The sequence below is a fragment of the Mesoplodon densirostris genome, chromosome 5 (genome assembly GCF_025265405.1).
Source record: "Mesoplodon densirostris isolate mMesDen1 chromosome 5, mMesDen1 primary haplotype, whole genome shotgun sequence".
Lineage (NCBI taxonomy): Eukaryota > Metazoa > Chordata > Mammalia > Artiodactyla > Ziphiidae > Mesoplodon > Mesoplodon densirostris.
Genome location: NC_082665.1, coordinates 112,920,767 through 113,064,945, shown reverse-complemented (window position 1 = coordinate 113,064,945; position 144,179 = coordinate 112,920,767). Strand labels below are relative to the sequence as shown.

At 38.0% G+C, this 144,179-nt stretch overlaps 1 protein-coding gene across 2 annotated transcripts; it reads right to left on the bottom strand.

The window, feature by feature from the left end:
* Positions 1-77,772: 77,772 nt before the first annotated feature.
* CCDC50 (coiled-coil domain containing 50) lies at positions 77,773-142,938 on the bottom strand. Of its 2 annotated transcripts, XM_060099292.1 has the most exons (12): positions 142,807-142,938; positions 116,989-117,051; positions 116,009-116,135; positions 113,260-113,350; positions 105,302-105,419; positions 100,329-100,856; positions 93,352-93,467; positions 92,875-92,919; positions 92,645-92,749; positions 90,371-90,450; positions 85,924-86,030; positions 77,773-84,105 (listed from the first exon to the last, which is right to left on the bottom strand). In XM_060099292.1, the coding sequence occupies exons 1-12, from the start codon at positions 142,853-142,855 to the stop codon at positions 84,086-84,088; spliced, it is 1,449 nt and encodes a 482-aa protein (XP_059955275.1). In that variant the 5' UTR covers positions 142,856-142,938; the 3' UTR covers positions 77,773-84,085. The 2 variants fall into 2 exon arrangements, with proteins under 2 accessions (XP_059955275.1, XP_059955274.1); XM_060099291.1 differs by lacking the exon at positions 100,329-100,856.
* Between the last annotated feature and the right edge of the window lie 1,241 nt (positions 142,939-144,179).

The window sequence follows — 144,179 nt, the reverse complement described above, 5'->3', positions numbered from 1 at the left end:
TGGTAGCATCTTTAGGATTCTCTATGTATAGTATCATGTCATCTGCAAACAGTGACAGCTTTACTTCTTCTTTTCCGATTTGGATTCCTTTTATTTCCTTTTCTTCTCTGATTGCTGTGGCTAAAACTTCCAAAACTATGTTGAATAAGAGTGGTGAGAGTGGGCAACCTTGTCTTGTTCCTGATCTTAGTGGAAATGGTTTCAGTTTTTCACCATTGAGGACGATGCTGGCTGTGGGTTTGTCATATATGGCCTTTATTATGTTGAGGAAAGTTCCCTCTATGCCTACTTTCTGCAGGGTTTTTATCATAAATGGGTGTTGAATTTTGTCAAAAGCTTTCTCTGCATCTATTGAGATGATCATATGGTTTTTCTCCTTCAGTTTGTTAATATGGTGTATCACATTGATTGATTTGCGTATATTGAAGAATCCTTGCATTCCTGGAATAAACCCCACTTGATCATGGTGTATGATCCTTTTAATGTGCTGTTGGATTCTGTTTGCTAGTATTTTGTTGAGGATTTTTGCATCTATGTTCATCAGTGATATTGGCCTGTAGTTTTCTTTCTTTGTGACATCCTTGTCTGGTTTTGGTATCAAGGTGATGGTGGCCTCGTAGAATGAGTTTGGGAGTGTTCCTCCCTCTGCTATATTTTGGAAGAGTTTCAGAAGGATAGGTGTTAGCTCTTCTCTAAATGCTTGATAGAATTCGCCTGTGAAGCCATCTGGTCCTGGGCTTTTGTTTGTTGGAAGATTTTTAATCACAGTTTCAATTTCAGTGCTTGTGATTGGTCTGTTCATATTTTCTATTTCTTCCTGATTCAGTCTTGGCAGGTTGTGCATTTCTAAGAATTTGTCCATTTCTTCCAGGTAGTCCATTTTATTGGCATAGAGTTGCTTATAGTAATCTCTCATGATCTTTTGTATTTCTGCAGTGTCAGTTGTTACTTCTCCTTTTTCATTTCTAATTCTATTGATTTGAGTCTTCTCCCTTTTTTTCTTGATGAGTCTGGCTAATGGTTTATCAATTTTGTTTATCTTCTCAAAGAACCAGCTTTTAGTTTTATTGATCTTTGCTATCGTTTCCTTCATTTCTTTTTCATTTATTTCTGATCTGATTTTTATGATTTCTTTCCTTCTGCTAACTTTGGGATGTTTTTGTTCTTCTTTCTCTAATTGCTTTAGGTGCAAGGTTAGGTTGTTTATTCGAGATGTTTCCTGTTTCTTAAGGTGGGATTGTATTGCCATAAACTTCCCTCTTAGAACTGCTTTTGCTGCATCCCATAGGTTTTGGGTCGTCGTGTCTCCATTGTCATTTGTTTCTAGGTATTTTTTAATTTCCTCTTTGATTTCTTCAGTGATCACTTCGTTATTAAGTAGTGTATTGTTTAGCCTCCATGTGTTTGTATGTTTTACAGCTCTTTTCCTGTAATTGATATCTAGTCTCATAGCATTGTGGTCGGAAAAGATACTTGATACAATTTCAATTTTCTTAAATTTACCAAGGCTTGATTTGTGACCCAAGATATGATCTATCCTGGAGAATGTTCCATGAGCACTTGAGAAAAATGTGTATTCTGTTGTTTTTGGATGGAATGTCCTATAAATATCAATTAAGTCCATCTTGTTTAATGTATCATTTAAAGCTTGTGTTTCCTTATTTATTTTCATTTTGGATGACCTGTCCATTGGTGAAAGTGGGGTGTTAAAGTCCCCTACTATGATTGTGTTACTGTCAATTTCTCCTTTTATGGCTGTTAATATTTCCCTTATGTATTGAGGTGCTCCTATGTTTGGTGCATAAATATTTACAATTGTTATATCTTCTTCTTGGATCGATCCCTTGATCATTATGTAGTGTCCTTCTTTGTCTCTTCTAGTAGTCTTTATTTTAAAGTCTATTTTGTCTGATATGAGAATTGCTACTCCAGCTTTCTTTTGGTTTCCATTTGCATGGAATATCTTTTTCCATCCCCTTACTTTCAGTCTGTATGTATCTCTAGGTCTGAAGTGGGTCTCTTGTAGACAGCATATATATGGGTCTTGTTTTTGTATCCATTCAGCCAGTCTGTGTCTTTTGGTGGGAGCATTTAGTCCATTTACATTTAAGGTAATTATTGATATGTATGTTCCTATTCCCATTTTCTTAATTGTTTTGGGTTCGTTATTGTAGTTCTTTTCCTTCTGTTGTGTTTCTTGCCTAGAGAAGTTCCTTTAGCATTTGTTGTAAAGCTGGTTTGGTGGTGCTGAACTCTCTCAGCTTTTGCTTGTCTGTAAACGTTTTAATTTCTCCATCAAATCTGAATGAGATCCTTGCTGGGTAGAGTAATCTTGGTTGCAGGTTTTTCTCCTTCATCACTTTAAGTATGTCCTGCCACTCCCTTCTGGCTTGTAGAGTTTCTGCTGAGAGATCAGCTGTTATCCTGATGGGGATTCCCTTGTGTGTTATTTGTTGTTTTTGCCTTGCTGCTTTTAATATGATTTCTTTGTGTTTAATTTTTGACAGTTTGATTAATATATGTCTTGGTGTATTTCTCCTTGGATTTATTCTGTATAGGACTCTCTGTGCCTCCTGGACTTGATTAACTATTTCCTTTCCCATATTAGGGAAGTTTTCAACTATAATCTCTTCAAATATTTTCTCAGTCCCTTTCTTTTTCTCTTCTCCTTCTGGAACCCCTATAATTCGAATGTTGGTGCATTTAATGTTGTCCCAGAGGTCTCTGAGACTGTCCTCTGTTCTTTTCATTCTTTTTTCTTTATTTTGCTGTGCAGCAGTTATTTCCACTATTTTATCTTCCACCTCACTTATCCGTTCTTCTGCCTCAGTTATTCTGCTATTGATCCCATCTAGAGTATTTTTTATTTCATTTATTGTGTTTTTAATCGATGCTTGATTCGTCTTTAGTTCTTCTAGGTCCTTGTTAACTGTTTCTTGCATTTTGTCTATTCTATTTCCAAGATTTTGGATCATCTTTACCATCATTATTCTGAATTCTTTTTCAGATAGACTGCCTATTACCTCTTCATTTGTTAGGTCTGGTGGGTTTTTATCTTGCTCCTTCTCCTGCTGTGTGTTTTTCTGTCTTCTCATTTTGCTTATGTTACTGTGTTTGGGGTCTCCTTTTTGCAGGCTGCAGGTTCGTAGTTCCCGTTGTTTTTGGTGTCTGTCCCCAGTGGCTAAGGTTGGTTTAGTGGGTTGTGTAGGCTTCTTGGTGGAGGGGACTACTGCCTGTGTTCTGGTGGATGAGGCTGGATCTTGTCTTTCTGGTGGGCAGGTCCACGTCTGGTGGTGTGTTTTGGGGTGTTTGCGGACTTTTTATGATTTGAGGCAGCCTCTCTGCTAATGGGTGGCGTTGTGTTCCTGTCTTGCTAGTTGTTTGGCATAGGGTGTCCAGCACTGTAGCTTGCTGGTCGTTGAGTGAAGCTGGGTGCTGGTGTTGAGATGGAGATCTCTGGAAGATTTTCGCCGTTTGATATTATGTGGAGCTGGGAGGTCTCTTGTGGACCAGTGTCCTGAAGTTCGCTCTCCCACCTCAGAAGCACAGCACTGACTCCTGGTTCCTCAATTTGGGATGATTTGCTGTCTATTCATGTATTCCACAGATGCAGGGTACATGAAGTTGATTGTGGAGCTTTAATCCGCTGCTTCTGAGGCTGCTGGGAGAGGTTTCCCTTTCTCTTCTTTGTTCTCACAGCTCCTGGATCTCAGCTTTGGATTTGGCCCCGCCTCTGTATGTAGGTCGCCGGAGGGCGTCTGTTTTTCGCTCAGACAGGACAGGGTTAAAGGAGCAGCCTCTTCGGGGACTCCGGCTCACTCAGGCCGGGCGGGAGGGAGGGGCACGGAGTGCGGGGCGAGCCTGCAGCGGCAGAGGTCGGCGTGACGTTGCACCAGCCCGAGGCGTGCCGTGCGTTCTCCCAGGGAAGCCGCCCCTGGATCCCGGGACCCCGGCAGTGGCAGGCTGCACAGGCTCCCGGAAGGGCGGTGTGGACAGTGACCTGCGCTCGCACACAGGCTTCTTGGCGGCGGCAGCAGCAGCCCCAGCGTCCCACGCCCGTCTCTGGGCTCCGCGCTTTCAGCCGCGACTCGCGCCCGTCTCTGGAGCTCCTTTACGCGGCGCTCTTAATCCCCTCTCCTCGCGCACCAGGAAACCAAGAGGGAAGAAAAAGTCTCCTGCCTCTTCGGCAGCTCCAGAGTTTTCCCGGACTCCCTCCCGGCTAGCTGTGGCACATTAGCCCCCTTCAGGCTGAGTTCTCGCCGCCTGCCCCAGTCCTCTCGCTGCGCTCTGACCGAAGCCCGAGCCTCAGCTCCAGCGCCGCCCGCCCCGGCGGGGGAGCAGACAAGCCTCTCGGGCTGGTGAGTGCCGCTCGGCACCGCTCCTCTGTGCGGGAATCTCTCTGCTTTGCCCTACCCAGGTATGTGGGGAGTTTCTTGCCTTTTGGGAGGTCTGGGGTCTTCTGCCAGCGTTCAGTAGGTGTTCTGTAGGAGTTGTTCCACGTGTAGCTGTATTTCTGGTGTATCTGTGGGGAGGAAGGTGATCTCCGCGTCTTACTCTTCCGCCATCTTACCCGGAAGTCTCCAGAGTATTTGTTAATTTTTAACAACCAGATATCTATCCCTATTCCCAGGCGCTGATTCCAGGGAACTGAAGTTGAAACCCTATGACCTGCATTTCAACCAGCCCACAGTAATTCTAAGGTAATTGATCTATGGACCACTTTCTGAGGAACACTTCACTGACTCTATACCATCTCATTTTACCACTTGAATATGTTGAATCTCCTTACCCCCATTTACTCAGTTTATTTTCCTCTTCTATCATATTTTTCCATGTAATATCTTGGTCCTGTATTTACTGTTCTTCTATTCTTATATTGCTCAATCTTTTGATTTCCTCAGGGTAAAATATTATCTAGTGTCTGACTTTGGATAAGAAGACATTCTGTTAATGTCCAGAACAAAGGGAACACTTAAAGGCTCAACAATTAAGAATATCCAGACAAGATTTTGAGTTCCTGAGGAGTTGTATGTCCTTTTCACTACAGTGTTCCCCTGACCTAGCATAACATCCACCACTAATAGACGGTCATTAAATAGTTACTTAATAAGGACTAAATGAATAAACACACATTGAAAAAAATTTAGCTTGAAATAACTACTACAGAAGTAGTCAGTTACTGACATTGGCCCTTAAAATTATCTATACCAACTTCCTCATTTTACAGATAGGTACAAGAGGCCCTCCTGAGGCATGTGCCTTGAGCAAGCCAATTACAGAAACACAACCCATCTTCTGACTCCCAGTGACATGCTCCCCACCCCCATTACTATAGCAGATTATCTAGTTGTTTTCTCATGAAATAACCTTATGGCAATTTAGTTATTGTTTTAAAATAATGTTCAATTCTTTTTTTTCCCTTAATTTCCTTGTTATAATGTTCAATTCTAATCAGACTGCTTTTCCTAAAACACTTAGAATTTCTGAGGACTGATATCTCTCCACTCCTGTTCTCTGACCTTCAACCTCCAAAATCTAATTATCTCCAACTTCAAAATCTGCCTGGGTAAAATCCTTAACCAGAAAGAACAGGCACAGCTGTACTGTAAGCACAGCTCTATTTACTACAATCATTTTAACTTTTCTATTAAAGTTCCTATAGTCAGGCATTTATAGAGTATGTGCAGTAACTGAGTTTTCATCACATTCAAGGTAGACCATTAGTCCCCTTAGTTTGTAGAATAATTGGGCAGGGGGAAATAAGTGTGTGGACACATACACGCATATGATGTATGTACACACTGCTTATACATTATAAATCTGTGTAAACACACATATAAATAATGAAAAGGAAGCTATTTGTGGTGCTAAAGAGAACTCTATAGTGGTTATTGGGAAACATGAATCTGAGCTTTGGTTCTGCCACTGGCTTTTGCAATATTTCCTTCCTTCTCTGGGCTCTGTCCCCATCTTCCAAATCAGAGATTTGAATTTGGTGGTCTAGGGAGGTCTAAGATTCCTTCCAGATGCATGTCTTAGGAATCTTAAGGTCACAGAGTGGGCAAATTGCTTACATTCTAAATGATCCAATTGGCACAGTCTTAAAAGTTAGAACGTGAGTTGTACATAAGGAAAGATTAGACCATAATTCTACTGTCAGCCCTTTTCTAGTCCACATTGACAGTTTCTGTTCTGGTAAAGGAAAGTTGGAACTAAAGCAGTTGCCTCTGTCAAGGGCCCATTAGCTAAGTCTCTCCCTCCCATCCCCCATACTCCTCATTCTCTGACTGAGTTAGGATATCACTGAGGGTTGTTTGTATGTTTGCAAAGCCCATCTAGTTCACAAACATTAGTCTCTTCTCTTGGTTTCATCGAAGTCACCACTCTCAGTCTATTCCTAACAGAAAGATCCATTCTTTCCCTTTCAAGAACCCAACTAGGAACCTTTTACAGAAGCTTATTCTTTCATCCTGGAACTGAACTTTACAAGGTTCATGAGATGGATTAAAAAAAAGAAAATACAGCTGGATGAAGACTCCTATCTCTGCTACTTACCATCTCTGAGAACTTGAACAAGCTCCATAACTGTGTCGAGCCTCTATAAATGAGGATTATAACCCTCACCTCACAAAATTGGTGTTGTCATCAAAGATGATGACGTGCAAAGAATCTATCTCAGAGCATGGCCCATCACAAGTGGCTAAAACTTGTTAAAAATGCCCGAAAAGCCCTTTCCATTCCTCACATTTCAAAGAGATGTGTGAGAGAGAAATCCCATTTTACATGAAGTCTGGAAAAGTATGTTATTATCATCCTTTGAGAAAGTTCAGTGCTGTGCAAAGAACACATAGGAAGCTGCCCACACACATCCTGCCACTGTCATTTAGGAAGCAGTTTTAACTTCACAAAATGATGCAAAAAGATGAAGCTATGCAGCTGTACCTGATTTCCACCTAATTTCTGACTTGATATGTGGCTAAATCGCTTGACCTCTCTGGGTGTTCGAGACCCCATAGGTGTAGGGCGCGGATAGAGTTGGGCGACCTCTAATTGTCCTTCCCGTTCAGAGACTGCAGCAGTGCAGCCAGCTGGAGGCTCTGCCACCTAAGCCCTGCGCCCCGCTGGCCGGGCTCCAGAACTACTCCCTCCTCCCGCGGGAAGGGCTTCCCTAGGCGACCCAGGAGACTGCAGGCAGGAGCGGGGGCGGCTCTCCCGCGCATCTCCCGAGAGGCGGCGAGGCGAGCGCTGTCTACCCGCCATCAATAATGCGGTCTTCTGTCAGCAATAAATTCCCTCCAAAATTAATGAAACAGCCCTTTTAAATTCTCCTGTCACTGCCTCATCCAGCAGGAGCTGGGCTAGGCCTCCTGTTCTCTAAATGAATATAAAAGCCACATAAATTGTCTGGAGGCGATATCTAGCTTGCGGGGCACAATCTAATCTCCTCAACCGCCTACAGAAACAACGAGAAAGATGGAAACCCAGGATCAATGTTTGCTCCCCATTGCAGAAGGCACGCACTCCATCACGCACCCGGAGCCCACACACGGGGCAGTGCTCTGCTGGCATCCATCGCCTAGGTCACTGCCACTCTGCAGAGGTCTGAAGTGTGACCTAGAGGATACCATTAAGGAATATTAAGGTGGAGGGATAACCTCTTCCTTTTACAGGTGAAGACACCAAAGGCCAGAGGAAGCAACAAAGGACCACAGTCTACCCTCTACTGTCTTAGTGTTCTAAATCTGAGCTTTTCAAATTTTAATGTGCATGCAGTAGTTTGGGGTGGGTGGAGGTGAGGTTTTGCATTTCTGGAAAGTTCCCACGTGCTGCTTCTGATGCTAGTGGTGGTACTGCATGCATTTGTAGCAGCACAGGTGGGGAAGACCATGAGTTCCAGTGGGGCAGAGCTAGAAGTATGTTTTTACTGTGTTTCCAGCACCTGACACAACGTCAGTGCAGTAGGCTTTTAATAAAGGTTTGTCGAGTAATTAATTGGTGCATAAAAAAGGCAGTATTGTATAGTGATTAGAAATTTGTACTCTGGAGCCATCCTAACTAGGCTCACATCCCCCCAGCGCCACTAACAAGCTGTGTGCCTTGGGCAAGTTATTTAACCTTTCTGTACCTCAGTTTTCTCAACTGTAAAATTGTATTACTAACAGTATGTGTCTTACAGACTTGTTGAGATGAAGGGAAATGAGCTAATATGTACAAAGTGCTTAGAACAGTATCTTTAAAGTGGTATAATACAAAAATGTGACTTGCTTCAGGTCACACAGCTACTTAGAACATCTGGGCCATCACTCATATCTCTGAGATTTTAGTTCAGTGCTAGCAAGCAATATCTGGAAGAAGAAGAACATTCTATCTGTTTAGTTACAAAAGATGACATGTCCACCCAACAAACCCTTAGAGTTTTGAAATATGAATACAAATCACATGAAAAGGTAAAGATGGCTGAAGATGGCAAACAGTTGAACACACACACACTATAAGCCCAAGCCTTGTAGCGACACAGATCTGAATTCAAATCCAGATCATCCACATCCAAACAGTGGAAATTTTAGCCAGTTATCCTCTCGAAATGACAATTGGCACATGAATAAAATGGAAAAAACATTTATCTAGCTTAGAGGGTTGATATTCAGAATATAGGAGGTAATGTGCTTACGGCATATAATGCTGCTATACACATAGCAAGAGCTCAAGAAATAATAGCTTGTAATGGTGGTAATAGTAAAGCCATAAAACCTTTACAACAGGTACAAATTGAAAAAAGCAACTGACTTTCCAACTGGTGTCCCTAAAGCAGAGGGTCCTTAAGTCTCCCAAATGAATGTAGACTGGAAGAATGTTCAGGCTTCCTCCAGCTCCGACAGAACATAATGCATGGTTTGACTCCAACACATTAGAAAGTTGTAGCTTGGAGCATGGACTGGAGGTTGTTTCAGGCCATCTAGTGAGGGACAAGAATAGGGCCTAGGTAGACCTGAAAGTTCTGCATGAAACCAGACACTAGAGGGAGATGGTGGATTGTCATATGACCTTGAATTCTAAAAGGAGAATTTTGAATCTTAAGATTTACCATTTAAGTCATAGGGCCCTTAAAGATAGTGTACTGCAACTCATTTTCACTTGGGGAAACTGAGATACAGTTTTCCCTCTGAGAAAAAATTAAGCATGAGTGGATCGGTAACCTGAATCATCAGTATAACCCAAAGCCCATGGCCACTGCCAAACAGTAACTCTATTAGTCTATGCTCAAAAGTTCAAAAAAATATATATGACGGAGAACTTCTGGAATCAACTCTCACATATAAAGTGCTTAGAAGTTGTCAACAACAACAAAAAACCTCGACAAACTAAATAAAATCAATGACTTTTCTTGAATTTACCAGATAACTGACATCATAGGGAAAACTGCTACACCCAAAATCTGGAGAAATAGGCAAATCCAGAGAGATACAGCAACCAAGATCTACTTAATTGGAACCAAAACCACCAGACCCTAAGCTGGTAGGAACATTTAAATGATTATTTTGATGAATTACTGGAGGCTGACTATGGACTAAGATAAGAGTGAAGAAATCTTGGGGACTGCAGTCTCATGGGGGCTCCACATTTTTATGGGTTTTCCCTCTAGAAACCCTAGCAGGTTCTCACTGTGAGCATCCCAGAAAAATCTCATCATGGGCTCTGGCAGGGAGAGGCAAAGAAACACCATTGTGAACTACACCCAGAGTTTTCTCCATAGCAAAGGCCTATACTCCAGGGAAAAAATCATATTGCCTGAACACAATTCTTACACCATATCCAAGCTGGGGAAATGAATTTGTCTTCACTCCAGTTCCCTCCAGAAATCTTGTCTAACCTAAGGGGAAAAAAAAATTCATAGTCAATAGGGAAAGCACTTCAAGGAAATAATTGGAAACTGCAACCAGGAAAGGGAATGGGGTCAGGGGAGGAAAGAAACTATGTGACTGAAAAAAATCACTTTAGGTCCCAGCCAGGTACACAGGTCTACTGAAAAACTGAGTCTAAATTGGATTTTTATAGAACACTTCCCCTCCCCACTCCCATACCTTACCACTACACCAACAGGGCTCTAGTATAATAACCATGGGTTAAGCAGAAAGGCCTATGAATAGACTCCCTCTGAGGAGAAGTATATTACATGGGGAAACCACAAAGTGAGGAGGGGAGACAAATACAAAGACACAAGTGGCATTTGAAGCCATTGATATCAAAAACAAACACTAAACACAGCTCATCTTCTATCCAATTTAAAATAAATTCTCATACTAATCTATGAGCTAATGCAATACCAGTCAAAGTCCCAGTAAATCATTTTATGGATACTGACAAACTAATTCTAAAGTTTATATGAAGAGGTAAAGACCCAGAATAGTCAACACCATATTGAAGAAGAACAAAGCTGTAGAACCGACACTAACCAACTTTATGAGTTACTATAAAGCTGCAGTAATAAAAACAGTATTGGTAAAAGAATAGACAAATAGATCAATTGAATAGAATAGAAAGCTCAGAAACATACCCACATAAATATAGTCAACTGATCTTTGACAAAGGAACAAAGGCAATAGAAAGATAGTCTCTTCAACAAATGGTGTTGAAACAATTGGACATCGACAACCAAAAGTAAATCTAGACACAGACCTTATACCCTTCACAAAAATTAACTGAAAGTGGATCACAGACACAAATGTAAAACAAAAAAACTATAAAATTCCTAGAAAATAACATAGGAGAAAACTTAGACGACCTTGGGTATAGCAATGACTTTTTAAATATAACATCAAAGGCACAATCCATGAAAGAAACAATTCATAAGCTGGACCTCGTTAAAGTTAAAACTTCTGCTTTGTGAAAGACAATGTCAAGGAAATGAGAAGACACACCAGAGTGAGGAAAATATTTGTAAAAGACAACTCTGATAAAGGACTATTAACCAAAATACACAAAGAACTCTTAAAACTCAACAATAAGATAACAAAAAAATTTTTTTATTGGGCAAAATTTTGAGCAGATGCCTCACCAAAAAAGATATACACATGGCAAATAAGCATATGAAGAGCTGCACAAATAACAGTCCTCAGGAAAATGCAAATTAAAACAACAGAGAAACCACTGCAGTCCTATTAAAATAGCTAATACGTTAAAAAAAAATGACAATTCCACAATTGCCGGCACAGATACAAAGCAACAGAAACTCTTATTTATTGCTAATAGGAATGGAAAATTGTACAGCCACTTTGTAAGACAATTTGGCAGTTTCTTAAGAAGCTAAATATAGTCTTAACATATTATTCAGCAATTTCACACTTAAGCATTAACCCAACTGATTTGAAAACTTATTTATACCAATGCAAGGATCTGCATGAAAATGTTTATAGTAGCTTTATTTATAATCACCAAGATATCTTTCAAGAGGTGAACTGGTAACCAAGCTGTGGTACATTCATACAATGGAATATTATTCAGTGATAAAAAGAAATGACCTATCAAAACCTACATTCTGTATGATTCTAATTATATGACATTCTGGAAGAAACAAAAGTATGGAGATGGTAAAAAGATCAGTGGTTGACAGGAGTTTGGAGAGTGGTGAAATAAAGAAGATTGAATAGGTGAAGCAGAAGGAATTCTTTTTTAAGGTGTTGATAAAAATATTCTGTATGATACTGTAATGGTGGTTACACAGCATTGCGCATTTGTCAAAACTCACAGAAATTTAATACAAAGAGTAGACCTTCAAAGAAAACTCATTTATGAGATTGGGGAATACCAGGATAGAGTGCAGACTGTGACTAAAATCCAACTGTACCACAATATATGAATAACTTCATTGAAAGGGATGAGTGGAAATGTGCTGATCTAAGTAACTTTGTAAATGAGTAGAATCTGTAAGACTGAAGTCAAAAGGAACTGTACATCATACTGTACTCTAATTCAAAAGTCATTTCCTGCATGGATTGGTTTAGGAATTTTGAAACCACTATGCATATATACTGTAATTTAAACATAAAATAAATGGATGACAGATGGTGGGAACCAAATATCTCTCTGTCATAGTGGGAAATTATAGATAACTAAGATTAGGAGGCTAGAATGATCCGTGTGATAATGGATTAGAGTTGGAGACAAGAGTGTGAGCTCATATTTAGCTTGATATTGACAGAGATGATTACATATAGTAATATATATCAATAAGTGAATACACACAGTTAGTATACACATATATATTTTTTCTTGCTCTGTCTGGTGATATGGGTAGTAACAGTGAACATAACTAGCACCCAAATCTTGGTTTTAAATACCAAGTTTTAAATAGATTAAATTGTTTTAAATATTATTTAAATGGTAAAATTTAAATGATTTAAAACAGTATTTTAAAATACCATTTTCTAATAAAGGATACCAGGGCTCCTTCAAGAAATGGTTGATCCTAGGGCTGTGGACTGCATTATACAAGATGAGCTTGGAGCTGAATTGCCAGAAAATAACAAATTGCTCAAAATTATCTATCGTAGACAAAACCAATAGAAAAAGAAAACTCATTTATAACAATTTAATCTTAAATTTTTATTACACTTTCCTGATAGTACTAATATTTGATGTTTGTACATTGAGAGTCATTGTGATGAATGAGGGGAATGCTTTGCAACTTTGACTGTTACAGCCATAATAGATCTTGGAGATCATCAATTAAACCATCATATTTTGCAGTTGAGAAGCCTGAAACATGAGAGACATAAAATAACGAACCTAAAGTCACAGGGGAAATTTATGCCAGGGCCAAAACAAAATCTCACATCATGAGAGTCCTACTTCAGTGTTGCTTTACCCATAGAAAAATACACAGAACTAGGCAAGAATATTCAGGAATTTTTAACAAGGGGCAACTTGAAATCAACAATGATGGGTAGATTTACACCATGTGGCTTTTTTTTTCTTTCTTTCTTTTCAGGGAGTTGGTTAAACAACACACCACTGGCCCTAGTCCTAGTCCTCAAGTTGCAATTAGATAGTGGTTAGTGGTTTCACAAAAAATAAGCTTGATACTAAAGACGAGAAATGTTGATTTTTTAAGGCCATACTTAGCATTTCTAAGTAACAGTGTATCCTACTCATGCAGGAAAAGCTTAGAAATAGAATTCCATATTTTTAAAGGGTTATACTTGGACATATGTGAAATTTGTATAACCACATTTGATAGAGAATGTCAATCCACAGTACAGAGAATTGAGGATTTCAATTTTAGTTGCACTTCTCTTGTGTTAATTTCTTACCAGATTAGAAATAGGTATAGCTATTTTACAAAAGCAGGATTACTTTTATGGTGATCTTATCAAGATATGGTGATGAGTTAACTTAGCCAAAGAAACAGTGGGCATAACCTGGAGAAGAGCATGAGTGACTCCTGGTAAGCCCTGAGCAGCCAAGGAAAGAACAAAATACAGCATAGGGAATAGATTCCCAAGGGCATAAGAATGTGATCAAGGAAGTAAAAGTCTCACAGGTCAGCTGCTTTAAATCCTTCCTCCTCAATTTGTTGCTGTGACTTGGTGAAAAAATGCTGATGCAATTCTCACTTGGATGACCTAACTTCATTATAGAAACTGTAATAGTTAATAAGTAAATATTATCAAGAGTTAACTAACTGAACTGTCAGACATTCTTTGAAGCTTGGGAAATGGAAAAGTGATGTATTCCATTTTTATTAAATAGAATTTGAGGCATTTATGAGACACTCAAATGAAGAAGGTTAATTGGCAGTTTGACATATGGCTCTATAGCAAGGTTTTTCAATCTCAGCACGATTGACTGCTTGGACTGGATCATTCTTTGTTGGGAGTTTACGGGAAGGGGAGTAAGTAACCTGTGCCTTGAAGTATGCTTGGCAGCACCCCCTGGCCTAAACCCACTAGATGGCAATAGCACACTCCTCCCCTGCCCATCAAAAATGTCTTTAGACATTTCCAATTGTCCCCTGGAGGACACATCTGCTCCCAGTTGAGAACCATAGGTCTATAGTGTAGAAATAAAGTATGCAGTCAAGAAATAGATTTGGAAATCACCTTTTAGGTAATCATTAAATCTTAAATAGTGGTGGAAATTTTGCAGAAGCATGTTTAAAGTAAAAATAAATAAATAAACACAAAAACAAACAAATAAATAAATAAGAAGCCAAAGTCCATGGATAAGTTAGAACACTTTCTGTTATGTTTCCTAACTCAAATTAAAGACATAAAGAAATCTGCTGGACTTCTAGAAATGAGATCCTGTTAAAACCAACATTTAAGGAGCCAGAATAATGTGCTCATGAAGGAAATGAAAGAACAGGCAATGATGTAAAAAGAAACCCAGAAAAAAATGGTATTAAAAAAACCCAGGAGATTCATTATCTTCCCTAGTCAGCTCTTACACTGAGCCTCCCTGTCCTTTGAGGCTGAGTTCAACTTTCATGTTTTCATTGAAGTTATTACTAGTTCTTCACTCATTACTATCATTCCTGTCTCTGATTCCTTTTCTTAGTGACTATGCCAAATAAGCTTGCAATTCAGTGGGTTCTTTTCAGCAGTATTTGTTGCTGTTTTGTCAATTCTATTCTTCTCCTTCCAAATAGATTTCTATTTCCTGAAGGATAAAAACCTGTCATGTTGTAGTAGCCCTCCAGAGCCTTTGACTGGGCTCAGTGTAGTTAGGAAGTCAATATATATTTCAGTATTAACTGTTGATTGGTTCCATCTATTGTTATTTTAGAAGAACATCATTTCAGTAAACATTAAAGAGTAATCTTCATGTGCCATGCTTTGTTCTAGGCAGAAAAAGAAAAAATAAAGATACCACACGTGGTCAGAGCAATATTAGCCCAACATCACTCTCCAATAGTGCTCCCTCTTTATACCATCTAGTAACATGCTAATTACTACCCATCTCAAAGAGAGGTAAATCTGGTTTCATTTTTCTCTCCAAAATCAAACTTAGTTTCCTATTAAAACATTCTAAGACACGCCTATAATTATTTTCCTTGAACCCAATCTGTGTTTCTAACAAGAATGTGGTATGTTAAAAAAAAAAAAAGAATGTGGTATGTTGTTTAGAAATAGTACTAAATGAAGAATAGGAAGACTTATTTCCATTCTTACATTACTGTTAACTTTTACTATGAAATTTCAAGAAACTATTGCCCTTTCTGGTCCTCAGTTTCCCACTTTATAAAGTAAGGTAGTTTGGGGCCTCCCTGGTGGCGCAGTGGTTAAGAGTCCGCCTGCCGATGCAGGGGATACGGGTTCGTGCCCCGGTCTGGGAGGATCCCATATGCCGCGGAGCGGCTGGGCCCGTGAGCCATGGCCGCTGGGCCTGCGCATCCGGAGCCTGTGCTCCGCAACGGGAGAGGCCACAACAGTGAGAGGCCCACATACCGCAAAAATCAAAAAAAAAAAAAAAAAAAAAAAAAAAAAAAAAAAAGTAAGGTAGTTTGATAAATGATTCCTAAGTGCCCTTCTAATTTTGACATAGGATTTAGTGATTTAGTCAAGTAAGTCATTCAGCTTGATGTTTGACTGCAGCATCTGTGAAGTCTTATGCATTGTAGAAGACAAAAATACACAGGTATATATTTTGATGACTGGAAAAAGTAATTTAGTAAAAGCATCAAATGAGTGTGCAGCTTTATAATAAGTCATGCTAATTGGCAACATTTCCTTTTTTTGTGGCAAACAGATCTAGTTCATCTTGGTAATAAGATAGACGTGGATAGACCTATAAGCACTATTTCAACTAATTATGCTTCCAGCTACCTTGAGAGAATGCTAAGGTTAGCAAGACAGGGAGGTGGGCAATGAATTGCTTTTTATATAGATGGATATATTTTACTTCCTGTCACAAGACTGACTAATGAGTGAGTCCCTTGAGCACAAGTTGGCTTCTATGAAATGTTATTTAATCCTTGCATTTCATCACTTTAATTTAAATAATACCCCATATTTTACTTTATCTACAGATAGCCAAGCTCTGTCCTCACAGTGTTGTGCTGAAAAATCAGCTCTTCCTATCCAATGGGTACCTATTCGATGAGTCTTTTGCTGTGGGCATGGACACCCTGCACATATATTTTATGCCTCCTGTCAAATGCTAATAATTATGAGAAATAAAAAGAGAATTTGTGACTCTCTTTGTTTTGCAGGGTTTCTAGAAGTTAAAGAGTATGCACAATGACCATCGAGTTTCATATGCAAGTTACTTGTATTTTAAGCTATGTATATGCATTGCAAACCCTCATATTTGCAAAACGTAACCATCCACAAACTACTTCCATGCATTTCCAAATATTTCACACATTATAATAATCAGAAAAAGAAAAAGAATGAACTGGAATGCTTCCACCCTAATATCTCCTATTTATAAATTTTGTTGTGGTTGGTATTTCCTTCCAGCCTTTGCTCATGTGCAGACCTAATTTACATTTGGCTTTTCTACATTGCATAATAGGAAACATTTCTCATTCTGTCTCACAGTCAATATAATGTAAAATGGCTGCTTAACATTCAATTTCTCATGCTCAAACAAAGCCAAATGATACTTATTTCACCATTTCTTATACCCAGGACATGATTTTTGGCCTCAGAACCTTTGCATGTGCTATTCCTGTGGCTTAAAATGTAGGCCCATCTTTGCATGTTCAAATTCTATACACTGTTAAAAGTTGAGTTCTAAGAGTATGATTTCAGTGAAAGTTTTCCTGATCACCTTTTCTCCTACCCTCCCCAGATAGGGTTTACTTCCCCCTTTCTCTGTATTTCCAGCTAGTTTTCATTTGCTATCTTGGATTTTCCCCCCTTGAATCACAGATATGCATAAGATGCACTCTTCTGCTTAACTACAAGATCCTTGGGGAGAAAACCCGTGTCTGACCCTTCATTGTGTCTTCTACAGTAACCAGTACATACTGGAGACAAATGAATGCTAATAAAATAAGTGATATGTATGCTGTACTCACTTTCTATAGCTGTCTTATCAAATTACTGAAAATTTGGTAGCATAAAACAACAAAAAAATTTTATCTTACTAGTTGTATAGATTAGAAATATAGCCCAGGTCTCACTGGGCTAAAATCAAGGTGTCAGCAGAGTTATCTTCCTTTCTATAGGATTTTCTAGATGAGGATATATTTCCTTGACTGTGCTTTTCTTCCATAGTTACAACTTCTTCTCACCCTGACTCAGCTGGGAAAGGTACTCCAATTTTAAGGACTCATGGGATTAGATTTGATCGATCTTGATAATCCCAAATATCCCTGTCTCAGAATCTTTAATCATATCTGTAAAGTTACTTTTGCTATGTAAGGTACAGATTCATAGGTTGTAAGGATTAAGACCTTAATATCTTTGGGACACGATTATTCTGCCTACCACAGATGCTCACATTAGGGTTAAAATAGAATGGAGCTGAGAAGTATTCAAAAATGATTGGGAGTATCCCCTCCTTAAACAGAGAAGAAAACATATTCAGAACTGAAAATTTCTTGCCCCAAACCCCAGATATAACAAATAGAAATTTAATATCTTGACTCACTGAGCAGTAATCTTCCCATTTAATTATATCTGTTCTCCACATCACAGCTCCTTATTGGAAACAGAAAATAATTTACTTGAAAAGATGTATAAGGGTAAAAGAGATAAAGATATTTGCTCAAAATTACACAGATGGAAAGAGAAAGAACCAGGCTTGAGTTCTCCATCTTTATGAATTCTATTCTAGTGCTTTTCCTTGTACACCACTCTGGTCGCCATCCACACAGAAGTCCAATAAACAAATATTGAAAAAAAAACAAATAAAGACCATAAAAAAATAAATATCTTTTTAATATTCTCAACAATAACAAAAGGTTTGTTAATAAATCTAAGTTGCCTAGACTCCCTTGGGCATTGAAATTGGGGAAGTTGAATTGTCCCCTCAGGAGAAAATTCTGCCCATGACAGTCTGGACAATAAGGTAATATATTCCTTTCTAAGGACTGTAAAGATTATCCTCTTTGAGTGCCCTTGGGAGAAATCAAAATACTGAAGATACTTTAGCCTCAAGGCAGGCCAAGACAGCCAACTGTATTGATAAGGGGAGTAAGGATTCTAATTACCATCACTGCTCCACTGAGCAAGGGATAAGAAGGCTTGTCTGAGCCCCAAGTGTTTGGGAAGCATTTAAAGGAAAGAATTTCTGAAATTATTCTACAGAGTGAAATCTAACAGTCCTATAACCCACTAGAGTTTACATATGACTTTCACATCTCTCCAGTTAATTCTTACAATACCTTGTGAGGAAGGAGTTTTATTTATCCTTAATTTACAGATTGGAAAATTAGTTTCTGATTGTCTTAAAGGGACTTGCCCAAGATTGTCTCAAACATAGTTTCTCAGACCAAAATTTTCCCATGATGTCATGTTGCTATAGAGAAATGTCTTCATGTAACTACAAATTAAAATGTTCACAACATTTATCAAGAGCCTAAATAAAAAGCAACAAATGACTGTAACTGATTTTTTTTGATGAAGATAAATTATATTTATTCCAAATAATTTCCCAATTCTCCAATTACTTATTGACCACTTGATTTTAAACAGTGTGTGCTGAGCTGAGTAGAAAAGAAGTAAAAATTTATTATGACTGGAAATTATAATTAGAATTTGTTAATAATTTCATCTGGATGAGAAGTAAATTATAAAATATATGGCACATCCCCTTCCAAAGTATTAATAAATTGTTTTACAATAGCAGCAATCCATTATATACAAAGAAACAAAAGACATAGTATACAAGTTGGAAAGAACATGGGCTTTGAATTCAGTCAAGTCCATGTTCAAAACCCCAAATCCTGTTTCACATCTTATTGGGAATGTGACCTTGGCCAAGTTACTTGAGAGCCTCTTCATCTTTGAATTAGTGATAATAGACACATCTAACAGCATTCTGAAGAGGAGTGCAAACGTTAGATTATCTTAGCTTGAAAGCAAGTTTTGGGCAAGGGAGAGATCCAAACAACAATCATGGCATGTTCAAATTCACATTGTCATGGGTCACAGTATTACAGGGGTTTACACTTATTTTCTATTGGTCCAACAATTAAGCAAAAAGAGATGAGATCTGAAAATCTCAGCAGTAAAAATCGAAACAATAAATTAAAATTAAGAGAAGGGAGTGGGTGAAAAGGCTCAAATTCTGGCTCTCCCACTTACCACCTGGGCAGATTGCTTAACCAGACTGTGCCCTAGTGCCTTCATCTATAAAATGAAAAGAACAGTAGTAGCTGTATTCTTGTGGTTTATAACATATAGTAGCAAACAGTCATAATTTAGTATTTTTTTTCTTGGCAAAAATAGGAAAAATCATTGATTATACTGTGAGTTTACAGGGCTTTAGTCTTTTTTTAAACATCTTTATTGGAGTATAATTGCTTTACAATAGTGTGTTAGTTTCTGCTGTATAACAAAGTGATTCAGCTATACATATACATATATCTCCATATACCCATCCTCTTGCATCTCCCTCCCACCCTTCCTATCCTAGCCCTCTAGGTGGTCACAAAGCACCGAGCTGATCTCCCTGTGCTATATAGCTGCTTCCTACTAGCTATCTATTTTACACTGGGTACTGTATATATGTCAATGGCACTCTCTGACTTCATCCCAGCTTACCCTTACCCTTCCCCATGTCCTGAAGCCCAATCTCTATGTCTGCACCTTTATTCCTGTCCTGTCCCTAGGTTCAACAGAACAAATTTGTTTTTTTAGAATCCATATCTATGTGTAGGCATACGGCATTTGTTTTTCCCTTTCTGACTTACTTCACTCTGTATGGCAGACTCTAAGTCCATCCACCTCACTACAAATAACTCAATTTAGTTTCTTTTTATGGCTGAGTAGTATTCCATTGCATATATGTGCCATATCTACTTTATCCATTCATCTGTTGATGGACACTTAGGTTGCTTCCATGTCCTCGCTATCGTAAATGGAGATGCAATGAACATTGTGGTACATGAGGGGTTTTGAATTATGGTTTTCTCAGGGTATATGCCCAGTAGTGGGATAGTTGGGTCGTATGGTACTTCCATCTTTAGTTTTTAAGGAACCTCCATACTGTTCTCCATAGTGGCTGAATCAAATTACATTCCCACCAACAGTGCAAGAGGGTTCCCTTTTCTCCACACCCTCTCCAGCATTTATTGTTTGTAGATTTTTTGATGATAGCCATTCTGACTGGTGTGAGGAGATATCTCACTGTAGTTTTGATTTGTATTTCTCTAATAATTAGTGACGTTGAGCTTGTTGGCAATCTGTATATATTCTTTGGATAAATGTCTATTTAGATTTTCTGCACATTTTTGGATTATGTTGTTTGTTTTGTTCATATTGAGCTACATGGGCTGTTTGTATATTTTGGAGATTAATCCTTTGTCAGTTGCTTCATTTGCAAATATTTTCTCCCATTCCAAGGGTTGTCTTTTCATCTTGTTTATGATTTCCTTTGCTGTGCAAAAGCTTTTACGTTTCATTAGGTCCCATTTGTTTATTTTTATTTTCATTTCTCTAGGGGATGGGTCAAAAAGGTGCTTGTTGTGATTTATGTCAAAGAGGGTTCTTCCTATGTTTTCCTTTAAGAGTTTTATAGTGTCTTAACTTACATATAGATCTTTAATCCATTCTGTGTTTATTTTTGTATATGGTGTTAGGGAGTGTTCTAATTTCATTCTTTTACATGTAGATGTCCAGTTTTCCCATCACCATTTATTGAAGAGACTGTCTTTTCTCCATTGTATATTCTTGCCTCCTTTAACAAGGATAAGGTGACCATATGTGCATGGGTTCATCTCTAGGCTTTCTATCCTGTTCCATTGATCTGTATTTCTGTTTTGGTGGCAGTATCATACTGTCTTGATTACTGTAGCTTTGTAGTATAGTCTGAAGTCAGGGAGCCTGATTCCTCCAGCTCCATTTTTCTTTCTCAAGATTGCTTTGGCTACTCGGGGTCTTTTGTGTTTCCATACAAATTGTGAAATTTTTTGTTCTAGTTCTGTGAAAAATGTCATTGGTAGTTGGATAGTGATTGCACTGAATTTGTAGATTGCTTCGGATAGTATAGTTATTTTCACAATGTTGATTCTTCCAATCCAAGAACATGGTATATCTCTCCATCTGTTTGTATCTTCTTTAATTTCTTTCATCACTGTCTTATAGATTTCTGCATACAGCTCTTTTGTCTCCTTAGGTACTTTTATTCCTAGGTATTTAATTCTTTTTGCTGCAATGGTAAATGGGAGTGTTTCCTTAATTTCTGTTTTGGAATTTTCATCTTTAGGGTGTAGGAATGCAAGGGATTTCTGTGCATTACTTTTGTAGCCTGCTAGTTTATCAAATTCATTGATTAGTTCTAGTAGTTTTCTGGCAGCATCTTTAGGATTCTCTAGGTATAGTATCATGTCATCTGCAAACAGTGACAGTTTTACTTCTTCTTTTACAATTTGGATTCATTTTATTTCTTTTCTTCTCTGATTTTTGTAGCTAAAACTTCCAAAACTATGTTAAACAATAGTGGAGAGAGTGGACATCCTTGTCTTGTTCCTGATTTTAGAGGAAATGGTTTAATTTTTTCACCATTGAGAGTGATGTTTGCTGTGAGTTTGTCATATATGGTCTTTAGTACGTGAAGGTAAGTTCCCTCTATGCCTACTTTCTGGAGAGCTTTTATAATAAATGGGTGTTGAATTTTGTTGGAAACTTTTTCTGCATCTATCGATATTATCATATGGTTTTTTTTACTTCAGTTTGTTAATATGGTGTATCACATTGATTGATTTGCGTATATTGTAGAATCCTTGCATTACTAGGATAAACCCCACTTGATTATGGTGTATGATACTTTTAATATGCTGTTGGATTCTGTTTGCTGAGTATTTCTTCATCTATGTTCATCAGTGATATTTGTCTGTAATTTTCTTTTTTAGGGACATCTTCATCTAGTTTTGGTGTCAGGGTGATGGTGGCCTCATAGAATGAGTTTGGGAGGGGTCCTCCTTCTGCTATATTTTGGAAGAGTTTAAGAAGGATAGGTGATAACTCTTCTCTAAATGTTTGATAGAATTCGCCTGTGAGCCATCTGGTCCTGGGCTTTTGTTTCTTGGAAGATTTTTAACCACAGTTTCAATTTCAGTGCTTGTGATTGGTCTGTTTATATTTTCTATTTCCTCCTGGTACAGTCTCAGAAAGTTGTGCTTTTCTAAGAATTTGTCCATTTTATTGGCATATAGTTGCTTGTAGTAATCCCTCATGATTCTTTGTATTTCTGCAGTGTCAGTTGTTACTTCTTTTTCATTTCTAATTCTGTTGATTTCAATCTTCTCTCTTTTTTCCTTGATGAGTCTGGTTAGTGGTTTATCAATTTTGTTTGCCTTTTCAAAGAACCAGCTTTTAGGGCCTCCCTGGTGGCGCAAGTGGTTGGGAGTCCGCCTGCCGATGCAGGGGATACGGGTTCGTGCCCCGGTCTGGGAGGATCCCATATGCCGCGGAGCGGCTGGGCCCGTGAGCCATGGCCGCTGAGCCTGCGCGTCCGGAGCCTGCGCGTCCGGAGCCTGCGCATCCGGAGCCTGTGCTCCGCAACGGGGGAGGCCACAACAGTGAGAGGCCCGCATACAGCAAAAAAAAAAAAAAAAAAAAAAAAAAAAAAAAGAACCAGCTTTTAGTTTTATTGATCTTTGTTATCATTTCCTTCATTTCTTTTTCATTTATTTCTGATCTGATCTTTATGATTTATTTCCTACTGCTAACTCTGTTTTTGTTGTTGTTGTTGTTCTTGCTCTAATTGCTTTAGCTGTAAGGTTAGATTATTTATTTGTGATGTTTTTTGTTTCTTGGGGTAGACTTGTATTGCTATAAACTTCCCTCTTGGAACTGCTTTTGCTGCATACCATAGGTTTTGGGTTGTCATGTTTTCACCGTCATTTGTTTCTAGGTATTTTTTGATTTCCTCTTTGATTTCTTCAGTGATCTCTTGGTTATTAAGTAGTGTATTATTTAGCCTCCATGTATTTGTATTTTTTACAGTTTTTTTTTCTGTAATTGATATCTATTCTCATAGTGTTGCAGTTGGAAAAGATGCTTGATAAGATTTCAATTTTCTTAAATTTACCAAGGCTTGATTTGTGACCCAAGATATTATCCATCCTGGAGAATGTTCCATGAGCACTTGAGAACAAAGTGTATTCTGTTGTTTTTGGATGGAATGTCCTATAAATATCAATTAAGTCCATCTTGTTTAATGTATCATTTAAGCTTTATCTCCTTATTTATTTTCAATTTGGATGCTCTGTCCATTGGTGAAAGTGTGGTGTTAAAGTCCCCTACTATCATTGTGTTACTGTTGATTTCCCCTTCTATGGCTGTTAGCATTTGCCTTATGTATTGAGGTGCTCCTATGTTGGATGCATAAATGTTTACAACTGTTATATCTTCTTCTTGGATTGATCCCTTAATCATTATGCAGTGTACTTCTTTGTCTGTTATAATAGTCTTTATTTTAAAGTCTATTTTGTCTGATATGAGAATTGCTACTCCAGCTTTATTTTGATTTCCATTTGCATGGAATACATTTTTCCATCCCCTCACTTTCAGTCTGTATGTGTCCAAGGTCTGAAGTGGTTCTCTTGTAAACAGCATATATATGGGTCTTGTTTTTGTATCCATTCAGCCAGTCTATGTCTTTTGGTTGGAGCATTTAATCCATTTACAGTTAAGGTAATTATCAATATGTATGTTCCTCTTACCATTTTCTTAATTGTTTTGAGTTTGTTTTTGTAGGTCTTTTCCTTCTTTGTGTTTCCTGCCTAGAGAAGTTCGTTTAGCATTTGTTGTAAAGTTGGTTTGATAGTGTTGAATTCTCTTAAAGTTTGCTTGTCTGTAAAGGTTTTAATTTCTCCATTGAATCTGAATGAGATCCTTGATGTATAGAGTAATCTTGGTTGTAGGGTTTTCCCTTTCATTGCTTTAAATATGTCCTACCACTCCCTTCTGGCTTACAGAGTTTCTGCTGAAAGCTCAGTTGTTAACCTTATGGGGTTTCCCTTGTATGTAAATTGGTGCTTTTCCCTCACTGCTTTTAATATTTTTTCTTTGTATTTAATTTTTGATAGTTTGATTAATATGTGTCTTGGTGTGTTTCTCCTTGGATATTTCCTGTATGGGACTCTGTGCTTCCTGGAGTTGATTGACAATTTGCTCTTCCATGTTAGGGAAATTTTCAACTATCATGTCTTCAAATATTTTCTCAGTTCCTTTTTTTCCTCTTCTTCTTCTGGGACTGCTATAATTCGATGGTTGGTGTGTTTAATGTTGTCCCAGAGGTCTCTGAGACTGTCCTCTATTCTTTTCATTCATTTTTCTTTATTCTGCTCTGTGGTAGTTATTTCCACTATTTTATCTTGCAGGTCACTTATCCATTCTTCTGCCTCAGTTATTCTGCTATTGATTCCTTCTAGAGAATTTATAATTTCATTTATTGTGTTGTTCATCATTGTTTGTTTGCTCTTTAGTTCTTCTAGGTCCTTGTTAAATATTTCTTGTATTTTCTCTATTCTATTTCCAAGATTTTGGATCATCTTTACTATCATTACTCTGAATTCTTTTTCAGGTAGATTGCCTATTTCCTCTTCATTTGTTTGGTCTGGTGGATTTTTACCTTGCTCCTTCATCTGCTGCATATTTATCTGTCTTCCCCTTTTGCTTAACTTACTGTGTTTGGGGGGTCTCCTTTTTGCAGGCTGCAGGTTTGTAGTTCCCTTTGTTTTTGGTGTCTGTCCCCAGTGGCTAAATTTGGTTCAGTGGCTTGTGTAGGCTTCCTGGTGGAGGGGACTGGTGCCTGTGTTCTCATGAATGAGGCTGGGTCTTCTTTTTCTGGTGGTTGGGCCTGCATACGTTGGTGTGTTTTGGGGTGCCTGTGAACTTAATATCACTTTAGGCAGCCTCTCTTCTAATGGGTGGCTTTGTGTTCCTGTCTTGCTTGTTGTTTGGCATAGGCTGTCCAGCACTATAGCTTGCTGGTCATTGAGTGGAGCTGGGTCTTAGTATTGAGATGGGGATCTCTGGGAGAGCTCTCACCATTTGCTATTACTTGGGGCCAGGAGGTCTCTGTTGGACCAATGTCCTGAACTTGGCTCTCCCACCTTGGAGGCTCTGGCCTGACACCAGGCTGGAGCACCAAGACCCTGTCAGCCACATGGCTCAGATGAAAAGGAAGAGAAAAAGAAAGAAGAAAAAATTAAAAGAAATAGAATAAAATAATTAAAATAAATATGAAAATATTATTAACATAAAAATGTAATAAAAAAAGAAAGAAGAGAGCAACCAAACGAATAAACATATCAATGAATTATAGCAAGCACTAAAAACTATACTAAGGTAAACATAAAAATCAGAAACAGTTCAGTCGCAGAGAGCAAACCCCAAATCTACAGTTGCTCCCCAAATCCAACACCTCGGTTTTATGTTGATTTGTTGTCTACTCAGGTATTCCACAGATGAAGGGTACCTCAATTAGATTTTGTAGATTTATTTATTTATTTATTTATTTTTTGCTGTACGCAGACCTCTCACTGTTGTGGTCTCTCCCGTTGCAGAGCACAGGCTCTGGATGCACAGGCTCAGCAGCCATGGCTCACGGGCCCAGCCGCTCCGCGGCATGTGGGATCTTACTGGACCGGGGCACGAACCTGCATCCCCTGCATCAGCAGGTGGACCCTCAACTACTGCGCCAAAAGGGAAGCCCTGATTGTGGAGATTTAATCCACTGCTCTTGAGGCTGCTGGGAGAGATTTACCTTTCTCTTTGTTTGCACAGCTCCTGGGGTTCAGCTTTGGTTTTGGACCCACCTCTGCATGTAGGTTGCCCTCAGGCTTCTGTTCCCTTCCAGACAGGGCAAGGTTAAAGCAGTGGCTTACTGGGGCATCTGGCTCACTCATTCCAGGGGGAGAGAGGGGTATGGTAGTTATAATAGTAATACTGTGCAAGCCTGAGGTGACAGAGGCTGACATGACATTGCAACATCCTGAGGTGTGCCGTGTGTTCTCCCAAAGAAGTTGTCTCTGGATCACGGGACCCTGGCAGTGTCAGGCTGCACAGGCTCCCAGTGGGGGTGGGTGAGGGGCCATGTGGATAGTGACCTGGGCTTGCACACAGGATTCTTGGTGGCTGCAGCAGCAGCGTTAGTGTTTCATGCCCATCTCTGGGGTTTGAGCTGATAGGCGCAGCTTGCACCTGTCTCTGGAGCTCGTTTAGGCAATGCTCTGTGTTCTTTGGGCAGATGAGGAAGGAATCTCCTCTTCTCGCACACCGCAAAACAATGGTCTCTTGCCTCTTAAGCAGTTCCAGACTTTTTCCCGGACTCCCTCCAGGCTAGCTGTGGTGTACTAGCCCCTTCAGGCTGTTTTCTCGCAGACAACCCCAGTCCTCTCCCTGCAATCCTACTGAAGCCCGAGCCTCAGCTCCCAGCCCCCACCCACCCCCACAAGGGAGCAGATAAGCCTCTCAGGCTGGTGAGTGCTGGTCGGAACTGATCCTCTGTGTGGGAATCTCTCTGCTTTGCCCTCTGCACCCCTGTTGCTGTGCTCTCCTCCACGGCTCCGAAGCTTCCCCCCTCCACCACCCGCAGTCTCCACCCATGAAGGGGTTTCCAAGTGTGTGGAAACTTCCCCTCCTTCACAGCTCCCTCCCCTAGGTGCAGGTCCCGTTCCTATTCTTTCGTCTCTGTTTTTCCTTTTTTCTTTTGCCCTAGCTATGTATGTGGGGATTTTCTTGACTTTTGGGAGGTCTGAGGTCTTCTGCCAGCGTTCAGTCAGTGTTCTATAGGAGTTGTTCCACATGTAGATGTATTTTTAATGTATCTGTGGGGAGGAAGGTGATCTCCATATCTTACTCCTCTGCCATCTTGAAGGTCAGTATAACTGATTTTTCACTAGCCTTTTTTTGACTGATTTTTTCCCCTTACCTCCTCATACCTAACTATGTCCTCAGGGAGCTCTCATGTACAAAGTGTTCATCTTCCATATAAAATCCACCATTTTTTCCATCTTCTAAACTAATTTTCCTTTGCTGTGGACTATTGTATCTGTTGGGCACAAACATCTCCAGTGAGTGCTGCCATTTCTCCCAGACATGGATTGCTTTCTGTAGATGCTTACAAGCTCTTTCTGGGTACCACCACCTTTCCTGGGTCTACATCTGCTTCTTCGTGGTACCACCATGTCCATTGTATAAAGTACCTGTTTCCACTAGATTCTGCCATGTTTCTGTTACCCTTATATACACTGTTATGTCTACCAAACTCCACAGTTTCCATTAGACCCTATTGCCAAAATCATTAAGTGCCATTAATTTCCTCGAGATTTCACTTTGGGGCAAAGTTCTATAAATAGTCCTTTTATTATTTTTGTATTTTATTCAGTTATCAGCATAACAAATTATCAAAGCAATGGTTCCCTGGACCCTAACTGTCTTAGATTAAACTTATACATGTCCTCTCTAGGAGCCAGACACAAGTCTATGAAAGACCTCTTCACTCTGACAATTAAAATATTGCTCAAACAGTCCTGACATATTCTCTCTTCTTTTAGACTCTCTCCAAAAGTCTCCTTAGCCACCCAGGAAAATTTCTAAATGGCTCATTTCCTTATGATCCAGGTATGAATTGATCTATAATACAACATTACTTTAACCAATTAATGAATTGTAAAAAAAGAGAATTCATTTGGACTTGACTTGCAGAAAATTCTCTATAGAGAGACTCATTTAATGATTTAGGATTACATTTCCTTTTCTCTACAGATCCAATTACACAGCTTGTTTCTGCAGTGAATGATGTTTACATCTTAATAATGTAAACACTGTTGGGGTTTGTTTTCCACAATTTTGTCAACAAAGTGTAGAATTCTCAAGTCTATGAACCACGGAAATGTTAAAATTATGCTAAAATTCTTAGAAACTGGGAGACAGAAGAAGGGAAAAAGAGAGAGAGGAGTTTATACCTAAGCAAACTGCATCTTTTGTTTGTGGAATAAACTGCTACCACTAAAAATTGATGAATCAAGAAATGGAGTTGTTATGTTTATTTCTTAAGCTTATGGGTGGTAAAGTAGGGAATACCAGATATCCACGAGAAAAAATGTAAATCAAAGAAAAGTAAAGGAGACTGCCTCTTGTAGTAAACCTGCATTAAGCAGGTGAGGTGTGAAACTTTTACTTTTTATTGTTTGCTCTGCTATAGTAAGAGAATATTTGGCAGATCAAGCTCTTGTGTTTACTTGAATAAATTTCTTCTCAATGTGCACGTGGAATTCACCTATCCTAAGTAATATACATGAACCCCTGGTTGGAGAATACCAGCCTATTATATCACAGAGTAAGTATCCCCAGTTTTCTCTTACTCTCTTCCAGGCAAGAAAGGCCAGTCACTTGCCACCATGAGAGGCCCTAAAGATCAGGGAAACAAATCCTTTTCTGACCCTGACTTCTCTGCTACTATAGTCTTCTGTAGCCTTAAGCCATACTGTAGGCCAGAGCCCAAAACCAGATCCATGAAGAAGGCCTGTTGTAATTTCTCAATTATTTATAAACATGCTATCATGAAATGAAGGACAAATCCCATGTTATACACAAAAGAAAAAGCTGTAATTCAAATAAGTATATACACAACATAAGCATGATGAGGAAACATGAAAACATCACATATGAAGAAAGAGCGTTACCTTCACCCATTTCTGGTGACTGGCTTTCATTCTTGTATTGCTTGATCCTTGCTTATGAACTGCCTGTCACTTAAAAGAATGATGTGCACCAGACCAGCCTTTGGAAGCATCATGCACATGTTAATAAAAATTATTTTTAAAAAACTTTCTCTGTTCCAAAATCATAAGGCAAAGATTTGTTAACCAACAGTAGCTGTAAAATTTTTATATCGTAACATCCAGGACACCCTAAAAAACATTTATTGAAAGTAGAAATTATAAATACACAATTAAAAATGGTAAATTGTTTCACCATAAAGATTTTTTCCCTAAGATCACACAAGATGAGAGTGGGAAAAGAAGCTGTGAATCCAATTACCCATCAGACTCCTATCATCCACTTTGGATGGAATGTAGAAAATATTGTTTCTATATCCAAATTACAATCCACATGTGACACCTACTAGGAAATAGGACATTTCATATATAATAAATAAATAGTCATAAATCTTTTTTTTCAGTCTGTAATTGAATGTTATTTTTCCCTGCTGGAAGAATTTTCAAAATTATCTGGACCTTCTAAAGCTTATAAAGCAGTGAACTGTCTTTTTCCTTGTTTCTTTCATTCTGTGGAATAATTCTCTCAGCAGTTAGGAAGCATTTGGGTACACTGCTGATTTGTAGACTGCAATTATATATATATATATATATATATATATATATATATATATATATATATATCCATAAACACTAATTTTGGATGTTAGTGTTGGATGGCTCACCCAAACACTAACATCCAAACTTTGGATGGCCCATCTTTGGATGGTCCATCTAGTGCATGATACTGATTCTAAAATAGCAAAGGATTAAGTGAATTTCAAAACTGCAACTCACCAGAAGAAGCCCAGAGATTATATCGACCCATATGTGTTTAAACTGCAGAGTCGTTCAAGAAAAAATTGCTACTAAAGCTCCAAATCTGGAAGTGATACCTGATCACCTTTGACATTTTCAAAAACAGAAAATTATTTGGCTTTATTTTAAACGTCACTCCTCTGCAGGTGAAGAATTTATTCATTTCGGAGAGTGCAGTATGGAACAAACCATGCTGATGCATACTGGCTACAGACCGTTTAACAGAATTGACTACCTTCTTGTGAAATAGATTTGAGAATTTGCTGAATCATGTGGATGCAGTGATCAAAAGAAAAGCTCTTACTTCATCTTCAGGAGCAGTAGGGTTTGGAGGGAAGGTTCCTGGTCTAAGAGTCATAATGCAGAGTTTGAGTCCCAGCTTCAGCAATTAGTAGCTCTAAGTTTTTAGGCAAGTCAACCACCTCCCTAGGTCTCTGTTTCCACATCTGTAACAGCAAAGTTGGTACTACTAGCTCTTTGCCCTATTCAAAAGTCTTTGCTTTCTCATTTCTCATTTTATATCTAATCCTCAGTCTCCTCATATGAAAAACAGGGCTAAAATTCTAGGCCCTGATAATTTCAGAAGTTATGATAATGCAATTGAGAATATGGATGTGAATCCACTTTGAAACCATAAAAAATAATGTATTTGTTTTATTAATTTATATAGCTGCAAAATAATAATGTATTGAAAAATCTATTATCTTTATTTGTCTAAAATATATTTTTAATTCTAAGTATTAAGAGTATTAAAATTTGTGTTATGGCTATAACCTAATTTGTTTGAATTGATTGGCTATTTCTAATTTCTTAACTCATATGGACATGTTATCTCTTAAGAACAGACATGGAACTTTCTTTCTAGACAAGAATATGAATAGTTGAGCATTTGGACCAGTCATCCTCTAAGTTTGTATCAAAAGCCTGCAGCATAGCTACTGAAATAAAGGGAAAGTGGTGAGATGAAATTATAGTCACCGGGGTCAGCACCTTTTCTCTTTTTTTTTGGAGCAGTTTCACATTAGTGTCATTTAAGAAATGCAGTGGGGGGCTTCCCTGGTGGCGCAGTGGTTGAGAGTCCTCCTGCTGATGCAGGGGACATGGGTTCGTGCCCCGGTCCGGGAAGATCCCACATGCTGCGGAGCGGCTAGGCCTGTGAGCCATGGCTGGCTGCTGAGCCTGTGCATCCGGAGCCTGTGCTCTGCAACGGGAGAGGTCACAACAGTGAGAGGCCCGCGTACCACAAGAAAAGGAAGGAAAAAAAAAAAAAAGCAGTGGTATTTTCTCTTGAGAGGAAAGAAAGCTCACAGCCATTCTGAAACAGCTTCATGCTTTCTTCTGTGGGGCTCTTCACTGTTCTGTCCCTCTGCCATTCGTTGTGGTTATAAATTTGGCATCACCTGAAATAATTTCTATGATGAACATTCTTTGTAAAAAACATCTCTCCTGACATTTCTTTAGCCATTTAAAACCCTTCCCAACAGTCTCTACTGCTACTTCCAATCAAACTGAGTTTCTCACTATTCACTGTATATTACCCCTTACTTTCCAACTTCTGCTCATGCTGTTTCTTCACTTGGGATTCTTTCTCTCAATGGTTTCATGGTGAAATCTTCTCCATCTTTCAAAGTCCATTTGAAATTCCAACCACTGGATGAAGGCTTCTGTGATGATCCTGAAGGTTTGAAATGTCTCCATCCTCTGGAATTCCATAGTCTTTTAGCCACATCTTATCACTTTTGCTTTTGTTGCTTACTTACCTCTCTTTTCTGTCCTTTTAAAAAACCATTTAAAGAGAACAATATCCTTTATTCGGCCCCAGTAATGCAATACCTGCATCCTTAGGGTCTCTTTAATTCATTCCAACACTGACATGCTCACCTGCTCGCCCCCCCCCCCCCAGTAATGGTACTGTCTGAACTGGAGTCCACAATAGCCGCACGTCCCAGTCTTTGTTTCTTTGTTGAAGTTTATGTATACTTTCAAGCGGCCAAGGGCCCCTCCACCGCCGTCACACTGTATCACTACTCTCGACTTCGCTCACAGGCTTCTCGGCTCTCTGATCAATGACAAAATTTTAGTTCACTTCTTTCTGATGACCTACAAATTGAAATTTCCTGTCATCTTTATCGTCATAAACCTGGCCGATGTGCATGACCTTCTACCCGGTAGGTGAGGTCCGCACCCTGAAGCACCTGGTGCCCAGGGGCTGTCTCCGCGCTGTGCGCTGTCCCATCCCAGCAGCCAAAGGAAGGTCACAACCGCTGCCTTCTTGCAGGCTGACCCTTGACCTGGCACGCTGTTGCGCTGAGCGCTGACGCATGCACACGGCTCTCTTGTCGGCATATTTAAATCCAAGTGCCTTGGGGGCAAGATGTTGTCATTATAGTATTTCCCAAAGGACTTGGCACATAACAGTTAATATGTGCTAAATGAATGGGTATAGATTATTAAATTTAAATGTTACCAATTATCTGAGTTTTCACTAGGGTACTGGTAAAACTAAGGTCTCATTATATGAATAACTGAATCTTATTAGTTCTGAGTCTCCAATACCTACAGGAAATTCAGTCTCCTGGAGAAAGAGTCCTTTTCACCTCTGTATTTCTGAGAGTCACCCAAGAGGTCTGTTCATGTTTTGCTTAGGGACTTTTGAAATGTGCTGTAACCCTTATTCAGCTGATGATACCTCATGATGCCTTCAGTGACAGTACAATTGTTCCAGCTAAATTACCTTTCCACTCACTTCCTAGGAGTTTAACAGAATGTCAATGTCACTGAAAACATCCTTGACTGTCATCCCTGTGTCTTTATGCACACTCTTCTCTCTGTGGTTCTCATGCCTTCCTTCTCTGCATTTCAAAATCTTATGTATCCTTAAAAAACTAGATCAACTGCCTCTTAGGATACCATCCCTGATTTCTTTACAGGATTTGATTCTAACTTTCTTTGAACTTTGATTAGTACTTTGTATCAACTTACTTCCCCTAGAAACAGAGTTAACCTTATCTCTACTAACATTAACCCTTCTTCCCTCTGCCACACTTCTACATCCTTCGACCCTCCACACACACAATACTTAGTCTCCTTGAGGTCAAAGACCAAGTGTGTTTCATCTCTGTAATTCTCACATTACCTGAGGCATTACCAAGTACATATCTGTGGGTCAGTAAACATTGATAAATCTAAAGTACATAAATTGCAGAGGACAAACTCAATGGAATTTCAGCACTTACCTTCCAATTGCTCTATCACAATTGTGCAAACAGTCCAGTAGCATTAGACAGAAGTAGAGTACAAAGACTAAGAGCTCCAGAATCCTAACCCAGGACCTTACTAGAATTGTGGCTCTATATATGCCTCAATATTCTAAACTGAAAATGTAAATAACAGGGCTGGCACATAATCTGGAAGGCTGATGGAAAATACAAATGCAGAGCCCCCAGGCGTGAAGGAGAGACTGGTTAGTGCCCTCTTCCCATGGGCTTGCCTCCTGACCTATAGTGAATGGATCACCTCCAAAGAAATTGAAATTTTCATATTGGAATGAGTTTAATACCTAGATTGGAGATAGGTGAGAGGTCCTTGCCAAATTGCCTGTCCAATGTTCTATGGCCAGAGAGCAATAGTGAAACACAGCCCCCCGTGCAACCTGGTCAACTCCTTGGGCAAAGAGCAGCAGTTTGTCACAGGGAAGAAGGAAACCAGCAAGAACTTGTCCCAGGGAGGTGGAGAGACGGTGGGAGCCAGGACAGTGCATGTGCCCAGGTCCCAAACCCACTGCATACGCTCCATTTTCCCATCAGACTTAGCTTACAAAACATAAATTCAAATATCAAATTATTAAAACTTTCAAGATGGTAACCAACCACAGAACATTAAACATTAAGTGCAGGGCCCCATATAGCTGCACTAGTTACAGGCTCATGAGGCCACACTAAAATTAGTAATAAATCTCTAGACTTGATGTAAAGGCTACATTTTCATGCACTGAATAGTGAAAAGACATTTAAAACTTCAAGATTTAAGTTGCTGTTTTTACTGAAGCATTGGACATCACACTATGAATATGGATCTAGCTTTAGTCTGAAGACTCTTCCCTTTTCATCCTGAGCCTCTATCAAGAAAGAGGAAGGAAGGGAGGAAGGGAGGAAAGGAGGGAGGGAGGAAAAAAAGAAGGAAGGGAAATAAAGGGAGGGAGGAAGGAAGAAAGCAAGCAAATTCCATTTTCATTTTAACAAGGATGCAGAAAAATAAATCCACAAGTTCAAAAATACAGTCTAAAGCAGCAGAAACTTGCCCTTAACCCCTTGGGATGCAGTGGCATAGGGAGCAGTGGTGCATTGCAGAGAAATCAAGTTTCCACGGGGGCTGAAAAGCAGCAGAAAGAGCCAGAAAAAAATGTGTTTCTTGGAGGTCAGGAGCCCATGGGAAAGAAATTTGGAGAAATAAGTATTCTGAGCAGGGATGAGAGATGAACTAGACTAAGATCAGACTGAGCCAGCATATGGGGTAAAATGGAGTGATAAAATGGAACAAATGTCAAAGGATGAGAGTTAAGTGTCTATAAATTCAGAAAGATCCATAAAAACACAGCCTCTGATAGTAAGAGGCTCAGCTATGTCCCTCGGACAAGAACCGTGTTCTTTGGTTGTATTAACTAACAAAAGAGGTGGGGAGCCCAGGACAGGAAGAAACCCTCCTATGCCCGGTTTGGTTGAGGGATGTGGAGTAGGTACATCCTCACAGCAAAACTCACAGTGTGGATCTATTTGAAGAAAACAGTTGGTATCATTTGCAGCAGAGGACAAATCCTGGGAGACCATAGTATCTTTTGTCCTCCTTTTCCCCTTCCCAAACCTTTGAAGAGCTACTCCAGAAAAATTCAACTCTTTCAACCATATACCATAAAGAAGGACCTAACACAGACTGATAAAATATACTATAAAAAAGAAAAGTAAAAGAAACAAAACTTACTGTCAGAAAAAAGAAGACACACAGAATATATTGTCATATAATGTATGAAAATTATAACCATAAATCTATCATTAAATTCATAAGTTTAATAAAGCAATCATGGCCCAAAGGGAGATGGCAAAATGAAAATACAAGAATTGAGGAAAGAGGGGAGATAAGAGGAGGAAGTGAAATATAAGTGGCCAAATTGGAAGAAGCACAAGAAAGATTGGACATTGTGGAAAACACAGTAGGAAAACTGAGAATAGAAATAAACAAATTAAATTAAAAAATGGAATTGAAATACATAATTAGTGGAAAATGATAGATATGAAATGGGGTGAAAATAGAATAAAGCAATGGATGAAATAGAGTAAAAATAACAGATATAGAAGACTGGCAAAGCAGAGCAAATATAGACATAACATGGTCTCTGAAGAAAAAAACCGAGATAATAAGATGGAACAAATATTTAAAAATATAACTGAAGGAAATTTTTGTGGCATAAAAAAAGGCTTAAATTTGCATATTAAAAGAGTAAATCATGTACCAGGGAAAAGTGACTCAGACCTGTCAACACTGAGCTATTTCCTACAGAAGTTATTTGACTTTAGACAAAGAATTATTTGGGCAGCTAAGCAAACACTTCATATCACTAGTAAAGTGAAAATATTGCATTGGTCTCAGAATACCCCATAGCAGCTTTCAAAGGCAGAAGACGATAAAGAAACATCTCTTATTCTAGGAAATAAAATGTAATCCAAGGAATTTCCATCAAACCAAGCTGAGTTTCAAGTAGAAAGGAAATAGTCTGACAGCTGATCCCAAGTCTTTCTAGGGAAAAAAGAAAAACAAAAACAGAAGCAGAGTGTATTTCCTTTCTCTTTTTTTGGCCTCTGCTCAGTTTGCAGTTCCCCAATCAAGGATCCAACCCTAGGCCCTGGAGGGAAAACTTGAGCCAACCAAGAGATGACTAGAGAAATGCAAAAGGAGTGGCAGTGAAAATAGAAGATATTTGATTGCAAAACAAAGACACTTTTAAAATGTTAGGAGTAAGTTGCAGGATAGAATTTAGTTATAAGAGCTGATGATGTAGGGAAGATGTAATTACTATAACTTGAGAGGCAGAAGGTGAGAAAGAGAGTAAAAGTTGAATAAAACTAGGAGATGCCTCTCCAGTAGTAACAGGGACTCAAAGGATAAGATCTAGAGTGACAAGAAAAGCAACAGAATAATCGACATCTTTTACCATATAAAGGTAAAGAAAGTTAATAGTGTTGACTAAAATTGGGTGAGGGGAGAAAGATTATAAACTATAACAGGTACTTTGTAGAGGCTTACAGAACTATGAATATTACACAGTGGTACAGTTATAAATTAATTATGAGAAAAATAATAACAATCATCTTAAATATCAGAAGAACTGCAAATAAACACAGAAAAGAACTCAGAATATTTAAAATATGTAACAGAAAACATAATATAAAATTATTGCAGACAAAAAACAAATATATCTGTAAAACCAATAAATGTAAATAAGCTTATTCACCTATTCAAAGAAAAGATTTCACACTGAAGCACAAAGTAGTAATGTGAGCACATGCACATAAAAAGTGACACCTAAAAAGAATGATTCAGAAACGTTTAAATTAAAGGGTGTTCAAAGGTATATTAAACAAATGTCAAATCAAGAAAACCATGGGTTATAATCTACATATCAGACAGAGGTGACTTTAGGTCAAAGAGTAGGGGAGACTTTTATTAAAAATTCACAGAAGCAGGCTCCAAATGATCACATTCCACAGCATTTTTTAATTAAGACCACTTTATTGTTTTTCTCTTTTGGGCCATCTTAGAAATACTTTTTAGGCATCTGTCCACCTTGATGATAGCATGGGCACCCTATCATCATTCATATCCTCGGTAATGCTGCAAAACAACCTGTCTAGGTAATAAGGAGAGTGTCTAAGTTACTGATTACTAAATTCGAGATAAAAGCTATAGAGAACAAGACTTCCTGAAGGCAAGTGAATTTTAGCACTTTCTACAGATATTTCTTAATACATTGGCCCTGGCTGCTTCTCAAAATGTATGAAGTGGGCATAATTTTTCATTATATAGTCTCTCCCTGTGAATCTTTTCTCCCACCCACTCTCAGTCCCTGAGGTTCAAAGACTGTTGACTGCACCAGCTACAGGATTAGGCATGTGATCCACATGTGGCCCAACAGAGGACCCCATCCTCCTGACCACAGTGATTAGATCATTCATAGGCACATAACTCAGCCTGGACCAATGAGAACACATGGAACTTTGCTGGCCCTGCCCAGAAAGGCCTTCCCTTTCTCTTGCAGTTGCTAAACTGAAAGAACACAACTCCAGAGATTCCAGTAAAGAGCCCAGAAGCAACTCAACATAGAGAAATCAGAATCTGAAAGACTTCTGATGACAGTACTTAAAGTACCTGAATCCAGCTATGCCTTAAAATTTTTCCTTGAACTTCCCAGTTCTATGAAAAGGGAAAAACAAGATTCCTTTTTTTGGTGGTTATTTAAGCTAGTTTTGACTATCTGTCTCTTGCAGCTCAAAAATCCTAACAGAAAACTTTTCTTATTTAATTATAAGATATAGATACATTTTTAGGGTTTTAATGCTCACCAAAGTATAAGTATATTATTTATTCTTTCCAATAAAATCACCATGAAAATTGAAAGATTATATTTAAGTAAGCAGATATTCAACATATATTCCTTACTTTAATCTCAAATTCTCTGGAGCAGTTAGAAATTTTTCAATAGAAAAACAACATACTGGAGAGAAAAAAAAACACTAGGAATAATTTTTATAATCCTTATTACAAGTTATAAAGTATCACCATATGCTAACAATTTCATTTTCTTACCCCCATAACAAGCCTTTAAGGGGGATGGTGTGTTAACTGTTTTGAAAATGACCAAAGCCAAGTTTCAAAAGTCCTAACTTATCCAAATCACAGAGCTAAGGAAGGGAACAAGAGTTGAACACAAGTATCCCAATTTATTCTTTGTATGTCCATTCCACCACATTGACTTAGATCAGGACAAACAAAATCTGACTGTTCAACTGAAGGATTTATTCTCAATTGCAACTGTTCATTTTCACTTGGGTTCTGGAAATCAAATGGATTTCCTCTTTTACATTTGCAAATCAGTAAATCTTTCTGGTCAGTTTTTCCTCTACTAGTCCTGTTCAGAAAATCTGAAAATCTGAAAATCTATTCACATTATACAGAGATATTGATTTTGCTCACAAAAGAATTATTTTTTAGGTATTATTTATGAAGAGTGTAGGGGAAAGCCTCTTTCATTCACTACAGGAAAGTAAACAGTTCCTACAGAGCTGCCTGGGGCTGTCTTAGGATAATTTAATTTGACACAAAAACTATTTACAGAGTTGATGCATTTGTAAATCCTGAGAAATGGTGCTAGTTGTGATGGTGGATAAAGATGAGAAAAATGATCAAGAGGAATAAGACGGCTCCTGTGCTGGGGAGACAATGGGTGCAGCATAGTGGGTAAGGGGATAAGGTGTGTTTCTCGGGCTTTAGAGTGGCAAAACACAAAATTCCTTCCATTTTAAGGGGGAAAAGAGTCTGCTTTGCATGTTACGTGGCTTAAAATATACCTGAGGTGGAGACAGAGTCAAGAGTTGGATGTGTGAAACCAAGAACAGAGTCCGGGGACTGCTTTTGCAGATCCCATTCTTAGTACCAATGGAGGCACACACAGCAGCTGTTCAGAGACCAGACACTTTGGCCACCAGGCTTCCCTGCAAATGGCTCCCATGGGGCGAATGCTCTCTCAGGTAGCTCTCTTGTGAGGATATTTCTGTTTGAGAGGGTCTAGGTCACATGCCTGTGTCCTTGCTGCAAGGAAGACAAGGAGGACAAATATCTGGATTCTGAATTGAGAATAGAGTCACACATTTAATTGAAATTTCTCAAACATAGAAAGGATATTAAAGGGCTCCTGACTTTTTCTAAGCATATACATGTCTACAAGATAGATTGGAGGAAATACAAAGGGCAGTTTCTAGCATCTTACATCTTAAATCTTACATCTTCTGATGGAAGACATGGCAGAGAGACTTGAAGGTAATGATTTTGAGAAAGACTGTCCTTGAAACAGAGCTTAGGCAGAAAAGGTGGACTCCTAGCACCCTAATTATTCTAATCCCTTCACAAAATGTTTTGCTCTTCACTCCTTGGATATCTCAGATAAAGTCACCGTGCACTAAAGATAGTTTTGAAGCTTTCAAGGTGCCTTTATAGAGACGATAATACTAAAATGTAAACTGTCCCCGCCATGGTCTCAAACATCAAACTCACAGATGTCAGACTCTAAACTGAATCCAAGTATACTGAAATAATTTGGCAAATGAATAAAACAAAACTCCAGAATGGAAGATTAACGTCTCAAAGTCTAATGATGAGGCAAGCAAAGCAGTTCACATTCAACTTTTTGAAATGATCCCCAAAGAGCTGATTTATGATAGCCCTGAGCTAACATAAAGCTGGTTCTAAAGAAATCTTTCATCCTTGCTTTAAATATATGACAAGCAGAGCATTAGAGAAACGGGTCAGGCTCTACCAAAGGAGAGGCAGTTTTCATAATTATAATGCCCTCCAGGGCATTTTATATGACACCAGGTCACAGGACAAAATCCCTGAGCAATCCTCACTAACACTCCAGCTTGTGCCTTCCCCCCAAAATGACTAACTTCCAGGTGGACTGTTCACCCAGCCAGCTCCTAGTGCATTTAAACATTTTTATATTGGGAGGTTCAAAGAGGCAGTAGGAGAATAGACCATACCCTTGCTTTCTGAATGTCTAACATACATCATTTACATGATAGTTTTATTATTTTTTGAAATTCACTCAGTCAAAAAGAATATTAGTTATTATTTTAAATGGAATACTATGTAATGATTATAATTATGACTGTGGAGAAATGCAGGGTACTAAATATTTTCAATATATTAGTTATATTTTTGAATGCACAGAAAGAAGTCAGCAAGGATATGCCAAATTTTGACAATGATTGTATTTCAGTGTTTGAATTTTGTGGGGCATTTTTAATTTGAATTTTACTCTTTCTTTCTTTATACCTTCTTACCATCCTGGATGTACCAAATCAACTATAAAACGTACATATTACATTAATAATCAGAAGAATAATAGCAAAGGCTTAGTTTAGGATGTCAAAGTCACGATTTTTTGAGTACAATGTAAAATACATGACAATTTATTAATGTTTTGAATATATGTTAGCCCCAGAGACTTGTTTTTGAAATAAAATAATTTTAATTAACTATTTGGGAAGTTTAACTTTCTAAACTGGACTACTTCCCTACTGAAAAAGAAAGAGCAGGCATAAGAAACACTAAACATTTTTTCAAGGCCTCAAATCAATTAATACTATCATGGATATTGACTAATAATAAGAAGGGGCCTGATTTTTTTTTTTTTTTTTTTTTTTTTTTTTGCTGCTCCACATGGCTTGTGAGAATTTAGTTCCCCCACCAGGGATTGAACCCAGGCCTTCGGCAGTGAAAGTGCCATGTCCTAACCACTGGATCGCCAGGGAAATTCTGGGCCTAATATTTTTTACTGCAACACTTAGCATCTCTAAACTATTCTATTTCTGAGCTCTTTTATTTATATATTGTCCTCTGGTCTGCATTTCTGTGGGGCTGTGTAGCTGTGGTCATTGCTCCCCTAAAGCCAGCATTGCTTTCTCTTGCCCTCACTCTCTCCTCCCTGGTAGAAGAGTGGGTGGAAAAAGCATGCATGTTGGCACCATGAAGGTTGCATTTGAATTCACATTTGATCATTTACTAGTGTTTATGATCTAACCATTTAATCATCTGTAAAGTAGGTATGCAAATAAATAATAGTCCATAACAACCCAAATAGTAACCCAACAATAATAGTACCCAGCAAGCATTTAATGTGTTGGAGAATTGAATTAGTTGGGACACATGAAAGCAGCTTTCAGATTATAAAGCAATATGCCAATGATTTTATTCTTTTCAATTCTATATTTGTTGCTTTTAATAATAAGCTATGGCTTTAAAAACCAGACTAAACATACTAAGTATAATGAAGAGTAAAATTAAATCTAGTTAATGAGTTTTAAGTGTTGCCTGAATTAAACTAAACATACCAAGTTTCATCTATTCTAAGACATACAAATTGTTCCACAGTTTCAATGTTTCTAAAATTAGGATGTGTCCTGAACTGAAGATGTCTTGTAATTGCTGCTGCCAGATGGCATTGGGGATGTATGTGGTCATTACCTGCCCAAGCGCAAGCATCAAAAGCACCCCCCTCAACCCTTGCAAAATGGTGTCTGCAGCTTGGAAAAGTCCCAAAGTAAAGGGTGAAGAACTCTGAAGAAATTCTGCAACATCAGTTTTCCTAGTGGTACAGAGGATGATACTGGAAGAAATGACATAGATGTGGGTGGCAGTGAGACCAAACAAGATCCAAAAGAGTCAGACTCTGAGTGTGGAGAAGTGTCAGGAAAATTTAATGAATTTTTTTTATGTTTTCATTTTTTAAGCATGTACAAAGAGATGTATAATTATGCAAACTTTCACGAATGACTTAAAAAGCTCTATCAATAAAAAATAAAATGCAAAGTGGTATGAAAGCATGTAGTATTATTTTTATTGACATTTTTCTCTCTTAGTTATTAAACAATAGTGGTACATCTTACAATCAATGGCTAGAATTAAATAGGGTAAATGTCCACTTGTTCGTTTTTGTTTTTGTCCTGTTACCCTAATACTTCAGCATGCTCTCTTAGGAATAAGGACATTCTCTTATAAAATTATGGTGCTCTTATTACATCTCAGAAAATGGACAATAATTCCATAATGTCATCTAATATCCAGTCTATATTCAACTTCTCCAATTGTCCAAAAATGTCTTTTATAGTTTTTTCTAAACCAGCATTCAATCAAGTTTCATGCATTTCATTTGACTAAAATTTTTATTATTATTAGCACTGTGTACCAACTACTAAGTAGGGACAAATTTATTTTGTTTTAAACCTGCCCCCCTTTATCTTTTAAGGCATTGGTGTTCATTTTGTTTCATCCTGTTTTTATCTTGTGGAACTTTTTTTTTTTTTTTTTTTTTTGCAGTACGCGGGCTTCTCACTGCTGTGGCCTCTCCCTTTGCGGAGCATAGGCTCAGCGGCCATGGCGCACGGACCCAGCCGCTCCGCGGCATGTGGGATCTTCCCAGACCGGGGCACGAACCCGTGTCCCCTGCATCGGCAGGCGGACTCTCAACCACTGCGCCACCAGGGAAGCCCATTGTGGAACTTTTTTAAGATAGGAAATAACTAGCAACCTTATCAAAAGATTTGCCCACCTGGAATCTGTATTAATTTTTTTATTGAGTTTCTTATCTTTCAGATGTAAGAATAAATAGAAGGTCATTTCTTTTCTTTTTTTTAAACATCTTTATTGGAGTATAATTGCTTTACAAAGGTGTGTTAGTTTCTGCTGTATCACAAAGTGAATCAGCTGTACGTATACCTATATCTCCATATCCTCGCCCTCTTGCCTCTCCCTCCCATCCTCCCTATCCTTCCCCTAATAGAAGGTCATTTCTAAACTTAACTTTTGAATTGCAACAGAACTAAATTGCTCTCTGGATCAATATATATGTACACCAGGAGTTCCAGATATCTGGAGAAGCATTGCCTTTTGAAAGTTCAATGTCATGTCCCCTGAGTGTTTTGGGTTTGGCTAATTGTGAGTAACTTCCTTATTTTGATGAAGTATTCCAATCTTCCTGCTGCTACTTTAAAAATAGTTCCTTTCATATTTTCTTTAGAGAGGAGTTGGTGCTTTGAATATGACGTTCACATCTTGGAAAGAATAGCATTTCTCGATGAACTAAAATGTTCTTTTTCAACAAAAAATTTGCTGTACCATTATTGTATAAAATGGTTTATTACTGGTATGGGAAAAGAAATGTACAGACTTGAGAGAAGTGTATAGACTAAAGAACAAAAAAATAATAATTCTCAAGATAGTAGGATGGGAACACTGCATATTTCTTATTATGCTTTTCATTTATGTTGAAGCAAAAAAAATGAGATTTTTGGAAAAAAATGAATATTAAAAGCCACACAATACCCAGTATAGAGTACAACGGAGATTATCAAATTTACCATGTTATTTATTTTTGACTGAACAGTTTTCTATCAAGAATCCCAGAATATTTAATTGAAATTGTCTGGCAACCCTAGTGCTGAAAGTATGTTGTATATTCCTATTTTAAGTTGTTCAGAATGAATATTTTGCCAACTTCTAGGTTTCAATAGGATTTTCCATAAGTAAGACATCTAGACAGTAGAATTATGTATGAGTAGAGTTTTTCTTCTTATATAAATTATTCCTTGTTCAATTGATAGTAAACAATAAGCTAACCCAGAAATGTGCAACATACAGTGATGTTTAATCATTGGTTTGGCATAACCTCTTTTAAATTATTATATAGATTTACTATACTAACCAGATTCAGAATGGATTAGTCTTAATTTCCAATCAACTGATACATTAGTAAATAAGTGGACAGACTCTATCAACAAACATTCCCTTTTCTTCTGTTTTTCTTATCCTCCCAAAATAATAATTTTTAGAAATCCAAATATATGATCTTGGGATGGAAGTTTCCTCAGTTATGCTTCTAAGACCCATCATTACCACTTGAACACCAGGGCATCTCAGTGGGCAAGTAAAGTCAAGGCCATTTCTATTTTCTGAGGTGCCCAGTTGCAGAATAAAGAAATGCCAAAATATGGCTACAAAACTGATGTACGTTAAAGGTTTACATTTAACAAATTAATTATGTTTATGCTCTAGAAAATTCAGTCACTGTGTATGTGACATCTTAGAGATAACATCAAAAATATATTTTTAAGGCTCAACATTATGACAGACCCTGGACTCCACAGTCACTGCAACTTCTGGTCTCTCTTAAGTCTTGCCAATCATACATTCACTTTGTGAAATACATAAACTTTTGATTCCCCTATCATCTTCAACTCCTATAAACTATTTTCAATTGGTCACTGTAGCATTTTTGTCATATTTGTAATTAAAAATGTGCCACAATAAAGTACCAAACATTGACATCCACAACAATAAAAAAAATGATTGAAAAAAATTATCAATATCTTGTTCCACACAACATTTTTTAGGACAAATCATTTTATACTTTTAGTATACCATTTCAATTTCATGGAGATCATCAGAATTCATACGAAAATATCCACAGAAATATTGCCATTTTATTTTATTTTTTATCACAGAGGAGATTTCTCTTACTTCCCACGATATAGGTCATCATTCAATTTCCTGATTTTACCTCATCCCTGTCCATCAATAAATAGCTGTATCTCCACTGGCTCTTATCATCTCTCTCCAGTTTCACAAGTAAGTTGGTCTTATATCAAATCAAACATAATCCTTCAAACTGTGCCCTAAATCACATTTTCTACCTTAGGGACCTCACAATATCTTCCTTCTTTTCTGTACTCTCAGCAACTCTCTCTACTGCTTCCCTTCTCTTCATACATAGGTACATATGAATCTCTCTCCCATTATTAAGAATTAAATGTTCAGTCTGATTTCCAGGGTCTTCTAGCCATCCTTTAATCTCCCTGATTTCCTCTGTAACCAACTACTTTAAAAGTAGTCTACATTTTCTACTTTCCATTCTACCGTCACCCTACTACTATGTGATTTCTATTCCTATCTCTCCAGGGAAATTTTTCTCACAAGGATGATCAGTTATCCCATTTTTCCTAATAAAATAAACACATTTCAGCCTTGATCTTACTTAATTCCTCTGAAATATATAGAAGTCTGGACCAAACCTCTTGAAATTTTCTCCTGGAAGACTTCCATGATGCAATTCTCACCTATTTTTCCATCTACATCTCTAGCCACTTAACCTCCCGCACGAATTCATTTTCTCTCAGCTGTCCTTTAAAAGACAGTGTTTATCAGAGTTCCATCTTTGTCCTTCTTTTCCTCTTACTGTATTTGATCTCCTTGGGTGGCCCCATCTACTCTTTAGATTTCAATTAACACTAGGTTGCTAAAGCACAGATCTATTCTTCCAACTTAGGTGTTTCTCCAAAGTACCTGGCCCCAACAAACGCCTTTTGCACTTCTCTATCTACTTTTTCAGGGGTCATCTTAGTCCCCAGGGGATCACTCAGTACTTTTCATCGTCTCTCCAAACCGCCTCCCTTTTCAGTCAATGGAACCACCACCTCGCCTAATTCAGAATCCAGGAATTATGCTTGGTCCTTCCCTCTCCCCTACTCGTCACATATAATTGGTCGTCAAGCCTCTTGAGTCTACCCAGAGAGGTCTCTTGGTTTTGTCAGATGCTTTTCCCTTGCACAATTCCTGATGTTTAAAACCTTTCCATTTACATTACCTGCCTACCTCTTCTCCCTGCCCTCATTTTAATGACCTTCAGTATTTCTACCACAATCTTACTAGGATGATCTTTGCAAAATGAAGAACTGATCAAGCTATTTCTCATTTCCAACACTACTTAAAACTGCTCATTGGATTCCTACAGCCTTCAAAATAAAATATCAACCCCTGAGCGTGACCCTCCACAGTCTGGCACTGCCAATCTCTGCAGCCTCCTCTCTTAACCACATTTGCTTTGCTGACTACATTTTAGTTATACTGAAATGTGTATACCAAATACTGACATTTCAATCATATTGAAATACATGCTTTGAACAAATCCCTGATAAAACATGCTCTTTCAAGCATCTGCACCTATGCACATCATCCTTTCTTGACTCAGCTGGAACATCACCCAGGAAACTTTGTTTGCTCTTTCCCAAGGGATTGGGGAAATTCTGCTGCTGTGTATTCTCATAGCTCATTGAACTAATCTCAGCTACAAGACTGTCTTGTTTTATGATAGTCAATGTATTTACGTGTATATTCTCTAGGCCACAGATTCTGTGTTCCTTGAGGGCGTGGATCCTATCTTCTTCATGTCCCCACTGTTCTTCTCAATGACTGGCACACACTATGTACTCCATCAATGTCAAATGAATGAATATAAGAGCTACTCACCAATACTCCTTTGTGGTTAGTCATATGATAAAATCATATGGTCTCAGTTAAACTTATAAGCATTTTATTTTATACAGATGTATAGATAGATGTATAAAACAAAACTAAACCAGGAATTTGTAAACTGATATTTCCTACTGTAGACATTAATATCGTCATCCATAATTTTACATGTGTGCTCACACACAAACATACATGCACAAAAGCTTCTCACTCTGCAGAAATACAAATTATTATTTTAGGGATCACTGGTAAAGAAAATGATTAACAATGATTCTGTGAATGGGAAAGACTTATTGTAATTAGTTACATGTAACTAGAACAGGCAGATGAAAAAATCTAATGCAAGTAAAAATATTCCATTGGCATTTTTGAGATTATAATTCTCTTTTATATAGTATTCTTCTAAAGAGAAACATTACATATGGCTATCTTTAAAACATTATTTTAAATAATCAAATGCATCTCTGAGACTTCAAAGAATACTAAAAATGACAGTAAGACTCAGGGAAAAATATCTTGCATAAAAGCATATAGCTTGTAAATGAAAAAGTCATGAAATGTTGGCATTTTAAAAATTAAGTATATCTTGGGCTTCCCTGGTGGCATAGTGGTTGGGAGTCCGCCTGCCGATGCGGGGGACGCGGGTTCGTGCCCCGGTCCGGGAGGATCCCGCATGCCGCGGAGCGGCTGGGCCTGTGGGCCATGGCCGCTGGGCCTGCGCCTCCGGAGCCTGTGCTCCACAACGGGTGGGAGCGGTGGGAGGCCCGTGTACCGCAAAAAAAAAAAAAAAAAAAAAAAAAAAAAAATTAAGTATATCTCATTCCTTTATTGGAAATGATTGGTTTAATTGAAAATATTGTAGCCTCTTCTGTAATTTTAAAGTCTCATTTAGACTCTTAAGACTCTTAAAAATGAAAAGAATAGTGATTCTATGTGGTACCCACTCATGATGGGATTCTTTTATGTAAGTGTGATGGTACCACAGGGACATCTGCTTCCACCATTAAACTCCTGACAAGTAGAATCTCAGGGAATACAATTTATGTGTCATTAAATCATTAGGGTCCCTAATCAATGGATAAATTTAAAGCTAGATAATGCCAGCTGTGGCTTAACTATTCTCAGGGGAAGGAAACCATCAGGTCGCAAGAAAAAGTCCCCAGAAAAGCAAAGCTTCCCTTTTCATATCCAGCCCCACTACTAAAGGGGCTCTTTACCCTACCAACCTGGTTATACCAGGTCTGCTATGCAGACGTGAGGCTAAGAGATTGTTAGAGGAGGACACAGATGTGTCTGAGGTAAGACCACTGCCATTCTTACTACATTATAGTTCCTTTTACTGGTATTAATTCAGTGCATATGATGCAGATGAGTTTTAGATCTCACATTTAGTTTTCTTAAAAATTAGCTATACAATGAGGAATACATGAGGCATTTTAGATAAAATAGTATTCTTCTTTATTTCCCTGAAATGTTTCATATCCCAAGAGCAACTTGATGCTTATGTTTAAATGCGATTTTACATTATAAGGATTCTTATTCATTCATGACAAGAAAAACAACTTCTACAACTTAGCTAATGTAATACACAGTTCACTCATGTTTTCATTTGTGTTTCATCTGATCTCTACAGTCATGTAAGTATTTTTATTTTTTACTTTACAGAGTTGTAGTAGGCTAGGGGCTATTACATTAATTTGGAAGTTCACATACATACTAACTGGAGGATCATAAAATTGATCCCACGTCTTTAGACATGAAGTCCAATGTTCTTTCCACTACTTAATTCTACAATGTCCTTAAAGACATAATATTAGAGTGTAATATACTTTTTCTTCGACAAAGTTTTTCAGAGTAAGTATATTGGGTTATAAGTATATAGGGTTTCAACTGTACTTGCTTTGTTGAGATATGCTTCCTCTCTAAGAAAAAAAAGTACCCAAACATTTGATTCTCTAAATAAAAAGTAGAAACCACTATTCCATAAAGATGAAAGAAAGAAAGAAAGAAAGAAAGAAAGAAAGAAAGAAAGAAAGAAAGAAAGAAAGAAGGGAGGAGGGAAGGGAAAGAAAAGAAAAGAAAAAGAAGGAAGGAAAGAAAGAAAAAGAAAGAGGGAGGGAGGGAGGAGGAAAGAAGTGTAAAGGGAGGAAGGGAGGGAAAGGAAAGGGAAGGAAAAGAAACATCAGATACTTCATTTTAAAGAAAAAAAATGTACATTAGGAGTCTAAAAGACTCCACCTTTTAAATCTTTAGCTCTTTTAACAAACTCTATATACAGTTCTTTGTATATAAATGTGTATGACTTTCTGGAGAAAAGAGTATAAGTCTTTCATGCCTAGTAGTCTGTTGTAGTATTATCAGAGGAGTGTATCTCCTAAAATAAGGAACTGTTTGTGTAGAAGACAGAAAATAATAAGACAGAAAGTTCTAAGTGTAAGGAAGAGGCAACTGAATGAAACAAAGGGAATCTTGGAGGGACTTATTGACACTCATGGAATCTGAAAGATAGGTTGAATTTCCACAGGAAGGGCAAAAGAGGAGAGGACATTTCTTGCTAAGGAAAAGTAGGAGCAAAGATATGGAAGAAAAATGTATGTTTGGGAAAATGCAGATGATTGTAACATAACAAGAACTTAGATTGTGTTTAGGGGTCAGGTGGGCTGGAGTGCTTCAGGAAGGGCAACAAGTTTATATTCTTGTTTTGAAAGCAGTTTATGTTAGCTTCAGTAAGAATAATAACGCCAGAGTCTCTGACCTGAAAAAGATGGTTTGTTTTCCCTTCTTTAATTTACAGAGGAGAAACGTGAGCCCTAAACCTGGTTTCCAGCTCTGCACTTTCTCTTTGCTCTTATTTATAAAGGACAAGCCTCAAATTTACTCCATTATAGAAAGGCTCAGTTAGTGCTTGTTACACTATGTATGCTTCCTGCCTCACTCTCATAAACCATTTGGTAACTTTTCCCACCGAAGAAATCAAATATTTTTCCCTAGGTATATAGATAGAGCAGACCTCAAAGCATATTTTCCTTTTGGATAATGTAGATCCTAATTATAACTCTTTGGAATGAGCTAACATCCCAATCTAGCCCATGCTCATTTCTTTTTGAGTTCCTTTTTCTCATCCATCCACCAAAAACATTTCCAGTTCATAGAATTCAAGAAAACTTGGTTAATTGAAGTCACATGTGTTGAGGGTAAATTTATTTAAGCTTTTTCATTACTATCTCAGTCCAGAACTAAAATCTTTAAGAAAGAATTGACTATCGTGTGGAACTAATTTTAGAAACTTAAGGTTCATCGGTTAGATGAGCTCTAAAGTCCTTTTCTAAAAATGCTATTATTTTATTTCTCAAATTCTTTTTCTTTAGAGAAAATAAACTTTCATATACTTCGGTTATTTTTAAATTGCTTTAACATGTTTGAAATTGTCATAGGTTATTAGATACCGTGAAGTTGCACCATATATAGGGATTAATTAAGTTCTCAGATCAGCACAGAAGGTGAAAATCCAATATTCCAAATTACCCTATATGTGTATATATATATATATATATGTATAAATATGCATGTGTAAAATGTACTATGGTAATTTAAAATAGTGCTTATCAACGATACAGAGAGACAGACAGAAATCCATGAATTACAGAATGACAAACATATAGAGTTGAAAATTAGAAATCTAAAATGCCATTTGATGAAAACTTCATTATATATTTAATTACAGGACCCTGAAGTGATGGTAGTATATTAATAAGGAAAAAGTATGCTAAGAAATTACTCTCTTTGTATTAAAAATTATTGTGACTATGCTGATTAGTTATCAGTTTGCTCACGTCTCCACATTCATTCTATACTCTGAGATGCTGGGGCTCAAAATACACCAACTCTATTTCCCAGATTCCCATGCTGGTTGGCTGACTGTGACCTCCCACCAACAGGCAGCATGCTGAGAGCAATCTTGGAAAGTAGGAGGAGGGGACAAAGAATTTCCTTTCAGCCTAGGCCCCTACCACTGTAGCTGCTGTAGCAATGACACTTGACCAAGCCTGCAGCTTCTTTTTGCTTCCCCAAACCAACCACACTGTGTCCCTTATCTTCACTGTTTCCTCTTTATCCCAGGATCTTCCTGTAGCTATTATTCTAGGCCATAGTGTTTCCTTTTTGCTCTTTCAACTCTTTAACTACTGTGTAGTGATATCCTAAATCAAATCTATTTTATTTTCAATGACTAATGCAGTTTTCATTTTCCCATCAGGATTCCAACTGATGCTATAAAGGATTTCCAGTTGAATACCAGTCTGTAAATGTTTTACCATCTCCTACAATGACTATAGATGGATATGATGAGAAGATTGGCCAAAAAAAGAAAAAAAAAAAAGTCAATGACAGCGTCCTGCCCTTTGGAGCCAAACAGAAACAAACATGTGCTGAATCCAGTGAGCAAAAGATGTATTCTCCTCCGAAGTTACCCCAGTCAAAACAAATTCCTTACACATCAATCACTCAGAAAAGAGGAAGTAAAAGGAGAACAGTTTTGTAAGAGAGCTTTCCACTAGAAACTGGGTCACAAAAGGGAGGGGAGGTGGTTTGAGGAACATTTTTATCTTCACTTCAAGAGTTTCAACATTATTTTATGCTTTTCAGCTTCAAAAATGGCCTCGTTCATAAAAGTTTTATGAGTAATTTAGGTATTTTCTGCAAAGCAATACAGAATATACAATAAGTTTTTGAGTTCAGGGGTTTTCTCTGTTAGAAACTAATTTCTGATTCCTCTCAAAAGACAACCCAGAAATTTTGTTGTCTTTCAGCTATCACACTCTCATTTAGTGAAAAATTAAATGAAAGCTGAAACCATCATTTTAATGTAATCTTGGGGATAAAGGTAATGTTATTTTAAATGTTAAATATTTTAACTCAAGAAAACAGCACAGCACTTAAATGTCTTTCAGAGTGAAGGCAATAAATAGCACTAGTAGGCCACCCATTAAGATATACTTGAGACATAATTTTATGGCTACAGCCAAATTATATGTGAATCATGGCAGAGTTGTTCTAATGATGTCAATAAGTTACATTGATACCCACTGACTGCTGCCAGCAGAAATAACATATAACCTATTGAAAGTAACCAAGGACCTTCAAGACCTCTGAAATAGAGAGACATATATGGTCCACAGGTGTTAAGAGCAAGCTGGGCTTTCCTACTCATCTGTGACTATTCCGGCAGAACAGTTGTTTCATTATATTGATGTTTCTAGAGACAAACTATCCTAGCAAAATAGTTTTGTCCTTGGTCATTTCTGTCTTTTAAAAATAAAATAGTGCCATTCCATATTTTTAGAATGTACAAGTTCTTTCATATCTCTTAACTAATCTGATCCTCACAGAAGTATCACTCTGACTTGACAAAGAAAAAACATGAATGCTCCTTGGGGGTAGAGGGCTTAGGCCTGATCACACAATGTGGAGTGGAGAGCCAAGACTAAGAGTCATAATCATCACAGAGCTGGGGAACGTGGTCCTCAATACTCCCAAACAGAGAGGATATACTCGGGGTTTAACTTTCATTTTTTTCAAAGGAAAAGATAAATATTTTATTTCAGACCTGTTTCATAGATATCAGAGGATGAATTATTTCAGCCAGACCGAAGCAAGATTTTATCTTGTATTCACAAGGAAATAAAAACAAATAATGGAGCAACAAAACATTCCCTTGGAGCTAAAGTCTTTCTTTCATAAAGGAAAGTCCAAAGAATAAAAACTTTGGTCTAATACAACCTAGAACTGTCCTTGAATGACTCCTGTGTATAACAATATAAAAGATGTTGATGGCACTCTACAAGCTAGAAAGCACAGATAAGCTTCTAAGGAATAAACTATAGCAGATGAGAGTTTCCAAAACCTCAGCATAGTCTAGAGCAATGGTTCTCTGTGGTCCCTGGACCATTAACATCAACATCACTGGGGAATTTGTGAGAAGAGCAAATTCTTGGGACCCACTGAATCATAACTCTGGCGATGAAACCCAGAACTCTGCCTTTTACAAATGCCTCCAGGTAATTCTGATGCATGCCGAAGTTTCAGAACTTTAGGTCTAATGGAATAATTAAATTTAAGGTCAAATTTGAATTTGAAAGTGTCCACTGTGTCATCTATCATAAATAATCCAATTTTTCATGGCCTAAATTTATTCTCTGGAAAAATGAAAAAAAAACCACCTTCTTACTGTATTATTTTAGAATTTGAAATAATCATAATAGCCAGTGCTCTCATGCTGAAAACTCAGCCCAGAAATATCCTAATAAAGAAGAGAATCAAATAACCATTCCACAAGGAAGTTACTACTAAAATAAAATTCCATGGACACCTACTTCACCTTGAGCAATGCTTGGGCCATAAAAGTTTAAAAACCACAGAGGTTGCCAAAAGACTCCACACGGTGAAGACCATTCTGCAAGAATGCTGAGTATGGTGTATGCACTGAGGCAGAACTCATTTCTCATCCATATTGCATTACTCCTTTGAAAAGTGGATGTACAAGATTTCAGACCATAAATAATTTACCTAAATACCCATGGATCTTCTGAGTATTAGGGCTGTCCTTTTAAATAGGCCAAAACCTGTGAAAATGTCCCTAAGAAAGACAGCTTATGCCCAGCAGCAAAATTTGTTCTTTAGTGAGAGCCAGGGCCAGTAATGGAATTGCTGGCATAACAGGACTAATCTTATCCCTGGAGATGGGAGATTTTCTAATTCTCTTCCCACTGAGTCTGGAGGGCCTCAGAACCTCACCATGGGTCTTCCCAATTGCTTCCAGGACAGATTGAGTCTAGCTAGTGTCTAGCTTCAGAAATCTAACTTCCTAGAACCTCATGCACACAATTCCAACGGGTCTCCCTGATCACACAGGGTTGAGCTGGGCCCTGGGAACCTCAGGAATCTTTTTCCTGATGCTCTCATGAGATAATCCCCCCAACCCCTCCCCAGGGAGAACATGGCCCTAAGGGCCACTGGGAGTATTTGAATCCAAGATGAAGATCTCGAAGATTCTCCCCCATCTTCTGGAGCAAGCAGGGACTGTCACTTGACCTCTCAGCTCAGAGCAAATGCCAGCAGTCATTAGCCAGAATTCCTATCGAGGTTCTAGATGAAGCTTATTGAAAATCTATCAGAGCTGACTATGAAGGTCTCAAAGTCACACCAGGAGCCACAAGTCAACTCTGGTGAAGTTGATGCCATCAAGAACTTGGCTTAAACCTGCAAGTAGAGACTGAGTTCTGACGACATCAAGAGAACCTCAGTTCTGAGACCCCTGAAAACTTATCCTAGGCTTGGACAGTTAATATTACTGGACTAGAGAAGCTTCTACGTGAACTTGACCAGATTCTTGGGGAATGTTGTCTTTATGTGAAGAGACACGATATGACTGAATATCTCAGCCGCAGGAGCCAGGTGTTAGAGGTTTTTACTACCAAAACCAAAACAAAAACAACAAAATAAACACAGGCTAATCCTAGTGTTTAGGGGCCCAGCTGCCAGGGAAGTCTGACAGCTACTACAAAACCTCATTCTCCTTGCAGTGGGACACCCATAGAAGAAACACCTCTGCAAGTCACAGAAACACCCTAATAGTAGGAATGGCCTTCACTTAGTAAGACCCAAATGTCCTCTAAGAACTAGGGACTCTGATAAGCCATTCTGTAGTCCATTTCACAGGTTATTACATCAGGGTCAGATTTAGCATTAGTTGATAGTGTTATTTCCTTAACAAATGTCCCTGAAGCCAACTATTTTTTTAAAATAAAATTCATGAGTAATATATGTTTGCTATAATAATTTAAAAGAAAATCTAGTCATTTATAGAATAAAATTTTCTTCCATTCTTTCTGGAACAATCTGGTATATATTTATTCATACTCTTTCATATAAATATATATATATATATATAAATATATACATACATGGACATATGTATTTGACTGATGGTTAAATCTTTCTTGTGACACTAACACTAGAACTATACCCTTAGCTTATCTAAGATAAATGATAAGCTGCTTGAGGTGTATATACTTGGCCAGGCACTTGCACATTATCATCAAGATGCTTTTTCAAGTAAAAAATAAATGATATTGTTGAGATACTGCAGTACCAGACAGTGGTACAATTAACAAGGTATTCAAATCCAGGGCTGATGGCCTCCATGTCCTGAGCGTGTAGTGATTTGGGGCTACTGCAAGCTCTGCCTAATAGTCAGAAGACCCCACTCTGTTGGTGTCATGCATGATTTGTTGTTGCCTTTCATTTATCCTGTCATAGAGTGAAATAAACTTGGTGCTGAATAAAGTCTATTCCTTCTCTCATGAGTATGTCAGCTCAAACCTAAGATCAACACCACTGATCAGGCAGAGTGGGCATTGCAGACTTAATTTGCATCTCTCTGATTACCATTAAGTTCCCGTCTGCATTTCTTCTCCAGACTATCTGTTTGTATTTTTTAAACTTTTTCTATGTGTTGTTGTGTTTTTCTAATTAATTTTTTAGGAAACTTTTTTATATTAGGTGTGGTAACCCTTTATCAATAAGTGTTAGATTGTTTCTCTCAGATGACTGTTTGTTTTGTGACTTTGTTTTAAAGAGGGTCTTTGGCTGTGCATAAGTTTTTATTTGTGTGTGATTAAGTCTGTCCTCTTGTTGTTGTTATATGGGGCTTCTGGATTCCTAAGATTTACACAAATAGTATCGTTTATTTGCTTCTCACAGTTGTGTTTTATTTTCTTCTCACAGCTGTGTTTTAAATTTATTACATAATGTATTTGATCTTTTTAAATTTAGACTACAACGCACCATGTACCATCATATACTGTATACCAATCTTGATTTCCTTCAAAAGAAAGTCAGCTGTCCCATTACCATTTATTAAATGATCTACATTGTTTTTCCCCCTGAATTGAAATGCAGCCTACTCAGATACTAAGAAAATATATATTTACATTTATATTTAATTCTGTTTCTACTCTCTATGCTGATCTACTCATGTATTTGCCTATTCCTGTTTTTCTTCTTAAATCATACCAGCATTATAGTAACTTTGAAATCTGATATGTAGGTCTTCATTACTATTTGTCAAAGCCTTCTTCAGTTTCTGCTGAGTATAAGATAGGCTACAGAAATGTACTGGGAAACATGGAAATATAGCCAATATTTTGTAATAACTGTAAATGGAGTGTAACATTTAAAAACTGTATATTTTTTAATTGAAAAATAATACAAAATATCTTCTTTAGTTTCTATGGCTAATGATAAAGTTCTTACACGGGGTTTGCAAAAATGTAATTTTGAGCAAGTCATGGTCCTACACAAATATAATTTTGAGTAGGTCACAGTCCCTCTCTGGAACACATTTAGAAAATTAAGTGAGTAGTTCTCAGTGTGCCCTATGGCAGTTCATGTACTTACTCTCCAGTTTTCTGTTCTTTTTCCTTGGTGTTCCTGAAGATTTCTTACTTCAAGCTCAGTTGTGTGCTTTCAGTAGGATATCAATTACATTTCATCTGGCATCCCAGGTAGTTGTGTGTGTGTGTGTGTGTGTGTGTGTGTGTGTGTGTGTTGTGGAGGTGAGGCTCTGGTCATATAGTCTGCCATACAGGTAAATAAAATAGAAGTCCTCACCTCTCTGTGTCTCAAGGAATTTGTCTCTGAAATAAGGGAGTTGAACCAGATTTTGCTCCTAAGTGTGCTCCCTAGAGCAGAAGTCTGGACACTCCTGGGGACAATACTAGAAAGGCAGAACATAAGTCCCCACCTCAGACCTGCATTTTTCTTTTTTTTTTTTTTTTGCGGTATGCGGGCCTTTCACCGCTGTGGCCTCTCCCACTGTGGAGCACAGGCTCTGGATGCGCAGGCTCAGTGGCCATGGCTCACTGGCCTAGCCGCTCCATGGCATGTGGGATCTTCCCGGGCCGGGGCACAAACCCGTGTCCCCTGCATCGGCAGGTGGACTCTCAACCACTGCACCACTAGGGAAGCCCAGATCTGCATTTTTAATTGGAGTCTTAGGGCTGGTTTGCATATTTGAGTCTGAGAAGGACTGAACTAAGTGTTCTCTTATATCCCTGCAACTCTAGCCATACAGAAGTCAGTAATTAAACTATAATCCTGGTTTCCCTGATTTTCCCTATATGTCAGACTGAATTAAGTCTGGGAACCTGCTCCAAATGTTAAGATCTTCTCTAAAGAGTTAATAACAGGGAGGGAGAAAGCAGTAATCAGGTTAATTGGAATTTTCCCAGTTCATGGTGAATAAACTGTTATTGTCCTGGTAGCTTACATGAGTACATGTCCTCTTTGATTTCTTCAGTGATCTCTTGGTTATTAAGTAGTGTATTATTTAGCCTCATGTATTTGTATTTTTTTTACAGTTTTTTCCTATAATTGATATCTAGTCTCATAGTGTTGCAGTTGGAAAAGATGCTTGGTATGATTTCAATTTTCTTAAATTTACCAAGGCTTGATTTGTGACCCAAGATGTGATCTATCCTAGAGAATGTTCCATAAGCACTTGAGAACAAAGTGTGATCTGCTGTTTTGTATGGAATGTCCCATAAATGTCAATTAAGTCCATCTTGTTTAATGTATCATTTAAAGCTTCTGTTTCCTTATTTATTTTCATTTTGGATGATCTGTCCATTGGTGAAAATGGGGTGTTAAAGTTCCCCACTATTATTGTGTTACTGTTGATTTCCCCTTTTATGGCTGTCAACATTTGCTTTATGTTTTGAGGCTCTCCTATGTTGGGTGCATAAATATTTACAATTGTTATATCTTCTTCTTGGATCGATCCCTTGATCATTATGTAGTGTCCTTCTTTGTCTCTTGTAATAGTCTTTGTTTTAAAGTCTACTTTGTCTGATATGAGAATTGCTACTCCGGTTTTCTTTTGATTTGCATTTGCATGGAATATCTTTTTCCATCACCTCACTTTCAGTCTTTATGTGTCCCTAGATCTGAAGCAAGTCTCTTGTAGATAGCATATGTACAGGTCTTGTTTTTGTATCCATTCAGCCAGTCTATGTCTTTTGGCTGGAGCATTTAGTCCATTTACATTTAAGGTAATTATCGATATGTATGTTCCTATTATCATTTTCTTAATTGTTTTGGGTTTGTTATTGTAGGTCTTTACTTTCTTTGTGTTTCCTGCCTAGAGAAGTTCCTTTAGCATTTGTTGTAAAGCTGGTTTTTGTGGTTCTGAATTCTCCTAACTTTTGCTTGTCTGTAAAGGTTTTAATTTCTCCATTGAATCTGAATGAGATTCTTGCTGGGGAGAGTAATCTTGGTTGTATGGTTTTCCCTTTCACTTTAAACATATCACTTTAAATAAATCCTGCCAGTCCCTTCTGGGTTTCAGAGTTTCTGCTGAAAAAAATATTTCTGCTGAAATATTTTTTCTTTGTATTTAATTTTTGATAATATGATTAATATGTGTCTTGGCATGTTTCTCCTTGGATTTATCCTTTATGGGACTCTCTGTGCTTCCTGGACTTGATTAACTATTTCCTTGCACATATTAGGGAAGTTTTCAACTTTAATCCTTCAAATATTTTCTTAGTCCCTTTACTTATTTTTTTGTGGTACGTGGACCTCTCACTGCTGTGGCTTCTCCCGTTGCGGAGCACAGGCTCCGAACGTGCAGGCTCAGCAGCCATGGCTCATGGGCCCAGCTGCTCCGTGGCATGCAGGATCTTCCCAGACTGGGGCACGAACCCGTGTCCCCTGCATCAGCAGGCGGACTCTCAACCACTCTGCCACCAGGGAAGCCCTTAGTCCCTTTATTTTCTCTTCTTATTCTGGGACCCCTATAATTCGATGGTTGGTGCATTTAGTGTTGTCCCAGAGGTCTCTGAGATTGTCCTCAAATATTTTCATTCTTTTTTCCGCTCTGTGGTAGTTGTTTCCACTATTTCATCTTCCAGGTCACTTATCCATTCTTCTGCCCCAATTATTTTGTTATTGATTCCTTCTAGAGAATTTTTAATTTCATTTATTGTGGTGTTCATCATTGTTTGTTTGCTCTTTAGTTCTTTTAGGTCCTTGTGAAACGTTTCTTGTTTTCTCCATTCTATTTCCAAGATTTTGGATCATCTTTACTATCATTGCTCTGAATTCTTTTTCAGGTAGACTGCCTATTTCCTCTTCATTTGTTTGATATGGTGGGTTTTTAGTTTGCTCCTTCTTCTGCTATGTATTTCTTTGTCTCCTCATTTTGCCTAACTTACTGTGTTTGGGATCTCTGGTTCACACTCTGCCATTTTGCTTAACTTACTGTGTTTGAGATCTCTGGTTTGCACTCTGAAGGTTCCTAGTTCCCATTGTTTTTGGTGTCTGCTCCCAGTGGGTAAGGTTGGTTCAGTGGTTTGTGTAGGCTTCCTGGTGGAGGGGACTCGTGCCTGTGTTCTGATGAATGAGGCTGGATATTGTCTTTCTGGTGAGCAGGACTGCCTTGGGTGGTGTGTTTTGGGGTGCCCGTGAACTTATTATGATTTTAGGCAGCCTCTCTGCTAATGGGTGGGTTTGTGATCCTATCTTGCTTGTTGTTTGGTATAGGGTGTCCAGCACTGTATCTTGTTGGTCATTGAGTGGAGCTGGGTCTTAGCATTGAGATGGGGATCTCAGGGAGAGCTTTTGCCATTTGCTATTACGTGAGGCTGGGAGGTCTTTGTTGGACCAATGTCCTAAACACAGCTCTCACACCTCAGAGGCTCAGGCTTGACACCCGTCCAGAGCACCAAGGCCCTGTCAGCCACACAGCTCAGAAGAAAAGGGAGGAAAAAAGAAAGAAAGAAAAAATAATAAATAAAATAAAATAAAGTTATTAAAATATTTTAAAAATTACTAAAAATTAAAAATAGAAAAGTAATTAAAAAATAGAGAAAGAAAGAAGAGAGCAACCAAACCAAAAAACAAATCTACCAATGATAACAAGTACTAAAAACTATACTAAAAAAAAAAAGACAGTCAGAACCCTAGGAGAAATGGCAAAAGCAAAGACATACAGACAAAATCACATAAAGAAGTATACACATACACACTCACAAAAAGAGAAAAAATAAAAAGGAAGAGAACAACCAAATCAATAAACAAATCTACCAATAAAAATAAGCTCTAAATACTAAACTAAGATAAACATAAAACCAGAAACAAATTAGATACAGAAATCAAACCCCAAGTCTACAGTTGCTCCCAAAGTCCACCACCTCAATTTTGGGGTGATTCATTGTTTATTCAGGTATTCCACAGATGCAGGATACATCAAGTTGATTGTGGAGATTTAATCCGCTGCTTCTGAGGCTACTGGGAGAAATTTCCCTTTCTCTTCTTTGTTCATACAGCTCCTGGGGTTCAGCTTTGGACTTGGCCTTGCCTCTCTGTGTAGGCCGCCTGAGGGTGTCTTTTGGGAAGTCTGAGGTCTTCTGCCAGCATTCAGTAGGTGTTCTGTAGGAGTTGTTCCACGTGTAGATGTAGTTTTGATGTATTTGTGGGGAGGAAGGTGATCCCCACATCTTACTCCTCTGCCATCTTGAAGGTGCCCCCTCAATAATTTAATTAAATTTTAAAGTTTTTCTACTAACTGATTGACAGTTATTTTCTGGAAGAGGTGAGAAATTACTGCTAAGCTTGCTGATGAACAATATGGCAGAAGTTTTCTATGGCATTTGAAGGCTTTAGACACCTTCTCTCTCAACTTCGAAAATGTAAAGTCAGCTGGAAGAAGACAAGGTGGCTCCGAGCCATAGAAGCAGAGGTGGGCAGGAGGAGAAATATTGTTGCCCTGATTGTTCATTAACTAAAAATGTAACTAAACTTATGCCTTCAATAGAAACAGTATCTAGGGCCTTTGTTTCTTTAGATTTTCTCCTGTGCCTGCCTTGGCACTTTTTAGCGCCTTTGACAAGTGGGTTTAAGACAAGTGTACATATACTTATCCAAATGACTCAGTTTTTTCTTGTTTGCAGGTTCAGTTAAAATTCAAGTGTTAAAATAGGTGAAAATTATTGCTTAAATTATGAGAAAGAACAAGAGATGTTTTCAATCTTTTTCCATGTCAACAAGTAAGAAAAACCAAATACAAGGGAAACCATTGTATTTCTGATTTCATCAAGGTTAAAACAGGCACTAATGTTTTGCACATTAAGATGCAAAATAAATTTGTTACTTGTAATCTTAATTTCTAAACAAGATAGAATAAAATCTAATGAAGAATTTGCAAGTATAATAATTCTATTGTTTTCTCATTTTAACAAATAAAACAGCCTTTTGAATAAATGAAGAAAAATAGACAAGCAAAGGAAAAATATATTAAAATTACCCATAAATCTCACTGCTAAGGAATGACTATCCTTCATATTTGTAAGCTTATTGTTTCAGTCTGTTTTCTATTCTAAAATATATGTGTACACATAGCTTATATAACTTGGATCATAGTATGCCTATTGTTTTATAAGCCTTCATTTCATTAAAAAATAAATCATGAAAATATTTTACAGATTAAGATTTTATACTGTAATTGTAATAGCAACAGGATGATCTACATGACCATCTGTCAAATTTTTTTCATTTTTTCATTTTGAAATTTTTGACTCACAGAATAGTTGCAATAACAGTACTGTACAAAGAAATCCTAAAATCCTTTCACCTAATTTCCCTAAATATTATTTTACTGCACTTGTTTATCTGTGTGAATGTCTCCCTCACTCTTTCTGTATGTGTGTGTGTGTGTGTGTGTGTGTGTGTGTGTTTGTGAATTATACTTTTTTTCTGAACCATTTAAGAGTAAGCTGCAGACAGGGTGATACCCCTTTACCTCTAAACACTAGTGTATAACTTTCTAAAATGAAGGACATTATCTTACATAAACCGAGTACCATCATTAAAAGCAGGAAATTAACACTGATATGATACTTTTGATATACAGACTTTATTCAAATTTCTCCAGTTGTCCCTTAAAATCTTTTATAGAATAGGAATTTTCTTTTTCTTATCTGGGACCAATCAAGGATCACATATTGTGTTAGTGAATTGGGTAAGAACCAGATCAGGGTGAACATTAAGATGTAGGCCTATTCAGAGAAAGACAAATATCCTATGATATCACTTATATGTGGAATCTTAAAAAATATGATACAAATGAACTTATTTACTAAATAGAAACAGACTTACAGACACAGAGAACAGACTTATGGTTACCAAGGAGGTAAGGGTTGGGGAGGGATAAACTGGGAATTTAGGATTAACAGATACACACTGCTGTATATAAAATAGATAAACAACAAGGACCTACTGTATAGCACAGGGAACTATACTCAATATCTTGTAATAACATGTAATGGAAAAGAAACTGAAAAAGTCACATACATATATACACACATATATATACACATGTGTATATGTGTGTATATGTGTGTGTGTATGACTGAATCACTTTTCTGTACACCTGAAACATTGTAAACCAACTATATTTCAATTAAAAATAAATATTTTTCAAAAAGATGAAGATCTATTAAGAAGTTTTTACTTAATCTTATAAAAATTGGGGGTTTTAAGGAGGAGGGAAGATTCTGAGATTGTTTCGTTTTTTTTTTTTTTTTTTTTTTTTTTGCGGTATGCGGGCCTCTCACTGTTGTGGCCTCCCCCGTTGCGGAGCACAGGCTCCGGACGCGCAGGCTCCGGACGCGCAGGCTCAGCGGCCATGGCTCACGGGCCCAGCCGCTCCGCGGCATATGGGATCCTTCCCAGACCGGGGCACGAACCCGTATCCCCTGCATCGGCAGGCGGACTCTCAACCACTTGCGCCACCAGGGAGGCCCTCGTTTTGTTTTTTAAAAGGTATTTCTGTTGGTGAAATATTACAGAAAATGCTTTTCCAGAAAATGGCACTTTAGTAAATTCCTGGAATCATGAGAGGAAAGAGGACAAGGTGGAGACTGTATGGATGAAGAGGAGGAAAAATAAGAGATGGACAAAAATCCAGTGTGCAAAGGTAAGTGCCACTCCTACATTCCACAACAGGAATAAAACAGTTTAAGTTTGTGTTGCCAGACCTTCTCTTATCACTGGTATGAAAACTCACACATAAGAAAGAGGACAAGAAATGTTCCCTGTTTTTAACCTATGCTTGCAAAGGATGTTTTAAGATTGAGTCTGCAATGAACACTGTGGTACATGACTCTTTTTGAATTATGGTTTTCTCAGCTGCATTGCATGGGGAGATCAGCTCGGTGCTTTGTGACCACCTAGAGGGGTGGGATAGGGAGGGTGGGAGGGAGACACAAGAGGGAGGGGGTATGGGGACATATGTATACGTATAGGTGATTCACTTTGTTATACAGCAGAAGTTAACACAACACTGTAAAGCAATTATACTCCAATAAAGATGTTAAAAAAAATAAAAAAAGATTGAGTTTGTAATGGGTGGCTTACTTCTCAGTGGAAGGAGATAGCCCAGTTTCCCATTTTATTTCTAAAAATCTTTTTATACCATCACAGTCCCTATTATTATACACCAAATTAAGACAGGCCTTAAATGCTTTACGTTATCCCATAGTCAGAGTAATATTAGAGATCATCCTTAGATTTGTACTTGATTTTAAGTAATCATCTCTTTAGTTATCTATAATGCTAAACTTTTTTTTTTATAATGCTAAACTTTTGTCATGTAACAAGCTAAATTAAAGAGTAAGCAACAGCTTTATTAGTTGAAATGAAAACATATGCACATATATTGTTTTCCAATCCTATAAAGTCTGAGAGGCTACCCTAACCAAATAGATCTATTAATTAAATGTCAAAGTCCAACCTGAGAGCTTAGTGCATCACAGATTTCAGCGTGCACATGACTCTTCCAAGAACTGAGTTAAAATGCAGATTCTGATTCCATGGGTTTTGGCTGGATTTTGCATTTGAACATTCTGCCGGGGGTGGTGGGGGGATCCATGGCACTGGTTCCCAGATAACATTTTGAATAAGAACATAGAAATCGATTGCTTACTGCTGGATAATAGATTTTTCTCCTTGAAAATGGAGGTGGAACAGCAGGTGGGAAAGGGCACAAGGGTGGGGTCAGGATAAGAAATCTAAGACTTGTCTGCCATCAACGAGCTAGGTAACATGGATAGATCCTTTAATCATTTGGGGCCTCAGTTTTCACAATGTAGAAATCCGCATTAGAAGAGCAAATTGTTTTCTAGGACATAAGGTATGTTTTCAATAAAAATTTAACAAACTTCAAGGCTTCAGGATGTACAAGCTAAAGTTGATTTAATTGCAGTAAACATATTTATTTAAAAATGGTAAATGTTTTCCTGCTGAGAGTGCAATCTCAAATAGTTACCATGTGATTATAAAGAAATGAAAAACTAAATTACCTCCATGAGAAACTGACCCTTTCTTTTTACGAAGTCACAGACTGAATGAAACAGTAAGCAAAGAACATGGCCAAAAAAACCATGATCCAGGAGATTAAAATATAGAAACGGATACACTACTTTTCTGCCTCAGGCATGGCTTTCAGCAATATATACACTTTGAATTTGGAATGAAGCAGATTTTCCTTTATTTCATTTTAACATCTGGCTTGGAACTGATGGGAGGTAAGGAAAAATCAAGTGTCAGGTCTATTGCTTGAAGAAATATTCAGATGAGTATTGGCAGAGCTCCCCAAGGAATAAAACTGGAACACTGAAAATCCAAAATTACAGACATTGTACAAAACATTATTTCCTAATAGTTTGCAAGTGGTCAAATAGCAAGGATGGAGTTTTTAAACTCTGAGACAGACAGAGAGATCGTTTAACTTGGTCAAGGCTTATCCTGGCACATTCATTCACTTTCTCACAATCTTCAGGATCATCTGCGCTCTTGAAGCAGACGAGTATCCAGGGTCACCTTTTGCCCGTTGCCTGAGTCCTGCTGCTTTTGATCACTTTCTCTGGCAGATGTGACGTGATTCTTTCTGCCAGCTCATTCCCCTGAGTCTGCAAACTTGGGGCACCCTGCTCTCATCTCACTAGCAGCGCTGCCTCTGGGTGAAAAGCACTTAGTCCTGCCACAGGCCGCTGTCATCTCCTGACAGCCCAGACTCCCACGGCACCTCTCCATCTCGTTCGGTGTCAGATTCAAAGCCCTGACCAGCTTCCACCGGCAGAAGCTGCCTCTTAATTGCTATAGATCAAAAAGTACTGAACATGTCAATTAAAATAGAGTGGAAGAGGGCAGAAAAGATCTGGCATTTATGAAGACAACCCATTTCCTGCTGGGCTGATGGCTTTCCTTATGCCTCATGGCGCTGCTTGATTAATGGGCAGGTCATTTCCCACCAACACTACGAATACAGCAACTGATGGCAGCATCTGTCTCCTTTGCCCTGCTCTAGCAGACTTTTCTCTCTCCTATAATTTGTCCTGTTCTTTAGCAAAAGTGTTTGTCGCTGGAGCTACCTACATATTTCCAGGAGAGGAGAACTCCCCAAACTACACACACAGATATCACAAAAGAAGAAGCCCTATTTCTTTTCATTCACCTATTTGTCCTTGGTTTTTTTCCTATTAACATCCTATTGTCATGGCTAAAACCTTGATTTTTAGAGCTGCAAGGGGGCTTCACTACATAGACTCTAAAGGATGAGTGAACAGAGGCCCAGAGAGCTGAACTCACTTGCGCAAGACTACACAGACACTCTCCTTCCTACCTGGCTTTCTAGGCGATGCGCACTTTCATTGCACAGCTACGTTCCCAGGCTCTCCTTGTCTCAAGAACCAGGTCTAAGACCTAGAGAGGCAATCACATGCGGGGCTGAAAGCCAAGCCTACGATGCCTCATTGGTCCTGCCACTTCCTCCTCTGTAAGGTGGGAAGTTACAGCAGTAAGACAGTCAGTGTTGACAAAGCTCTCTGGTCTGAACACACAGCGAGTTCTACTTACAGACTCTTTCTTATGTGGAAATTAGTTTTCAGAGTAGGTTGATGGGTTCAGGACAAACCCCGAAATACGGCACCTGGGCGTATTGAATATCTGAGGCTGAAGGAGTTCGAGAAAAGAGCAGAATTAGAAAATTCTCCCCACCTTCCCCCCTTGCCCTTCTTCCCTGAAACAGGTCATACAACTCTCATGTGAAGGTTCCCTCCCTGTATCAGGAGGAAGGGAGATATTCTTATCCCTAGAGATGGGGAGTTTGGAGCTGAGAAATCTGTATAAACAAACCTTGTTAAACTCGCCCTTATCTTCCCAGTTACTTCTTCACCATTTAGTACTTCAGGCCCAAACACCTTCTTGTTAATTTTTCACAGATTTATTGTTTCTTTGTCTAAAAGGCATAAAAGCTTTTGGCTCTGGTCATTTCTTCAGGTCTTCATTCTCTTGTGAATGCTCCCTTGGACATGTGAAAATTCAATAAAATGTGTATGCTTTTCTCCTGTTAAATCTATCTTTGTCAGATTAATTTTCAGACACTGCCAGTGACCTTAAGAGGGTAGAGGAAAAGTTTTCCCTTCCTTACAAAGTAAATTTATTGTTCACTCAATGTATTTAATGTACCCAAATAAGTTAGAGACCAATGCTCTCGAATTTGGTAGATCAACAGATTGCCCAATTTTCTTCTCCCAAGTAAGCAGATTAAAAAAAAAAATCCACTTACTAGCACATCTATCTTGCAAACTAAAGAATGCTTAAATTCAAAGTAGTAGAAAGGATACAATTTGAAAAGTAAAAACAATCCTTCTCAAAAAGGAACAATACTTTTGCTTCTGATGAGAAAAACGTTGTCAGGGTCACTGTTAGGACAAACCCTGGAGCTCGCATGCCCCTTTTCTCCAGCTCATCTTCTCTAAGGAGGAAGCTCGTTGCTGTCTATAGCTCCCTTCCCTCCCACTTTCCCACCGCAAGCCTCAGGGGCTCTGACTGTGAAGTCAATTTCCAGGCTTCTAAATGATGCAGCTGTCAGTCACCTGAGCCTTAGCCAGTGTTCTTCAAATCTGCACATACATTCAATTTGCCAGAATCAGGATCCCCCAAATCATCAAAGGTAAATAATAGGCAAATCTACGAAATGGAATATAACCTGGAAAAAGAGCAAACCCTGCCTTCTGTTGTAAAATCCATCTGAACTTCTGGGGAAGCCCATAAAAATGGTGCATGAGAAACAAACGGAAAGCTTAATAAAAGATCAATGTGAGTTTTAACTGCGTGAACTACGCCCATACTTCAGATGATCCATACTACTCAGTTTTGTGGAACTCAGACTGTGCCTGGAGGTGAGGTGCCCATAGGAACAGAGACAGACTAACACCAGCAAAGAGGTGATTAGAAGTGCCAAGGCCCTGGGCTGTGTTGTAAAAGGACACTGAAGACCCAGGGACGACTATGTAGGAGGAGTGAACCATCAGGGAGATAGTCACTGTCTCCAAATGTCTGAAGAGCTGTCATGAGAAGAGAAAGTAAAACTGCTAGAGGGCATAAGAAGGTCAAATGATTGGAAATAAGGAAACCAGATTTATGCTGCATAAAGAGAAAACTGTTAATCTTTAAACCTGTCAAGAGAAAAGGAAAAGAGAAGAGAAGAGAAGAAAGTAGGGAAAGGGAGGAGGAGGGAGGGGAAGGGAAGGAAAGGGGAGGACGCTACAGGTTCTAGCAAGGAGTTAGAGATCCTGATAATCCTGTAGTTTGATCTGGAACCACTCCTGGCTTCTTTCTGTTTTTCTTTGCCCATAATTGAAGTTGTTATTGATGATGAACTCAGAACATCCTTCCAGTCTGAATATGCTCTGCCCTTTATCAATAAACATGTCTGAGTTTGTTTTTTTTTCCTCCCCTTAGTTTTGACTACGACAACTATCATTTATCGAATATTTTCTATGAAAAAGGTACTGTACATTTTTGAAATAGATTATATTATTATCCCCATTTTACAGATAGGAAAACTAAGTTTCAGAGTTGATATGTAATTTGTTCAAGCCACACAGCTAGCAAGAGAATCAGAAACTTATTTCTAACCCAAATCTATCTGATGCACTTAAATCCCAGGGTGCGAGGCCTGAAAACACTTCAAATTTATTACTTTGAAAGAATACTTTTTCTCATTTTGCTCTAGGAGCCTTTGTTGCATTACCAAATTCTATGCCTAGAAATTGACACAAATTCCTGGTTACTCAAGGATTCCTTCGAGATTAGCATCATAAGATCTTTGCCCTTCCCAGATCTGTTTTCTTTGCTGTTAATGTAAACCTCCACAACAACGCCTTCGGTCATGTTCTGGGACTCAAGGCCCACGTAAATGACACTTTAGACCACCAAGTGTTCAATGTCCTTGACCCTAAACTACAGTCATCTTTCCTTGCACTGCACTTCTCATCTACTCCTTGGGCTTAAGTCCTTTTCCGGATCTAAAATATCCTCCTTCTGACCAAAAGCTTTTATTCTTTACACTCACTCCCTCATTTCCTGATCCCTGCACCCTGATCACTATGATCTCTTGGAAAACTTTTCCCTCTTCTTCAAGAATGTTACTCTCTTACCCCTGGGCCTCATCCCAAGATGTCATGGTACCTCACTTACTCTCTTTCTTTCTTTCTGGCCCTTTGACTCTGCTACACATGCCCATCTAAACTCCAACAATGGATCACTTCCAACCATTCAGATCTTCTGCTTCTACACGTGGGTTGCTGATGCAGCTGCTGAAAAGCAAGCATTCGTGAAGATTGATGCCACCATAAATGTAGAGAATCCAATCCCAGCTGCTCTCTCGATCCACAGTACTCAGCAGTTCCTAGTCAGTCCCCTTCATCATTTCCCTTGGCCATTTTTCCAAAGTGTCACCATTCTCCACTGGCTTCTAAATCCCACTTTTTTGTTGTAGAATAGAACTTTGCTTCTTATTTCACACTCTTCAGACTTCCAACCTTACCCCCTCATTCTCAGCACAGGAAAGTCTCTCCTACTACACAGGAGGAAAAAAAAAAGAAAGGAAGGAAGGAAGAAATGAAAGATAGAAACTCCATCCACTTCCTACCACCAAATCTATGTCATCTACACTCCGTTTTCTCTGGCCTTCATGTTATATATAACCTATTATATAATGTGATCTCCAAGGCCAAGTACAAACATATATATGTATGTGTGTGTGTGTGTGTGTGTGTATGTTATACACATAGAATGCATATGACTATGTGTCTCTGGCTCTTCACTTTATCAGAAATTTAATTCTATCAGTAGTGGAAGTTCTTTATTAATAGTGCAAGTTCTTCAAACTTTTTTTCACCCTGGTTGATCAATCTCACTAGCTTTGAAACATGCTCAAATCTCTCTGAACCCTACATTCTCCTTAATGTGACTACAATTACATGGAATTAAATCCTATGTACAGAAAAGGGCCTGGAACAGAATGTAGTAAAAAGTGTTTGTCATTGTGTTTCCATAGGACTATGGATAATGCATTAATTGATTTAAATTCTACTTATCACAATTCTAAAAAATTCTATAATTAGCATTTAATACTTTCATAAGGTATTGTTTTTGTAAAGAATATGACTTTTCCTAACTAAACCAGTGTATTGGTTTTTATATCCAGCCAATCCAGTTGATGAGTGCCAAGTCTCTACTACTTCAAGGTTTAAGCCGTCTTGCCGGCTCCGAGCGCCCTCTGCTGGTAAAATGTGGGTACAACAGAAAAATAAGCGGAAATTACAGTTCGGTGAAGGTTAGAAAACCCCAATTCGTATTGATCAATCATTTTGTTTTCACTTGCATTATTGTATAAGAGCTAGTTAACATGTTAAAATGGGACTCCCCCCGTCTCCGTTTGAACTGAGGTACGTAATAGATCTGTGCTGTCTGTTAAGAGGAGCCACTAGCCACGTGTGACTCCTGAGCACTTGAAATATACCTAGTTTGAATTGACAGGTCTTGGGAGTGTAAAATACACACCTTCTTTCAGAAGTCATTGTGGGAAAAAATTAAGCTTAAAAAAATTGTCTGGGAGGTTCTCAGCTATTTTTTCGTGAAATAAACTCTCTGCTCTCTTCTCCTTCTGTGATACCCATTACCCTAATGTTGCCCTTTCTAAAAGAGTCAAGATTGTTTTAGAGAATTTCCTCATGTTTTTAGATCTTAATTATCTTTTCCCTTCTACCTGTCTCATTTCTACATTTCTATTTCAAGCTCACTATTTCTCACTTCCATACGCTCTGCTTTATTTCCAATGCTTTTTTTTTTTTTTTTTTTTTTTTTTTTTTTTTTGTGGTTCGTGGGCCTCTCACTGCTGTGGCCCCTCCCATTGCGGAGCACAGGCTCCGGATGCGCAGGCTCAGTGGCCATGGCTCACGGGCCCAGCCGCTCCGCGGCATGTGGGATCTTCCCGGACTGGGGCACGAACCCACGTCCCCTGCATCGGCAGGCGGACTCTCAACCACCGCACCACCAGGGAAGCCCTCCAATGCTTTTTAATGCATTCTTTATCTCATTTATTGAGTTCTTTAGCTCCAGAATATCTGTTTGGTTCTTTTTTAAAATTTCAATTTCTTTGGTAAAGTATTACTTCTGTTCACTAATTTTACTCCTGAGCTCATGAAATTGCCTCTCTTAGTTTTCTTGTAGTTTGCCAAGTTTCTTCATGACAGCTATTTTGAATTCTCTAACAGATTCAAAAAGTCAGATATTCCAGGACTTTAAGTTTGAATTCTGAAGAATTGTCATTTTCTTTTAGTGATACAGTGTTATTGTGGTGCTTCATGGTGTTTGATGAGTTGTTCCTTTGTTGGTGCCTTTAAAGTAGTGAACATGTTTCTACTTTAGATAAAGCTTTTTTTCTAACTTGAATCTAAAGATTCAACAGATTAGAAATTAGAGGCCTTTCTTTTATTTCTCAGTAAGTGGCACTATAGCATAACGTTTTGGTTTCCCTTATCTGAGCTGTCTCTGGTTGTATTTGAAAGCCCTCACTTTCCAACCCTCCACCACCTCTGTCAGAGGTTTCACCAAGTGCTCTTATTATCACTGCTTTTGTGCCCCTGGGGTTGTTGGTGCTTTGCTGCGGCTGGTGTTGCTGGTGGCATTGCTGCCTGGGGCACTATGATGGTGGGCACTTCTGCAGCATTCAAGATCTTCTGAGTTGCAGGCTCTGCTGCCACAGAGAGAGAGAGAAATGGGAAGAGGGGAAGTCAGGGTCATGGGTGCTTCTGCCTTGTCCGGTGTTATTGTGTTCCTGGATGCCATCACTGCAGGCAACCGTCAGGGGGCTGGAGTTGTGTGCACCACCTTTCCTGCTGATCCCGGGTTCTCTGGGGCTTCAAGCTCAGCTGCCATGGCCAGGGGACCAGGATTGCAGGCACAGCCTCCACTGTTCCCTTGGTTTTGTCTCCTCTATCTGTTCCACCTATCTTTTTTTTTTTTTTTTTTTTTTTCGGTACGCGGGCCTCTCACTGTTATGGCTTCTCCTGTTGCGGAGCACAGGCTCCAGACGCACAGGCTCAGCGGCCATGGCTCACAGGCCCAGCCGCTCCATGGCATGTGGGATCCTCCCGGACTGGGGCACGAACCCGTGTCCCCTGCATCGGCAGGAGGACTCTCAACCACTGTGCCACCAGGGAAGTCCTGTTCCACCCATCTTCAAATGTACAGATATGTGGAATTATCTGGCATCCTGGTGTGTTGGATAGAGGCACCTTTGTTGAGTTGTGGATGTTTTATTGGTTGTAGATTGAAACGGAGGGACAAAGGAAACATCTCACTCTACCATGATGCTGACATTGCTCTCCCTTGTTCTTTTATTCTTTATCCTATAAAAGCTTCCTTCCTTCCACCCCATTCTGCAGTTCTCTGAAGGAAGACTCCACTTCATAGTTTGCCCACTTAGTTTGTTAGTATCACCTAAATTGTCTTCTTTAATCATTTTTTAACACTCTGCATAGTAAATGGGGATCCCAAGAATGTCAAGGTTGGAGAGAGCTTTAGGAGCCCTCTTTCCTTTCCATCCATCAATTTATTCAACATAGAAACTTCTACGTTGAGCTCCTACTATGTGTCAGGCACTATGCTAAGCAAGAATAAGATGTAGTCCTAACCAGGGTTATATGTGGTTAGAAATCACTATTTCCCGGTGTAGCCCACTTCACCTTGAAAAATATTTCATATTAGAAATATTCTGTTTTCATCAAAATAGAATTACAAAGGAGCCTGTATGTTTGGAGAAAGTGAGTTTATAGTGGTTGGAACATAGTTTAATGAATAACTTGCTACTTCCTGAGGCAGCCTAACAGCTTTTTTCTTTTTTCTTTTTTTTTTTTAATTAATGAATTAATTTATTTATTTTTGGCTGCGTTGGGTCTTCGTTTCTGTGCGAGGGCTCTCTCCAGTTACGGCGAGCGGGGGCCACTCCTCATCGCGGTGCGCGGGCCTCTCACTATCGTGGCCTCTCTTGTTGAGGAGCACAGGCTCCAGACGCACAGGCTCAGCAGCCGCGGCACACGGGCTCAGTTACTCCGCGGCATGTGGGATCCTCCCAGACCAGGGCCCGAACCCGTGTCTCCTGCACCGGCAGGCAGACTCTCAACCACCGCACCACCAGGGAAGCCCCAGCCTAACAGCTTTAACTGTTAGAAAACTTCACTTGTCCACTTTGTCAAAATCATCCTGGTAAGATGAAGTCCGCAAGTTTATAAAATGTTCCTCTTTTTCGCCAGTAATATTTTTACTGAAGTTTGACTTTTCTGATATTTATCGCTTTATTTTGGTTAGTGTTTTCATGGAACATTTTTGTTTGCTTTTTGTGGGTTTATTTTTAATTTCAACATTTCTGTATCATGTATTTTAAATATTTCTTATAAGCATCATATAATTGGGTTTTCTCAGTCTGACAATCTATGTCTTTTAATTGGAACATTTAGTCCACAAACACTTAATATAACTACTGAAATGTTTAGATTTGAATTTACCATCTAACTACTGGCTTTCTACTTGTTTCACTTTTTCTATGTTCCTTTTAGATTGATTATATTTTATTATTCTATTTCTCTCACTATTATCTATCTTAGTAGTTTTACATTATTTTACCACTCTTTTTGTTGTTATAATAAAGATTACAGCAAGCATATCTGACATATCAAGCCTAATAAAAGTTAGTATTTTTACCTCTTCCTTTACCTTGCTACTTAGTGTGTTGTTAGACCAGCAGCATAAAAATCACCTGGGAGCTTGTTAAAATTTAAAATCTCCAGCCCCACTCCAGACTTTTTGGTCAAAATCTACAATTTAACAAGATCACTAGATTATTCATATATTAAAAATTTGAGAAATACTGCTTTATGGCACTTTAACTCCATTTACTGTATCATTATTCGTATACCATTTTGGTGTATTTTATTTGTTTTAAACCCACAAGATACCTAATCATTGTTTTAGACAGTCAATATTCATTTATATTTACCAACAAATATATACTTTTCATTTATGTTTATTCCTTTCTATATTTCTGACCTTTCATCCAAGATCTTTTCGCTTTTGCCTGAAGTACACATACATCTTTAGTGTGGCTTTTCATAGTTTTTGTTTGAAAATTTATTTCCCTGTCATTTTTAAAACTTCATTATGGATATTTTCAAACATATATAAAAGTAGAGAGAATAGGATAATAAATCTGATTTACCCATCCCCAGTTATTGATATATGGCCTATCTTTTCTTTTTTATACTCATTTATGTCCTACCCCCTGACACCGTATCATTTCATCTATAAATATTTCAGTGTGTATCTCTGATATATAAGAAATTTTTGTTTACAACACAACCCCAATTTCATTATCAGACCTAAGAAATTAACACTAAATTCTTAATATCAACAAATATCCAGTCAGTGTTCACATTTCCCTAATCACCTTATAGATTTCAGTCTGTTTTCAACTAGTTAAAAGTATTGCTTGTATCTTATACTATTCCCCTTCTCCATTTTCTTTACAAATGTATTTTATTTTGAAGAATTTTTGTTGTTTGTTTTATAAAGTTTCTCATAGTCTGGATTTTGCAGATTGCAATCTTATGTTGTTATTTAAAATTGTCCTGAATGCCCTATACTTCCTATATATTAGTAGATAAATCTAGAAACTTGGTAATTTTGTTGATAATATTGTTACTTTCATTTGGAGGGATATAATATCTAATTTTCTCTCTTTTTATGATACCAACTGTTGGTGATCATTGTGTACATCTATTAATTCTTTGAGGGTTGCAAAATGATTCTACCATTCTATCATTTTTTTTTAATTTGACTATTAGCTAAAATATTCTATAAAGGGAAATTTATCATAATCAACTCTTCATTTATTCATCAGTAAGATACAGATCTTATTTTAAAAAGAAAAAACCACAAGCAGGATAAATGCTTGATTATTCCCCATATTCACCAGTTTTCAAAATAATGAGCTGGTCCATAGCATCTGCCACAGGTGATCAGTAAGGGTTATTTTAAGGGGATAAAGGTCATTTTAAATACATGGGTTTGAACATATTTTATGTCTATCCATTTCAGTTATTATCCCTATTGATGCACAAATTATCCTGTCTTTGGCTGATTGGGGATATTTTGACAAAACCTTTTTTTCTTTGATAGCTTCTTTGCTATCTGGTAGTACAAGATATTGCAGTTTCATCTTGCAAATTTAAATATCTAAAATAAGCCATTTCTCTAAGAAAATCTGATTGGTTTTTTTTTTTTTTTTTTTTTTTTTGGCAGAAAAAAAGACCACAATCTGTTCATGAAGGATGTTAATCGCTACCAGGGTACTCTTTGCTTCTAGGTTTATTTGCTTTATTTTTACTTTCATTTTTATAGTTTTCCTTTTACTTGTAAAATTTTGTTTCATAGTGATTTAAAATAAGTATCTGGTTATAACATCAAATCTACAAGATAAGGTATATACCATTATGTCTAGATTCTACATATCTCCTATGCATGTATTTCCTCCCTCCCTATAGCTAACTTTTAAAATTTTTATAAACATTCCATTTTTTTCTTATTATAAGGAAACATGCATACATAGTAGCATCAATTCCCCACTTACCCCCTTTCCCAGATACATGATGCAAAACCTTTATGCTTTTACCACCTTGCTTTTCTCATTTAAAAATATATCCTGGAAATGACTCCATGGCTGAGATTTCCCGCGTTCCTTTGGACAGCTAAATTGTACTCCATTGTTTATTACTCCTCTTTTTACTCATGAAAAGCATAGTAAGATAAATTTCCCAACATTAATCTATAAAATGACTCAAATTTGCTTTTTAAGAAACTGCCCAGAGTGATGGCAGCAAAGTGACTATGTAGGCACCTCCAAGCTCCGAATTCCACCACAGAAATATGAAGAAATAAGCAGAAACTTTGTCAGAACTCTGGAAAATAGTCATAGGTTTACATTAACCAAGTGAACACGGAATCCAGAAAAAGTTAACTTAAAAACAGTAGAAAAGCTTCTAGGCATTTTACTCGCCATTGCCCCGCCCCCTTCTCTGGCTCAGCCACAGTTGAAGACAGCAGCCTCCATTCCCAGTTGGGGCACCCTAGTCCCTGGTTCCAAAGGAAGCAGAGCAGAATTTATTTTCAAATTACTGTGTAAATCTTTATAACTTGACTGGGGGGCTACCTGAAGGAGTGATGCAAAATGCTCATCTCTGTTTTGCCTAAGTTGGAATTCACTGAGGCTAGAAAAGCAGTGGGCATCATTTGAAAACATTGCAAAGTAGATAAAACAATTCACAGGCAACTGAGGCAAGAGATTACAGTTGAGACAACAGATAGCCTGTCTTAGGAGAAAAACCCGGGGAGTTTCTTTGTGAAATTGGAGCAATCAAAAGCACTCATAGGGCTTCCCTGGTGGCGCAGTGGTTGAGAGTCCGCCTGTGGATGCAAGGGACACGGGTTCGTGCCCCGGTCCGGGAAGATCCCACATGCCGCGGAGCAGCTGGGCCCGTGAGCCATGGCCGCTGAGCCTGCGCATCCGGAGACTGTGCTCCGCAACGGGAGAGGCTGCGGCGGTGAGAGGCCCGCGTACCGAAAAAAAAAAAAAAAAAAAAAAGAAAAAAGAAAGAAAGAAAATCATCAGTATGTAAGACTAGGCAGAGTCCTTAAGACTTGACACCAAAAGCATGATCCATAGAAGGAACAATTGAGATATATCACTTGGTACCCACCTCTCCAGGCCAGAAAAGTCCACTGTCATTTACACACACATCTCCCAATGGCAGATATACCTGCAGACACACACACTCACACACACACCCCGCCCCCAGCTCTGTGTCTGAGAGCCCCCAAGGTCTGGTCAGGGATTTGAGGGCAGGTGCTTGGTGGGTCAGCTGGAAAATCTTCCTCAAAGTCAGGCAGACACTGAGAGCACTGCTCGTGAGGGCACAGATCAGGAAAGGAATGACACAAAATAATCAAGTGTGGCAGGTGCACATCACAATTCACATGACCAAAGGCTCATGAATCAGTCAGAAATATATGTTTCGGGAGTATGAAAAGTAAGGTATACTAGCAGGAGCTTCAAGAGTTCACAAGAATATCTAAAGACCTTTCAGTGAAAGAGGCTCATATTTGAAGCTTGGGGATAGAAAGAGACAGATTTGGTTAGAGGAACACATGTTAAGTTGAGGGCAATGTGCTGGGTGCGGAGCTAGGAGCAGAACAACGCAGTCCGGAACACAAGATCAGCAAAGGGAACAAATACTCAGCTGTAAGTTCCAGAGACTAACATACAACATGGTGACTACAGCTAATGGTAATGTGGTATATACTAGAGATTTACTAAGAGAGTAGGTCCCAAGCGTTCTCACCACACACACCTGCACACACAGGTAACTATGAGACGCGATGTGTATGCTGCTTTGATTGTGGTAATCATTTCAGTGTATACATACATCAAAACATCACATTGTACACCTGAAATATATACAATTTTTGTCAAAAATAAACAAAAAAAATTTTTTAAAGTACACGAGGTCAGGAATGAGGCCTTTCAAACGAATGCCTAGGAAGAGTTCGTGATCTACCAGACTCCCAGTAGGGCATGAGGCTTTTCTCTTTTTGGGGCATCTTAAAGGAACCCAGCACATCTTGACAGCCAGGATCCTAGAATATTAGACCTGAAGGAGTACTTACAGGTTGCCAACTTTCACTGCAATGAGCTTATTAGTAGAAAGGATAAGTGGTGTCCCAATGTCCTGAACCAAGTTCACAGCAAAGCCAGGACTAGGACTCAGACCTCCTTATTCCTGTCGATTTCCTTAGTCATTGGCTCTACTGCAGTGTTTAGTTCATGTTTGTTTAAGCACGTAAATCAGATATAATGGGGAGGAAATACGTAATTTTTCTGTCCCTTGATATATGGGTGAAATTTCTTCAAATCCCTACCCTGTGACATGTAGTAGTCCAAAGCCCTCTGAGATTTCTCCAAATTTCCAAGGAGTAGAAGGCAGCTAAGGTTCTCCCGGCTGTCTCTGAGGAGCTTTCTAGTGCGCTACCTCTCCACACCACGTGGCCACAGCCTGATACTTGGACCCAGCCATACCCACAAAACCCACCCAGGCATATTGGGTACCTCCTGCCACAGATTAAGAGGAGCTGCCTTAATTACATATTTAATTCTTTAATTGACTTCTAGGTATGCAAACTTTTATCCCTGGCAACTTTCACCCATTCTTTAGAAACTGAAGGCTGAAATCAACACATCAAATTTCTTCAACTAAAAAATACTGTAATGTCTGCATATCACCAGTGCTCCTTAGGTGTCTGGTAGTGATACACAGTGTAAACCTTAAACAGAGCAAAGAGCAATTTTCCTTAAGCAAAAATTAGTTTATATGGGAAAAGCAAGGGACTTGCAATTTGGGACAAGCAAACTATGTTGAACCATAAGCAAGTCTGGAGAACAAATGGGGAGGGGTTGTTTTGAACAAAAGTTCACTGGAGGAGAATGAGATTTTGAAGTGGTGGCTGCTTCTCATTGGCTGAAGACTAGGGCAGCTTACTGTTGCCAGGTGAGAGAGGAAATCTTCCTCCTTCCTGCTGAACTATACAAGCTGCAATGTGTGGCACGTGCGACAGCCCTCCCTTCGTTGCTTCCCAACTCCAATTTTGGATTAGGTTTCCTTAACACATTTTCACAACAGTATAGATATATAACAGAAATCACTTAGATTCCCTGTAATATTTGCCGAAGAAGGAAGTGAGGTCTTGAGTCTGGCCGAGGGAAACTAAATATTGGGTTGGCCAAAAAGTTCATTCAGCTTTTTCCGTAGAGTCATGAAAAACCTGAACGAACTTTCTGGCAAACCCACTAGTTACCTCTTTAAAAATCAGTTTAACAGTCATTGAAAATAGTATTTTATTTTTAAGTAACCTGCCAAATTTCTGCAGAATCAGTTTCCACATCATGGCTAGTCTAGTAAAGAAAATTAGATAAACACCTCATAAAGATAAAATGTTAAATGGTAGTTATTATTAATGTCTCTTTTTAACATCCATGGAGCGCATGTGTGGTGCAGACTTGGTTTTTGGTCTCATGGAGCCTTTAATCATTCAAATTATTGTGTGAACATCCATTTACCTGTTTTTCTTTCAAATACATCAACCAAGCCACCAGTCACCATACACAAAACAAAGCCACTTCTTTAACGGATTTTTTTTTTTTCCCCTAACGGATTTAGACTTGGGAGTACTTGTTGAGAATGTTAATGTACTAGGCAGTATAGTGTTATACATGGTTACAGTAACCAGAATAAGATAAAAAGCTACTGTTATTAAACAAAGATACATTAGGGTTAACTTTGTAAAGAAGAAAAAAACAAATGAATATTCCCAGATCTTCCCAAGTCCTTGAATGTGGTAAAGAAAACATGAGACAGAGACCATTAACGTAACAAATGGATGACTGTATTAAGAGAAAAGGACACGATTGGTGTTTGCGTCCGTCCATTCAGGAAAAGAAGCACACAGGCTTATACAATACTTTGGTTTAAAAATGATTCATAATATCAATGTTAAACCTGATATTGAAAGAATCCAATGGGTCACAAGGTGTAAAAAACGAACCACTGAAACACAAGCTTGCATAGATGAATGAATGAAGCTGTATAACTGGCACTGAAGGGAGTCTTGAGCACTGGACTCTGAATGACGTTAGCACCTCAGCTGCCCAAGACATAAGAACGTCTCCAGCACCACATTTCTCACTTTCCCCAATTAGGTCATGAGCAGAAACCTGTGCTGTATGAAGGTGGATTGAAACAGATTGTTTCCATCAACCTCTTCCAGAAGCGTGCACACATACCCACTGGTACCCAACATCAGTCACCTTAAGGCATCCTGTGTCCCTCACAGTTTCACTTAATCTCTAGATAGGCATGTGATTTGAGGTGGCCTCCTTGTTTTCTGTCCTCAGACTGGCAACTTTATTCCATTAAGGTTCTGTTCAGTTCCATGAAGTAACTATTTCAAAGCTGCCTTTCCCTCTGGGGCTTGGCTAAAAACTGATGAGCACTTGAGATAACATCTCACTTGTTTTTTAAACATCTACTTTCCAAATGTCAAAGGGCTTCTTACCAAAGCATCCAAAACCTCTGGGCACTGTGCAGTTACCTCTCTCAAGAGGATACTTTTCCAAATTTTGAGACAAATGACAGCACCACCTCAAATTTCCTGAGCAACTTGATTTATATGAACAAACTCCTATACTTTATACTTCGGCACCTTTCAAAATACAATAGTGTGTTGGGATGGATTCTTCTTAAGGAAAACTGTATTACAGAGAATTCTCATTTTGGAACATCATTTTTATATGCTATCATAATACTTCATGAACTAAATACTGGGTTGCCTTTAAGAGGCAGGTGAAAAATATAGTTATATCCGAGAAAGGGCATTTGGCTTTCAGTTTATGACAAAGCTGAAGGTATAGCCTACGGGGATTTCAGAGGCTAATTCAATAAGAAATTTTAGAAATTCTGATATCAAAAACCTTCTCACTAAATTTAACAGTTAGAAACTCTTTTAGCAATTATGGTCTGAAACTCAGTGCAACAAAAACTTATCCTAAGTATACGTATGATGTGTAATAGTATATTCTCTCAACTGTCTTCTCTTTGTTGTCCTTAATCCTTGCTCTTTTGTGAAGGAAATGTCACTTGACCCCTGTCTTTCAATTCTTCCATTCTTTCTATATGAAACTCAGCAATGAATCATGGGGCACTAAGTTACACAATTAATTCTGTTCTTATCTGAAATGCCTTATGCTATGAAAACGTTACTCAAGATGAGAGAAAAATTTTCTAGTTTGCTGAGAATACACAAAAACATTTAAGTCTATTAGGAACATATATCTAGGCAGGGTTCCCACATATTTAAGGGCAAAGAGAATGATTTTTAGTACCAGACATTTCCACAAATCAACATGATTACTTAGATGATTGTGTTAGTCTGTAGCATCAAATACAACCCCAAAAAACACTCTGATGTCTCCCCTACCATAGCAAAAGTTTCTGATTGATTTTCTCTTAAAAGTAATAAAATAGAAACACTCTTCATATCAACAAATCTCCCATTTGAGTAAATGTCTCTGTTTTGTTTGGTTTTCTTTTTTTGTTAATGTATGCATTTTAATACATAAGAGTGTTGGTGAAATTCTTACAAAACATAATGACTTCACACTGCATAAGAGAACCTTTGGAAATATCTTCTACACAGTAGCCACAGAAAAGGAGGACAGTCAACTCTCAATTATTCAGGAAGTGATCACCTGAAGAATCCGGTCAGGAAATTCTCTCTCGCCTACCAGCCTTCTTGGTCATGCCACTGCTCATTCATAGATTGAGAGGCGATTTGAAATGGAATGACATACCTATCAGTGTGGACGTCACTCACAGCTTGGTGTGAGGATGTTCAAAGCTTCTGATGATGACAATGTCTTGGGCTCACCTGTGAATTTTATATCTCAATGGAGAGTTGACAGTAGTTCACATACAGGAAATATAGTACACTGACCTTGGTCAGAATCAAACTAATTTAAGGCAATACTGCTCCTCACAGACGTTGCTGGCATACAGTGCAGGTCTCCTAAGAAAAGTGACTCTGTAGAAGTGAGGATTTCCTACTTTACCCTTTCCTTCCTGATTTCTCTAGAAATAAATTCAGCATTTCTAACGAGAGTTAAATGGCAGGAGTAACAACAGCCTCAACTCTTCCCTTTAACAGTCTTATGTATCCTCAGGGATAAAAGAGAGTCTTCCCAGAGAACTCCGGGTGACACTGTGACCCGTGCAGCATTATCAGGCCAGTCTCCAGTTTGCTTCTCCCTGCCCAGATGACCTACTATGGACTAGGGAGAAAAAAAGGATCCTATCACCAGTAAGATAAGCAGTTATGGCTTTAAAACTCACAGGCACCACCAGATAGGAGGAAAAATGGGATCATTTTATCTAACTTTTCTCTGACTCCAAGCAGTAAGCAATGGACAAAGTACTCTAAAAATCTGTTTTTTGTCTTTGTTTCTTTTCCTTTTCACTCAAAGAGCAGGTTTTAATTTCTGTATGCTTGTTTCTAAAAAGCCAGTATTATCAGAACATGGCACACTATGTAACAGTGAAATCTACCTGAAGGATTCCCTTTTCTGTATTAACGTCCCCAACACAAACAGTGCTTTCCAAAAAGGGAAAAAAGCCTTTGAGTGCAAGTTCTATTTTGTTCTCAGTCCTTCAGAAAGCTGCTTACACAGGGGTCTTACGCTTTTATTTGGCTGAGGATATTACAGCCAATCACCACAGTTATCTTTCAAGGAAATCATCACTGAATAAATGAATAACCTTGGTACTCCTCAATGTTGATTTTTATATAAAGACAACACTCATTAAAAACCAAGGCCCTAGAATGTTAACCACTTATGTGGTAAACTGAATGCACCATATTATACCAGGTGTTTCCAAAGAGTAATTTGGCACAAGACAAAATTCAGAGAACATTTGACAGTAGTAAAGAAAAATAATAATCAGTTGAAAGTTAATTAGTTTTATACTGAAAAGTCCCAAGATTGTGCGAAAGGTACGGACAATATCAGCAACGGATTTATTCATGGTCCAGTCCCACTGCGGGCTACAGTAGAGAAGAAAAGGGGAAAACAGGTCTGGTTCCTAATTTCCTCGTGAGTCCAGTGGAACACAAGGCCCAAGTTCACACATTATGGAATATGTTGATCTAGATCCAAGTGGTCACTGCCATTCTGAAAAGGTTTTCCTCCTGGGAGCATCTATCCATATCTTTTCTAATTTAGATGTTTCTCTATGATTGAAAACCATATAGTCTTTTCTTCAGTTCATTAGTCTGTTGCTGGTTGTTGTAAAGTCACTTGGGAAATAGTAAGTCCAAGACTTTGTATGCAAAGTCATCTTCTAAAAATTGCAGTGTTATTTTAAAGCATGTGTAGCAACCGTCCAGTCTCCCAAAAAAATTATGTCTAACAATGGTTAGACAGTAGAGTCACATTATTTTCAACTCAGAACATTTAATCTTATCCTTATCTAACCTTGCTTCCAGGCGATGACTTACAAAAAGTTAGGTTGGGGCAATGGGTTGTGCATGTCCAGTAGCCTTATGATAAGGCTCCACAACACACTGTGCTCATTCAGTGACACTGACGTTAATGAGACCTGGTCTCCACAGAACAGAGGTATGGAAACAGAAAGATTTTCCAAGGCCAGAAGTATTAGTTTACATCACAACATTAAAGCATAATACATTGTGGGCCTAAAAATTAAATTGCGTGTGTTCCAGCAGTAGGAACAGAAACAAAATAAATGCTTCCATATTTATATAAAAATGACTAAGTGAAAAGCAGAGAACACAGTGAAGAATGTCTGACAGTTTCTTAAAATACAATTGTTAGTTGCTTCTATAGTCTCAAAGATAACAATTACACTATTTGAATGAGAGTAAGAGGAATTCGACTGGTTGAATTTGATCTGTCTCCTTACTCACAGGGAAAGAATTATTCTGATACTCCTTAAAGTGTTTGCTTTACAAAAAAAAATTAAATTAAATTTAAATATTTTAAAATTCTAATCTTTTAAAAACCTTAAAAAAATAACAAATTTTCAATACAGATGCTGAATTTGTGTGTCACGAGGGAAATACCACCTTTGGCCACTCACTAAGACAGCTGAAACATTAACATCCTGGTCACGTGTTAACTGACCTGACATTTTTTTTTGAGTAAAATATATCCAGTTAGCATTTTATAATAATAAATATGACTGGATGAAGTAATACATGAGAGACAAGAGAAATGTAGAATTTGAAAAGAAGAACTGATCATTGTATGAGATAGAAAAATAAACATTTATAAAATAAAAATATGGCAAATGTTGCCCATTTGCCTGATTTTCAAGTAAAAATATACTGTTTTTTTTTTCTTTAAAGCTACCATAAAAAACTTTTTAAAACATGAAGCAAAATCACAGGGCAGACAAAGAAAAATATAGCATTACTGTAAATCAACAATACCTAAACTTTGGATATTGAAATCACCCTCTGGAATTTTATTTAAGGCTAGGATCTCCATTTGATCTGCCCTTGCCTATTTAAATAAAGACTTTTTCTCATTCATTTCATCCTGAACATTCAAAGTCCTGTTATTCTTCCTTTCCCCAATTTTCCAAAATGACTACATCCTTAAGGGTTTTGTTTCTTTCTAGATTATCATTTTCCCAAAACTTAATTCTTAGATATCTTTTACTTAAGTTCATACAGTCCAAAAACTTTATGAAACTAAAGATCTTTCTCAAAATGAAAAACCCAAATCTGCTCTGAGAAACTAGTCTAAAAAGCTTCCTGAATATTGCCCAACTTTAAAGACTATCTCAAAAGATAAGGCAAACAGAAGCCAGAAAAGAATGGATTAACAATTTTTCTCAAGTCACCCACAGATTTCTTTCCTAAACAAACATCATACTAAAATGCCAAAAACGTCAGATTCATACAATGAAAAATAACAGGAAGTCAGGCTGAAAGGATATTATTTATATATATAGCATGACTGATATTTATGTTAACTAACTAGTATGGGAAAAGAGGCATTTCCATGAGGTTAGAAGATGGAAAAAAATTCCATATTTCTTGAAGAGGGCTTTAAAGGTCTGGCGCAAAAGGAATCTAATGCCCATGTGTCGTTAACAAATGTGTACAACCAAATAGTTGGATGAAGAACCTCTTTATCAACTTCATGCCCAATTAATCTATTTATTGACAAATACACAAAATATTTTTGAGAGGTTGCCAACATATGCTGCTATGATCAATCTTACAGCTAGAGAAAATGATGGCAGCATCATGTATATAAACATCTTTCCAATCCCATTCCCCTCGGCTTTATAAGTAAATGTAAAATAAGAGAAGGGATACACAATTTTTCATTTTCAGTTTTTCGATTTTCAGTTGATTTTGCACAGACTTTAGTTAAAACTTCACAGAATTAAATTTTTGCTAGTAAATACTAATAAATGGTCCAATGCCCAGAGGCTTCAGAAAGCCTTGCTATCGAGGAGGCAATGGCAGCGACAGTGTTAGTGAACGACATCTAGACCAATCTTCCCAGGAGGGCGTGTAAGGATACGTAAAACCTCTACAGTCCTGGTAGTCTGTTACATATTTCAACTGTTCCAGGGTTGTTTTTTTTTATATTTTATGGTTGTGCATTTTTTTCTTTCCTTGAATAGTAAAAAGCAAACGTCTCTGTCTTTTAATATATCATACACTAATGAACCAAAAAAAAAGCTATTTCTTATATTCTTTTATTCTGCATTTCATCCAAACGTTGTGTTACTTTGATCATTATCTCCACAAAATTCTAATTGCTAAATAAAGCCTATTCCCTAGATATCAATACTCTATACCTAACGAAAATGGCATTTTATAGAGCTCTTAGATACTATACCCCAGGAAGCATATGCAGCATAAAGGTGGCCAATATTCAGAAGCTAGATTTTCTTGTACTGCCCAAGTGATCGGGAATAACCAAAACATTTTAAATGAATGAAAATTATTTATGGTCTAAAAAACACTTGAGGATAAATCTGAGGAATACAAAATATAGGAGAAAAAAATAAGCATGGAATGCATTCTGTATCATCCAGTAATTTTGCTACAGTGAGTCCGCTTTCAAGGCAGGTTCCTAGGTTTTTACGGCTTATAATGGAAACCTGGAGAGAGAAGGAAAAGAGAAGAAAAACGATGAAGGAAAAATCTCTGAGACACTTTTTCTCCCTGCTCAATTAAAATAATTTACCTATATTTATATGCATTTCAAGTGGTTCATATTTTGTTTGTTTTTGTTTGTAAGAATACAATTGGCTCTCCATATCTGCAGGTTTCCCATCCACCATGGACTGAAAATATTCAGAAAAAAAATTTCCAGAAAGTTCCAAAAAGCAAAACTTGAATTTGCCATATGTTTGCAAGTATTTACAGAGCATTTACATTGTATTGCGTATTGTAAGTAATCTAGAGATGATTTACAGTCTAGGGGAGGATGCATGGCAAATGCTATGCCATTTTATACAAGGGTCTTGAGTATCTGAGGATTCTGAGATCCTCGGGGGTCCTGGAGCCAATCTCCTGCAGATAACCAGGTTGTATTTACATTCAGAATCAATGTGCTTTTTTAATATTATGTATCAGATATATGTCAAGGACAGGAAGGCACCTCTTAAAAGTGATGCATGTATATAATTTGAGAAAGAAGATCATGAACTTCCTCCAGTTAAACAAGGGATGGTAAAAAGGCTACCAACTGATGAAAATTGTAGTGTATGGGTTATTTTGATAATATTCAACTAATCTCATCTTTTAAATAATGTTTTTTGTCTTAATGTCAACATTGGACGAGTGATAGAATGATAGGGAAGCAGGAGAAGGAGAGCTTTTAAAAAAATACAAATGCCTGGCAAAACCTGCCCCCAGAAATTCTAATTTAATTAGTCTAGAGTGGCACCTGTGCAATGGTATCTTGTCATCACCTCAGAAAAGAAAATTTAAGTAAGTTTGGGAAGGCAATCATTAGATTTGGGAAAGGATAATGAAAACATCACCATCACCTAATAAATCTTCAAAACCATAAAAAAACCCAAACATCAATTGATAAGACCTAATCTTTGTAAAGTCTGCTGCAATCTGCTTTCATATATTTTACTCATATAATCCTGACCATGCTGATACCATTAAAATCACCTCCATTTTTAGATGAGCAACTTAATATGAGAAACTACATTTTCATCACTCATTTTATGACTGTCATAAAAATACATATAAGGGAACGCATATGGTTAGCAGAGGAACTAGACCCGATTATTCCTTTCATTTTAAAGATCTGGTCCAACTTAGATCTCATATTTTTTTGTCATTTTCTTTGTCCCATTTTTCTTCCATGTGATGTGTTTTGTGTAATGTGTGTATGTATGTGCGTATTTCAATCTAATAAAGAGAATCATGGGCAGATGAGAAACAAGAGCCAAGACAGGAAAAGCCCAGTAGCTCTAAGTGGGGGACATAGTCACCCTTTAAGAATCTGATAAAAGCTATGAACGAACTCTCTCTGGACCCTTGAACAATGTGGGGTTTAGGGGTGCTGATTCTCTGCACAGTTGAAAATCCATGTATAATTTATAGTTGGTCCTCTGAGTCTGAAGACTCAGCCAATATGGATGGTGTAGTACTGTAATATTTATTATTGAAAAAAATCCATGTATAAATGAACCCCTGTGCAGTTCAAACCTGTGTTGTTCAAGGGTCAACTAACTGTACATAGAAAAGTCCTATATTCAGCTTAAGGTGTTTGCTTTCTGTTTTTTAATCATTTTTGTTTGTTTTCCAAAAAATGAAGAGTACTATAATGATCTGCCAAGAGGAAGAATAACTTATTTTTCCACTCTAGTGATCTATAAGACAGCATCTGGCTTTTCCACCACAGCATGAGGATTATTAAAACGGATCTTAAACCTGACCATATATATTTTTATTACCTTTATGAGAAGACTCTGACTTTGAGAAATGACGTGTGGAATTATGCTGGTTTGTAAAATGAGTGTAATCCAAATCCTCAGCCTCTGTCATGGTAGGTGGTAGTGGCCTGAAAATAAGTTAGAATTTAAAGAGATACTCTAAGGAGTAATGACAACAATTCCACCTCTCACTGGATCACTTGGCAAAGACATTTTCAGTAGAAATACAAAGCCAGAATATTTTAGAATCCTCATGTTAGTTCCTGGCCAGTTACATGACTTTGGATAAATTATTTAATCTTACTGTTCCTTTGTTCTGATGCACATAATTCAATAAAAACAAATATTTTCTGAACACCTAATATGTGTGAGGCATTGTGCTAAGGGCTAGAGAAACAAAGATTAATGTTATCACTGCCATTAATGAGAAGTATACTTTGTTTTGGTAGGTATTACGAAGAAAAAGAGAAAGAAAGGAAAGGACAGAAGGGAAGAAAGTAATTAAGGGAGAGAGGGAGGCAGGTAAGAAGGGAGGACAGAGAGGGGACGCTGGCCAACACAGAAAATTTAGAGCAAAGTTCCTTAAACCACTAGGTGGCAGAGTAGAACTTAGAGAAGGAAAGGGCGGTAATATCAATACATGTGCAACTTTTCATGTCAAAACAAGACAAACTGTAAAAAAAAAAATGGGAAAATTTTAATACTCCAAACTTTGTATTATTTTACTTATATAACATAGATTTTTGCAGACATTTGGCACTGATAAAGATAGAACAAAATCTCTCCCCTTTTTTGGTTGTTGTTTCCTAAAGGTGTGCTCAACATTTGCGTTAAAGCATTGAACCAGATGAGGTTAAGACCTGCCAAATATACAGCCATGCTGTAGGATGCTTCGTGTAATTATATATGCAATATGGAAAGCATAAATATTTTGAAGTTTGGAAAGTTATGGTCGGTTTGGGTATAATGGGTTCTGTCATATAACAATGAGGACAAGTGTTCAAATTTCTCACCCTGACCCAAGCAGTAGGTATCTCCATGGGTAGTCAGTGTCTGGAAGAGGTCAGCATCGGATGTAAATTTGTGTATATATTGAGGGCTATGCTATGGGCTCTACAGAGACAATCTCAGCTTTCAGGATGAGTTTGCATGGTAGCTATCATCTACATATTTTAGAGTTAGATTAGGTTAGAGCAGGTAAGTGATCTAAGTTCACACAGTTGGTTAGTGGTAGAGCCAGGGCTCAAACTCAACTGGACTTCAAAACCAGTGCTCTTAACTACTATACTATGCTCTGCTACATAGGTGTGTATTTTTATCATTAGCATTATCTGCATTCAAGATTATACAAACACACACACACATACACACAAGCACACATACTCCTTATACTTTCAAATGGTACACGGCATATATTTTTATACTTTCATATATTTTTATATGCATATGATAAATATGAGCATAACAAATGAAGTGGTATTTTTCTTGTTTTTCTTTTTGGAGCATTTGTTTACAAATATTAGAAATCAAATAAGTGTTTTCCTTTCATTATTCATGGATATTTATAACATTCGCCTTTAAAAAGTAACATAAGACTTGGTAGGAACAGTTGAGACAAAGCAATCTGACTCCAGGATTAAGAAAGTTAACTAAAGAAGTAACTTAGGCTCAAGAAAACAGGATTGGTAATCAGGGTGGCAGGCTCTATTTTTTACTCTTTTTAATACCCTCATTAGGTGACTGGAAACTGGAGAAACACAAGCCAACTGGTACTGTCAAAAAAACTCTATGTTTATTGCCTTACCATCAACTCATCATCAAGGAAAGGGATGCTAAAGAGTGAAACAAAGTATAGGACACCAACGAATTCTCTAGGTTCCCCCTATAAGGATAAACAAATCAATCTAGAATGCCCTCAGTTCTCTTGATGTGATGTTTTGTTCAATATTTGGTTACACGGAGAACAAATCTTGGCTTACTGCTTCCAGGGGTCCTACCAAATTATTTGTTGCACTAGAGACAGTTACTTCAGTTAAGGGTATTCATATCCAAAGTTGGAAAAATCCTGTTAACTAATAGTTTGGTTTACAGTTTTTGATGTATTAGGATTACTTGTTTCCAACTGCTCTTATGAAATGATTTGTATCTTTAAGCTAGTGATAAAGCCAAATATGCTTCAGAATTCACTCAAAATTCATTTCTTCAAGAAGCCCGCCTAGATACCTAGACTAGTTTACGTGTCTCCGTATGTTCTGCTAACAACCTGTATTTTTCATCCTTAGCATTTAACACAATCTTAATAGTTATTTGTATAATTATCTGTTTAGATTATAAATTTCATAAGAGCAGGAAACAACTTTTTTTGACTGTTGCTTACTTTAGTTCTGGACAATTTACTAGGGTGCTCAATAAATACTTGATAAATGAGTAAAGGGAGACAAATATATTTCATATTCATAAGAATACTGTAGGAACTAAATGAGATTTATAAAATCCTTAAGTTTTTCTAAGGGAAAAATGCAAAATTAAATTACCAAGTAGTATTATTAATATACAATCCTATAGTTAAAACAATTTGGAACTTGGGTTGAAACATTTTCCAATTACAAAGAATTGGAATTAACTCAGATTGCCAACTGGTTCTCTATTTTTTTAGACTAGAAATCTTATAATAGACAATGAAAATGACTTTTAACCATGACTGTTACACTGAAGTAAACATCTTGAACTAGTAAGCTCCATGTTTCTCAATCCTTGAAACCATCTCTTTCTGTACAAATGGATAACTCAACTTCCACCATGATTAAATGTGAAAGAGGAAACCACAGACTCTAACCAGAAAGCATACATTCTGATATTAATTGTGTAAGATACCTATAATAAGATAATAGGCTTTAACTTTTAACTATGAAAATATAGGTTTCATAAAATTCTTATTCATTTTTGTTTTGCCATATATATAGTCTTTCTGCAAAAGCTATTTAAAGACAAACATTCCTCTTAATTCAAAAAAGACTTCAGTTCTACTAGTCATAGGCCACTTCTCACTCATTTACAATAGCCATTTTTAGCACAGGATCATTTGATTATTCATAATCAAATACATCAAATATTTTAAAGAGTACCCCTTACCTTCCAGAAACTTGTTTTCAACTTTAATAAATCCTTTAAATAGACATTCCAGACTGTTCTATCATATGCTGTCAAAGTTATTGGTGTTCTAAAAAGCCCAAGGACTTTGAAGACTGCAAAATTACTAACTCTAAAGATGATTTTAATTCCCTTCATTAAAAAAAGCATAATAGGCCACACCTATTTACCTACTGAGAACAGTTTAGTTACTTCTTATTTTACTTGACTGTTGCAGGGATGTAAATAAAGCTGAAGTATGTAGTTCTAAAATTTGCTTTAAAAGGCATTTGGTATGTGCATAACTAAAAGCTGGAAGAGGAACCAATTTTATACAATTAGACAAACTACACTACTGTTGCCCTAAAAGCTTTACAACCTGATATAATTTTCTAAAATGTATTTATCTTCTGAAAGCCCATGGCTTTAAAAGTAGAGTATGGCATTTTAAGGACACTATATTCTCTTTAAGGAAACAAGTCTAGTAGTTTAAGTGTGAGCAATGAGTGGCAACAACAGTGTATATTTTTCAGTGTGATAAAACTTTTGTTTTAATAATTAATGAATATATTATTAATAATCAGGACCAAAATACAAAGTTTCAATAATTTAGAGTTTTCAAAATATTAGATTTAGTGTTACTTTTGTCTTTTTCTATTTAATGTTCTCTCTTCCTCTTCCAATCAATTTCCCTTTGAAAAGCAACAGAAAGAAATAAAGAAAAAATAAAGGTTGCTTCCCCAGAGACTTAAATGTTGAGAATCTGCAGTGGAAAAACAGCAGACACTCCATAACCATGACCCAAGACTGCTTGAGAGAAGTCAGAAAGTATACATAGCATAGCAACAGCTATTTGATCTAGTGGGATTTAGAAAAATCTGCAATGACTCAATGAGTATTTGCCTAGGACGTTGAGACTCACACAGAAATGAATTAAGGTGTATGTAAATGTCATGCACACACTAATGTGACCATGAAACTCAGAAAAAATTTAAAACCTGAGATTTTACTTAGGAAAATGGTTAATCTCATCCCTTCCTAGCTGAGGGCAGTCAATTCAGGGACTCCAGAGACAAGAACTTGGTCCTAACCAAAAGTACATCTTTCCTTCTATACCCCAGCTTCTGTAAAATTCTCCGTCTTCCTGATTTGACTTGTTCAACCCAATTTAAAACTGAAAACAAAGCTTGAAAATAACTCTGCAAGACTTAATACCACCTTACAACAGCAGATTTCTGGATCTCCTTTCCAAGGAACAAACACTCTTTTCAGGCAGCCAACATCTCCTTACTCACCCCAAGATCAAGTTCCTCACTCCCCTTTTCAGGTGTCATCTTACCGTGCTGGCCTGTCATTCTTAGAATGGTGAGGTTCATCACTCTCTTTTGACTTTGAGTGTGCTGATTTAGCTGTCTTGGGCTATGGGGAAAAAAAAGAAAAGAAAAACACACACACATACAGAAAACAGCAAACAAATAGAGAAAGATTAGATTTATTAATTATCTAAATGATGTGAAACTCTCCTTTAGTAATTTCAGGTTACTTACATCCAGTTGAGCAACTTAAAATATTTTTAAATACAGACGCTCAGAGACAAAAAAATATATAATCATGAAAGTGTGTTGCAGGTTTTCAGTACAGCCAGATGAGTGGGCTAAACACACACAAACACGATCCCCCATAGAGATGCGCTTGGCCACCCATTATTAACAAAACAGCTGCACAGCAGCTGATGAGAACTGTAACTGATCAGGACCCTATCACGCCTTCCAGGGACAGACCCCCTCCCCCATATTCTCTGCCTTAGCTCCTCTTTGAAGTACCTAGGTAATAGTATCTGGTGCACATTTCCTGAGTGGTTTTACAGATGTGAAAACCCCCTACAAATGAAAGATGTTAACTACTTGATGACCATGAGCACACAGCCCCCAAGCCTTCTAAAAATGCTTTCCTGAAACCCACTGGGGAGTTCGGGCTTCTTGAGTACTAGCAGTCCCAGACTACTAGTATGGAGCCTTACAGTAAACGCTGCACTTTCCTTCCCCACAACCCGATGTCAGTAGAGTGGCTTTACTGCACATGGGTGAGCGGACTCAAGTTTGGTTCAGTAGCAGAACTGGCGGACTTCCAGAGTCTGTGGAATCTAGTTTCATGCTCTTAAGCTTATTTCTGAACATCTGACTTAGGGATGCTAATTTTCAAGCTCAGAAACTAAGGCATAGTCATGCCAACTTTTCCAGGAGAGAAACAATTCCAGCACCAGTTACAGAATCTAGAAATGACAGAAGTCCTGATATTGCTAGAAATGTGGTCTACCTGCTCTTCCTTTCCTGCTTTGCAATCTTTAAAAATACCTACTCCCTCACAGTTAACAAAGAACCTGAGTAACTCCTGGTCAACTACTCATGGTTTAATTTACATAACAGAAGCATTTGGGAACCCTTCTACCAAAATGAAATATGTCTGTTAGGAAAAATCCTGAATTACTAAGAGAGTACAGGAGGGAGATAAATTAAATAATTAACATGCAAATAATATTTTCATCTGCTTTCAGACTCACAACTAGGTAACTGAGCAACAGGCAATAGTAGAGCGGTACTGTTATCATGCTTTCTCTGTCTTTGTTTTCCTCAAAACATGCTGAGACTGTGACAGCATCAGAGACACAAGGGAAGATTTTGTTTGAGACAGGGAGGGAGGGGGGGAGGGGAAGAACAGTTCTAAACATCAACCATATCATGGACACACACCCTGGCTCCATTCTTTCAGCATAGTAGAAACTCCCTCCCTAAAAGCCTTTACTATATGAATTCTCACCCCTACTCCTTTGTTGTTTTTCCATTTTGCATTTTTCAGCCAGCTTGACCTTGTATTTGTTAGCTGTCTATAGTTTGTCTTCCTCTCTACATTACACATTATTCTGGGGAAAATCTGTCTTTGTCTTTTCCTGTAAGTCCAAAGTGGTCCTTTGCACACAGTAGCTAATGAGTAAGATCTGTTCAACTAAACTTGCAATCACCATATACAACAATTAGATTACAGGAGAATGAACAGCAGTTGCTGACTATTTTGTCTACTCTTTCTGATTAACGAGGGGATGCTTACAGTTCAAGCTCATGCTAGAGGGTTTCATATGCAATGATTGCTGGTAATAAGAATGGCCGTCAGTCTGCCATGGGTCAAGTGGTATCAGAGGAAACAGAGACACCTGCACATGATCAAGGAGGAAGGGCAGTATGCGCAAACAGGGAAAGTTGAGAGAAGAAGAGAAGGGCACTGTGGAAATTTAAGAGCAAGTGAAAACACTACATTCTCCTGTAAGGCAAGCATAGGAAAACTAAGATTGCTCATGGCCAGAGGCACCTACCTGCATCTCAGTTGGTCTTAAAATGAAGGAAATGAATTTTCCAACCTTAGCAGTAACTTTTTACATAGTTACTTTGAAGAATTCAATATGATTTTTCATGGTGAATCAACTTTTACAAATCTGATTCACATATGCAATACAGATAATTTGTATACCCTAAATATATTTGTGAGCTTACCCTAAAAGAGGACTCCCCATTTCAGTTCTAATTGTATTTCTAATTAAAAACAAACAGACAGGCCCTACCTTCCACTCGGGGTCATGCTTTCTTTTGTCCAAAGATGATTTCTCCCGTTCCCTGGCTTTCTTGTAAGCTTTCTTTTCTTCAGCCATTAGAAGTCTAGCGATTTCCTAAACAAAATCCAGTCAATATCATTGATTGCAAAGTTGCAGGTAGAAAATTGGGATAAATTGGGATAAAAACTGGGATATTTCCAAAGAATATCAGCTAAACAAATTAACTAACACGAACTCACCTCATCCTGAGCTACCTGAGCTGCTCTCATGTCCACCTGGGTAGCCTATGGTATAGAAAATACAAAAAAGTATAATTTAATTGGAATCTGTGTTGTCCATTAAAAAAAAAATCTTACATAAGAATAAATTGGTATTTGAAACTAGTGGTGATTAACACCCCTGAAGATGAAAATCAGTTGGTATACTTTTGTTAGCCAGAGCAGGGTCTATTTTTATCAAATTCTACAGCAGATTCTTAGAGAACTATCAGAACTCAATAAAGGAGAGCCATGGATATGGAATTCTGTTGCTAATGCTTACTCAGTGAGTACAAATGGACACATTATTCCTATTGTCTTGATTTTTCCACCCATAAAAAAGGTATCAGTTTCTTGACAGAGAGAGGACTATAATGCCTATTATATAATGTCAAGATTGATTCAATTCACAAAAAAACCCACTGATTTACCTAAAATTCCGTATTAAAGTTTGCTCACCAAAATTTCTTCTTCTTGCAGTTTTCTGGCAATTTCAGCATCATACCATTCCTGATTCCTGTTGGTCACTCGTGATGGAGTAGAGACCGCTTCCTTCATCACTCTGGGCTTCATTCCTAGAAAAAACTCAGTGCAGTAAGGCTACTGAGTGTGTTTTCTGAAAAGTTGCAAAATTTATCATAAAGAAATTTTTCTTCAGTATCTAATAGTGACAGTACTGCCTCCACTCTAAAATTCAATGTAGGGTGTGCTGGAAATAATTGTTTCCCCTAGGCATGCAAGAGGTGATACAGGTAGTCCACACATGTAAAACAAAGTTACCCACCCAAACCTGCTTGGTAAAAACTGCCCTCTCACATAGTTTCTCCAGCAGTAGAAAATCATACAAGGAACTATAAGTGAGGCTTTTGCAAAACAGGAAGTGAAAAAAGATTAAGTCCCTGAAATAAAAAGAATTTAGAGAAAAGCAAGCTATTTGGAGTTTTAAAGAGACTAAACTGTCAAGGCTGGAGGAGATGAGAGGCTTTCCATCTTTTTACCTTGGCCCTGCACACCTTACTTCAGAGGCAACAGAAACAGCGTCACCTGGGAGTTATGTGGCAGTCCTTATTAACCAATCAGTGGCCCTGCCAAGTGGCTTCTGCTCTTATGGCCTCCAAACCCACTTGCTTTAGAGCTTTCCTATAGCTCTTATCAGCTTAATGTTGATAAATTATAGGGAAGATGTAACATAAGTGAAATGCCAGAGAGCACAATGACCTTAGAGTTCTATTGTTCTGAGGAGAAAGGAACACAGGGACCGGTAGGGAATTTTGGCTTTTTACTTTGAAATTTTATAAGCAGCATATATTCCTTTTATAACTTTCAATTAAGTGGTAAATGCTAATGGTTATTCTAAAATTGTGGGTATTTCCTTCTTTGTATCCTTTATAAATTACAATTATTCAAAAATGTGACTGTATTACATTCAAAAATAATAAAAAATTTTAATGCAGTGAATAAAATTAACCATCTGGAATAGTGACTTTCAGTAAATGGATTACTAAAGGGAGAAAGAAAATTTACTCCTAGTTGCCTATTTCTTTACATTAGAGGTTCTCAATCATGTCTATATATTAGAATCACTTGGAGTACTTTATATACACATGAAAATTTTTGATCCAAACCCCTGAGATTCTAATATAAGTAGCCTGGGTGAGATCTGGCCTTTGTTAGTTTATTTTAAAACTTACCAGTTGATTCTTAATTGCAATTACCATTAGAACTACTAGTTTGGTGTATTATGTTCATCACATTAACTGTACATGAAAATTATTTTTATCAAAATGCCTCAGCACATTATTCACTTTAAACAAAAGAGGAAAAAGGAAAGAAAAAAATACAACTAAATTCTGAGCAAATGAAGAGTTTAAATTATCTGATGAAGCCTCTTTTTGAACTTTAACCTAGCTTTGTGGTAAATCCAAAAGCCACAGACTCATCTGCCTTTCCCCAAATAAAGACTATTAAACCTGGCTTTCTTACCTTCAGGTCTATTAGCACATGATTACCCAGAATACAGAATCTACTTCAACTTCACATTATCTCTAGAGCTACTGAATCTTATGTTAAGCTGGACTGGTTTTAACACAGATTTCTGAGTGGTCTGGGACAGTCAGGAAACAGTGGTATACTCACTCCCAAGAGTAGATAAAACTCCTTGAGTTATGATTAGCTTAGTCATAACTAGAGGGGAAGATTTCAGGGAAAAATAAGTAAAATTAGATAGGGAAGTTGGCATTGGGAAAAGTCAGTGGACAAGACAGGCTGCTATACCATATGCCCTTCTACAGAAATGGCACTTCCATGAGCAACCCAAAGCCTAGCTGAGGACGACAGGGGAGATCACACATATGCCCTGCTCTTTCAATTTTGCCATCTGGGGAAAGAAGTACAATGGAAATGTGCTCAGATTTCGAGAACTAAACTTTCTCCACTACTACGCCTCCTACTCTACACCACAAAATTAACTGAGAAAATATTTTGTTTTAATACCAATCAAAGATTCTTGGAAGGCATTCAAATGAAATAGTCAAACAAAGAGTCTTATTTGGTTTGAAAGGTATTAGTTAAGACTGTGACCCCTTGGCAGTTAAAAAGAGAATTACACATGAGAATTCCCTGGCGGTCCACTGGTTAGGACTCCGCACTTTCACTGCCAAGGGCTCGGGTTCAATCCCTGGTCAGGGAACTAAGATCCCTCAAGCCACGCGGCATGGCCAAGAAAGAAAAAAAAAAAGAGAGAGAGAGAGAGAGAGAATGACATATAGATCAGTGGAACAAAACAGAGAGCCCAAAAATAAGCCCATGCATATATGTTCAATTAATTTATGGCAAAGAAGACAAGAATACACAATGGAGAAAGGACAGTCTCTTCAGTAAATAGTGCTGGGAAAACTGGACAGCCACATGCAAAAGAGTGAAATTTGACCATCAACCTATATCATACACAAAAATTAATTCAAAATGGTTTGAAGACTTGAATATAAGACCCAAAACAACAAAACTCCTGGAAGAAAATATAGGCAGTAAGCTTCTTGACACTGGTTTTGGAGATGATTTTTTGGATTTGACACCAAAAGCAAACTCAACAAAAACAAAAATAAGCAAGTGGGACTACAACAAACTAAAAAACTTCTTCACAGCAAAGAAACCATCAACAAAATAAAAAGGCAACCTACAGAATGGGAGAAAATATTCACTAATTACATATCTGATAAGGAGTTAACATGCAAAATATATAAAGAACTCATACAACTCAACAGCAAAAACACAATCTGATTAAAAAAATGTGCAGAGGATCTGAATAGACATTTTTCCAAAAAAGACATACAGATGGCCAACACATACAAAAAGGTGCTGAACATCACTAATCATCAGGGAAATGCAAATCAAAACCACAGTGAGGTAACACACCTCACACTAGTTAGAATAACTATTATCCAAAAGACAAGAAATAAAAAATGTTGGCAAGGATGTGAAGAAAAGGAAACCCCTGTGCACTGTTGGTGGGAATGTAAATTGGTACAGCCACTATGAAAAACAGTACAAAAGTCCCTCAAAAATTTTTAAAAAGTTAGAACTACCATACAATCCAGTAATTTCACTTCTGGGAATTTATCTGAAGGAAATGAAAACAAAAACTCAAAAAGATATATGCACCCTGTGCTTACTGCATTATTTTTATTTACAATAGCCAAGACATGGAAACAACCTAAGTGTCCATTGATGGATTAATGGATAAAGAAAATGTTAGATACACACACACACACACACACACACACACACAGAGGAATATTATTCAGCCATAAAAAATAATTAAATCTTGCCATTTATGATAACAGGGATGGACCCTGAGGGCATCATGGTAGGTGAAATAAGTCAGAAAGAGAAAGGCAAATACTGTACAATTTCACTTATATGTGGAATCTAAAACAAAACAAAAATTCCTGAGCTCAGAGATACAAAGAATATATTTGTGGTTGCCAGAGTGGGGGTTGGTGGGGTGGGCAAAATGTGTGATGATAGTCATAAGATACAAACTTCCAGTTATAAAATAAATAAGTCATGGGGATGCAATCAATGTACAGCATGGAGACTATAAGTACTGCATTGCATATCTGAAAGTTGCTAAGAGAATAGATCCCCAAAGTTCTCATCACAAGAAAAAAAATGTGTAATTATGTATGGTGATGGATGTTAACTAGACTTATTGTGGTGATCATTTTGCAATATATACAAATATACACTTGAAAGTAATATAATATTATATGTCAACTATACCCCAATAAAAACAAACAGTTATATTTTGAGGTAATATCTCTCTAGGTCAAATATTTAGAGGGAAAAAGAAGAGTTTATTTGAACTCTTGATATATGTTTGGAACTTGCACGTCTCATAAGTAGAAAATTTCTACCGCCTGGAATACTAGATTTCTGGACCAACAGCACTGCCCATTAAATGCAGTATACCCTGTACCAAATGTGAAAAGAGCTTTTGTAAGTATGTAATGAGGAACTTCAGATAGTAAACTGTAAGGCTGTCATTACAGAAAACAGAGATGTTCTAAAATGTTATTAAACATAGTTAATTCAAAGAAATTACCAAGATGGCTGCCTTCTTTTTGGAAACCCAAACATAATTTGAAAACTAGCTTTCAAAAAACCAGGTGAACCATACTTTCAAGAGTTCCACGTTCACTTCTTAATCAAATTCTTGCTTATCTTTTTCCATTCATCATTCTCCAGTCTGAGGACACAAGAACCTCCCTCAATAAACACAAACAAAGCTTACCTTTCGAGAAATTCTGATAAAATAAAACTGTTAAAAGTACTGGTACTCAAGATAAACTTATCCCAAACTATGGAATAAGGTAATCTGATGACACATGGACCCTGATACCATTCAAGAGTATTTTGTATTAAGCCATTCTGACACTTGGGGAATATCATAGTAGCATGGTGTTTAATGGCTGTGAGAGGTTGGAAGTTGACCAGCAGAAAATTAATAAGCTGTTGTAATTTGATAGCTCAATAGAGATGTTTATCCTCAAAGGTGGTATGGATTTACTGCCCTTTAGAAAATTAACCAATCTTATATTTAATTTAGCAATTTTATTCTGTGTTCCATTTTCAACTGATTATAAAACCATGTCCTGGGCTTCCCTGGTGGCACAGTGGTTGAGAGTCCGCCTGCCGATGCAGGGGACGCAGGTTCGTGCCCTGGTCCAGAAAGATCCCATGCGCCGTGGAGCGGCTGGGCCCGTGAGCCATGGCTGCTGACTGAGCATCCGGAGCCTGTGCTCCGCAATGGGAGAGGCCACAACAGTGAGAGGCCCGCATACCGCAAAAAACAAAACAAAACAAAACAAACAAACAAAAAACAACATGTCCTGCAGATCAATGCTCTTAGAACTAGCTCTTTGTTGTCCTGCTAGTTTCTTTATTATTAAGTTAAATAAAACTTTGGCCTATGCTAACAACTTTAAGAACTGTGCTTTCACAACAGCCACCAATAATAGACACCTGTATCTAATAATTATACTTTAATGTATCTTCTGACCTATTCCGGGTAGGTGGGGGGGAAGGGCATCGCAAATTCAGATGCCTACAGGGCCCACGTAGGTAAAGTTTGCAAAGTAAGTTGAATATAAAATGACAGATACGAGCAGCTATGTTGTAGCCATTTTAGTAGCTGCCTAGTCACACTGTTTTTAAACACTTATGCTATTAAAATAAAAGAAACAAAACATTTGCCTATAACTCCAGTACTAGGGCCTGTGAGTCAGTGTTTGTTTCATATTAGTTCCACCCTTTCTAAGCTTGTTTAAGATACCCTCAAGTATACTGAAAGACATAAAGATTTAACCAGCCCTCAGAGCACACTTAGAAGGTTGGAGTCACAGAATCAGAAATGTAGAGGTCGATGTAATCACCATTCCTCCCCAGTATCTTTTGGACTCCAACATATCTTTCTAAAACTGGATCCAGTGTAACTTATTCATAAAGCCTACTCCAGGTAGATTTTATCACTTCCTCCTCTACTGCCCCACAGCTCTTTGTTAAAAGTATATCAAATTTGCAATTGTTTGCCTACATATCCATCTTTTTGGCTTGACTCATGAAACTTCTGAGGCTCAGATCCAAGCATCTATCCCCAAACATAAAGCCTGAGGCAAGAATATTTGTGGCAGACACTCATTTGGCTTGCTGAACTGAATTTTCATTTTTTTTTATCACCAAGTCCTTTAAAAACTTAAAGGACTAACATGATAGGAAGAGATAACATGAAAGGAGGAACCAAAAGGATCAACCTGAACCTGCAATCTAGAAACCACTTTCCAGACCAGAAGTAGAGGTTGGCTAGGCAACAGTAATGGAAGTAAGTAAGAACAGTCATCTCCTTGGTACTTTTTTCCCGATAATCCTCTCATCTCTGTAAAACTTCCATAAGAGCAAAACAGAACTAGGGAGATGAGTATGGTCTAATTAAAACACCAGACAGTGCAGTACTATGACTTGCAGTGGTACAGCCACACAGAAAACATCACAGCAGCAGTTTCCAGACAAGAATAGAGAGAACCATTACTATGTCAGTGACGGACTTCAGAGTTAGGCATCATGGATGCCAGAAATTTGAAGCTTAAGACTAATGTTCACCTCGTTCTTACATAAGTACCAAGAACTTACCTCATATTGGCACTTCAGAACACCAACTGTAGAGTGAGAGTTGAAGATGGTTAAAGCACAGGAAGGAACTCAAGGCAATAGTTTTCAAACTTTAAGTACATAAGAATCACCTCCTGGTCTAAAACAAACCCGAATTGCCATGTTGCACTCCAGAGATGATAACATATGTAAGACCCAGAAATCTGAACTTTTAGGAAATAGCCCAGCTGATTCTGATGAAAACAAACTTGGGACTCACTACTTGAAAAATGCTATCTTAAGAGATTGCCTATCCCATCTCTCACTTTACAGCTGGGAAAGATGAGGTCAAGAAAATCCAGTACTTCCAGCCCCGCAGGTCTTCTATTTAGGCAAATACTATGAAGGTGGTGTTACTAAACCTTCTGGGTTCACTGAATCAAAACCAGAAACTCAAGAGCATTGCTTTGGTATCAGAATCTCTGATATATGGTCTTGGAAAATTAAAAATTTGGGATGGGTACCCATATTTGGGATGGGTATCTGGGATGGGTACCTCCACTGCAATCTGGAGCTGGAAGAATGTTGTAAAGAATGAGTGTATTCTCTTAGAAGGCAGAGATTTGAGATTAAGTGAATACCTTTTTGTAATATTTGGCTCCAGGATTTATTTCCAAGCCAGGAGCACAAACCAGAGAGAAAGGACAGGTTGTCTATGATGCTTATTAAATACATTTGTTTGTATGTATATACATGATACCAGAACTTCCAACGAGGCTGCCCTTTATTACCTGCATCATGGCGTTGGTGCCGCGCCTCACTCTCTGAGAAGGGAGGAGCCCTGGGCCTGTGCCTCCTGTCTCTCTGCTCACCTTGCCCATGGTCGCTTCTATATACAGCTTCCTTGCAGTGAAGCCCCGCTTCCTGTGAGGCCTTGGGAGAAAGTTGGTCTTGGTGTCTGGACTGTTTTTCCCAATTTCGAGTTCGATGGCTATGGTTAGCCTCCCAGTCTTCCGATTCAGTGCTCAGAAACACCTCACCACTGATCTTGGGGAGAGGAGGTCTTCGGAGCCTCTCATGACCAGATCGTTTCCTTTCAGGCTGCTCAGTGTTAATTTGGGGATCGTCCCTCATTTTACCCAAGCTAGAGGATGAAAGAGGTTTCTCTGATGAACAATGCTCTTCCAATTCTTCCAAGTGCTCCTGTGGATGTTTCGATTTCTCCTTTCTCTGCTTCACAGTCTTTTCCTCACTTTGGAGTCTATAAGGCTTTGAGACTCCAGAACCCAACTCCCTTGCCCTCCGTGACCGTGGCTGGTCTGAGCGGAGGTGGAGGAATGTGAAAAATAGAAATGCAAGTTAACTTAATGAGTATGAACTCACTACAGGACAGAGACAGGGACCAAGTTCAACATATTTTAAAATGAAGAAGATTACTTTTTCAATTTAACAAACTGAAACGAAGGGATGGGCATTTGCTGGAATGGTCCATGCATACATGAAGGATTCTGGGTACATAGCCAGAAAGGTAAAAAACTAAAATGAAAGTAAGTGAAAAAAAGTAAATCTGAAAGAAGAGCTTGATCATGATTAGCGAAGAGTTAACACATACTTTAATATTTGCCAATAACAAAAATTCTAGTCATTAAATGTTTAATTCTATTTATAAAACCAATTTGGAACTAGTATATGGGGGAAAAGTGAGAGTTGAGGGAGTCTTATAAAACAGAAAAAGAACTAAGCTTTGCGATTCCAGTCAGAGACTTTCAAATATTCTTACTGGAAATAACAATAAATCTATGTCAGAATATTGCTAATTTCTACTTAGTCCACTAGAGTGATGAGCCACAGATTTTCGTATTCCTCTGTCCTTTCCCCATAGGTGGCCAAAGCCAACAATCCCAGCCATGTTACAGTTCAGTGTGGAAGAAGAGGGAGTAAAGGAGAATTTTAAGTGAGTAAATGACCATATTATCTTTGGATAACTCTGTTCCTAATCTTACTTGAAATTCTTCAGAGGAAAAAAATTAAAAAGAGATGCCATAACAGAATACATAAAAAGGAGTCACTTCCTAAATACATTTCAAAAAACTTTATGATATTGTTTTCTAGGTATAAAAATACAATGTGTGCTAAATATACAAGTCCCTAAGTTTAACACAAACTGCAGAAACAGCACACGGGTGCTTTTCTGTCAGGTCTCATTTAAGAACAAGCAAACTGTGAAAACAAAGGAAGTAAATTAACAATGCACATTGCAAGAGCATATTTATTTTAACATTTTCTAAGACTTTTACTTTAATTAGGAAGTAACAAAAAGAAATCCTAATTCCGTGGAAAATTGCTAAGATAGCCAAGATTCCCTATTGGAATTAGTCACTCGCTGAACTGCTTTTGAAACAGCTACCGTAATTGGGTGGGATGTAGAAAAAATAGATGACCATAAATTTCCTTAGTTATTATGGGTTTTGTTTGCTTGTTTTGGGTTTTTTGTTTTTGTTAAAGTGTGTTATTGTTATCTAATGAAGGAACAGAGGTGGGGAGATGTGTTAAATGTATCTCTTATGCCATAAACTTCCACTAAAAACTCCAAATTGTTTCCTCTTGAGCTTTCCAGAAGAAAAGAACATTTGCCTCAGAGATGACATTTAAATTAAAATCTGTCTTCTAAAATGTCTGTAGAGGTATTTATCTTCATAATTTATGGGAAAACTTATTTTTTACATAAGCAGAAGTGAAACAGGACAATTACTCTCTGTAATAAAATAAAGTATCTACTCTTTTAACCAGACTGTTATTTTAGGAGTATCTTGACAGCTGAGAAAGAATCAATTCACTACTGCTGTGAATTAACATAATAGTGACCAGCTACATAAATGATGACCACAACTAGGAGATGATGGTTTAGTGTTAATATCTATGTTCCCACAGAAAACTGCAGCAGTGAAGCCTGCCTTTAAGCCCAAAAAGAGACAAGAAAGGTTTTGTTTTCAACATGGATTTGTCAAGTTATGACTGTTTTGTTTTTTATTTTTACTTCTTTCTAACAAGTTAACAAATATTAGTAGTTTTACTTTAGGGAAGTGTGTTGCAAGAATTAGAACAGAGCTGTCACTATGTTTTCACAGAGTCGACAGGAAAAAATATTTATTGTGATCCCCTGTGATATCTTTAAACCTGGGAAAGAAAAAAAAAAAAAAAAAAGACAGGGATGGAGGAATCTGTTTGAATCCTTTAAAACCCAGTTCAGTTAAGGATTGAGACTTTTATGTTTCTTGAGACCAAGTTATTTGGCAAATATAATTAACTTCCTTATAGCCAATATATACATACATATATATGTATATACGTATACATATATATATACACCCACACATGTTTGCATATATATATGCATATATATATGCTTGCATATATATATGCAAACATTTGATTTGTGTGCTTCCATGTTTGTCTTTCAAAATAAAATGATTTTTGTTTAAATAGACAAAATACTATGTAGTACACATATTACATTAATATATGTATAAATAATAGTACTTTAGAGTTTATAAGTCTTCAGAAAAATTACATCGTTTACTCTTCTCAACATCTATGCGAAGGATTTATTTTTAGAATCTCCATTTTAGAGATGAGAAAAAGGCTTAGAGTGATTACAATAGATAACTTCCTTAACATTACAATTTTTCTAAGGAATGGATGAAACGTGAATCAAGGTCTAATGACTCCAAAGACCATGACTTAAAGTCTCTAATATGCTTTCAATACAGGTAAGTAGCTTTGAAAAAAAAACATGGATTCATAAATGAATAAGTTATACCATTTCAATCGATATAAATCTGACAGATATTTTGGATAATTTCAGATTTGTAGAAAATCTATAAATGATTATTCTTAAAAGATTAATTTATTAAAGTTTAAGTAAAATGAAAGCTAAAACAACCACTTCTGTAATGATTTGCTGTGATTATTATAAGACAGACAAAAATCATATTGCACGCAAAGAAGTACAATTAAAGAATATCCCTTATGTGTTGGGAAAGGACCACTGAAAAGAACATAAGTCTGCTTTGTAAATATGAGCTGGACTGCAATATGGTTTCTGTGGAACTCAACTTAGTCTAACTCAAAGGCATATAAATGAAGATCACGTGTTCAGCGATATATCGTCTTCCAACAACAACACAACTTAAGAGAAATTCCAACAGTACTTTACAGGCACATGCTCAGAAGGTCATCGTTTTCTCTTACCAATCCCCCCAACTCCAAAAAAGTAGCATATATGCCATTCTCCATAACTTTACAAAAGCAATTACATAGAGATTTGTAAAAATTTTAGGTGTCTCTGAAAATCCACTGAATTCTTAACATAGTCTAGAGAGATGAAACAGTATGTCAGCACTCTGGTCAAAACCACCAGGCTTGAGTCCCAATTCAAGTTAGTATAAGGTTTTAATAGAGAAATGCTGAAATTAGTACTTTAGTGTACTTAATTTACTTACTACCCTAATGTTTTACGCCAGACCACATTTCTAAGATTTTAATTAAAGCTGACGAGTAACTCTTTACCTTCTGACCTCTAGTAGAGAAAAATATGGCAATAATTTTTTCTTTTTAAATGATGTATCGCATTTGATTAGAAAAACCAGCATAAGGAAAATGGCTATCAACAAAGAGCTGAGCATTTTACATATGGAAGAACAACACACCAAGCAATAAGTAGAGAATCAACCTGCTTACTGACTGTGTTATAGAGTTGAGCTCTACTGATTAGGATAGATTTAGAACAATGTGACTGCAAGACTCAAACTGTAATAATCCTATCACTTACATATATGTATCTTTCATTCTACTCATCAAAGACAAATGCTTACTTACCTTTTACAATGAAATTATAGAAAAGCAATTGACAATTAATTTTCAAGGGACTTGGGGATTACTGACCTTAAAATCTTTACTCTCTAGAAGCTGCTTTCAGATTTTATTTAGCTGGTATCCTAAGTATAGTCTCCAAGCTGAACTACAATAAATACTGAAACTAAAAACTATAGGAAATGTCTTTCCTTGGACAGATCTTTAAAAAGGACTGAACGATATTTGTCAATACTCGTTTCCCAACACACTTTTAAGATAAAGAATCACCACCACCACAAGTGCCACCACCACACCATCATCACCACCACCACATTGCAAAAGCAAGCACTAGAGAAGGGATCTCTCTATCTCAGAAATTTTTCTATATGGTAATCAAATAGCAAAGAAAGCATCAAGAGCAAAAAATGAACAGAGAATCTTAAAATTCAATTTTGTCATCAGCAGGCTAACCCATTGGTCTAGGTTTAAAAGATAAGAAGCATGGAAAAAAGCTTTGGTATCCAGTAACTGATAAATGCTGTACCTCCTTTATTATTTGTGCCACTTTGCTGTTTCAAACAGTACTGCCCAGATTTCCTTGAGAAAGATCAAGCCCAGAGACTCATATGCCACTTTTCCACACCCCAGTTTATGTGCTTAGAATGTAATACAACATTCCAAGTAGCAACAGTGCAAAAGAATGCATGCCAAATTTTGCTAAACTATATTCAAGTTTTAACAGCCATAAAAATGGCTCTGGTCATCCAACTAAAGAACAGATGAATTTATTAGATAAGATAAAATTCCACCACAAATCTAAAGGGGCCCTAGGGTCACTTTACAGACAAATTTAAAGGGGTGTCTTGCAACTGAGTCTAAGGATAGAGTAGGTCATGATGCAAAAACTTACCTCCATCTTCATAATAGTAACTATCACCATAAGCATTGGCTCCAGGGGACTCTGGAAAGTGTTTTTTTCGCTTTTTCTCTTCCTGTAACTCTTTTTCTTGCAAGAGTCGAGCTATGTCCTGCAAATACAAAGAGAAGGGAAATAATTATTACCAGAGAATGAACAAACTCCATACAGTGACCCTATAGGTCAATGGTTTAACATTCCACTGCCAGGCTTTTGTGGCTCTGCCTCCAGCTAGGCTCTCTAGACTTTCTGATATTAAGCTCATTCTGTCCAAATGCCACAGATGACTGCTCAATAGGAAGGGCACAAGATCCAGATGATAGGGAAAGGTTTTTTTAATTGAATTTAAATCTAACTGAACTTGAAGACATTCAAATGTAATGTTCCTAAAGGTGGTTATAGAACAGAATTTTTAAAATACATATTTATGGGCCCTTTTTCCAAGATGATGATTCACTAAGTTTAAATGAGGAAGAGTACCATAATCTATAACTTTTATAAACTGTATTTACAATATAATTTGAAAACTTTTTAAAAAGAATTTTTCACTTGATTCTGATTTAGCTTTGCATTAGAGGACCACTGTCTTAACTATCAATAAAAAAGAGAAAACAGTCTTCCTCCTGTCTCCCACCTGCTCTAACTCCAGGCAAGTTTTTAGCAGTTACTGAGTGATGAATAATAACATTCTGACTGCATCCCCTAAACGATTACCGTTCCTCATGAAAACAAAGGTATATACAAATAACTGCAATACAACTAAATTATAAATGCCTCAAAAAAGAGGGTAAAATGTCTATGGGAGCACAAAAGAGGGAATATTATTTCTACTCAAACGGATTAATTCAAGGCTTTGCATTAATGTTAGGTTTTGAACAAAGAACTGGATTCCAACAGGTAAGGGAAGAACAGAGAACAACATCAGCAAAGTTATAAATATTTTAATGGGCATCAATCTAGGGAACAACCAATAGTCCAATTAGAACACTGGATGTGGGGTGTTACAGAGAAAGATGAGGCTAAAAAACCAGGCAGAAGCTGGATCATAGGCACCCCTTACAGACACTCTTAAGAAGTCTGGCGTCTGTAATGTAAGGGATGAGGGGTTCCTAAAGGTTTTGAGCTAGAAAGTGACAGTGTTCTGAATTTGAAGGTTATTTCTATGAAAGGCCCAATAAAATAGCACATACACTTTATTCATGTACACTTTTTTGGAAAAAAGATCCCTAGCCATCGTCAGATTCTTAAAGATCTTACAAATATGGCAACAATACTCATTGATGCAAATGGCAATAACAGCCATAGGTAGTTTGAGGGGATAACTTCTTTATATTTACAATGAGGAATATAAGATGTGCTCAGATGTAAATGGTGCAAATTTTGAGGCAAGAATTAATCACTATTCTTCTTTTTGCAATTTTCTGAATAAGTCAAAGTGAAGAATATACTAAGACTGAAAGGCAAATAAAATTCATCTGAATGACTCAATTTCTCTTATATCAGTGTAGCAATAAGTTGGATACTGAGGCTAGGTACATTAGCAAACGTTATCCATATACTTGGCTTTTAATGTTCACAAAATAGCCTTACAAATCTGACTTTATGTTAAGTACATGCCTAAATTAAAACTTATAAATATACTATTAACATATATCCTTTAACTAATTTCTATGCTGGAAACTTCTTATTTAAGTCTGTAAAATATATACATATATATTTGATAAGTAATCCATGTAAAAGCACTCACAAAATACTGCAGCTCAGAATGCAAGGTAAAGAACACAATCCCACTTAAAACACAAGTATAATTTTCATGCAAAGAAATCTGAATTTCTAATACGCTGATGGAAAAAAAATCCCCTAAACTTAAAGAATATGATGATTTTCTTTTTCCCTTCCAGTTCAAGTCAGAGGCACTTTAGAGACATTGGGAGAGAAACATTAACTACTAAAATGGATTTCTTTGGGCCTGAATTCTTTATCTGTAAAATAAAGAGTCTGAACTACTCAAACTTAAAGTCAAATGTCTTGCCACCCTAATGCACCATTTTAATAAATCTGGGAGTATTACCAGGTGCCATCCCCTGTGCCAGGTTCATTCTATTTGATGTCTTGCAAAGCAATATACCAGTCAGTTAGGAAAAGAGAGAGGTGTGACAAGATAATTTATTCTCCCCAAAGTAATACCTGTTACAGAATTTCCCCAATCCCTATTTATTTTACTGCAAAAGTAGGAAGAAAATATAAACACTTCTCTGAGTTGTCATGTTTACTAAGCACCCAACATTCATTTTCCTAAGTGGTTTGTTTTACTGAAAACAAAAAGTTTCCCTTGAATAAAAATATAAAGGAAAATTACCAGGTCCAACTGCCAGTAGAAATTATTAAACTGTATGCCAGGGACTTTATAATTTCTTTGCTGCTATTGAATTTAGTCCTAATTAATACATAATAATAAGCCTTCTCAATGTGAAGAGCCAAAGTTGAACCAAAGAGAAACAAAGGTGATGCCTCTTTTGTACAATGCATTAGCTAGTCAAAAGGAGGGCTTTTAACCAAGTAGAATAATAATAATCATAATGTGTCATGCACCTTAGCACCCAAACCTTTTGCTCTTTTAACATCTCAGCTCTCTTCTGAGTAAGCTTCTTCTGTCTGAGAAGAACAAGAACAGCTAGCTACACTTGAGGAGGAAAAGGAAAATTGCTGCTATATTATAAACAGTGATTTACCCCAAGTCAGTTTTCTTCCCTGCTTTCCAACATTACTGCACAATGGGTTTAGTTAGGTGATTTCAATATAAAAAATTCCCCCTGAAACAAGCTAAACATGGCAATTATTAGTCACAATGCTTGGATGCAGCTTAGTCACCCTTGACATAAACAACCATCTTAGTCTTCAGCTTCCTTCCTGTTAAAGGTTAGTCTAGAACAGCATTTCCTAAGCTCTGTTTCTGAGAACACTGGTATCAAAAGTTTCTCCAAAAAAACCAGAAAGCATTCAATAGAAAACATGTATTATATCTAACTCTTTAAACACATTAGCTCATTTTGACACTTTGATAAAAGACAAGTAACCTGTTATCTTCCTGTAACCCAGGAATTTCCAAATTTATTTTGTGACAGATGGCTTATTGTTACATAAAAAAATATAAACCTTATGAAACTAGTGTTCAATAAAACATAACTTGGGGAAAAAAATCTAAAAGAACTCATAAGCCTTTTTGAAGTCACATTCAATTATTTTTTAATTAATCAGGTAGACTTACTTTGGGTTAATATGTAGAAATAACTCTGTTGCATACAAGATTTTCTAGTAAATACATTTATTGAAACAACACTCAACTCTGGAAAACTGGAAGCTGTGAGCATAAGTAAGGGCACAGGTAAGGATCCCTGGAATGCTAGAGGAAAGTTATTTTAAGAAAAACATAGATTTACTGATTCCCTTCAATGGGTCAAACATTCTGCTAGAGACCTCCTATAGGGAAACAAGATATGTGGTCAATATCATTAATGTTCTTATCTACTAAGTGCTAGAAGAAAAGTGATTAACGTAATGTAAGACACGCAAAGATGAGTGCTCTAAGAGAAACATTCACACAATCAAGGTGCAGTGGAACCCAGAGGAACCCCACGCATCTTTCTCAAGTAGAAGACAAATTACTGAACTGTGGTGCTGGATCCCTTAGGGTATTTTTATGGTTTATATGATTTTATATCAGGGTTACTTCCCCCTTAAAGTTTTCACCTCTATCATACAACAGTACTGGGATTCAAAATGAGAAAATCTTGGGTATAAAGACAATCTAAAGGAGATCTGAAAATGTGATTGTCAAATGACTGTCAGAAGAACAAAAAAAAAGGAAGCCATTCTGTTAGATTGCTAAATTTCTTTTATTAACTAGCAATTAATATATTAACATCTAACTCAGTAGGGAACTCAAAGCAGGAATAATCCCAAAAGGGTTACTCTGTAAGACCAGAAAAAGAGGGTAACACCAATTCCATTGCTAAAAAAAATCAGTATAACTAGGATAAAAAGAGAGAAGAGGGGCTTCCCTGGTGGCACAGTGGTTGAGAGCCTGCCTGCCGATGCAGGGGACGAGGGTTCGTGCCCCGGTCTGGGAAGATCACACATGCCACGGAGCGGCTGGGCCCGTGAGCCATGGCTGCTGAGCCTGCGCGTCCAGAGCCTGTGCTCTGCAATGGGAGAGGCCACAACAGTGAGAGGTCCGCGTACCACGAGAGAGAGAGAGAGAGAGAGAGAGAGAGAGAGAGAGAGAGAGAGAGAGAGAAGAATTTTCTCAACCAGAAAAAACCCACTCACTCCCCGTCTGGCTATATATGTATAAACCTATTTCTAAAAAAACATTTTTTTTTCGCTAGTTTCACATTCACATATATTTGGACCTAGGTTCAAAGACACACATATGTATACATTCACACACAATTAGTTAAGAGTTTTATTTAAGAATAACTGAGTTAAATCAACTAAACACACATTTCTTGGCTTCATTAAACAACACTGACAAATGCTAAAGCTGTGACCAAAGAGAAAGATCCCAATAAAATTAATCCCGCCATATTAATCACAAACTCATACAGTCCAGTATTACCAAAGGCTACAAGCCCCTTCAACAGGGCACTGAGAGGAAGGAAAGAAGGGAGAGGGAAAGATAGAAAAGAGGGAGGGAGAGGCCACAATGCTGGTAAGAATATGAAAGATCTTTTTTAAACTTTTCTACAGCTGTCTCCCCAGTGGAAATGCTACCTTCCTTACATCTGTGCTCTGTTAAAAAACACAATAAAATGATACCATAACAAAGCTAGACATGCTAATTCACCCACACAAAGTCATATAACTCTACTCAGGAACAATATTGCTCAGAAAAAAATCTGTCCCAAGAGGAAAGGGGCCTTGGATTCTATATCTGTTTTGGGGGACTATGAACTATCCAAGGGAGTTGACCCCAAAAATCTCTAAAAGAGATTTGGGTGAAAATCCAGAGAGGAATTTTCCACAGCCCTGCCGGTCAGTAAGAACTCATTAGCTAAGCAGACTCTACAAGGAAGCAGAAGAGCATGGGGGCGGTGAGGAGGGGGAGAATTCAGACAGCTGATGAGTAACAGGCAATGCAAAGTTGGCCAGAAAAATTAGCACAATTGTCTTAGTCTCCCCTATTAGGCACCCTGCACTAAAATAAATAAGCATTATCATACATCCTTCGACATCAAACTTTACTAATGCAGATTTTGTTTATTTAATATTACAACATACTAGTCAGCTGGAAGTCACATTTTTCTACAACAGAAGAACATCTTGGCGGGACAGCCATCTAATCTAAGGCATCAGTGAAAAGTCAAAAAAGTCTGAAAGCAGTTTTTTAAAGGCTAGTCTCACTAAACGTCCACAACTGGATTCCTCATCTCTCATTCCACTGCACTGGGGAAGGGGGAACATTTCAGTAGGTCAAACAGTTGCGGAAGGCAGTGCAGTAGGAGGGCAACAAAGCACAAACTCCTGAAGATCCCTCAGATCAGACTGCACTAGAACACACCTAAGCCTGTGTATTGTTTCCCCTTTCTAATTTCACGCTTATCTCCCTATAAGAGAAATCAGAGTTGCTGTAAGGGGCAGAATGGTGGGGAAAACACCCGGCAAGAATGCAAAAAGGAAAGAGCAACTATTAATTTAATATGTGGCAGAGACTTTATATACTTAATTATTTTATTTATTTTTTTTACATCTTTTTTGGAGTATAATTGCTTTACAATGGTGTGTTAGTTTCTGCTTTATAACAAAGTGAATCAGCTATACATATACATATATCCCCATATCTCTTCCCTCTGGCATCTCCCTGCCTCCCACCCTCCCTATTCCACCCTTCTAGGTGGTCACAAAGCACCGAGCTGATCTCCCTGTGTATATACTTAATTTTATTTAAACTTCACAACAGCCCTTTGGGGTAAGTGTGGAGTTACCATGGACTTCTTCAACTTGGAACCCGAGGTTCTCCACAGTTAAGTGAGATGCTGAAAGTCTCAGCTAAAAGTTAAATGGATAAGATTCAAACCCAGGATAGTCTAACTCCAAAGTCTCTGTGTTCTATGTTGTGTCACAGTATATCCAGGTCAGAGGCAGTCAGTCAGGAGACTGAACGGTACAGACATTTCTCTGGCATCTTATTGTAGCTTGAGACCAGTAATGTACTTAATTTCTTCATCTGAAAAATGCAGTTATTCACTACACTACACACTTTATATAGTATAACAATGAGATTATTGTGATTGCTATTTAGATTCCACATGCGTAAAATAAAGTATTTTGGTTTCCCGAATACTGTTTTTCCCCAAATGGGGTGGGGGGAGTGGGGGGGAATTACAGGACACCAGTAGCATTTATAAGAAGCCAACTTCATTACTCTGTGATTTTTAAAATAGAAGCTTTTCTGTCTACAAAACATAATCACTTCTTTCAGTTGCCAGTTTCATCTCCAAGGCAGTCTTGACTATAGAGATGCAACACATCCTGTAGTAAGAAAGAGCTCCTGTGCTGCTAACAGGAAGGATGAAAAGGAATCCTTAGTTCCTACTTACGACTCTGATCATCACATAATCATGGTTTGTTTCTTAAAGAAATAGCTAAATACACTCACACCAGACGTCTCACACTCACCTGGCATTGAACAAGGAGTTCCAGAGGAACAAGGATGGCTCAGTGGAGGAACAGAAGATGCAGGCTGGTTCACCGATAACCCTGATTATACCTATTTAATAGGGTGATTGTATGTGCCAGTTTGCCCAGGAGAGTCCCAGTTTACGTACTTATTAATAGCACCCCCTTTAACCCTGAAAAGTATTTCTGAGTATGCAAAATACCATATGGTACTATTAAAAATAATAAATCATTTTTTCCTTATTATAAATCAAGACAATGGCCAAGAACAGCACAATAGGTGTATAAAAAGCAGACAGAGAATCAATGCAAATTGAAAAGGAACCATTTGAAATGCTGAAAACATAACACAAAATCAAGTGATCATTAAGTGCAAATTCAAGTCTTCTCACAAACCATATACTACTGCTAATTTTAGCCATTTTCAGCTTTAAAAACAACACAGTTTAAAAATATATACAGAATCAAACAGATCATTGTTTTGAGGCAGCGTATCACAGGAGAGTGAAACCATTAACAAAAAAGAATGAGAGCAATGAACAGTCCCTGACTCCTGTTCAGGCTACACTCAAGGTCTCCCTAAATTTGCGGGAATAACCCACAGACAGACACCCAGTATTGAGCTGAAGCATCCCTTAAAAATTCATTTATACCAAGAACTTCAGAACATGATCTTATTAGGAAATAGGATCTTTGCAGATATAATTAAGAGGAGATCATACTGGATTAGGGTGGGTCCTCAGTCCAATGACTGGTGTCCTTATAAGAAAACAAAAGGACAAAAAGATACAGGGAAGAAGGCCATGTGACAATAAAGGTAGAGACTCACATGATGCAACTACAAGCCAAGGAATGCCAGACAGCCAAGAGCCACCAGAAGCTAGGAGGAGGCAAAGAAGGATCTTTCCTAATAGGTAGCATGGCCCTGCGAACATCTTAATTTCGATTTGCAGCCTTCAGAACTGTGAGAGAGTAAAGTTCTATTGTTTTAAGCCACGTTTGTGGTAATTTGTTACAGCAGCCCTACGGAAACGAATTCACAATGTATGTCAAATTATCCATTATCATCTTTTAAGACTTCACCACTTAAACAACTGGTCAAAGGGCAATAAACATGGTTCATAGAGGGTGACACTTGGACTATGCACCCCAAAAGGGGAGAGTTCTTCTGCCCATCCAGCAACCCTACACTGAGCCTGTGAATACTGAAAGTCACAGCTCTGGAGCTGAGCAACCCTCCTCTGTGGGGTGGAGGGGCACTAACTAAGTTGTACCTCATCCTTCTTCTCCTGAATGCGTCGTCTCTCGGCCTCAATAGCCAGCTTCTCCTGAATCTCCTGAGCAATTTCACAGTCTTGTTGTTCACTAAAACACAAAGGTGAAAACAACATGAATAAAGAACATAAGGAATGATTTTTCCTAAACACAATTTCCTGAATACTCACTATGAGTCAGTATATATTTTTATCTCACTTAATCTTCACAATAATGATGCAAAGAGGTTGATATTGTCATATCCTAAAGATGAAAAAACTGGAGGCACAGAGTAGTGGAATCATTTCCCTAAGATTGCAGAGAAGGGGCTTCCCTGGTGGCGCAGTGGTTGAGAGTCCGCCTGCCGATGCAGGGGACATGGGTTCGTGCCCTGGTCCAGGAGGATCCCACATACCGTGGAGCGGCTGGGCCCGTGAACCATGGCCACTGAGCCTGCGCATCCGGAGCCTGTGCTCCGCAATGGGAGAGGCCACAACAGTGAGAGGCCCGCGTACCGAAAAAAAAAAAAAAAAAAGATTGCAGAGAAAATAAGCGGTAGAATCAGAATGCAATACCCAGACACTACATTTTAGTGGGAGAAACAAGACAAATCATTTTGGTGGGAGAAACAAGACAAATCATTTTGGTGGGAGAAATAGATCCTTTAAAACAGCACCTGTGAAACAGTGGTTCCAACAGAAAATGGGATTTGGATCTCTCAGAGATGGCTACAGGTATACAAGTCTTCTGTTTGCAGATTTCAAGAAAAGTCACTGGGCAGCTTATAACTCTAGAGTGTGATAGTTCTGGGGAGCCAGCCTTTACACAGCCTTTACAACCTTTAACTGCTAACTAAGAGAGAGATACAGGCATGTTTAGAGTTCACTATCTAAAAAGATGCTGGAACAAAATTACAATTGTGGTTTATATATGCAGTTCGTTTGCTACACAAATATGTCCTCTTATTCTCCCCCTGCCAGTTGAACTTAAAGTACTCAGTTAATCTAGTCTTGGTTGTATATTCCATGTTTAATGGCAGTCTTTTGTAACTGAAGTGTTGGGTGTTAGGGGCAATATCCTAACTTCTCTGGAGGAATCGAAATCCATATATTCTATTCTAACAAAACTGAGGGGATGAAGACTATTCTCATTTGTATAAAGAACTGGTCACTTTCAACATGTTTGGAAATAGGTGTAGGTGAAAGTAGATGTGTGCGTACATGGGGGTATGCATGTATGTGTATAACACACATACAGGACAGAAAGGGAGGAAGGGAATACAAGACAGAGAGCACAGGCCAGAAGCAGAAATGGCAAGCTTTTTTAGAATCAGTAGAAAAATCACTGGACAAGATGCCTGGAGACCTGATTTCCAGTCCTGCCACTGTTAACCAGTGAATCATGCACTCTTATGTCGTCTTATCAGCTATAAAAGTTTTTGGACTTAATGACTTCATATTACAGGTCTAACATTCAAGGATTCTGAACCATTCAAACCACAGAATTGAAAACAAAAATCTACTCATTTTTTATTTCCATACCCTCTTTTCATTCACTTACTTTTTTTTAAAACTTACCAAAAAGTGTTTATTAATCTAGTTTTAAAAATATGGAATGCTTCACAAATTTGTGTGTTGCTTTGGCAAACACTCAGAGTTTTTTTTCCCTGAGTCCCTTAAAGGCAATGACTATGTTTTATTCATATCTGTGCTCTCTGGTGCCTTTCACGGTGGCAGAGTTATTAGCAAGAGTCAGTAAGAATGTTTATGTACAAAATAAGGAAGCTGAATAAAATCACGAATAAAGTCCTCTCTGAAATTAATAAAATAGAAAAACCCTTCCTCAAAGGCAGCAAAAATAATAGGCTATCCTGTTTATTTAAACATGACAACTAAAGTAAATAGAAGGGTCCCTTCACTTCCTCCTTTACCCCTTCCTCCTCAAAACAATTTTGTGGTTAAATCCACCATTAGAGATTTAGGTATAGGAGCCTCTCTCAAAGAAGAAATGTACTCTGTGAGCCTTTAAAACATTAAAAAGAACAAAAAGTCATTGTGCTGGAAGAGACCTTAGATATGATCTCTCCATTTAGGAGGAGACAGAGCAATAACTTTGGTCAGACACTGAAGTTATGAAGAGAACTAAGGGTACGATTCAGAGCCTTCCAAAAGATTCCGCCTCTACTTAAAAAGCAAGGGGTTTGGGACTTCCCTGCGGTCCAGTGGTTAGGACGTGGTGCTTCTACTGCTGGGGCACAGGTTTGATCCCTGCTCAGGGAACTAAGAGCCTGTAAGCTGTGCGGCACAGACACACAAAAAGAAAAACCAGAGGTTTGAGGAAAATAGGAGTAGCAAACACTGCTAGGAAACAATAAAGGAACCCAACAGACCTCATAAAGTTCTTTGACATCCAGTATTTCGCTGGATTCCCCGCAAAAGCCCAGGAGGTAGAGGGGACAGAGATCATTTGCCCCCTGTACAGGTAAGGAAAACTGAGTCAGAGAGGTGGACCAAATGACTCAAAGTCTTCAGTGAAGAGTGTTAAGTCCACACCAGAAACCACATGTCCCAAAACCTAGTAAAGTATTCCAACAACAAAGACAATTTTTTTAATTCAAACAAAACTATGGGATAGTCACTGTAGGATCTGTAATCTAATAGTGAAAGGAATCAAAGGAACGGATGGAGAGTCCTCTTCCCTGCCCTGGTTGCTGACCCCACAGAGAAAAACAGTCCGGGCATGATGCCATCCCAGTCCCCAAGTCCTCACAGGTCTTTGTAGCGCTTCTGCAGCTGAGCGTGAGCTTTCAGATCTTCCTCTTGAAGCTGCTTAGCCACCTGGAGATCATGCTGGACCAAACGGTTCCGCTGAACATTCGATGCCAAATGATGCTCAACTGGATAGTAAAATTGGAGAGAGGAATTATAATGCTTTGGCTTATTAATGATAAACCTGAGAATAAACTTAAGAAGAGCCTTTCCATTAAAAAGGGCTTCACATCCATCATTTCATCTTATGCTCTAAATAATGCTATATAATACGCAACACAGGAGTTATTATTTTCATCTTTGCATTGCAGAAAAAGAGAATCAGAAAGGTTAAGTAATTTGTATTGGGCACAAGATAAAATAGTGGCAGTGCCAGGACTTCTACTCAAATAATCTAAAACCAGGGCCAGTGCTCTTTCTGCTCTACAAGTTGCCCCCTTATTTATAAAACACTATTTCAATACTGAATTTTTATATTGACACACGAATTAATGATTCACAAATTACAAATTCATACTTATGCACTTTTGTATAACACATATGACTTAGATTTACTATTCATGAGTACATACTTAAAAATTCAGAAAAATCTACAATCTAGACACTGCCCTCACCTGGGAAAAGATGTTCAGGCCTCCTATTCTAGGGGAAGGAACCCATCCCTCTGCCAGCCTTCTACACACCCCCCATGCATGTATAACCACTATCTCCCTCCTACAGCACTAAGGCAAAGGAAATGGTTCAAGTCCCTCTTTTCCTCCGATACACCCAACAGTCTTCTCATCCCTAGCAGCTATCTGACTTCAAAACACCCAGAACTTCATTCTTCACTGAGGTGTCATTTGCCTAGACAGATCCCTCAGGATGGATGGGTGATATAGCCCGATGACTCTGTTTTCTCCCTGCCTCATCCTGAGAAATCTGCCGCAAGCTACCACTAAAAAAGAAAATTGAAGGAGCACGCAGAGGGCTATTACTCACTCTCTTGTTCCTGCAGGCTGTGGGCCAGGGTGTGGTCCTCCAGGACAGCAAAATCTCGGCACACTGCAGAGGATGAGGGAGAAGGGCAGACAGGAAGGCTCATTAGTAGTACTTTAACATAAAAAGAAAAAGATCTTGCTCAGGACTTCAAAGACTCCAACCTAATATTTTAGGATGATCAACTTTATAACTCGCAATGCGCAAAACAGTGACTAGTTAGTATAAAGTCTTCATTCACAAAAATCCACATAGTACCTGCTCAGGGCCAAGAACAAGGTATCACAAAATAATGGTTAGGTCCCTGGCCTAAGGAAATTAATCACAGAATCAGAACCCAGAGGCCCAGAAATTCTAATCCACTTCTATAAAGAGAGGGCAAGGACTGCTGTAATAATAAGAGACAAGAATGTTTCACATATTGCAGCTGAGAAAAATCTGAGTTTTTGCATGGTCAGAGGAGTTAAGCCATCTGGGATTCAGAGGGTCCTTTCCCAGAGCCTTATGTGTATCCTGGTGCTCTTAAGGAAAAACACACCTTTATTAGTCCCTTAGGCAGGAGCAGATCTCTATTTTTAAGTGTAGTCACATTCTTCAGTGGGTCCACACCCTCAGACACGAGTTAGAACTGGTTCTCTAGGTCTCTCTAAATATAGAGCTGCCTAAAGAGAGCCTGCAAACCAAAAGAAACTGGGAACCTTGGAGGGTACCAGGCATCTGCCCCTAACTTTGCCTCCATCTGGATAGCCAGGCAAGAGCGTTTCCTGGACTACTTTCTTAGACGCAAATAAGAAGAGATGGTCTTAAAGGTCCATTCCACCCCAAACTGTAATTTAAACTTCTGCTTCTTAAAACATACATATGAAGGACTCTTATCATGAAAAATGCTGTTTTGTTTGTTTTAAGGACGTGTAGTTTAGGTGATATATCCTTACTCTATTCCAAACATGTACCTCACATTAAAGAGGAAAGTTCCCAAAGCCTCAGACTATTGCAATGTGTAGGACTCATGAAACTGTCCTCTAGGGCTTACCAGAGTTTACAGATTTCTTTCTGCAGCTCTAACTTTGTCTGTGAAGACATTTAATTAGAACAGAATGAAAAAACATTCCTTTGCCATTCTTAGCACTTATGTATGTTCACATACACATTCACACAGCCCTGTCCCTTGCTGAGAGATAATGCAACAAAAAAGCAGGCAGAGCTTGGAGATGTCAAGATTACTCTGAAAAGGTTTTATGATGGAAAAATCATTTCTGCCCCCAAATCATATTAAAACGAATATGACCTACTTAGCCCTGGCTCAAATGCAACTACAAAACCAGCAATTTCAATAGAAAGTCCTGTTCTTTTATATCCAATATATTCTCAGCAAATTCTAACAACTTGAGTTTGAGGCCCAGGTCAAAGTCCCCCAATATTTCACAGAATGAAAGTGCTTTCAAGAAGAGCTAGTTAAACCTCTTATTTAACAGGTGAGGAAAAAAGGGCCAGAAGGAAGAAAGGGCTTATGAAGGCTGTATACATAGTTTGCCGGTGGCAGAGCTGGGAGTCAGTTTCTCAGCAAGCAAGAGCTCTTTCTACTCATGACAACCAGCTTTCCTGGACTCTGGTAAAACCACAGTTGGAACAGACTGAAAGAAGATATTCTATGCTGACCAACATGCATTCTCTAAAACACTTAGCTGATTGACATTAATTAATTAAATGTCTAAGACACGTATGTATTTAGTTCACAGAAAACAAATATTCAGAATGAATATTTTAAAAAGTTTAAAAGCCACTTCAACTTATGTTATTAGAGCAGAAAGGTATGCCAAAACAATATATTTTATATGCTTTTAATATTATGCTGAATAAAATAAAAATTACAAAATTACTACAGTTTTCCATGTGGATAACCATGTGAATAACTGCAATAATTTCATGTTTTTTTTTATTTCAGTCAGCATGACATTAAAAATATAATGTTTAAGTGGGCTTCCCTGGTGGCACAGTGGTTGAGAATCTGCCTGCCAATGCAGGGGACACGGGTTCGAGCCCTGGTCTGGGAAGATCCCACATGCCGCGGAGCAACTGGGCCCGTGAGCCACAATTACTGAGCCTGCGCGTCTGGAGCCTGTGCTCCGCAACAAGAGAGGCCGCGATAGTGAGAGGCCCGTGCACCACGATGAAGAGTGGCCCCCGCTTGCCGCAACTAGAGAAAGCCCTTGCACAGAAATGAAGACCCAACACAGCCATAAATAAATTAAAAAATAATAATAATAATGTTTAAGGATACATATACCTGTAGTAAAAATATATGTTTTTAATATCTGGTACTGACATAGTGACCCCTAGAGACACAAGCAAAGGGGCAGGTGTGCCTTCACTATATATATATATATGCTATTCCACTGCTTTACAAACAAACTAGAGAAGACTGAAGGAAGTGAGGCAAAATATTAACATCTATTAAATTTAGGTGATAGGTTCCTGGGTTTCTATATTTTCTGTGCTTTTTGTAATGTTTTACATATACTGCACTTAAATTCTACAGCTAAATATACAAACTTTTAAAATTCACATCTTTATTCAGCAGCAGCACAAATAAACCATAAACATGATGACTCATTTGACATATCATAATACACCAAGGAATTTGTGAATTTATGATTACCTTAATAATGACTCTTCTTAATTATTTCTTAATATGTAAAAAGCAAGGCTGAAGTATATTTAATTATTGTGATTTGACCCTGAATCTTATTACAGTAGAGGCTGAATTGGTACCCACAAAATATGGGTAAGGCCTGCACTAGAAAAGAACCTAGAAGATCTTCCATGACTACAAAGATGTACACACACTCATACATGCACAGGATCGTATTGTCAATACACAGATTTAGCCCTTCAAAGTTTACTAAAAACTTCCAAATATATTGCCTCATTTATGCAGAAATATTACTTACTTAATCCATAATTTCCTATGCATCCACTCTAGTTGCTTTCAGAGTCCGCCTCTGTATTCTTTGCAATGCTAATCTAATGCAACCTGGGAAAGTCACACATCCAGCCACCTTGCAAATCAGTAACCAGTTTGGGAATTACAGAAAACAATTCTCAGCCAGGACAAGTTCAAAGCCAGGAGCTTTGCTCCTCCTCTAATCCACTCTACTTTGAAGCAAACGGCTATAAACAGTACTGAGAATAAACAGCATAAACTCATCTCACTACGTTTCCAGGCAGGCACATTTAAGACGAACTACTGGACCCTGGGCTTTTATCCTGCCACTTCTCAAACGTTTTCCCTCCTATGTTCACTTTCATTCACCCTAATCTCAGGTTATCTTCTTGCCATTAAGCCAACCCCATCATTCTCCATTCCCATCCAGCCCTGCAATCTCTACACCTTCCACACAGTTAGTGCTGGATGTAGCATAAAGTAGGACTTCAGGAGATGCTCATTAATAGAAAAAATGAAGAAATACTGGTCAATAAAGTCAAAGAACAGAGCTCCATAGACAGGAGGAAAACAATGTTATGAACAGAATTAAGCTCTGTCGTTAATGACAGCATCACAGAGACTTGTAAAATTTTTCAGACATTCAAATAAAAACTAGAAACCTCTCCCTTTCCCATGAAAAGAACAGAGCTTTAGTGATTTTTAAAATCCAGATATGTACATATATACAGTGAATTCGTTTATATTAAGGCAAGCAAGTCTCAGGAGTGGGAAGTAGGATGTATATACCTCCCACCTATTTTCCTTGAAGAGAAAGATGATTCTCATTCATCTGTGGATCCCCCTCAATAAACAAATGGCATAGTACGCACCTAGTAAACACAGTTATTCAACAAACATTTGCTAAATTCTATTATTAGGAGGAATAAGTCATTTACAAGCCATCAGGGAGGTGGAGTTGACAGAAAGGTAAATAAGCATGATATAAAATTTAATAAAGGTTATAAAGACCTATAGAAAATTCCTTGAGGGCATAAAAGTGGAGCAGTTGTGCTTGTTATGAACTGGGGGTAGGTATAAGGAGTGTGGGTGACTTGGCAGAGCTGTATCAGGAAACCTTAAAGTAGTTAACATACAAAACCAACCTCAAAGGAAGGTTAAAACTCCTAGGGCAGAAGTGGTGAGCGTTCTTAGCAGAGGGACGAATTAACTCTATACAAACTAGAAGATGAGTGAAGAAGTCATTCCTGTTTTGTCATTTTTTTACCCACATCCCCAAACTTTCTGAAAATAAATTGCTATGAAAACTGAGCAAGCTTCTTCCCACATAAGAATGCCTGGATTGGGTTTCCCTGGTGGCGCAGTGGTTGAGAGTCCGCCTGCCGATGCAGGGGACGCTGGTTCATGCTCTGGTCCGGGAAGATCCCACATGCCGTGGAGCGGCTGGGCCCGTGAGCCATGGCCACTGAGCCTGCGCGTCCAGAGCCTGTGCTCTGTAACGGGAGAGGCCACAACAGTGAGAGGCCCGCGTACAAAAAAAGAAAAAAAAAAAAAAAAAAAAAAGCCTGGATTACTAATACATTCACTAGAAACTATTTCTTTCAACTGTGTCTGTATTGCCTTTTATGTTCTGGTATAATTTTGTGAATTATTCTGTTTTAGTGTAAATGCTATTAGTAGCAGATGGAATACATACTCACTGCTTTGAGAGCTGGGTTTATGCTTACTTTCCTTTCTTCTGTACACATGGAAACACCCTCTATGAATGAGGAAGATGTTCCAGACACAGATTTTGTCTTGAAAAGTTTGGTAATGATAGGCAACTGCAATTGACATTGATATAACACTTTGTAGATTACAATGTACTTTCACACTTATTCCTCCTAACTGTCTGAGGGTCTGAAGGTTTTATCAATATCCTCATTTTATTTATGAGGAAACTAGGCTCAGAGAAATAAACTGGCTTGACCAAGATAACCCAACAAATGAGCAAATGAATTGCAAACCAACCTGAGCTCTTCTGGCCTCCAATATTTCTGCTCAAAGAACTCCTAGAAGAAATGGGTCTATGTTTAAGTATGTCAGAAAAGAGTGATATTATTAAATACTAATTAAAATAATACAAATATGCATTAGGTTATTTGAAATTGAGGATGAAATAAAATTTAGGTAAGGGTGGTACATGTGTTCAGAAGGTGGGTTCCAAGGTCCTAAAACAGAGCAATAAAAATGGACATAGTTTACTTGGTCTCACTATCTCCCAAGAAGTCTCTAGCTATCACGGTTGGCCTGTGTTCACTTCTGAAAAGCAAGGACAAAAAAATTTTGCACAGTATTTCATAGATGACCTATAAGAAAAACCCTAGGTAGTAACTGCAGTGGGAAATTCCAAGGAAAATCTCCCTTTGGGATCTAACCACTTTCCCCCATCTCCATCCAAAATCAATGGCTTTTCTTCCCCTTGGTAAGAGAGTATTAATGAATTCAGACTAATGTGTCTCAGAGTTGTTAAAGACAATTTTAACTAAGAAATGATAACATAGGTAAAACCCCTAAGCCTTTGTCTGCTGCCCTACAAGAGAAATGTCTCTCTACTCGATTAAAGAAGTCTCTTCCCTTTATTAAAAGCTTTAATAAAACTGCCTCAGTAGAAGAGAAATGGGATGCAGGTAAACTGTGAATAGACCTCATCCTAATGCCAAATCTTCCACATTCTCAGCCCCAGGAAAGTTTATATATAGGGACTAAGATGATGTCAACATCACCACCACTAATACCAACACCAAAACCAGTCTCCAACCCCATCACCACCACCATCAGTGAGAGCTTCTTAGAGATGCTCAGCTATGGAATGGAGACACTCTGCTAACCACCTGCCCCAATTATGAGCCCCAAAACAACAAACACAGCTCTGAGCCCGTGGTCACTCTGACAACTGAAATTTCCCACTTTCAGGCAGAAAGCTGAAAACAATAAGAATAATACCCAAGTAATGTTTGAGCAATTAATTTATTGGGATAAAGCATAACTGAAAGGTAACCTTTGATCCTTCTCTGACTTTTAGTGTCTATAATTTCATCTTGTTGAAATGAACAAAATTGAAATACAGTATGACAGAGGAAATAGCTAATTTTGGCTGATGCTAAAGAGGTAAACAACACAGGTGTTCCATACTCATTTACTTTATTCCTAAAGTAGCCAATGGGAGGGCTACTTTTCTGATCAAGTCTCCAAATGCCCTGTTCTTTCCAATATACTATGGTTACTCCATCTGTCTGGGAGATAGAAGAGCCTTCTGAGCACAGATCTATAAAATAATTAAATCAGATCCACCTTCCTGTAGTTATTATTCTCAGTATAATTATCCCCCCTTACTAAACTACCCACAAAGTACACACAGATTTCTGCAATTCTTTTATGAAAGACATAGATTTTCATTCCATATATTGTACAAATGATTGGGGCATCATTAACCACTGTTTCAATTGTTTGGGGATTTTTATGGTTATTGGTTTTGGTGTATGTTTTTCTTGGGTGGTTGGTGTGGGTGTGAAACACAGAGAATTGGGGAGTCTTGCAAGTCTGAGGGAAGTTTGGTCACCATTACACAGATGATGGACATAAGAACCCTTTTCTATCTGCCAGCGGTTCCTCTCTACTCTCAAAAAATTCATAATCAACCTTCAGAAACCTCATTCAAATGTTACTTCTCTATTAATCCAATCCTATAGGACACAGAACCAAAACCATCACAACTGATGCTCTCACACACCCAGCAGATTTACTTATGCTTTTCTTCCCCTCAGTGATTTCATAATATGTAGTAAATATAACACTGGAGAACTAATCATATAAATACATGTACTCATTTGTTTCCCCATTATACATTCAAGATCCTGAAAGGTAGGAAAAATCTTATGGATCATTTTCTCTCCAATATTTATTTCAATGCCTGGGATGATGGTTTTCAAATAAATCCTTGTGGAAAGGAGGGCTCCTGAGAAAAACAATGACTAGTATAAATGATGCACCATGAAATCTTGCATTTCCACATTCTCCAGCTTACCTAAACAAAGCTAAGAAGCTGCACATCTACCCACAATGCCTTAAATGACAATAAAGGGTTTCTGTTCCCAACACCCCAAATTTCAGATGTATTATAATGGAAAGGATAATTACCTGATAGACTCCTAGAACACCTAGAAAAGTTGTACACTCAGGCAGGTGGTCAATTCTTGGTTCCTTTAGAGGACAATTAAGTACATCACTCAAAATGGCTCTGAAAGTTAGAATAACATGCCAAGGATCACATAGTTAAATATGTGGCATTTCCAAGATTAGACCCCAGGGCTATGAAAAATGTCTGTATACATGAGGACATGTTTATTAAGCTAAACAGCCTGACAGGGTACATAGGATGTATGTGGCATTTTAAAGCAGAATGCACTGTGTGCTAAGGTGCTGGCATGAATTTTCAGAATCTGGAGCTAGTCCCCTGAGCTATTTGTTTGATAAAACTGGCTCATGTCCTCAGAAGTCCTCTATAGTTGCAGGCTGCCAAATAGTCCTGAAAATTAGAAAATGTTAATAAATTAAATAAAAGGTGAATGAAAAACAAGTCAAGGATGACAGAACCAAAAAAAAAAAAAAGTAGGAGGAGAGAAAAGTCCTGAGAAATCTAGTAACAGAAAGACATTTTCAGGGTTAATTATCCTTCCATCAACATTACAAAATGATAGAAAGCTCCCCTTTTCATAAAAAGCTCCACAAAGACCAGAACAGTATAACCCAGGATTTTCTGCAAAGTTCTACCAAATATCTGATTTGCTAAAGTCACCACCTTGGTTAGAAGTCTAAAATGTCTTAGAGCATCAAGAGGCTTTAATCCAAAATACCTCTGAAAATAATAAGGCCCTAGATGACAGGTTGGGTTCCCAAGTTTCCTCAAATATTTCTAAATTTCAGTCACTGTTCATAAAAAGGTGCTGATTCATCACTTTCTTAAAATTATAGAAATTGATTATCAGAAAGGGTCTGAGTAGTTGTTTAGTCCAGCTTTATCCTGTCCAAATAATCATCTGGACTCCTCATAAATATTTAACCACAGGAAGCCCACTTCCTTTCAACACAGTTCCCTTTCGGGTAACTATAAAATGGTCTGTGGAAGGACAAAACCTGCCAATCTATAGATATCATCCCTGGTCCTAGTTCCAGCCTCAGAGTGCACTCACATTCCCTACAGTGTATGTGGGTGTTTTGTAAAAACCACTGGTACTCTTCAGTCTGTTGTTTTATACACACCATAGATGACCATCCACATGGCATATTATATGGGCTATGCACAGGTGAAGTCCTGAAGGTACTCGCCATGATATGGGCAGAGCCCAGGGCTGATTTCTGAGCCTTTCTATAGTGTACACTGACTATAGGTGAAATACTTGATTTTTCAAGTTAAATTTTATTTAGAAAATACTAGAAAAGATAAACATCAAAATCCTAACATTGATCAGGTACTGTAGGACTATAATGTAGCTTATTTTCCTTCTAAAACATTTCTATATTTTCCAATTTATCTAACATGAAATGGAATCTTATTATTTATAATCCCTTGCATAACATTTTATAATAAAAAAATACATGTTTTTAATCTAATTTAAGCATGGAAACAGTGAAACAGCAAATATTTACTACAGGAGAAAATAAGTTGCAGTAGCAATGTTTATGGATTCAATTTAATTATACTGTTTCCTTAAGGTTAGAGAATAAGTTTTTTTTTTTTAAGGAAAAATGTATGCTAACAAAAACAAAGTCTGCATAAGACCCCAAATTTACATCTGATTTTCCTGAGAACCAACGCAATCAGGGAAATATGAAAAGCTGTTCAGTTCTCATTATTGTAAAGGAGAAATAACACCAGTTCCTGACTGGAGAGAAATGTTTTACTAGTACCAAACACGAAAGCAAGTTCAGCCACCATGTTGGAACTTAAGTAGAAAACACTGAGTTATATAATATACTACTCAATAGTTCAAGCATGAGTTTTAAACACGTGTCTACATACACACAAACATATGCACACACCTTCAACAAAAGAACAAGACTGAGCTCAGTAAGGAGACATTTTAAAAGGCAAAACAACTGATTTAATCCCAACATTGAACTCTGATGCAATTCATCAAAATAGGTTCCTGAGCTTTTTTTCCCCCCTAATCCCCCCAATTCAAGTTAAATGAAAGCCCCAGTAACCCAAACCACTTGTTTGGCAAGGAGATATATTATAGCTAACCACAGACACACTAGATTGCAGGCAAGTGGTTTTGAAAATGCTGAGATAATATAAGTCCTCAAATCAGAAGTACTACTTTAATATCACAGACCATCTGCATCATTATCAGAGACCACAGAGTAACTGGGTAACTTATTGGAAAAGTGAAACTGGCTGAGTCAGAAATTTCCATCAGACAGGGTAAAAGACTGAGGGTGAGAGGAATACTGAAAAAGGGAAGGAAAGTAGCAGGTGGAAACAGCAGTTTTTACTCATCCTTGTAGAACTGCTGGATAGAGATAAGACTTTCCATTAGGAAATATCTGACTCAAGTTTTCATAAATGATTAAAAATACCCACAAACACAAACAACCTCACAAGCTTCCTGGGCTACAGGCATAAACTTTATGGACTGGTGCTTTGAAGCCAAACCTTTTTGTGTTGGCAGTAACAGAAGAAAAAAGTTACCCAAGAAAAATTACAACTCTCCAAAACCCCAAGTGAGGTGCATTCACATGGTCCAATGTTGGATGGAACATGTATTAGAAAAGACTGCCCTAAACTGAACCAAATCTGTATGTTCTATCCAACCATCATTATTCTATCCACTAGGGTCACAAAATTTTTTTTCACACCATATATGGTAGCCACTAGTCACACATAGCTATTTCTTTAAATTAACCAAAATTAAATTATAAAAATTCAGTTCCTCAGTCTCATGAAAAACATTTTCAGTGCTAAATGCCTTATGGGGCTGGTGCTTACCATTTTGGACAGTGAGGGATACAGAGTATTTCCACCTTCACAAAAGTTCTGTTGGACAACACTGCCCTAAACAATAATCACAGTATGACAGAAAGGACAGTGTCAATTTAGACAACTGGACCACTCAGCAGCATTTAAAACCATTTTAATCGTGTGTGTGTGTGAGAGAGAGAGAATGCATATTTATATTTTAACCAACAGATATAACTCGCTTTGCCAGTATGGACAACCAAGGGTCCTGAATATATTTTTAGCCTTGTAGTAGCTACTGATTTAACTTCAGAGTGCATTATTTCTCCTATGCTTCTTTTTTCTCAGCCTTAAGGTGGTGGTAGTTTTGCTAACCTCAACCGGTTGAAAAGAATAAGAGTTGTTGTACATCTATCAAGTAACCACTGTGCAGATACAGTCACAGAAACAAAGTGAACAAATATTCTCTTGGAAAGGAAAGTGAGCTGTTAATTCAATATAGTTAAGGGAATTCGATTCTGTGAAATACAACTACTACTGAATAACCTACCAGATCTCTAATACCTTACAGATCATTTACCAAAGAACTGTGGATTCTCATTAGCAAATTATGCATTTGTGAATTTCAATTGGCTTGTAAAATTAAACCGATCATAATCAGAGGAGTCTTCTCCTAAAAGTACTGTCTCTGGTACCTTCCTTAAAGAACAATTATATTTTACATGGGTGTTCCACTTCAGAATAATTCAGGAATATATGAATTTACACAGCAGTTAAATACGTAATTACTCTTACTATCATAAAAATGATTAAAAAGGAAGCACTCCTGCTTTAAAATGATTCAGTTGATTTCTAAATAGATTTATAAAATTTCATAATTAAACATAGAAAGATGACTATCAATATTACACTTACAAAAAAATGAAACTCTTAAACAGTGTTAGAATTCCGTAGTACACTGCACAGAGCATTGGTAATGAGATATTCAGTGAATACTTACTGCATACAGAGGTACTACAGTATAACCAAGAGTACGCTTACCTAGATTCTAATCCTGGCTCTAACACTCACTAGATGAATAATCTTGAACAAATTAATATCCCTTACATTTGCTCCCCTGTAATATGAGAGTAATAATAACAACTGTAAGTACTTAAGCGTTGCAGGAAATTTTCTTTTTTAAGAAAAGTACTCACAAATTATTATGATGGAGATAAACCTTCTATGTAGAAAACAATAGGCCACTGATAACCACAGGGGTCTTCAAAAGGGTAAAAACCCTTAGACAAGCAGTAGCAGACAATTTTTTCAAAGCAATTTTCCACTATGAATATCCTGGTAGTAAAAATTTATTTCTTTTATTTTCACCCCATGTATCCCTAAAGAAACTCCGACCTTCTGTCCCTCTATTTGAATGGCACTTTTCCTGGCACTTAAGCCCTCAGATGGTTTGGCAGCCCTCAAATGGTTTGGTTTCTCTGTTTGCCTTAGCCTAGAAAGAAAAGCCACCCATCTCCTTAAACCTCTGCAGGATAAACCCAGTCATGCCCATTAAAACCCAAAAGATCACATCAAGCCAACTTAAGTACAAGTTTACACCAAGGGAAGAAAAACCATTTTGGTTTATTGGCTTCATATGACAAGTTTCCTTAAGTACTAGATACTGCAAGTTCTATTTATCTTTGAACTTTCGACTTCTCTTCTGCAAGTAGATACTTTAGCTAGCACTTTCTTTCTTATTAGGATTCGTAAACTCATTTCAATTTCAAAAGATTGAGAGCACAGTAATACTCAAAATTAAAAAAAAACTTAAAAAATTGCTCATGGGATAAGTAGGTATGGGAAAAATATTCTCTTACCATCTTGTTCCCATAAAGCAAATTGCAACACTCACAGTTCCACTGTGGTAACCATTTGTCAGAACTCTACACTCATTTCCAGTAATCTTGGATAATGTAAATCTGAAAGTATGCACATAAAATAAATGGGCAAGTCTTGAGATTTCTGGAATTCTACTCTGATATGCTGCCATATGCTCAATAATTGGTTATGTTTACTGACTAGACTGTGTTTTTCTAAAAGGTATCTTGAGATCATGGGTACATTCCTAGGATCAACTCAGTTTTTACACTTACTAGGGGAATGCCTCCCCAGAAGACCAGGAGATTTCTCTTACAAGCAGGCTTACATTAAAAGCAGATTTCATCTCCTAGAAATACTCTATACAGAAGAAGATAATGAACCAACAGCAAACTGGAAAAAACAAGCCTGTGTTCCAGAGTACACCCAGAAACTTGCTAAGCAGATAACAGGGAGTTGTGCATAGATTTTAAGAAGGGATTCTGTCAACCACTTTGATTCTCCATGCAGTTCATCAGAGGGGATATTTTACTTTATTTCTTTTCTTTTTGAGAAGGAAACCTGTATTCACCTTTGTGGTATTTAAGTTAGATGTGAACTTCTGATGGTTCTCTATTACCAAAGAAGGCTGGACACTCAGTTAGTGTTATGGGAAGAGAGAAGCAAAAACTGAAGTTTAGTAATAAACTCCAATAAGAAAGAAGCTAAGATTTCTTCAACAATACAAAAGTGAACAGAGTACATAAAATGGCATCATGGTTCTGATTTGGATTTTGCCTAATGTTTAAAGAGTATTTCAGAGAAGAAAAAACAACTTTGGAGCTATACAGATCAGGATTCAAATATTGCTTTCTTATTGGCTAAAAGATCTTAGGCAAGTTATTTGATCTCTTTGAGCTTCAGGTTCCTAATCTGCAAAATGAGGATAAATGTTGTGAGGACTAAATTAGGTAAGTGAAGGGCCAGAGAAAACATCTGTCACTCAGTAAAAGGAAGTTCAATAAATGGAACTTCCAATTATTACTGGCATCATCAGAGTTAATGAATTCTTATAATTATTTATTTTCTATTAAGTACTTCTTTTAGTCAGGTCCCACTAAGTCCCTGATTAATACAGATCTATCATTTCTGTAGTATAGAATCTATAATGGAATAAGCAATCACTACTTCCTCTTATGAATGTATGGAAATGTTTCCTGGCAAGAAATTACAATATAATCAACAGCTGACTACATTTCAATAGCTCTTTCTAACTTCATATGTTTTCTCATGAGGGAGAACATGTTTGCTATACATACGCATTGTGCACCTGAGTTAAAAGGAAATCAATGTGTCTAGAATGTTTAATAAGCTCCACCACTCCAAACTTTTTTCAGTTGAATGTCCAGGATTAGAAAGCAAAGTAGAATTCTATGTGAAAGTCATGTAATTATAATTTACTAAAATAGAAGAATCATCAAAGTATCACCATCAAGAATGGTAGGAGAGTAGACTGTTGAGAAGAAGTGCAGCCATCAAAATCTAAACAAAATATTAACGTGTAAATTTAAAATACAGCATATCTAAAACCAGATGAATTTTCCTAATTTCTGTTCCTTGAATACGCTAGTAAAAGCTTTCTGCCAAATCCACATGGCATTTTGGTATCTTACTATAAGAAATGTAGATATCTCTTTCCCAATTTATAGAAATATAATGGCCTTATTGTAGCATATAAGGAACAAACAGGTTGAAGTACAAACAGCCCAGTTCTTCATTCCAGATACCGGTCAGAATTTTAGTTCTGGCTCTGTCAGCAGCTAACCAAGTGACCTTTGACAAGTCACTTTCCAAATCAGAACCTCAGTGTCCTGACCTATAAGGAAACAGTCCAAATTATTTTTAAGAACTCCTCCAACTTAGATATAGGGTAGTATGAAATTTAGTCGATTCAGTATAAGTAATATATATTTGTCTCTTGGATACAAACACATCATCTAAAACGTCATAACCACAGCCAATATAAAAGACTATCCATACAGGATGACTGTTATGTTAACTTTCTCCTGTACCAAATATTGCTTTCTTCATTGTTGTTGTTGGTTTTACCATTTCTACCATACAAAATGGCAAACATCTGCTTTTATCCATCGTATTTTATGTATAGTAGTAGCCTTAACTACCAATAAATCTTAAAGTAACCTTTTGTTCAATCTAGTGACTTATAAAAAGGTAGACATCCTGTCTCAACTAGCAGTTCTCACAGAGCCTTCAGTATCATGGTAAAATGAGACCATGTTATCATTTACTGTCCAATGAATGCAACTGTGGACTGTACTATTTACTAAAAGGTTAACCTGGGGCCAGATGAACAGAGTACAGTCTGGGAAAGCAAACACCCTCAATATTCAGAAGTCTTCTTGAAGATCACCAAATTTAAGTTCAACTAGAATGTGTTCTAAATGCCTTGGATTTCTCTATGTATTGTTACTGAAACTGGCTTCAGTATAGTATATTTGGTTATCCTGTAGTATATTTGGTTATCATGTAATTCCCCTGAAGAGGAAGTGAAAGAAAATCAGGGGCAGCCTGCATCTGTGAACAGGAAGACAAGCTGTCCAAATACTTTTCTGCTCTAGAGAATTGATTCACTTGTCTCACTTGTTTAAGAATTCAAAGTCATTTTGATGATTTTAAAAAACTGCTATAATATCTACCTAGAAGTATAAATTGGTTTTTGTAGCACTGTATGTTTTTAAAACAGTGTTAACTTCTAATACACCATATGAAGCTGAAAGAGACTAAGCAGTATGCCCTAATTTAGAAAACCATCCTAAAATAAGTATGAATTAAACATATCCACCCCCAAAGCAAAAATTCTTGAGGTCTTTTGCTCACGCTTTCCCACCCTCTCTTGATCATAAACCATACCAGGTTTATAATCTGCACATTCATCTTTTTAGTTTCCAACTCAAAATATTCAGATTCTTCACAGTCAGGACCTCTATAATCAAGAACTTAAAAAAATACGTTACATGTGACCTGTTTAGTTAAAACTTTATAAGAACCTTGACCCCTTTACCTAAAAATAAATCTAAAGGAGAAAACAGTAAACATAAAAATTCTGAATAGAATCCAATACCATCTAAGAAACTAACTGAATCCTTTAGTAACAGCAACAAAATGATACCATATCACAATCCTGGAAAATGTACACACTTGAACAGGGTCTTACTTAACTAAAATCAATCCATAAACAGGTAAAATCATTGCTTCCAAAGGAGCCTACTATGTGTTTTGGCCTTGAGTTAACCTTAACACCAATCAGTCCCCTACAGACATTTCATAGATGGGGAAATTTCATGCAACAAAAAGTAAAAGCGATTGCTTCTAATCCTCTATTCCTATCCCAGTGAATTCATGCAAATAATCATGGCTCTTATTCTAGTGTCATTAGTTCAGTTAGCTCAGGTCAGTCTGCCCACTGAACATAAGCTGTCAGATACTCTGACAAGTTTTCTGGAGTATCTCCTATGTGTAAGGATCCCCAAGAAGTACTGAGATCAGTCAGCTACCAGTCTTGTCTTGATAGAGAGCTTACAGACCAATACAGAGGATGAGACATGTTGCTTAAGGAAGTAAGTTAAAGAGATACACAGGAAAGAAACAGGGTGGACTTAACAAAGAATCAGCATTTGAGTTGGGCCTGGGGAGGTGGTGAGAGGATAGAAATATACTATATTTAGATAGTATAGAAGGAAATACCATGCAGAGGATTAGGGCTCAAATAACAATGGTCTGGAAAAAAGGAGAAGTTGGAGTACTTTAGGGTAACTTGAACAGTAATATCACTGAGACTGAATGCATAACACCGCATTTTGCAAAATACTTTCATATCCATTTCTTCAATTAACTCTCATGGAAAGTCCATATATTAGACATAGTAAATATTATCTCCAATAAACAGATAAGGAAAGTGAAGCTTAGAGATATTGAGTGTTTTCTCTGAGTCCTTACATCAAATGAGTAGGAAAGATGAGATGTGAAACCAAGGCTTAACAAGTCTAGGTTCAAAGTACTTCCCTTTCCAAAGAAGTCAGTCTGCTTAAGTTAAATTTTATACAAGCTTGCTTTCAATCTGGACAAATTATTTAATGTATCAGTAAACAAGAGCAAATACTGCAAAATAATTCTAGGAGGAGCTCAATTCCTTAAAAGATACACAGCAGAAATGTACAGAGTAAAATGGTAGCCTCCTACTCTATTTAAGATGAAGAAAATGACAGTTATATTACATACAGCCAAGTAAGTAGGAATCAGAAATGTGTGCATTTCTTACCTCCCTTCAATTGCACAAATCTTTTCAACACCCATTCTCCACATTCAGGGGGAATAAATGGGGAGAACCAATAAACAGGAAACAAAAAGAAAACTAACTAATTAACAGTAGAATTTTCGGGGCTTCCCTGGTGGAGCAGTGGTTGAGAGTGTGCCTGCTGATACAGGGGACGCGGGTTCGTGCCCCGGTCCGGGAAGATCCCACATGCCGCGGAGCGGCGGGGCCCATGAGCCATGGCCGCTGAGCCTGTGCGTCCGGAGCCTGTACTCCGCAACGGGAGAGGCCACAACAGTGAGAGGCCCGCGTACTGCAGAAAAAAAAAAAAAAAAAAAAAAAGCACAGTAAACTGGAGTCTATCAATAATAGCTCCCTAACCATTTTCTAAACCTCCAGCTTGTCCCCTCCAATATACACACATAGCCAAAATGATCTTTCAAACATTAGCTCTGTGGAGTTTTAATGGGGTAACTTACAAGGGGAAAAGAAAAGAAGAAATGCTTCATGGGTACACTAAAGCCCAATTTAAAATAATGAGGTCTGACCATGGAAAACTGGGAAAACAACAGAAGCAGACATGGCAAGTTAGAATCCAGCAATCACTGGCAGGATAAGGAACCGTTTGTAAGCAAAGCCAGAAAGTGATCTGTAAATGCAGACACTGAGAGTGCACAGTCCTTTCCAAAATAGCTGCTGGCAGATGTCAGGCCAAACTCAACGTGCAGATGAGAGGATATGAATCTTAATCAAGTTCCTTGTTTCTCTTCCTCTACTTCTGGTTTCCCATCTAGACAATAAAACCATTTTGAAAGTATTTGCCAACCATAACATTCTGTATTTTGCTGAATTTCATAATATGAAAGACAAAGCTAATATTTTAAAGTATTTGGTGGGAAGTGCTACTCAAAAATTAGTGAATTTAGTACCTAAAGTGAATCATGGACTCCTCTATATAGTCAATAGGCAAAAAAATTCATTGATGGGGAGGCAATGAAGAGGGAAAGATATCCTTGTAAGTCATTCGTGCTTTTACTATATGCAGTTAAAAGTCCTGGAGTAATGCTAATGGAAAGTGACTCAGTCTTTATGACTCATTAGAAAAATAAAAGCCAAAAAAGTCCAGTGGGGACTCCCCTGGTGTTTGGTCATTGAGAAGCTGTATCAGGACTAGAAATGCCCATCACACACTAAGCCTTCAAAGTTTAGTGGTTAATCAACCTAGGTACTTCTGATACAAGTTTCCAAGAAGACAAAGTGACACTTCATTCATGCATATATTCGTAACATGTTTTGAAGAGAGCCAGTAACAAGTAACAAGCTAAGAATAATAAGCAAACTTTTTAGAAGTTGAACTTGTTTACTCATGCACTTCACTCATGAAAGCCCCACAGATCCTTATTCAGAGCTGGCATATGGATTATTCTTACTTTACATAAGATTTCTACCTTGACAATCAATTGTGAAGTCCCTAGAAATGTATATGGAGAGCACATTTTCTTCTTTAAAAAAAGTAAAATAAAAATCAGGATGTAAGCCTGTATTTTTAAAAGTCATTACAAAAATAAAACATGCTACACGAGTTCAGCCAATAATAGTCCCTGACAGCACCACTATAATTAAAGAAAAGTTTTGATAAATGTTCATAGTGATAACTGAAATATCAAAAAAGATTAAATAGGGAAGTTTTTTAAACGGTTTCACTGAAATGGTCCCAAAGAAATTATTGTTTTTCCACAAAGTACCAGATAGTAAAGAATTTAAGCTTTGCTGATCATAGTCTCTGTTACAATGACACTCATCTCAGCATCCACAGCATGAAAGCAGCCACAGACAATATGTAAACAAATGAGCAAAGTTATGTTCCAACAAAACTTTAGGCATTGAAATTTGAATTTCATATCATTTTTACCTGTCACAAAACATTCTTCTTCCTTTTTTTTAATCATTAAAAAATGTAAAGACTGTCTTCAGCTCACTTGTATAAAAACAAGCGGTGGCCATAGGCCATATCTTAGAGGAACTAATTTCAATTACTAAAAGGAAAAAAAAATGCTGCCCATTCTTTAACCCTGATAAAGAAATGAGTTGCCAATGCAAAAGCTTAAAAAAAATTAGAGTAGGGTAGGATCAATCCCTGCATTAGGGTGGACACAGTATTCTTAGTCATATGTTCCAAATGTCTATTGTAAGTCCAAGAGTATAATCTAGATATAAAAAACTACAGATTCCTGGGATCATCTCCAAGAGATTCAGCTGATATCAAGTAGGGCAGGAATATGTTTATAGCAAAGCTCCCCACATCATCCTAATGTTGCACCAAGGTTTAAAGACCACCGACATTTTCAAAATATTTATCTGATAAAAGACTGAATTCAGAATATGTAAAGAACCCTCAAAACTCAATAAAAAGACAACAGTCTGATTTTTTTTAAGGCAAAGCTTAGAACACACACTCCTTCGACAAAAGATATGAGAATAGGAAATAAGCACAAGAAAAGAGGCTCCAATCATTAGTCATTAGAGAAATGCAAATTAAAGCCACATAAGATAATATTACACTGTTAAAATTTAGATCACACAGCTATGAAACAACAAAACCAGAATTTAAACCCTTCAAAAATAGTTAAAAATTAAAAAATATATATATCTTGACAATGTAAAGTGCAGACAAGGATGCAGAGCAATTGTAGCTCACATACATTGCTTGTGGGAATGCAAAATGGTACAGGCCACTTTGAAAAAGTTTGGCAGTTTCTTATAAAGCTAAACATACATTCACCATATGACCCAGTAATCCTACCCTAGGTGCTTACCCAAGAGAAATGAAAACATGTTCACCGCAAAAAAAAAAAACCTGTATACAAATGTTTACAGAGACTATTTATAACCACCAAAAGTGAAAACACCCCAATGTTCGTCAACCAGCGAATGGATAAGCAAATAGTGGTACAGCCATACACTGGAACTCAGCAATAAAAAAGAACAAAATTACTGATATATACATGATATCAGATGTATTATACTAAGTGAAAGAAGCCAAACTCAAAAAGCAACTTACTGGATGATCCCATGTATATGACATTTTTGTAAAGGCAAAACTATAGGGATGGCAAATACATCAACGGTTGGTGGAGGTGGGGAAAAGGATAAGGGTGGAACAGTCTGGGGGTTATGTAACTGTTCTGTATCTTGATTGCTGTGGTGGGTACAAGACTATATACATTTGTCAAAACTCAGAACTGCATACTAAGAAGGATGAGTTTTTACTGTACGTGAATTACACATCAATGAATTTGACTAAAAAGAAAAAAACACTGATATACAACAAGCAAGACTGGTTTTACATTGGTTCTGGTTTATCAGAAAGTTTTCAATGCTTTTATGTCAGTGTATGGTTACCAACTATTATGTGAAGACCTACATATCTTAATGTGTGTGTTTATGTGTTTTATTGATAATAATGACCAAAAAAATAGTTCTTTTGAGTATGCATGTTTGTCGTGTCCTTTTAAAAGTAGTATCTAGGAACTCTTTTGTACTGGTTTCTAAATTCAAACATCTGGGAATAAATAATCTAAATAATTCCCAAGGTATATAAGACCAATGTTCCTTTGTAGGTCTTATTTAGGATCTAGGGTATCCTAATTTTACAGGTTTGAAGCACAGGACAGCTTTAAATAGGTCATCAGTTAAAAACATTAACCCAACAGCCCTTCCAGTGGCTACATCTGAAACTGCAAATGTAGTTGTGATAAGGTTTATTTTTTCCCTTTATAGGTCGTAGTTATTTTTTATTTTTATTTTTATTTTTATTTTTTTGCAGTACATGGGCCTCTCACTGCTGTGGCCTCTCCCGCTGCAGAGCACAGGCTCTGGACGCGCAGGCCCAGCTGCCATGGCCCACAGGCCGAGCCGCTCCGCGGCACGTGGGATCTTCCCGGACCGGGGCACGAACCGGTGTCCCCTGCATCGGCAGGCAGACTCTCAACCACTGCACTACCAGGGAAGCCCAGGCTAGTTAATTTTAAAATACACTCCTGTACTTAGAGAACTGGGATTTCAAGCAGAGTTTACTTAAGTTTTGTGGTAGCACACTGCTTTTTTGTTACTGAGGCAAAAATTCATTTATCTCAATCAAAACTCTTATGTTCCTGAAAAGAACTAGAGAAAAGACCATAGCCTATGGCTTTCTTTATTTCCCTAATATGTTTAAACTTCTTAAAATGTCCAAGCCTCTAAACATTAGCCCCTTCAGCTGAGTGTACCAGAGAAGAAATGCATTTTCTAGGTAGAAAAAAAACACTGAGGCAGGAGTATGACTTCCTGTAGTTCATCCAGTAATTCATTTGCTGGATCGAAATAAAAACCTAAAAAAAAAAAAAAGCTTTTAATTAAAAAATAAAATGAAACCTATGTTAACTCATTAACATTCATATCAAACATTATCCCTAAAATAAGTTGAGAAAAATCTCTGGAATTGTTTTGTCATTCATTATTTTTATTCCACTGTTTTAAATGACAGTATTAATGAAATACATGAGGAATGATTCTTATGCATCTACAGAATAATTTAAAAGAAAGAGAAGAAGAGGGAGAGGGAACAAAGGAAGAGAGAGGAAGGGAGGAGACAGGAAAGGAAGGGGAAGGTGGGAAAGGAGAGAGCAGGGAAGACTGAGCTGTGTGAATACTCAGTTTTGAACATTTCTAATTCTAGGCCCCATGTGACAATTTTTAGATACTTAGCCTCAGCGGTTTGATACAACTCACTTTCCCATCCTGGCTCTCAGATTTTCATCTGGAAAATCTGGCTGGCCTAGATCAGTGGTTTTTAATGCTTTCTACTCTGAGATCCTTTTTTTTAAAATAGCAATTAACTTTACAGTTTCCCACAAGGGAGAAGTTGTCCTTTATGTACTTGTTAAAAAAAAAAAAAGCATTTCTCAAATCATTAAGATAATCTTTATTTTACAATTAACAGCTATTTCATTTTTTAAAAATCACTGATTCATTTAAGAAGGTACTGCATACCTGCATATAGCAATAAACTGAAAGATGTTTTTTTCCCTTATGTGAGAGGCATTCTGGGTGCACGTATGGTATTTCAAGGGTTCTTTACAACAACTCCTTGAACTCTACAGGACTGCCTCTCCACCACAGCGAAGATCAGAGAAGGAAAAACATTAGAAAAATAGATTAAAAATTTTTATAAATTTAATAGCAGCACTAAGATACATGATGCCCATGGTTAAAAGGCATTATCTCTGTCCTTTAAGAGCTTATGCTCTGAGGACTTTCCTGGTGGCACAGTGGTTAAGAATCCGCCTGCTAATGCAGGGGACAAGGGTTCAAATCCTGGTCCGGGAAGATCCCACATGCCACAGAGCAACTAAGCCCGTGCGCCACAACTACTGAGCCCGCCTGCCACAACTACTGAAGCCCGTGTGCCTAGAGCCCGTGCTCTGCAGCAAGAGAAGCCACTGCAATAAGAAGCCCGTGCACAGCAACAAAAAGTCGCTCCCATTCGCTGTAACCACAGAGAGACTGCATGAAGCAACAAAGACCCAACACAGCCAAAAATAAATAAAAATAAATTTATAAAATAAATATATAAATAAATAAAATAAAATACAAAAAAAGAGCTTATGCTCTGAGAAGGAATATGAAATTATGCCAGAGAGAGGATTCCTAAACTAAAAGGGAGCATCTAGTATTCATGATTTACTCATTCATTCATTCACACATTCAAATATTTGCTGAATCTTTGCTGGCTATGTGAAAGACCTGAAGCCAGATGAGGGTAAAGAAAAGCAAGACACAAACCTCCTAACTCAAGATCTAGCTGAGGTCTCATTAAAAGACAATAACAACAACAACAAAAAAACTGCTGTGGAATTTTGAAGAAAACAGAAAGTGAGTTTGCCCTGGAGCCAGATAATGCACCTCTCAGAGACCACCATCACATTAGATACCTAGTGTGCGTGCGCGTGTGATATGCTTTAGATCTCTGGGACTACTTGGTTCACTTACTGCACCAGACATAATTTTGTATCCTTCGCCTTAAAGTTCTGGATTTATGCCATTAATTTAATTTACCCCATTATGCCACTGGGGTGTCCTGGACCTAAAATGAATCAGTGCTTTCTAGGCATATTTCTGAAAATGTATTAACTTTTGTCTTTCACTAAAGAAAAAGGATTTGCTCTCAGAATAGCTAGCTACCTTTATTTCAAGAAATGTCTCTGCCAAGTGCACCAATTTCAGATGCTAATCGTGACTGCACTCAGGTGCACACGTGCCTGCATACACACAGAGTTAACTAACTTTGGAGATGGTGGAAAATTCCAGTTGAAGGACAGTAAGGATATATAACACATACTAAAATTTCTTACTGCTGAAAGGAAAGAAAAAAGGTTAGCCCTGGTAGAAGATGGGAGGGTTGATACATAAGTGCTCAATGGCTAAAAGTGGGAAAACACTAATGACTAAAAAACTGCAAAGGGGTTAATAAACTTTAAAGGGTCTAGAAATGGCTTTGATGGACAGGTTACAACACTCAGACCAAAACTTTAAGATAATGTAAAACCTCTGTTAGATGGGGGAAAGGGCAAGATTAGTGATTGGTGAGCAATTAAAACTAAGTAGAGAGATGGGAATCAGACTGGAGAGAGCAAAAAAAAGTGGGGAGTCTGGATTGTGGTTTCAGAAAGAACATTCAGCAAAGAAGCTAAAATTTACCAAAACTCTAAGCTTGTTAACTAATGAAAAGTGCTCTTTTTTGGGGGGTGGGGGTGAAGCTCTGATCTAAACTAAAAAACTTCCGGAATATTGTTGGAACCTTTGTCTATTTGAGAATACCTTTGTCTAGCATTCACAAATTGCATGATGCATTTGAGTTACACATCTACTGATAAAAAAGTGGCTGAGAATTATTTCAAATCTTGTTGCAGAGAACCTCAAACGTTTCAGAAGAAATAAAGCATTACTACTAAACAATGGCAACAGTATTTCCATTATAAAAAGTATTCAGATGTTCCAAATATGGTTTTAAACCAGAAATAATGATGTGTGTTGACATTTAGTTAGACTTAATTCTTTTCACTGCATAAGAACTCACACATGTCCCTTTGTCTCCTATTTTAAGAGAGATTTCCCAAAGTAAAAATACTGCTGTAGTTATTTATTTTTTAAGGTCTGCCCAAATGACGATTATCTTTGGCCATCTTAAAACTAAATAAGCAGGCATTCGATTTTAACCTAGAAAAAAAAAAGTTTTCAAATAGTCTCTTTCCCTGATGTCAGCTGCTACCCATGACCTCTGTTGAGAAGTTCACAACAAAAGTCCCAGGGCTCCCCATCCCCTCCTAAAGAAAAGGGCAGTGAGAAGGGACAGACATCCACTGCATTATTCTTCTCAATCTCTATTGGAATCTACCCCATGATCCCAAATTGTAATTGTATATAAAGGTTTAGATTGATAGGAGAAGTAGAGGAGACAGATTTTTAAAACTGGAGTTTAAAAATCTGTGCCAGAATATTAAGCAAATTATTACTAAACTTCCTTTTCAAACTGAGTTGGAGTTTCAGTATTAAGAAGTCTCAATGTTTGTGTATGTTTTACCCAATCATGGACACCAACTTTATTTTCTTTAATTAGGGTCCAGAAACATCGTTAGGGAGCAACTGGCCATAATTAAGAGTTCTATTAGGGAAAGATACACTTTATTCGATGTGAATACTTCCCAGATCAAAAATCACACCACCATTAGCACATTCCTAGTATAGTGTATCACTTCCTTTGATGATTTTTGAACTAGAAAAATCAGATGCTTACAAAGACAATAATCTTCTCAACAATTTCGGACCACCTTCAAAGTAAATCAATACTTAATTCTAACTTAATGAAACAGCCACATAAATTTCCTTACCACTTTACCATATCATGTAAACCCGACTGCCAAACACCATGTTGTGCAAAATAAAAGCAATCCAAATGTGTTAAACTCCGGAGTTTAGCAATGGAAAAATTTTGCATTTACAGATGGAAAGTGTTTGTGGAAACCCTTAAGAAAGAATATACTAGAATAAACCATTCATGTCTTGGTTAGAAACCAGAAGACCTAAGAGTAATATAAATGCATACACAGAAAGTGAGTTTCAAGTTTGTTTCAGGTCACTGACATATAGGGAGCTGGGTAAAATCTTAGCACTACCTGACTAATACTTTACATATTAAGGCTGTGTTTGAACTCCAATTCTCATCCTACTCCTCATCCACCCCCAAGGAAGCACTACATACTACACAAGGATCACTTTTTCTCTAGAGACATCTCTCCCTCCTCCTCCCCTCCCCCTCCCCCTCCCTCTCCCATACCAGAAAGGTTAAGGACAATCTCAAAGACCTGGACTTTCAAAGTGTAAATTTGCCTTTCCTATCACTCAGGCTCCAGACTTGGCAGTGTTAAGAAAAGTTCATTTACATATGAATGCCAGAATCTTCACCAAAGCCAGGTTAGGAACTGAAAGGTTGAAAACCACTGTTTGATAAAAATCTCAGGCCTAAGCTCTAACATCCTTCAGGAACAACAGGACAGGCCCAGCCCAATTAAAAAATTCTACATAAAATCGCCTAGTGTTTGGAGCTCTGGGACATAAAGCAATCAAGCTTTCTTCGGATTCTGGGGTCAGCCTGAGCACACACAAGCCCCTTTGAATCAAATCAGGTTGGCAATGAAACACGCAGTTCCAAGAAAGCAAAGATTCTTATTTTCAATTCCATATTCCCAAAACAACTAAGACCACAAGAGTCAGCTGAAACAAATAGCATCCACTATAAAGACAATCTCTGCAAGCCCGGATAGCACTCTGGGACTTCCATGCTGCCCAAGGTCAAAATAACAGCCAAAGATCACTAAAGATAAGGCGATCCAGTACCCAAGATCTCAGCTGAAAAAAAAAAAAAAAATACTAGGTCTGGATGAAGACGAGGAACAAGAAGTCAGTGGGCTACTTGCTAGAAGCCAAGCCAGACCAATACTAATCAATCTTGATTCTTCTGGACCTCAGTATACGGAGCCAGTAAAAATCAAGGTCACAGTGAGTCCCCTGCTCCCCTTTGCTTAGTGCTTTTTGTGAGAAAATGCTTATTTATAGCAGCTTCCCATCCGCTGCTCGCGCTGGGCAGTGCCCAGACTAAACTTTTAAACCTGGAGGAAGGTGGGAAAGTCAGCCAGCCAGACGCAGGGCTAGGAAAAGTAGACAGAAGGAGGGAAAGAGTCAAGTTTCAAAACAAAGGCTCCACAAGGAACTGAACGTCAATCCCTCCCCACTTCCTAGCCTTCAACTTAGCTAGACTGGGCCTGAATTTTTAGGAACAGAAATAAGTCAGATGTGCCCAGCTCTGGAGCATTCACTAAGGGCATTTCTCTTCCCGAGAACCTTTACACAACCACTTGATGAGGGTGGTGCAGACCTCTCTCCCACAATCTCCTTATGTAGGAGAAAACTGAGGCTCAGAACGAAAGTGACTTGCCCAAGGTCCCACAGCAGAGCCTGAATTCAATCCCCTCCCGGCCAGGGCGGGCCGGCACCAGGTGGGCGCCGAGCGAGAGCCGATGGGGCCGCCGAGACGACGCCCCCGCCGGGAGGGACGCTGGGCTGGGAGCCGGAGGGGCCCCGGCGCGCGCTCCACAGCCCGGCCCCTACCTTCCTTGACTCCCGGCAGCTTGGATTGGTCGATGCTGACTTCAGCCATGTTGGCCCAGGCTCCGGGCTGCCCTTCGCCTCCCGCTTCCCGGCGGCCGGCGGCACCGAGCGCGGCCCGGAGCGCAGCAGGAGCAGCAGCGGCGCCCGACCCGGCGCAAAGTCCGGCCGGCAGCGCGCGCGGGCCCAGAGGACAGAGCGGGCCGCCGGGCAAGGACTGGCGACAAAGGCGGCGGGAGACGGGCCCCGGCGCAGCAGGCTGGCGGCCCAGCTGCCCCGCCGCAGCCACCTGCTCCCGCGCCCCCAGCCCTGATCGATACCAAATACCCAGAGCCCGGAAATGGACCCGGGCCGGCCGGTACGGAGGGAGAGAGGAGACAGAAAGGCCGGCGGGCAGGCGGGCGGGCGGGCCTGGGTGGGGAGGGGGAGGGGAACTGCAGGTCTGTAACCGCAATTGCGAGTGGCTGGCGAGTGCAGATCAGCTCCCGCGGCCGCCTCCCTGCTGTCTCCTTTGTGCCGAGTGACGCGCGCCCGAGGCTGGGGCCCGGCGGTGCCCCCGCCCCCGCACCCTGCCTCCCTCCCGACGGAGGGTCGCGTCTGTCGGTGTGGGGCTTTGTGTCCTGAAGGCTTCCTCAAAAACGCCGCACGGGTCCCCCAGAACACAGTCGTTACAGGCGCCGGTGTAGTCCCCATTCTGTGAGCTGTTTCCACAGGATGCTTTGCTGTGAGACTGGCTCTCTCGGGCACTCTTTGCCTCCTGGGATTAGAGGAAAGATAATACATGGGCGTTAAAAACCTCTACTGCAACGTACAGAACTAAAGAGCAGCTGATCAAAATCTGGGCCAGTTAGGAGAAGAGAGTGTTCACAACCAGCCTGGGGAACTGAGTCATTCATTCATCAGAAATGCATGAATGTCTACCAAGTGTGACTTTTTGGTTCTGAGGGTGATAACAACGTGTGTCAGACATCTCTCTCTTCTGGCACGTCACACATTGGTCTATAATTGTGACATTTTTATCTCCCCGAAATAGCATCTCCTGTCTGCATCTCCTGGCAACAGAATTCTCCCTCCCTATGGGAAGCCCTCCTCAGGAGGGCCTCCTCTCACAAGCTTGTACAACCGAAGAACCTCTCCACCATCAGCAAGCTTCCTCCCTCATCCACATACATTCATCTAAGGATAGGTGTGTGACCAAGACAGGTCAAGCAAAATACTTCTCTGGGGTTATTATATAAAGAAGGACAGATAAGCGTTCTATTTCTTGTGGGGAGGGTTTGCTCTTCCTAGTAGACAATGAAGCCAAACTGAAGACACAAGCAAAGACAAGAAGACATAGAGATGAAGAGGATGTGTTCCGATGTTACCACGATAGC

Excerpts from the sequence above, each read along its gene's own strand:
- CCDC50 (XM_060099292.1), bottom strand. The coding sequence starts at position 142,855 with ATGGCTGAAGTCAGCATCGACCAATCCAAGCTGCCGGGAGTCAAGGAA. Across the intron at positions 117,052-142,806 it reads GCTGCCGGGAGTCAAGGAAG|TGTGCCGAGATTTTGCTGTC; the intron begins GTAGGGGCCGGG and ends CATCCTCTGCAG. Across the intron at positions 93,468-100,328 it reads GCACCAACGCCATGATGCAG|GAATGAAGCCCAGAGTGATG; the intron begins GTAATAAAGGGC and ends AGTTTTTTCTAG.